Source organism: Anser brachyrhynchus (assembly GCF_964034855.1).
Source record: "Anser brachyrhynchus genome assembly, chromosome: Z".
NCBI lineage: Eukaryota > Metazoa > Chordata > Aves > Anseriformes > Anatidae > Anser > Anser brachyrhynchus.
Genome location: NC_137697.1, coordinates 48038671 through 48160351, shown reverse-complemented (window position 1 = coordinate 48160351; position 121681 = coordinate 48038671). Strand labels below are relative to the sequence as shown.

Below are 121681 nucleotides of genomic sequence, written 5' to 3'. Positions count from 1 at the left end.
AAAGCAACAGTTCCCACCCTCAACGTATTAGTGATCCCTTGTGCATGTGCCAGCGTTGTGTGTAATCCAGCTTAGCTCATTTCACTCCCAACTGTTTCTCCCTCCCTCTGCACTGATGCCTTTACAGAGAGCACTGTCACTTCACATTGTGCTGCGCTTGCCAGGATTATGATTTGTCACGGTGGGCCTCATTTTGGTATTGCAAGTGACCCAGTGCTGCGTGTAGCGTTTCAAAGGGTGCCTCTATAGGTAATTTCTGTCTCTGAGAGTCCCTTTCCTGTCTGACGGAATGGCTATGACACAGCTTCGTCACGCTTGTGCCCCACCAGTAGTCTGATCATCATGTAACTGGCATGCTCCGATGCATTTCCAGGTGATAGCAAGGATTATCGCTGCTGGTTCTCAAGAGCATAATCTTAGCACTTTAAGCTATTGAAACTCATGCAGTATCATCACTCTCATCTTCTCAGATAACTCAGTTCTAATTCTTCTGCCAAAATCATTAATAAAAAGGTAACTGAATAGACTATCACGGTCAGCACCCACTGTCTCTTTCTTTCATCCTCAGGAATCAGGTATTCTTCAGCACCCCAAACCAAATATTAGTAAGTCTGTTTTCCTCATTTTGCTGTTTTAATATGACTTTCCTTCTCAATTTTAACACTTCCCTTCCTAGATGTGAATAATAATAATAATAATAATAATAATAATAATAATAATAATCATAATATAAAGGAAGAAAGAGAGAGAAAGGAGGGGAGGAAGGAAGGAAGGAAGGAAGGAAGGAAGGAAGGAAGGAAGGAAGGAAGGAAGGAAGGAAGGAAGGAAGGAAGGAAAGAGGGAGAAAAAACACAACCAGCAATAGAAATACAGAAATTTAGAATTGCAAAGAAAATATCTAGTTGTATGATACTCCTGGATATGCCATCTCTACGGTTACAGTTACCTCTTGCTATCAGCTTCTTGCTGCCTGCAATGATTGAGCAATATCCAAGGGCAGAGAGGGGAAGATTTGTCATGGTAGGAAGAGGCTTGGGGAGAGCAGGGAATTGTGAAACATGGACATTCAAAAAAAATTAAGTCATTTCCATAGGTGAGACTCCAAAAACACCAATAAATTATGAAGTCAGTCACCAAGATCTGGTTCTTAGGAAGCGGATCCTATATGGAAGAATATAGCAGTTCTTCAAAGATTGTACATAATAACTGCTTATAAATTGGAAAAAAAAAAAAAAAAAGAAAAAAAGAAAAAAAAAAGAAAAAAAAAAAAAGAAAAAAAAAGAAAAAAAGAAAAAATAAAGAAAAAAAGAAAAACCCATCTAAAATGGCCAAACAGTGCCATCTGGGGACTGCTGCTGTAAGAACAGGATATGAAGAAGGCAGTAAAGTTAACCAAGGATTAGCTTTTCCCACCCAGAATAAACAGAACTTCGTTCTGTGGGAGGTTTCATTTGATCTGCATGGGGCCAGTCCTGGAGTCAGGTACTGACTGGAGCACTCTGCTGAATTAGCGGTCAGAGCTGCTGCAGGAAAGGCATACCAATACACCTCTGGATGCAAGGCAGCAGTCAGCAGCAGCTCTGTTCTGTTTTCTCAGTACGAGGAATTTATTTCATTTGAAGACTGTACAGAAGAGAAGAAGTCAAGGGAAGGACGATATGACATAGCACCAAGGGAGAAACTCTTTCAGAAATTTACATTTTATTACGCTACCAAATAGGAGTCTATTTTTTTATTTGTGCCACCAGAGCACAGTGTTCCTGCATCTAAATCAAATATTCTTTTAAAAGTCCAAGAGATATTTTTTTAAGGGCTGTATTGGAATAACAGTAGCTGACAGGTACCTGCACTTGCTGAAAAAATTAAGTGTCTGCTGAGAAGAAGATTCTGCTAGAAATCCTGCACTGTTTTGTCTCTGCTGGGAGATGCTGCAATGAGGGAGGGCACAATGAATGCATCCACTTCTTGCACAAGGCACATGTTGTTATATCAGTGTCTTGTTCTACGCAGAGGTGGGACTCGGTGAGCCCATCCATCTAGCTGTTTACACAGACAGCAAGAACATGCTTGTTTTCCAGACCGGCACGGCTGACACAGGAACAGAAATCTCTTGGAAGGACAGTTGTGTTTTTTAGGGCTGGCATGGGCAAAGGACAGTGTAGGACCAAGTGCCTGGTGGTGCAGCTGGTGGGTCAGGTGGAGGGCCCGTCGATGCCATGGAAAGAGCGCAAGCTTGACTACTGCCTGAGGAACCCAGGGCAGGCTTCAGGCTTCTCAGCAGAGTGTGGAAACCCCAGATATGGACCAGATCTGCTGAGCTGATCTACAAACACAAGGCAGAGTGGTTGCTCTTATTCTGAAGGAGTTTTATGTACAAAAAGGAGTAGAAAAATAGCAGACAGTACATTTTGGCATCTACTTCACAGGCCTTGGACTTCTTCGAAAGCTTATGAGTATTATGTTAAGACTTTCAGCCTAACCTAGATCAAAGAGGAAAGAGGAACCAGAGGACATGGTCTTCTGCAGGAAGCTGTAGAAGAAATGCAGGCTTTTTATTTGTTTGATTTCCTCTCCGGTAGTTCAAACGGACTACAAGATGGAGAACCAGGCTAAATTGTGTAAAACCAGTGACAAAACTGGGCTGCATCAGAAGTTTGTGCAATGTCTGGCTACCCATCTGTTGTATTTCAACATCTTCAAGCTTTCAGAATGTTCAGTACAAGTATTCCCTTCTGTTATATTTATAGAATTTATATTGCATGATATTTATTCTGTTTAATATTTATGTTGCATTCATTTCAATTCACCTGCTGCACTACACAGTTTATTTTGCATACGTGACTTCTAATTTCAGTTCCTCTGAAATGCCTGGCTTCTGATGAGCTAAAAAGTGGAAGGCAGTTCTTGTTGAGACCTGAGGCTCAGAAATCTGCTTAAACAACAGCATGTGGTCTGTCCCCTTGTAAACCTTCTTGACTTTTAGGGTCACCATAGAGCTGATGTTATGCTGCTGGGTCTGGAGGGAAACCATAGGCACCAAACTCCTTTCTGCTTACCTATACAAGAGAAGCAGAACAAAACAACCAAACATTACTGCTGGAGTGAACCCTGTCTTTAAGCCAGCTCTGTTGCATCCCTGGCTCTGACCTGTGCTTTCCTGTGCATACCTTTCCCCTATCTCTGCTTCACTGTGTTTCCCCAGCAGGCCAGAGTCTCCCTGTGTGCAGCTTTTGCTGCCTTCCTGCCTCCCACAAACCATGCAGGCTACTCAGCAACTCCCCAGATGCTTCCAGACTCAGCACAGAAGCGGCCAGCTTTTGGTTTGAACTATTAACTGATATACAGATGATACTGTAATACAATTCATGTCACATCACGCATGCACCTGGTGCAGGGATCTTTCCCAGGAAAATAACCCTTTTAGAGCAAGCTCACACAGCAAGGATTTGAAGTAGGCCAGAAAGCACAATGTTCAGTTCAGGGGGACAATGACTGGTAACAGTGGAGGCGGCTTGAAAGGCATCACAAGAGACCACCATGGGAGAAGGCATTACTCCTAGATTACAGGCTGACACATAGGCAGTGGCAGCTCGCACCACGATTTTGGCACAAAGAGCAAATCCATTCTTTTCTCTGAGAAGCAATCCATTTCCTACACTCTTGCATCTCCCCAGTCAGTCTGAACAAGTGAATATAAGCCACATCGTCAGGCGATGCTTTGGCTGTCTCGCCTGCTAGGCCACACAGGTCTCCAGGCAGCCCTGAAGACATCATGAGCCTTTCTGGGACAACGTTTGCTTAGGACAGGCACCACACAACCTGCTTCTGAGGAAAGCTCATTGTCAGTGAGGCAGAAGTGGGGGCACGGTAAGAGAGCTCCCTCCCAGCACCCAATATGTCTGCCCAGCGGCAGCCAGGCCGCCCTCAATCCTTGGGGACAGTTTTTTGTAGCGTCCTCACTCGGGCTGAACTGAGGGTCTGTGGGTGCATGCCCTCAGCCCATGTGGGCTCTCAGACAGCCTCCCTCCTGCCCCTGGCTTCAGGGGCAGCCTGTCTCACCCCCCAGACAGGGGCAGCCGCTCCTGAAGACGGTGTCTTCTGTTGATGGATCTTCTTTGCTTGCTGGAGTTGGAGAGCCTGTGTAATGCGAGTGTACGAGGGGAACCTGACTGGTAACAAAGTTCAAAATGGGGCCCAACATGAAGTGCTAAAAAAATCACCATCTCTTTCATTCAGTTCTTCAGATTAAGAAGAAGTCTGTACTCACTTCATTTAGGAGTTAAAGCACTGACATTTATGAATGCCAGAAAGCCTGGAAGTAGGGCAGAGGGAGAACCATTACCATAACAATAGAATGTCATAAATCCCAAATCTAGTTACAGTTAGATCTGATGCTAGCTGGGGAGAAGGGTGAAGAAGTGGTGTCATTGTTAGACCATAATCTAACCCTCCTCCTCCTCTGCTGGCACAGGTTCCTCTGACTTTTCATCAGGCATTTGAATTATTTCTGCTTGGCACCTGAAACAAATGCCATCCTTACTTAAGATTGTTTGTGAAATGCAGGAAGCAGCAGTGACCCAAATCAGCATATTTTTCTCCTCATGCTGTTTTGGGGCACCACTCAAGTACACTGTTCCTGCTACCTGCTTGGCAGCCTGTCATCTTCTGTTGAAACCAATTTTCCCTGCAAGGGTTTTGTATGCAAGAGAGCTCGGTTCACAGCTGGGTGTCAGACGGTACAAGAACTGTCCTTGACTGCATAGTCAAGCCAATAATGCTCTGCAGGAGCCACCGCATTTCAGGACCACAGCTGAAAGCCAAGAAGACACCTCTGAGCAATGCAGAGGGGTGTGCGGGTGCATCAGCACAGGCAGGTTTTCCCAGTTCCTGGCTGTGCCCAATCCACCAGCATGCGGAGAGCAGCAAGGACAGTGCTTCACCAAAGCAAACAGCCATGGTGGTAGCTTTCTGCCCTTGCAGATATGAGGCTGTTTTCATTCTGAGAGCATTGCACATACAGAGAGTAAGTGCCCTCTCAGGGCTGAAGTGAAGCAGTTTTGGGGAGCTATCCCAGCTGCAGTGGTAACGCAGACATTTATTTTCAAAAGCCAAGAACGAGTCACCATTTATTTATAGGTGGCTTCTCTTTGCTCACTGCTGTATTGCTGGTAGCCAGGTGACATTTACTAAAACAATTTGGCTTTTGTGATTTAATATATTTATATAAATATATATATGTATTTCTGCCTTTACTTGTCCCATGTGAAATGCTGTGTTCTGGGCATGACAGTAGCTTTTGCACTCCTAAGACAGTTTCTGTGAGTCTGCTGGGAAACTGCTGCATCTCACAGCTTTGTAGCTTGTCTTTATCTCTCATCTACTCAACTCCTATATTTCAAGGGGGAAAAAAATAAAAAAGCACCTGTGAGGCTGTCAAGTGGGAAATAACCTTGGCATATTGTCCAGATCACCAGTAATGCTGCACTTGGTCTGCCAAGGCTGAGGGAATGGTGTTCCCGTACCCCGGGGTGCACTCAGGGAATACTCCCTCTTCTGGAGCTGTTGTTTACCTCTCTTCTACTCATCAAAACAGGGGCTCTTACGAAAGGCCTGGTTATCATTGAGGTCCATTTCTAGATAAATACCCTGCACTTCTGAGATCCTATGGTGACAGTAGCTGCAGGTAACCAGCAAACAAGGTGCACTTCAAGGCAGGCTTGTGTTTTTATCCAGCTGTACTGCATCTCCCTCCCTCCCTGATCCACAGCAGCTCGCTGATCCACGGCAGGTGTACCCGAGGTGGCAGTGTCATGTAAGGTGCTGCCTTCCTACATCAGGATCAGTCCAGGAACCCGTGTGTGGTTTTTGTTTCTGTGCCACTCAATCCTAGAAATCTATTTAAAAGGGGAAGGAAAAAGCCTCTTTATTCCCATCAGCAGAAAGGAGATTTGGGGAGCTACTAGGTAACAGCTGTGAGGGGGTGGTGAGGAGTTACTGCGTTCATAGGACTGTTTTTAACAGCTGCTTGGCATGTAGTGCCTGCTTGCAACAGCGGAACATGAGCATCAGCCCTGCTCCCTGGGGCTTCCCGTGATTAATCCGCACACCAGGATCCAGAGCAGAGCTAAAGACGTGTCAAACAGCTTTAAGCTCTTCCTATACGATGAATAGGAACTAACAGGCAGTTCGTCTCGGGGACTATCATGCTATGGGTACTGTGCTAGCCTATTTGGGGCCCTCACAGAAAGCTCTGGGGCACAAACTGGCTGCAGTGCTCCAGGGAGACACTGCCCAGATGGAGCAGCTGTTGCTGGGTGGTCTGTGTGGTTCAGCCCTCCTTGTCTCTGGTGTGGAGAATCCCTTCTTGAGAAGGTCCCGGTTGTGTTTGTCCAATGCAGCAGCTTTCTCTGCGCTTGCCCTGCACCATGAGCAGCACCTTGGACTCGAGCTTGTGCCCGCTCACCTGCCATTCTGCAACAGCACTGCAGGCACCAGGTGAGAAACGTGATACCTTGGGCTGGCTGAAGGAAACAGTCTCCTGTTTGGTGTGGTGGTTGTAAAGCAAATCCAAATCCTGGGTCAGACACAGCCCTCATCAAGCAGGGTGAAGAGGAAGCAGTGTGTTTCCTCTGGGATTTTTTCTTCACCGGCCTGGGGAAAAGACTCCCAGCAGAAACCAATTCCCAGCAGTGAAGGAGAAGGGCTCGCATCTCTGAGAGAGAAACGCTGCTCTGCAGTGCTAATTACTGTAACACTCACCGCTGATTACCAGCTTTCTTCCACAGCTGAGCTGGGTTCAAGTGCAGCTCATGGAGCACAGCCAAACCCCTCTGAAGGAGCAGAGGACCCACCACCCACCATCTAAAGCACACCAGCTCCTTCTTGGGGTGGGGTGGGACCTGAGGAGCCCCAGCTCCACTGCCAAGGCTGGCAGTCTGCACAGAGGCAAGTGATGGTATGGATGCAGTTAAACTGGAAGAAGTAGTGGTTAAGAGTGAGTTTTTTATTTTGGACAGTATTGAGCTGAGAAAAGGAAGGATGAGAGCAGCAAAGGGAGGATCAAGAAATAGGAGTACTAAAGTATGGGGTTGGGCCTGTCCAAGGGAAACTGCCATGCAGGCCTCTGTGCCTGACCACCATGGCCTGGTGCAGGGGAACAAACCAAATCTTTTTCCTGACCATACCACGTGTGACTGACTACAGTCAGGAGGATGAGGAGGAGAGCAGGCAGCATGACCTGGCTAGCAAGGGAGCAACCAGGACAGACAGATCAAGCGTCCACACACCTAAACCCATTCCAGACCAACAGCCTCAACATCTTCCCAACACCTGCCAGACTCCTAAGGTCACGGCCTTAAATCTCCACTTTCTCCTGTGGGCACATCTGTATATGAGTGCATGGATGCTTCCCACCTCCCCATGCACTCTTGGTTCCTTGACAGCTCCAAAAACATGTGCAGGGAAGCAGGGAGAACTTCACTGTGTGAGTTGCTCATCAAAGAGCTCTGGTTAGGTTGAAGCTGTCAAATGTTTCAATGAGAGAAAATCATTCCTCTCGGGTGAAACTTCAAACTGAAGCTCTTAAAATGGATTAGAAGGAAAACATTCACCTTTGTTGAACTCAGCAGGAAATGCTGAAACATAAAGACAGAGAGGAGAGGTTTCCCTGCATTAACCAGAAGCAAGAGGAGCAGATGACCAAAAGGAAACCTGAAGTCAAAGCCAGCTTCTGAGAGAGGAGACTGATTTTAAAGTCTTTCTCCGATCAAACTGCCAGCTGAAGTGTTAGTGGCAGTAAGCACCCCTTCAAGTCACCTTCAGACATTCCTATTTTCATACCCTGTTACCCTCAATAGAACAGTGAGAGCTGCCTGAAGTCCCCTTAATGGAATCACTGCTTTGGAAAATTTCCTCTTGCATCTTTGTTGCGGTTTCTCCCACAACATTTCCCTCTGAATAGGTGATCATTTCAGTCAGAGAGTGGGCGGAAACATCTGGGCCCATCTGGCTCAATTAAAGTGCCTTGTTCCACACGCATAACCCATCATTTTCTGTTCATCTTGTTGTATTTTTCACTTTTGTCTGAAATTAGGACACACTTGGAAACGCTAATTATTTCATGAACCGTCTAACATCAGACTTAATACATCTTGTATTTGTTATGCAGTACCCTTACTTTCAGTTCCTTTGTCCACCGACAGCAACATCAGGCTGCTTGCCTTATCTCATTTCACAGCCACTAAAGCCCTCCCTGCAGTAAAACAGGTGATGCAGCAGGCAACGTCCTCTGCATATTCCAGCCAGTCTGCTGGCAGATGAGGTCTCTGTGTGCTCCAGAGTATCAGGGAGCTGTTCACAGGCCCTGAGATCCTGTCTGTGCTGGAGCCACGAGGGCAAACGCACCCGGACACTGCCACAGGGGCCCCAGCACTGCCATGCAGGAGGAGCTGGGGCTGGGAGGGCAGCGTGCAGGTTCCTGGTGGTGTCCTGCTGCACTTCCATAGCATCTGTCCCGAGCTCAGGGCCCCGAGAGCCCAGCTGGCACCCGGCACATCAGGGCCACCCTGCTCCCTGCAGCATGGTCAGCAAGCCCGGGAGCATCCTCAGTGCCCTGGGGCCGAAAGGTCCCTTTTGGCCTGTATGAAAATAGGGGAGATGCTGAGTGGATGTGTTATTTGCTAGGGATCAGTTTCGGAGCAGTGTAAACAGCTGATCTCCTCCTGAATTCACTTCTTTATTACACAGTTTATTAGAGGATTATTCAGACAGCTCAGCTGCATCTTATCAGCCCTTCAGTATTTACCCTGCCCTTTAGAAAAAAGGGAGAAGTGAAGCACAGAAGTTTCCAACCAAACCCTTCTGCTGGGAGGGGAGACCACTGCTAATGCCACGGAGATCCTCCCTCCTCTCCCACCCCTCAGCAGGACACACAGCGCCCCACTGACTGCCCACCCATGCCAGACCCGGGACAAGACACGGCCGGTCCTGGGGTCAGAGGCAGTGCAGAGCCCAGGCATGACCAAGGGGGCATCCAGCAGCATGGGCTGGTCTTTGCTGCTGATGTCCCCGTGGTAGCTACGGGACTATGTGGGGTAGAGCTGCTAGGGAACCACTACGGCTGTCCCAGAATACCATAGCTGAAAAAAAAAAAAAAAAAAAAAGGAAAATCACTGCTATTTTGGACGACTCCAAAGCTGGAGTTGCAGAGAGGCCGATAACCAGGTAATTCACTAAAAACTGAGGGAAAGGAATTCCCAGGGAGCTTTGTGCTGTTTCACACATCCCTGAGTTAGAGATAATGAGGAAAACAGCAGTAGAACCAAAAACTTGAGCGAGGTCGAGATAAAGTAAATTGGCTACAGTGTTAAAGATGAGCTTTGGGCAGTGGCCAATTGCTGGCTGGCTCCAGGCGTGTGTCTGAGGGTCTCTAACCAACTGTAAGACAGATTCGGGTGCGTGGACAGCGCGTGGGGCTAGGGGGAAAGTATATGTAATAGTGAAAATGGGCCCCCCCGGCACCATTTGTTATCTCAGCCACATGCAGCTTCCCCGGGCTCTCCTACGGAGGCTTCAGGAAACCTTCATTCGTGAGACCCAAGCCGTTTATGAGAGAAGGGTTTTGCTCCCATCGAACTGTAGTGACTCCTGGAAGAGTGCAGGGGCAGGTCTGGTGCTGGACAGGGGCAGGAGCAGCAGATGGATGCGTGCCTTTTCCTGCACATCGTCCAAGAGGGGACCAGCCAAAGTGAGGCAGCTTATCCCAGTTTAAGGGATACAAAGACCCCCCAGTTTTCTGTCGACCTGCAGTTCAGTTTCACATTCCTGGATGAGGCACAGTCTTTTACCAAAGCCTTCCCTGTACACTTCTGAACAAATAACAAATACTTGTGCTAGGAAAAAAAAAAAAACAACCCTTTGGGATATACATTTGCATTTCGGTATCTCTCTAGTAAAGAGTAAGAAGTATTAAATGCCATTGCGGATCACAGCAACGGATTTTTTGTCCAGCCAATGCTCATCTCCCAGCAGATGCTGATCTTCCAGCATCAGGAGTAATCTTCTAATACTATTTGGATAGTACTGAAATTAAAGAACAGCGTTTATCCTTTCTTAGCTGAAGCAGCTACATTACACTTGACAGCAACAGGATTGGAAGTTGAAGCTCATCTACTTTTATTTACTGTAGACAAGATTTTGGTCATGTTAATGATGCAGTTTCCAACCATTCCTCCAGGTAAATCTCAGACTTAGCTTTTAAGGTCTTGTTGATATCAGTTCCTTGTGAATTGCTGTCACTTAGCCTGAATTTCACACCTTCTTGCACAAGAGCAAAGAGAACACATTTTATTTCAAGCTGCAAGCATCTTTCTTCAGACTGAAATATCCCTGGGCAGAACTTGATTCAGGAGCTGAGTTCAAGTACTTCGCCTGCTGACCAGATGAACTTTGTGGTGTTCATGGTGGGACAAAGGAACAATGGCAGGAGATTGGTCTTGTTTAGGATTGTACATAGTGCTTGGTAGCACAGGCAGGCACCTTGTGGGCTAGGAGGAGGTGCTCAACAACCCCACGGTGAGGTCACATCCACACACCTGGGACCCTGCACAACCCCATGCCCACTTCCTCCTCCAGCCCCTCGCTTTCCCCTGCTCTTCTCAGTCCTCCCACTTCAGAGGCACCCTTGATGCAAGTCTCCCCTCCCTGCTTCTTCCAACTCCGGTCAGACAGCAGTGAGGGAGGTGCCTTGCTCCTTTTTCAAGCAGTTGGTCACCCGTTGCCACAGGGCATCCCATGAGCTCCCGGAGGGGGAAAGCAGACAACAGCACCCCAGATCAAAACATTCACACACAGCATTTGCATATAAAATGAACGAACACATATAAAATGATCGGTGTGATGCAGTTTTGGCTGAAGAGTAGCGTGGTACCACTACGAAAAGTCCACGCACAGGTCCTTGTGCCAGCAGATGGCAATGGAAGAAACGCGACTCCTTCCAGTGACCAACCCCACTGACAGTCAGTCGGCTGCCATCAGCAAGGCCGGCTCGGGGCAGCCTTCTCTCCTCCTCAGGGCAGGGATGGAAGGGAAGGAAGGGCAGCTGCTGGCTGTGGGCCTGTGAGGACAAGGACAGGCCAAGAGGAGATGTCTCCATTTCCCGACACAGGAAAGCAACCCACAGACCAGGGTCCCTTCTGTGCTCACCCTTGGCTAAGAGCATTTATAGTCTCAGGAATCCTCAGACGTCTTCTTTCACATTTGGCGATGGCAAGCGTCTGCAGCTCAGTGGTGTATAAAGGGCCAGGGACACAAGCCTGTTGAGCTTTATGAGGACATTGACCAGACCTAGCTTCAGAGATGAGGAGAGGAGCTGAGGTTGTCAGGAGTTGGTCCAATTGAAGCACTGAGCTCAAACATTAAGCTAAGGAACACCAAGCATTTCACTGTACACATGTACTACTGGGTTTACATGGCAAGGTTTTGGTAGCAGGGGCTGCAGGGGTGGCCTCCGTGAGCAGAGCCCAGCAGCTGCCCCGTGTCAGAGCACAGCCAGCTCCAGCAGGCTCCAAAGGGACCTGCTGCTGGCCAGAGCCGAGCTAGGGAGCGACGCTGGGTGGGTCTCTGGGAGAGCAGATTGAAGAAAGGGGAAAAAATACTGCTGTGCAACAGCACCTGGGAGAGAGAAATGAGAAAATGTGAGAGAAGCAGCCCTGCAGCCCACAGGTGAGTGCAGCAGGAGGGCAGGAGGTGCTCCAGGCAGGCAGCAGCAGTTCCCCTGCGGCCTGTGCAGGGAGAGGCCCCTGGTGGAGCAGGCTGTCCCCCTGCAGCCCACGGGTCCCACACGGAGCAGATCTCCACGCTGCAGCCCCCCCATGGAGGAGCCCCCGGTGGAGCAGGTGGATGTGGCCTGGAGGAGGCTGCGGCCCATGGAGAGCCCCCGCAGGAGCAGGCCCCGGGCCGGAGCTGCAGCCCGTGGAGAGGAGCCCACGCAGGAGCAGGGGGTCTGGGGGGAGCTGCCGCCCACCCGTGGGGGACCCGTGCTGGAGCAGTTTGCTCCTGGGGGAGGGACCCCATGGTACGGAGCCATGTGGGAGCAGTTCTTGAAGAGCTGCTGCCTGCGGGCAGCCCCCGCAGGCTCAGTTCGGGAAGGACGGCATCCCGTGGGAGGGACCCCACGGGGAGCAGGGGCAGAGAGGGACCGAGAGGGAGCGGCTGTTCCTCTGTGCCCCTCAGAGAGAGGATGCAGCTGAGAGTGGATGGGGGTAAGGTGTTTTTAGTTTGCTTTGAGTTTCTCACTGCTCTAATCTGTTAGTTATAACATGTGGAGATTAATCATTTATTGCTTGAGTCTTCTCTGCCCTTTGCCTGTAACGATAATTGTTCAGGGATCTCCCTGTCCTTATCTCAACCTCTGAGCCCTTTTCATCATATTTTCTCCCCTTTCCCTTGTGAGGGAGTGGGAGAACAGTTGTGGTGGAGCTCAGCTGCCCAGCTGGGTGAAACCACCACAAAACAGACAGCAGTCTAAGGAATTCAGCTGCCAAACCACAGGGGAGGCTGCAGGGGCTCCTCTCTACCAGGAGAGCAGACCTTTTGAAGAGGCACTCAGTTTCCTAATAGGTTCAGTCAGCCTTAACATACTAATGAGCACCATTTCTCTAAATCCTTGCATATCTTTCTGAAAAAGGTAGTGGAAATGCTTTGCATATTTAGTTCATTTTTCCCTCACTAAAGAAAGAAACAGGCAAATGATTTTTATTTTTAATTGCTCACTGGTTATGTCATAGTGCATTTCAAAGCAAAATATTCTGTTCAAGGACATTGTGCCAAACATTAAATTTATTTTTAAACCAGGTTTAACTTTGATTATATTACCTTTATATACATACAGGTATAGATTCTCATTTCACTAGTAGCAAAATTACTCAGTACACTCTGTTTCCTGGAAGATGGCAAAAATAGGACTTAAGTGTCTATTCTGTTCTTCCTCACACCCCAAACCAGAAAAATCACAGGTATAGAAAGTACAATCACAACTACATGTAGTTACAGTAAGGACCTCAGAGCAAGCTAAGTCCTTATCATGGAAATGACAATTGCTTCTAGAAGTCTACACCGCAAAAATACAATACATTCCACTAAAGAGTTTCAGGAGTTCTCACAATGCCTCTTAATCCCCTTTTGGTAATAAAAGCTTCTATGACAAAATGTATCCTTCATAAAAATGACTGGATTTATATTTTTGAGCATATATTTGAAGTTTGATGCAGTCTAAACTGCAGTCTACAATAAGCTCACCCAAAACAGAGCAAGCAAGCACTCCAAGGTTGATCAAGACTGGAACCACATTTCAGCTGTCACCCTTTGCTCCTAGTTCCCGTGGCTGGTAGCTAGAGCTACTCTGCACCAGACAGACTCAAGCAGTGGGAAACAAGAAGTTCTTTCTACAGCTTTTGCAGGTCAATCACCTGCAAGGTCTTGACAGAAAATGTCAACAGACTCCAAGCACAGGCAACTGTACAGAACTATTTTGAACCTATTTACAAAGCATTCATTACACTGCGATTGTTAGACAATTAAGGACAGAGCTAAGAAGCAACAAAGTTTCCACTTGTATGTATCCCCTGAAATATTCCTGCAAGCAGCAAAAAAAAAAAAAAAAAAAGGTAGCCCAGCAATCCCAAAGGGCAGCTGAGGTTTCAGTTATCCTCAAACTCTGCTTTGGTTCGTGCAAAATATTAATCCTCTGCATGCAGCTTAGAGACAGTCTGCATTCAGGAAGGAGCTGCTACTTTGTGCTTGGCAAAACAATTTTAGAGGGACTTTTTAGAATTAACAAGAAAATTGAGGTAAACAAGGCGTTTTTCATGATCAGTAGTTACCCTCAGAGGTGTAAAGCCAAAGACTTTGCCACTGTTCCACAGAAATGTACTTAATCAGCACTGCTGTCGGCTTCCCATTCTCCATGTGCTGGAGGAAGCTACCATTAATTAGCAAACTACCTAAACTTTACCCAAGTGACAAGAACACAGGAACTTTACCTCACAGACTTGATGCCTGGGAATCAGTATTCACTCACAATATTGAGCTTAACTCTATGATTTAACAGGAATGCAAATGTTTAACTGCTCATTTTCATTTCTATTAAGTTCAATGAAATCTGACAGTGCTAAGAAACACCAAACGACCATGCCAAAGGCCAAAACACTAACTTACTTCCACAACATGGCAAAGACACTTCACTCTCCTCCATCAGGCAGGTCCTAGCCAAATGCACTCTTAACATCAATTGTCTTCTTCACAGATTTCTATTCTAAAAGAAGTTGCCAGACTCTCCAGCTCTAATAACACTAACAATGTAACATAACCAACGTAATTCAGAACTAGCAGAAATCTGCCCTACCATTTCAAAGGCCCTACTTTATAGCAACTTCTGCAAAAAAAGCCACGCACTTGGTTACTGCCACAGGTCTATAACCAGTCAGTAGCACTTCTAAAAGGGCTAGAAAAGCAGACTACAGACCTACTAGAGACCTATTTTTAGCAGGGATAGTTAGAAACAGGTCAGTAAAGGGAGAATTACAGAAAAGTAAAGGGAGAATTACAAATAAAACAACACCATTTGAGATGTAGGTTAGAGTCTAGATATTCTTCTCTACTCTTCACTTAATCTGTTGCTTCTTTTCTTCTCCTTGCTCTTGCAATAAAATTGAGTAGCTTGACATGTTTAAGAACGGATACTGGGAGGCTCCAAAGAGATGGTATCGATTCTTGGTCATTACAAAGGAACGACAAACATGGGCCAGAAAGCGTAACAATCTACTGCAAGAGTCAAGGAGATGCTCCAAAATGCAAGTGCCACATTTGAAATTTGGCAGACACAACTTCAATGTAGCAACGCCACTTTTGATTCACCTCAACCTCAGCTTTTGCAATCAGAAGCAGATACAAACCATAGCTTTCAAGACCACCTAATTTCAACATTTCAAAATGCGTGCAATGAATAAGCATGAATGAAAAATAAGCATTTTACACCCAGAAAAGATTCACAGTATCAGTTAAAATCAAATCTCAGCTTAATCAATTTTCTTGTAGCCTCTTCTGAAAACCTTTCCAGCTTGTGGACAGCAAGAACAGCTATAATGAAATATATGCATAATGGTTTGGGTGCAGTCTTCTCCCATACAGCAGCACTCAACCAGTTGACAATGAAGTACAGAGCATGAGAAAGGTAAAAGTCCTCATTCCTAGGTGGTTTTTTTTGGTGGTGGTGGTGGTGTGTTTTTTTTTTTTCCTTTAACCATTTTAATTTCTAAGATGAATTCAGACATAACTTCTAGACTTTTTCTTTTTCCAAATGGCCATCTAATTTAAAAGCAACATTAAGACTCAGTATAACCCTATATAAAATTTACCTTAGCTTCCCTTTTCCCAATAACTAAAAAATGTTATGTATTAGCCTTAAATGATGAAGCACTTTACTGGTCCGCATTCTGCACTATCAAAAACAAAACTTCAATTTACTGTGTTCACTACTTAAATTCTTGACAATGAAATCATTTTGGTTTAGAATTTTTGTTTAACTGTGTCAGTTAGCTGTGCTGAACACAGGAACGTATAAGAAGTTGGATTTTATAAGAATTGGATTTCAGTAACACCCTGTGAGCAAAATTTAACTATTTGAAAGTTCACTGAAGTCCGAACCCCTCCTAGATTCCTCAAACTAAAATTCAACCAAGTAGAAAGGAGCAGAGTAATGAATCAGACACTTCCTCACTGAGGACCAGAGGTGATTAACCTGTAAAATAAGTAGAGGGTTCCTGTCAACCTGAATGAAGTTTAAGTAGCAAATGGCTCTTGGAAGAACGCACAGCCAGATGTCTGTTTCTGTAATTTTTAAAAGGGGCAGTCAATTTCAAGAGATCTTTGGTTCCAATTAAACCAGTTGTGCTCATTTTTCCCTGCTCACTTAAAATCGTATCTAAGGCTGCTGTTCAAGAAAATTTTTGTAATTATTTTTTTTGGTAAATAGGAGTGGACAAATAAAACCAGAGAAACATAGTTGTCATCCAGAAAATGCTACCAAGCATTCAATGCAGAGGAATATTTTCTTCCAAAATTTCAATTCAAAAAGAGAGCAATTAAAAATGTGTCCCTCAAAATTAAGTTTCTTGAATGTGCTGAAAGGAACATGGGTTTTTCTAGTCCTCACTTTTTTCCTTACTAAAAGCAGCTCCCTTAGGAATGTTTTCTCTTCCTATTGTATATAGGAGTGCAGTCAGTCATTGCATGTCTGTACTTAAGCCTGTATGTATCATTTGCCTTAGAACTGTAAAAAGCCAACCAGGTTTCAAACACACAAAACTTACCACAAGCCTTTGATTTCTAAGGATGCAGGCCATGTGTGTAAAAAAAAAACCTGAGGTGTCCCAAGGGAAAAGTCAGAAAGTGAATTACCTACTTTCATAAAGAATAAGTCTAATGGGACTTAAGACTGCTTCAAAGTTGCAACTCAAATACAACTGCAACTACAAATAATACATAGCCTTCGGATCCATAACTGATCCTGGCTTCTGACTGCAAAAAAATTATAGTAGCTGAATATATGTGAATATACATACACACACAATCTTTCATCAGCAAAGTAGTTGACAGTGTTAGAACATGGACTGAATTGCAACTCGTGTTCACAAGTCTCTAACCCCCAGGCTCTCAGGCCTGCTCAGCAGTGGAAAACTGCATCCAATACACTGTTCAGGTGGCATTAAAATCCTATTTTTTTTCTTTTCAGATGTTGCTGATTTTTGACGTTTTCAAATCTGATTTGAGAATTGCATTTCATTACTGTACCGAATGTAACAGTCATTGGTCATCTGCATTCATTTATTTCAGCCCTAGTGAAAACTGCCACCTGAATAGGGATGAGAGAACATGGCAAGTTTTGTTCTTAAGTTGGGTCTCTGCTCATCTTCTACTTAGTGCATGGAAGGGGGATGAGCAGAAATACAACACTACCAATACATCCCATGTTTGCACATACACCGATGTCATGCATATCTCAAAATACAGAAGTTCAGACATGCTGCAAAAATGTGTTAAAACTCTAAATGCTCTCTAAATGATAATAAATCATGTAGCATTCACTGACAACAAATCAAAGCAGAGTAAAATGTTTTTTCTTTTGTGCTTACACGTCAAGTTTCAGAATAACATTTTTATCAGAGTGCTTAAAGTCCAATGGAAAGCATGTTCCACTGATATCAGATGGAAAAGATACCATTTAAAGAATTAGTAAAAGAAGTACTGCCTTCCAAAGGTTCATAATAAATAACAGAGCAGGAACATGCAGACTTTTAAGCCAAGATTTGTTTCTAGATTCATATGTAAAAAGTAAAACAAAAAAGAAAATCAAGAACAACCCTGGATGACTTTCCCTACAACTGAGGTCTTTTTGGCTAAACAACTGTTAATTTACTGTAAGGAACACAGGTATTGTCAGAAAATATTATTTACAGAATGATTATCAGATTGATTACATAAAAGACACATGAAAATATACACCTTCAGATTTGAAATAATCCAAACAGACTCACTATTGGTAACTAAAGCACTTTGAATAAGGCGACAGGCATGAAAGATCAAAACTGAATCACAAAACTACTGAAAATAACAAATTGGGGAATGAAGAGGATAAAGCAGAGATCAGCAGAAGTGGAATGATTTAGAATTGATACTCGTGTACCAGAGATCATGGAACTTCATTAAAATTCCATTTTACCATATATAAAACTGAAAAATCTTTATCCCCAGACCATGATTTCTTCAAGTACTGAGCAGCTGTTTTCTTAATGCATCTATGTAACGCTTTGTACTCCACATCTTACAAAATACATCACCACATTTAAGTGCATGATTGCAAACTGTGCTGAAATCATGGAAAAGCACTTCATAAATCATAGGTGAAAAGGTTACAACAATGCTCAACTCCAGTTTTTGGAAGTAGTTCAATAAAAGATGAACTTTTAGAAAAGGGACTTGGACCCCTGGTTTTCGAACTCTGACCACGCATCACTCAATTCCATGAAGATCATTTTGGCATATTGCTCGTAAGGTTGTCCTGTGGCCTGAAAACAAACAGAATGTTAAAAACATAAAAGCGCTTGGAACTGTGCAGCTTGGGAAACATCTTGAGCTTTTTTACTTGTTAACATAATGAACAACATTAGACTACTGTGCGAGTAGCATTTTGCAAGCACACGGCACTGCTGCCTCAAACAGATTTTGCCATAAATATTTTAAACAAAGCCAAAGCCTTGGTTTCCTTATGTTACTTCAAACTTCTGTGCAATTCACAAGTTACTGAAACTTAAAAAGTATTTATGAAAAGAAGAGCTTGGAAAACCTTTCAGCTAATAGCTCTAAAAATTAACCCAGTCATTTCTGCAGTTGCTTCCCAACAGTCCTCATAGGAATACATAATAATGCTGACTGCAAGTGATTTTTAAGTTTCAACATTAACTACATATGCCTGGCTGTGCATTTGCCTCCACACTCAAAGGAAGGGAGATAACCAAAGAAGATTCCTCGCCTTCTCATAGCAGCCCTACCTCCAGGCCAGTCCAGCCCCCATGGTTAGTAAAGATCCAGTCCCACAATATGGAATTAGCCATTGTTACAGGCTCTTTCTAAAAGAAAAGGGAAGCATCAAAGGCACCTGCTGGTGTAGCTCCCTTTCTACTGCTTGGCTTTTGCCAGCTGTAGCACTTTAAGGACTCGTGTACTCAGGGTCGTAGAAAAGAAATCAAAGCTGAAGAAGAAAATGATTCAAAAAGGCTTGTATTCTGACATCGAGCAGTTAAGTGGCTCACAGAAGTGACCAAGAAACTCACATAAAGTTGAAGTAAACCACACAGTCAGGAACAGGAAAGAACAGAGGGGAGAAAAAGAACGATGTCTTATTTCTCTGTTATGGCTGCAACAAAACACAGGACTTGAACAACTGCTCACTGAACTACCAAAGATAAGCTTGAAAATTTAAACTAGGTATATTCAACACTTACCTTTATACCTAAAACATAGCTTAGAGCAATGACTCAGAAAAAGATGCTACCTTCAAATGCTTGGAGACTAACAGAAACAGCAAGAGAATGCACAGAATATTTAAAAACAAGTGGAATTTGTGTTCATTGCATTTTTTCAACTGCTGAGTAATCTCTTGTAAAGGAGGTTCAACAGGTTTTTCCCACCAGTTTTGCTGTGGCAGTCTTAGTCTTCATATACCGGTGAATAGCCCTAAAAGTCCTAAAGACTCAGCTGGTAGAAATAAAGCAGAGTCCACCAGTTAGCATTAAGTATGCCACAATGCAATCAGAACCCAGCATAACCAAATTTAGGCATTAGTGACATTCAGGGGATCTTATTTGATAACATTGATTTGTTGAATTCTGTGCTATGTCAGGATGACAAGAAAAATCCTGCACTACCTGGATGTAGTAAGGCACCAAATTCAGAAGACAATGGAAGAGAAGTAAAGAGCATCTAGGATCCTGATCAAGCACCAACACTGTAGCATCTGTCAGAGACATGCACAGTACAGTAAAACCAGTTGCTATTACTTCTGTATAAAGGAGGGAAGATTAGAGGAACACACTCACCTTATCTGGATGAACTACCAGCACTGCTTTCCTGTAGTACTTCTTTACTTGCTCGGGTGTCACTAGATCTGCCATGCTAACAGGTTTCCACTTATTTTCCCCTTCCCAAAGCACTGTATGAAGAGTTGATATTAATGCTCTGATGTTTCTCTCTTTTCCTTCAATCCATTCAAGAATCTGGGAAAAACAGAATGCATAAAAACTGAATGCAACAGTGCAAGCATTCTCCGTATAAAGTCTGAACTCTCACTCATTCTGTACAAGATTGGGACCCAAGTACAATTGTCTTGCTGTACTGATCTCCCAGGTCCAGTTGTCTTACACTACATTCTTCTTTCTTGCATCCAATACAATTATCAATTAAAAGCTGTGTTTTGCATCTGTCCCTAGACAGTAGCTCATTGTTATTGATTTATTACAGAAATTGTCATTGGAAAAGACATTGATGAGTTAGTTACATATTACAAAACCCTGTACAATTCGTGACAAGAGAATAGAAAAGAGTACTTAAAAACATATGTTACAATTACATTAACTCCTTTGCAGGGTACAACATGAATTTCTTCACTAAGATTCTCACCTGATTTATATACACAAGTTCATGTATGCTAATAGTTTGCTTAAGCAATTTGCAAAAACTAAAGCATTCTTTCAGATATTTCCATGAAACTTACTTAGAATAACTGTCCATTTCATGGACTTTGTACTAGTAATATTCAAATATATAAATGTATTAGTATCTTGTTATCATCAATACACCAAGAAAATCTGAACAGCTGATCAGATAAGACTCCTAGTTGCACAGCCCATCTCCAAAACTTCTTTTAATAATTTCTTAGGACAGCAATAGAACCAGCTAACTTGTAAATGCAAGTGGTCACCCTGAAGACATCTATTCGCACTTGCCTGTTCTTTAAAGACAGTTGTGCTACCAGCTTAATCCATCTTTACTAAGGGGACATTTTGGAACTCTACAAATTAAGAACAATTTTGGTTTCAGAAAGTCTACTTTAACAAGGTGCATTCTTAAATTTTCCAAGCTCAGCTGATAGAAATAGGAACTTGCATTCCTTTGGCATACTTTGTGCTCTTGTCCCTACTGCTTCATCACTAGCTAACTCTTGTTTGTGCTAATTAACTTCACGGTAGTATGACAGTTATTTTCATTTAAATACAAATAAAACGTCATTTATCTGCTTTATCAATTTTTTTTATTGTACCATTTTGCTTTGTTATTGGTAGTTCAAAGGATAAGCTCAGATTTGCATTTGAATCAAAATCTGTCAAACCAACCTTCAGTTTCAAGGGGTCCATATCTTTAGACATTTCTTGCTTTCTCATCTCAGCAATAGTTTTTGGTCCCTTTTTATCAGATTTAGCTGAAAACCCTTGATTAGATAAGAGATCTTCAAAGTCATTTGCTGAAACTTTTGGCTTTTGACCTATGAAAGGAAAAAACATTAAATAAAGTTACATGGGAGAACACATTAACTGGAGAAACATACTGCATGCACTTAGCTACACCTGCATGGCTTTCATCACTACCATAAATACCATTCAGCAGCTAGACAGACTCCACAAGACTAACAAAAGAACAAATGAAATGGGTCACTGGCAAGTTTTCAGTCCAGAAGAATAGAACCTCACACATACTCATGACTAAATGCTCTCTTTTTTTCTAAAGCTGAGTAGATCTGAGGAAGTACGTATCTAGCTATTCATGATTTTGGAAATTGTTTCATTTTTCCACTATAGAGTAATTCTAACTGCTGTACAGCAGCTTTTCAGATGACTGAATATTTAATGGTCTAGTCAGAAATGTACTGTACATTTAAGTATGTTGAAATTTACGCAGAATAACAAAGGAACAAAGTATCAACACGAACAGTTACAGAACTGTTATGAAACCCACAAATTTTGGAGAACTGCAGAACAACTGAAGTTGGATGAGAACACTGGATGTCATCTAGTCCAATCCGCAATATCATTTCAAGTTAAATGAAGTACTTGTTCACTGCCATTGAAAGGGAGGCATAAACCTGTTACCAATAAATAAGAATTTCCCTCCCCCTCCCCCCTTCCAAAAGGCTAATACAGAAGGATGACATGTCCATCTCAAGGCACTGGTTCCAAGAATGAATCCGTCTGCTCCTTACCCCATCTCTACTCTTTGAAACAGTGATTTGCAGTACGTTTAAGCTCATCAATTTTTCTTAAGGCTAGCTACTACTCTTTAGCTAGGGAAAGGGCTGCATCCTTTTGCCTGTTGAGCAATGTTATTAACCTTCCTCTCTTCCCTGCATTCATGCAAATTTACCTTTTGAATTCAATGATAGAAAGCCAGTGCCCATTCGGATGAGAGACTATAGCCCTGAGACTTTATACCCAAACATGCAAATGGGCCATGGTCAGCTCGTCTGTGATATTCTAGTGTAGCTTTACAAAAGCAGGACACCAGATTTGCCAAGTTCTCTTCTACTTTATACTAGATATGACCTAAATGTAAACAAATAAAAAAGACAAAGGTACAAGAGTTTGAGGCTAACAGCACACCTAACTTCACATAGGCCATTATAAGTAACGCCCTCAGAAAACTTACCAAAGCTTGGTGTTCTGACTCCTCTTTCTTCTCGACCTCCAATAACACTGAAGTTCCCTGTATAATTGGGTTTAGCTGTAGTGCTGGATTTAGTCTGGGACTGCCACGAAGTACTTTGTGGTTTTGTGGATTTCTGCCACTGATTTCCTGACTTCTGAGGTGGAGCAGTCTTCTGACCAAACCCACTACCAGAGAATCCAGTTGTGGAGGAACCTAATAATAAATAAGAAATTAGTTGTTCAGCTCAACATGTCACTTGCAAGTAAGAAACTTTGACCTTAACATTTAACTACACAGTTTACAGTGACACCACTATACAAGAGAAAGCATAAAAAAACGCTGGTCTCATTAACAACTTGGATAGCAGGAGCCAGGGCCATGACAAAAACTCTTCCAAGCCTTACCTCAAGTTCTCAACTGTAAATTTTTAGCAGAAGCATTCACTCATCTGATCAGACAGGCACGTGTTCTTGCCCAAAAATAGTTCAGTGACAGCAGTTATGCCTACCAATTTATTACACTTCAACATCTATTAATGTGTATCAGAGGACATTAAAAGCTAATTATGATCAAGAAAATGTAATATATTGAGAATATTTTCAAATGAATGCTTTCTAAGTTCCCTCTTTAGTGACTTCATGGACTATTATTTAAGAAAACTCAGAAGATAACACTATAGTAATCAGCATATGTTATGCAGCACAGGAAAAAAAAACACTGGTCATTACAATATCTCCTGAAAACTTCATATCACAATCCGTAGGCCTCTGTTAACAATACAACATTGTCTTGATTATTTAAATCCCATTTCCCTTCATTTAGCCGGTATAGATACAGCGGCTTAGCAGCCTCACCAGCTACTCTATTTGGGAAGAACACCCAGGACCTTTTTTCCACTCTACAATACTCATTACAAACAAATTCAGCAGAATAAAGCTCCAACCTTTTAAATTCATTATTCAGCTTTTTGTCTCACTGATGAGGATAAACTTGAAATTTATTCTAAACCAACCCACCACTAGGCTGCCCTTGTCTGACCTTGGAAACATTTCTAGAACTCAGTTCCCCTGAGAAGGTACAGCATAAGATGTCTTGGCAAATACCAACAAGAAGAAAAAAATAGCATGATGGCTGAATTTGGATGCATCTAGATTTTTTGTAAGGGAAACGTTTCACACCACACTTATGGAAACCTAAAGCAGAATAAGACCTCTTCATATTGGAACAGTTCCCTAAAAATGACAAAAATTCAACACTAGCATCACTATATGGATGGTTACACAACTGAATTCAGACAGGAAGTTTGAAGTTTAATATGAATGAAATAGTCACACTTCAAATATGGAAAGACTTCTTTTATTACTTGGTTTTGAATGACAAACTTATAATCCTGTCTCGTTAGTTGAAGAAAGGTGAATTAATATTTATATCTCCACATGTTTTATTACTTATGATTAGAAATTAACTTTCAGCTCAAACATTTCAGGCCAGTTTAGACTTACTTGATCTTGTTTCTATCCTTCTATTCCTTTATTTGTCCTAAAAACTCAGAAAAAAACAAAGCTTGTCTGGCTAGGCTCAGCAATATAAACTCAGTTTTCTCTTTCAAAACTAGTTCCCTACATTTCTGTTCTTCTGGTAACACTTTAGTAGCTGCTGTGCATACTAACAGCTTACACAAAGAATGAATCTCTAAGACCATGTACAAGATAGCTTGCTATACCTCTCAATACCTCACCTGGTAAAACCTAGTATTGCAATACATCACCTGAGAGAATTCCCTCTGCAAGAAGTGCTCCATTACAGAATTGCTTTGAGTCATCCCAATCTTTAACTTGTGAAATTTACAGAAAAATCCCTGCTACCTAAGTACATTAGCTTGTACAGTAAGAAATTATCTTATTGTATTACTCCTTCACATAATTCTATATTGTTTCAGTTATGGCCAACCAATTCTTCCTTACAGGGCAAGCCAATGCCTCACTATCAGCACCAATTTTTCAACAGCACATTCCTACTCTCTTGTAGAAGATCATTACTAGAAACAAGAAAGTGTGACAAAACCAACTATCACAGATCACTGTTGGTATCTTACTATTATCTTCATACTATTACTAGCTTTAGCTATTGTTTCTGTACTGTGATATAATACTCCCAATTAAGGAGTGTTCACTCTCATAACGTTCAAGTCATTATTCTAGAAGTGTTAAGTCCAAAAACTCCTACAGAAAGACAATACTAACTCTAAATTGCAGTTCTTACACTTCCCTGAAGATTCATTTCAAGCCTGAGGCTAACTAGCCCAGTTACACCTGGCCACCTCCTTATGTAGTCCTTTTTTTTAATGAAAATTAAATGATTCTATTATTAGACTTTCAGTTAAGTTGGAAAACACCTCTAAGATCGTATAGTCCAACTGTTAACCTAGCACTGTCAAGTCTACCACTAAACCACATCCCTAAGCACCACATCTACGCATCTCTTAAATACCTCCAGGGATGGTGATTCAACTGCTTTCCTGGACAGGTTGTTCGAACGCTTCACAACCCTTTGAGTGAAGAAGTTTTTCTTAATATCCAGTGCAAACCTTCTCTGGTACAACTTGAGGCCATTTTGTCTTATCCTGTCACTTGTTGCTTGGGAGAAGAAACTGACACACACCCCCCTCCACCCCAACTACAACCTCCTTTGAGGTAGTCGTAAAGAATGATAGGATCTTCCCCAAGCATCCTTTCTCAAGGCCAAATAGTCCCAGTTCCCTCAATTGCTCCCCAGACTTGTTGTCTAGACCCTTCACCAGATTCATTGCCCTAAAATGAATTGATCTGAATCCTAAAATCACTACAATTCCCTCTGCTCATTCAGTGTATAATCACACCTGCATCTCCAAGTCTAACATGAAACGAGTTTACTCACCCTGCCTATAGTGTTAAAAAGTCCATATTTACCTGAACTACTGAACTAGAATAATTCTGTAAATTATTTCCTGCAGAGCAGCTTTATTGGCACTACTTCAATACTAGAATTTTGCAAGGCAGCAGAAAATCCAGCATTGTATATTACCTTGCATTTAAATAAGGTAATTTCACCAAGAGGTTATTCAATTCAATATATAATACTAACTGCCAAGGCAACAGAAGCCTCTGTCAACTTCAAGCTAAGGTAAAAGCATATTGTCTGCAACTCAGTAGCTATAGGTTGTTCCAAATTGCTCTTCTTAGACTCTTGGCAGCTAGTCACATTTAACAGCTGCCAATTGGCCAGTAGCTGTGGCAGCGTCGTACTGAAAAGAAAGCTCTTTCCCTTGCCCTTATTTTTTCTGCTGTTTGTGAAAACACCAGAGTTTGGGTGAATGTAACATCCTGGGACAACTGTTACTCTGGGATGTGTCCCATCTTACGTAGCCATCTTGTACATACAACTGCAAGTTGGCAAATCTTCATAATACTGATGGAATTGGTGTAGGAGTATTTACAACAAGCACAAATTGGACCCAGACATGACAGATTTGAGTAGCAGAGCTATATAGACCTACTTAATTCTAAGAAAAGTACTGAACTGACAGTTCAGTAAAAAAGTATAAAGCCCTTTATTTTGGGCCTAATCAAGAATTTAATTTGGCTTCCCATTTTATATCTTTCACAGCACTGTATCAAGCAAAAATATATAAGAAACCCCATGATCAGTTACTGGAGCAGAGAAATAGTTTCTCTCACCTTCTCAGCTAGAAGTCTCAAGTATGAAGTGTGAAAAACATTTCTAAATCACAGCTGAAGTTACCTTCTGAAACATAATTCTGTATATTTCACACAATCTCTATAAAGGTACGATCGTTTCTTGTTACACATCTGCTCACAGCAGCTGCCTGAAGCTGGTTGTTACCATTTAAAAGAAAACTCTACATAAGCTATCATTTACACTTACTGGAACAATAAGCAAATCAGGATCCAGAGAAGCATTAAGTTCAGACTCATGAAAGTAAGGCCTTACCTGGAAGACCAGATGCAAGATTGGCAAGATCAGCAAAAGGGTCAACGTTCTGAGACTTGGATGGGCTGAAGGACGGACCTGAAGACACACTGGACTGGCTTCCTGTGGTAAGAACTTGACCTGTTTAATATGAAAACAAATCATGTACTTGGTTTATTTAGAAACTGAGAAAATGAATAGAAATGCGATTTCCTCAACACCTCAGGTAAACCTCCTTAGTATTCTGCTAGATGACATCTTTTACCAGAACAAGAATCACCATTACTATAGGCAACTGACACTACTTAGTTCCTATACATTGAACTTATTCTGAAAAACTACTCAAGTGCCTTAAAGAGGCCCTTTAAGCACAAGAGCATAGAGTCCTTTAAGCAACAAAGCAAAAGGCAGGCAGACATGTTCAGCAGTTTCAGGTGACTAAATTGACCAAGTCTGGAGTATTTCTTATCCCCTCTAATGGAAGACTTATTTCATCATACCTTCAAAAGCAGACTTTATTTGTGCTGATGGTGCATAGACAGGCCCAGAAGAATCCACCCAAGAATCCCATCCACCTAAGAGATCTGGGTAGCTTGTAGAAGATGACATTTTAGGTGCCTCTAGTCCCGGGTTCCCTACAAAAGAAAAAAATCCATGATTATTCTTTTAAGAAAACTACCACAATAACAAGTATTTTGCCAGTACTGCTGGAGCTTTACCACACTGTCAGCTGGCCAACTACATGGGTTGCTTAGGTATCTCCATAGTAGTAATGTGCTCTTAAATGGGACTCAGAAGGGTTTTCCCACCAAATTCTTTCATTTGTATTTCAAACATCCCACATACTTCAGAGAATTTCGTCCAAGGGTAACACTATGACTTTAAGAGCTTAGGTCTCATAGGCAGAAGAAATATCTAATGGATGGCTTCAGAGCATGCTCCTGTTCCTGCCAATGCAGCAGGTAATCAGAAAGCAGTAGTATTCTGTGAAATGGTGCTCCTTATCAGTCTGCATGCTACACAGGTGGAGCCAGGTTACTTCAACCTGTAGATTTCCTTACACCAGGCTTCACAGGAAAAAGTGAGCTCTCGACAAACTTACGATCCCTTTTATAGCCAATATCGTAATTAATGTGTTTAATTAATGAGCAGGATAAAGCTAAAGTGATCTTCTCTGCAAAAAGATCGAGTCATTAGGTCTACATTAAAGGCACATTAGGTCATAGATTAAAGGCACTTTTCTGTGTGCAAAGCAAAACCACCACACCAACTGAAAATGGACAATGAAGCATTTGCATTTGAAAGTATGCAAACATGCTACCACTAATTTTTAGAAAGTGACCCCTCCAACACACATTTGTCACCCTGAGCCTTAGAAGTGATTCTCCCCTTTCCCACTCACACACAGTACATTAGGTAGGCCATCCTCAGAAAGAGAGGTCCAAAGTAAGGAGTGCCTGAAGGATGCTGTGCTTCAACTCTGAGCATCCCCTTCCCAAGCACAGCTGGTAAATACCCACAGTAAGGCAGCACACCTTTTGAATTCAACTATTTCTTCACTACTGTGCCAACAGTCAGCGCTACACCAAGAGGTGCTTTTTCAGCGCAGCTAGTATGTTTAGTGGTGCTCTAAGACAATTCAAATACCTACAATTCAGAACATTAACCCATTAACCATTATCTGAACAGGGTTATTTTGACTACTACAGTACAGCTTTTTTTATTTCTATCAGCTTTTCGACTTTACGTGCTCAATGTTGATACAAAACCACACAAGCTATTTTATGAGGAAATAATTTGAAGTTAAACATCACTTCCACCACTTCAATCCACTCTCTGATTCTACTAAAAATAGCTCTTGGACCATACAGTTGGAAAGAGAAGACATCAGATATTCTGAAAAAAAAAAAAAAAATCTACCAAGAGCCTGTATTACAGCAGTTCCCTGCTGCATGCAAAGGAAGACGTCGGTGCAAAAGGCACCAAACAGCTGCTGAAGCCTACTGAAGGGAAAGTAAAGTTTTCAACCGTCTCTCCGGATTTAAATCTCATCTTTCTGCCTCTAAAACTAAGGGAAAAACAATGTATTTGCCTCTCGGTGCTCAGAACCCCAGCTATCTGCTATATAGCAATGCTACTGGTTACAGGAGAACCTAAGTGCCTATTCATCAGTTCAGAAATTTTACATACTATATGCCATTCCCAAAATGTTAATTGGGCCTGAAATTAATAATTAGTATTGATATTTAAGCTAGAAAAATTTTGGCTTATGATCTCTGCAGTTATATGTTTTCCACATGGAGATGAGAAAGTTTACAACCACTTATTGAATTAAATTTTCCTGGGATAAAACCACTATGAAGGAAATAACTACACATTAAGCTTTCTTTATGTAACTTCTCATCTACAGAAGAAATCCTTTAATCACAGAGAACAACGGGATTTCTTGTGAACCAAAAGGCTGTTTTATTATGATGCAAGTTTTTCAAGCTCATTTAGAGCCCGACCAAGAACACCATCACCACACAAAACAGCTTCTCCTCAGAAGAAAACTACACTGGTCATTCAGCTTTCTTTTGATCACATTCCATGCCTTCTGCTATTTTTTGATCAGATCAGTACATTCTCACACAGGGAAATACATTCCTGCCCAGACTTCCATTAAAGATGACCTGCTTCCATACCCAAACAAACCAACTGTATTCTCAGAAATGCTCACTAAACATGTATCTACTAAGGAAGAATACACACTCTTTCATCTACTGAAAATTTTGTAAGTGTGGCCACTTAAACTTAAGAGCAGGTGATCTGTTCTTAAGTAAACGTTAATCCCATGTCCTAGCTTCTCTCTCAAACAACTGAAGATTTTCACAGAAAATTAGATTTCCTTCCAAAACAGTTTTAGTAGAACCAATCTAAATTTTTTTGTATTACGGGCCAGAATGCCTTAACAGACCATACGTTCTTTAAAAGATATGCCTTCTATAAATTAAGCTTATATTTTAAAACTCCATTAAGTTTCAAGCACAGTTGAGAAATAAGCCTAAAATTTTAGTGCTTGAATTAGTGTTCACTGAACAGCATTCCTCTTCGTATCTATAGAGGTTAGTAATTGTTTACTACCAAAAGAAAGCCTATCCATTGTTTTAGAATTTAATTCAAACACTCACTACTACTCCAAAAATAGATTCACCATATCTTGTCACTGCAGCTTGTTTTAAATGAGCACTGACATTACCAATTTATTTTTAATGAGTTTTAAATTGTTCCTCACTTTAATGACCTGATGTTTGCACTTTCTTCTGCTCTCTCCACACAATTTTTCCAAATCTGTCATTTTTGAGAATGCTCTCCTCTGCAATTCTCCAACTGCTTGTTAGCATGTCTTCTCGGTCATATGCACTCCTTCATATTAAAAGCATTAGAACTATTAATATTCCTCATTTTCTTGTTAAAATTGATACTTGAGACTGGATGGAACCACCATCCCTGGAGGTCTTTAAAAGACGTTTAGATGTAGAGCTTAGCGATATGGTTTAGTGGAGTACTTAGTGTTAGGTTGAAGGTTGGACTCGATGATCTTGAGGTCTCTTCCAACCTAGAAATCTGTGATACTGTTAAAGCCTCAAATACATACTTCATTTCAGCTAAACACACAGAAGAGCTGTCATTTAAAAGGTAAACTTAGAGAAACATGAAATGTTAACCCAGTTTCTCCACTTCCACGGTTTTTATATCTTGCATAGCAACAATTTCAGAAACTGATAAATATTGGGAAATGCATAACTGTAGTCTGAAGAGACGATAGGTACATTTGAAGTATATTTAGCATATGTTGACAGAAACTTCTAGAAAATACTTCAAAATAGTAGACAGGCTACTGCATTTACCAGGGTACGTTATCACCAAAGTCAAAAAACAAAGCAAAAACATAAAGCACAGAAGTCAGATATATAAAAATATCTTTTTCTTCCACACTTGCTCAAATGTTACAGATAGCTGAACATACTGATGATCTCCTTGAGGTTGCAGGTAGATGTTTAAACAGCAGAAATTCTCATTTGTGTATTTTTTCAACTTCAATTTTGTACAAAAAAAGGGGTCTGTCATGTAGGGATTGGAGCACCTGTCACATGAGGAAAGGATGAGTGTGCTGGCATTGCTTAACTAGGAGAAAAGGATTAGGGAAGAAAGACCTTCTTGAAGTGTATAAATACTTAAAGGAAGAAATAAAGATGACAGAGCCAGACTCTTCTCAGCACTGTCCACTGTAAGGACAGGAGGCAGTGAGCACAAACTGAAAAACAGGAATTCCACTTAAACAGAAGAATTATTTTTTTCCTGTAAGAGTAGTCAAACACTGCCATAGGTTGCCCGGGCTGGTTGTGGAGTCAGCAATCTTGGAGGTAAAAATCAGGAAGGACACTGTTCTGAGGAGCTTGTTCTACTTGACCCTGGCTAATTGACCCATTCAAAACAGCCTCTGAAGTGAGGCAGATTATGGTAGAGACTATGCTTCACGGATCAGTGTTGCTCAAACCTTTTATTAAGCAGTAAAAAAAAAAAAAGGTGTTTGGTAACCTCATGCAACTGTGACAATAATAGTACCATAAAAAGTGGCATGAGTGGCATCTACACAACTAGAATATACAGCTGTTGCTTTCTCTATAGGAAGGAACATAAATATTGCAGGTAATACAGCGACTGGTTCATCCTGGCAGAAGTGATCACAACTGCAATATAACACCTAAATTTATGGTAGAGAGGGTACTTAGTTTGCTAGCCTTTTACCTCAAGGAGAAAGCCCTTATTTAAGCCAAGCAAATAACTGCATTATTTTTTTTTTTTAATATGATTTCTCTGGAGCTAATAAGACTGCATCAATCAGAAGCAGAGTCAACTAGACCTACTCTGTCCAGCAGGAGGGACAGCTAAAAACTGTACTCAAGCTCTGCAAAGAAAACACTTTTGGATTCAGGGGTGAGGAACAGGATACCACTGCTCTTAACTATAAATTCATTAAGGTTATGGTAAATGCAGCATCTGAGTACTACGCTATCCGGGCATTCTTGACAGCACAGAGTTTTAGTCTCAGTATTGGGTTTTACATGGCAAGGTTTCGGCACCAGGGTTGGCCTGCATGAGAAGAGGCTAGTGGCTGCCCTGTGCCGCACACAGCCAGCTTCAGCAGACCCGCTGCAGGACACAGCTGTGCCCTGACAAGTTGGTGATGCAAGTTGTCCCACTGCAGCACTTAGAGGACTACGTCAGAGCAGATATCTACAGCCCATGGAGGACCCCATGCCAGAACGGGTGGGCATAACCTGAAGGAAGCTCCCCAGCCTGTGGAGAGCCCACACAGGAGCAGACTTCTGGCAGGAGCTGCAACACATGGAGAGGAGCCCGTGTAGAAGCAGATGACTGGGGAGGCGGGGGGGAAGCTGCCACCCATGAGGAACATGCTGGAGTAGTCTATTCCTGAAGGACTGTACCAGATGGAAAGGACCCAGGGCAGAGCAACTTGTAAAGAACTGCAGCGCATGGGAAGGACCTATGCTGGAGCAGTTCATGAAGGACTGTATCCCATAGGAAGGACCCCATGCAGGTGAACAGCCTGAGGAAGAAGGAGCTATAGTAGAGAGAATGGACCACAGTCCCTATTCCCCATCCTCATGTGCCAGGGTGGGGAGAAGGATGCTGAAGAGTTGGGAATGAAGGAATGAAGTTGAGGGAAGTGGGGTGGTGGGAAGGTTTCTTTCACTAGTTTCTCACTATCCTACTGTTTGTTTTTTTAAATTAACAATACATTCAATTAATCATTCCCAAGTCAAATCTGTTTTGCCTGCAACAGTAATTGCTACGTGACCTTTGTCTTTATAATTCAACCCATGAGATTTTTCGTCTTTTCTCCTACTGTCCCCCTGAGGAGAGAGAGCAAGAGCACCATTCTGGGTATCTGGTAATCAGCCAAAGTTAACTCTCAGTCTCAGGGCACTTTCTTGCAAATGAAGGGAAATAAATCCTAGACAGTGAAGAAATTTTATAAATCACTGCCCTCTGAGAAGGGACAGTAATATGTTTTCAAAGTACAACCATTGGTAGACATATAGGGGTCAAGTTTTCTGTTTTTATTTGAAATACTGAGTTTCAATATCGAATTTTAACCATGTACACCCCCTTCACAAATGCTGCCATCTTTCTAAGAATGCCTGTCCAGGTCTATAATCTTTAGGTTTGCATGATGTTCCCACCCTCTTGCTTTTAAGTGATGGATAAGAAGTTAGCTCTACAAATTCTACTTTTGTGAATTTGAGTATTGGCTAACAGCACAAACAGCAAGACCATGTACACGCCCCTTTTCTTTGAAAATCAAATTTAAAAAGCAACACATTCGGCTCTGCCACCCCATTTTTGTAAAACTATGTTTCTTTAAAGAATAAGCATGCTTAAAAAATCCATTTAGTAACACTTAAGACATAACATGCTCAAGATGGAGCTAAGGGAAGACCAAACATATTACAAAATTTTGTTGAATGGTAAATAGATTTTAGAATAAATGCACGAGGAATAGGCTTCACCAAGAACACTCAGAAATCAAATGAAGCAAATAGGATTAGAGTATTACATAATGTATTCCGTAAGTATATTATCAGGTCAAGAAGGTCCAAGCTAGCCTCCGACTGCATTTTAAGATCTGGCTGTACACTGATTTCCTTGAACCACTCACTCCTTTTCAAAAGCTTTCAGAAAAACTAATACCTGAATACACTCAAAATAGTATTGTCATCTAGACAGAATGTTTAGAAGTGTTTGTGTACCATCATTTTTAAGAGCTCTCAGAGGAAAACTCAGCTCTTAAAAGTTTAGCAATGCTAGAAATAAATATTAGAATCACATTATATAGGAAATCCTTGCAACTTGGTACATGTGTATCTGTGTCCCCAGAACAGAGAGCTAATTAAAACAGTCACAACAAGTGGATCTATTAAGACACTAATCCACCCTGACTAAGCAAAAAGACAAAATACACAAAGCAGCAGAAACTGCTGAGAAACAGAACACTAGAAGTGCACTTACCTAAATTCAAGAAATCTGAACTGGAAGACAGAACTGAATTATTTGTGGGAATAAATGTATTAGGAGTAGATGTTGCAGTTGGATTCAGCATGCCTCTAAAGAAGTCTGCACTAGGTAGGGACAGATTCTCAGAACTTGATGACATTGTGAACGGGTCGAACGGATCAGCTAAAAAAGAAGCAGAAAATAAAATTATGACAAATTTAGAAAAAAAGTACAAAACATTACTACTCCAGGGACAAAGACAAAAGCAGAGTTTATGTCGGCAAATTAAGCACCTCTGAGTTTTTGTGGCAAATAGTCACCATTCTGTCTTTGCCTCTAGAGGCTGGTACTTTCATGTTGGTATAGAAAGTTTCTCAGCCATACACAGTAAAAACAGCTACGTCCTCAAACATGAATCCTTAGCAAAGCTGCATATATTCAATCATATTGTTACTTTCCTCCGTGCAAGACATACCTTAAATTTGAGTGATCAGTTGCATATGAACAAAAAAATTACATTTGTTAAAAAGTGATCTATAATGCCAAGCCTCTAAAGAATTTAAACAAAGTAGACTATTAAACTACTGAAACAGTCAAGAAAAGCATTCATACTACCGCTTTGACTTGAAGGCATTGCTGACTCTAGGGTAGAAAGTGCGTCAACTCAAGAATAAAAGCCAAAAGGAAGCAAGACTTTCAACAGGTCTTTAGTGATCGCAGTAAAGAAAAAACTAATTGGAAGAGTATTTATATATAGCATAGGATAACATGTGACAGTTGGGTGAATCATGGCTCGAGATCTTCCTGTTACTGCTGCCCTCTAGGGTCAAAATTCTTAGGAGCCCAGGGACTCCTGCCAGATTCACTCAGAAGCTGAAGAGGAATAATCTTCCCATGGTGCTCTAATGCTTCCTGAGGTGATCACATTTCTCAGGACTCGGTAACAGTTCAAAAAACAAATGTTGAGTTCTCGTGTGCAAACTATCTTATTGCAGCACAGCACATGCACAAAACCTCAGGTACAAGTTTGATGTGCAAGGTAAAACTCAAGTGGCTGTATATTCTCACTTGTGTAATACTATTCAAAGGTAGAATGATATATATAAATTACCACTGCTCACATTTTTTGGAGTTGATATAAAAAAAGCTTTTCATAGACTTCTGCCTATGTTCAAACAGGTAAATTAAGTGATTTGTCATTGACCATAGTAACACGGTTCAAGAGTGAATTACTTCAGAAGAAATATTTGAAGTCACCTAAAAGCCCTAAAAACACATTTTACCTTTGTGCAAATAAGCTAAAGCTTGTAATAGTTACCCTGATTGACTAATATTCCTAAAACTCTTACTGCACATTCCGACAAAACGTTACTATTACCAGAAGTTTAGTCACATGCTGAAGTGATAACAATGCACTGGAAAGACCTCTCCATTAAAACATTGTTTTAATACAAACTAGATAGAGTTAACATGCTCCTTTCAGATATAAACTTGAAATCAATATCAGTAAAAGCAGCGTAAGCTTTTAGCAGTAGCATTATCATACTGTTTTCAACAGTAATCTACAGGATTTCCAGTTGCTTATCAGTCTTATCTGATTAGTACTCAAAAAATAACACACAGCCTTTTGACCTACGCAGCACAGCTATACACTACATCTAGTGTAATTGCTCTACATAAAGTGAATGAATGCAAACAATTACTACAATTCTCAGCCTACGCAAGAAAAGCTATTTACATATGGATCTAGAAAAGGATCTAGATCATGTAACATCTGCATTGGAAAGTTATGGATTCTTTAAGAATGGTAAATTTGCTTTCAACTCAAAACCTGATACTTTTCTGTTTACATGGTTTAAAGCTAATAGGATATTGGCAACATAAAACACACAGTATTGTACATCAATTTGTCTGCTTCATGCATTAAAAATACCTTTCTATTCAGATTCTTGCCATAGACCAACATGTCTTCAGCGTACGTATCAAACACGTTAGTTGTGTTCCAACCACAACAGAGTTAAGAGTTTTTACCTGGTGGCCAGCTGAAGAGTACTGAGATTAACTTTACATACCTGATGCTGAAGATATCTTAGTAGCAGATGAACACTGAGACTGACTGCTGAGAAAGAAAGATGTTCCTTGTCCAAGAAGATCTCCAGTGGACTCTTCTGGGATCTGTGATGCACTACCCACAAACAGATTGTTCAACAAGTCTGCATTACTTGTTGAAGAGCTTGTTTCTGAAATAGGTTGTTCCTGTTCTGGTGAAATATCAGAGTTCAGTCCCAGTAAATCTACATTCTCTTCATTGAGAGGGTTTTGTAACAACGCAGATGGATCTTCAAAACTGGCTGCAAAAGGCAACTCTCCTTCCTGAGCACCAGGGTCCCTCTCAACAACAGTTACTGCCCCTTCTTCACCTGGAAATGCAGGGAATTCCTCATCTGAAGGATCACTTTCTTCTCTCTCATTAGATAGTTGAGCATGATCATTTTTGGATGAATTATTGTCTACTCCACTTTCTGGACTTTTTCCTTCTTAAAAAAAAAACAACAAAATGTAACAGCAACAGATTAACAGAATTCTGCCAACAAAAATGTCAGGCTTATTGATTTCATATGATTTCTGCAATCCTTAAACAAAGCTCGCTGAAGAGGTGATGGAAATGAAAACTGTTGGGTACCACCTCCTTGCACAGGGCAGGCAAAGGGGCATCTAACATTCTACTAGTTCAGATTAAACAAGTTAACAGAGGAGTTCTCCAGCTACAAAGCATTAGAATAAGAAAACTATGATGCATGCTCATAAAAATGAGAAATAACTCTACCATACTTGCTACTCTAAAAGAGTATTACACATGCTTTCAAAAAAGAATTACACATGCTTTCAAAATGGCACTGACTTAGACAATCTCAACTCAGGACATCATACCACTTATGTCTTAGAAAATTATTCAGTAACTGTTGCTCAACTCTACAACAACAATCAATGGCAGCAGCATCAGTTACTGCAATGTTTGCCAACAGAGCAGAGTTCAGAAATAGGACTTACACATGCACTATAAAGTTACATTTTTTCAGTCCATACATGCTGATCTAGACGCCACTGGCTAGTCTATGTTTCTTCTGTTTCTCAGCCAGGCCTAAGTGGGGTTGTCAGAATATAAATACTCCCCTGAAGACCTTTAAGTTTAAAACTGTTAAATGCTGAACTGCACTTTTCATTGTAAGTTATGAGCAATACAAAAAACACATTAGTATTTAACGAAATGAAGTTCGATTAACACTTGCTAACATGTTAACATGCAGAGTTCACTCTTTAAATAGCTTTTGCTCATGGCCTGACAACATAGTGAATTTCACTGAATAAGGGGGTATAAGAAAGAACTATAGTGCTCATTGGAAGGTATACAAGAAAACAGAAATAGATACTTCAGAGAAAAAATACCTTTCCAATCCAGAGAATGAAAGAAGTTACTTGCATCAGTACCACTGCTATGTGAGGATTCTGTCTCAGCTGGGACACTTTCTGAAGACTGCTCCAGTTGGGATGCTTCCGCTTCATATTGTGCTGTTGAACCTGGCTGTCTAGGCAGCTCTGGTTTGCCTAAAAGAAGATAGATTTATAATTTATAAGCCAGAACCCTTAGAGAGAAGCTTCTAAAACTCAATCTTGGTCATAGCAGCTGGTACTTGACTGCTATAGTGAGACAACTGTCCTGAAGTATTATTCCACAAATGCAAAATCTCCCAGGTTTGAAGTTGTCATTACTAAGCCTGCTTCAACTGCAAAGGCTCATAAGACCCTATTTTAAACTGCATCATTAATACATCAGACTCACAACAAAACACTCAAGTATCCTATTTACATTTTTTAAAATTAGATTTTTTTTAGCTACATGTGCTCAACAGCTCACTTGTACCACCTATCCCCTAAAACAGGCAAGAGCTATGAACAACATCTGCAATAACTTATATAAGGAACAGAACCTCAAAAAAGAGCAAGTACAGATATAGAAAAAAAAGAGTATAAAGCTAGAGAATAATATAGAATTGTTAACAAGCATCTCAAAGATGTTAAGTAATACACTGTGTTGCTACCAACTTCTCCTTACAACGCTTATTTGACTGAGATCAGACGTTAAATGACTCTTGCATTAAAAAACTGATTTGGGCTGAATTACCTAGAGTAACGCCATCTCCCAGAAAAACAGATTTCCTCAAGACAAGACAAGAATTCCCTATGTCAATGAGTATTCATCCACTGCTTGAAAAGAATAGGATGAATGCTTGGGAGAAAGCTATTTGTCTAAATCTAAACATCAAGTCTGGTAGAGCACTTTCTCCCCTCCTGCCACAAACTCAGTTGTAACAGATGGTGAAAAAATAGTTTCTGTATGTTTCAGAAAACATACATGAAACATCATGCTTAATGTAATATCGTAAATTCAGTCTTAATAGGGCAAGCTTTATAAAACAAGTTCATAATACAGAAGAAAGCAAACACTCTTCCCTTCTTTCAAGTTTTAAAAAAATACTTTCAATGGTATTTGAAACCTTCTATGAATAAGAAAAAGAAAGTGACTTGAAATGGAAGTTTAGAATTAGAAAGGTCAAGAGTAATTTCTACAGATTCTCATTATCAGCAAAACACCTTAACTTCAGTGAGCTGAGAGAAGTGTTCAACAATAGTTTATATTGATAGTAAAAGTCTTAAGTTAAACAAAAAATGACCTAAATCGTGGTATGTGCAGAACATATTCTGCAGGAATATAGGACAGCAGCAACTAATAACTATCAAGAGAAATGGAATTAGAACATACAGTATTAGAAGTAGAGAGTAAGATCTTATGTATGGTACCAAAATCACAAGCTTTTTATAGGGGAAACATGGTCAAGGCTTGAAAGCCTTAATGAAAATGTCAAAACTGTAATTACTGATATCAGAAGAAGATACTGAACAGCATTAAATGGAATTAATAGACATCTACAGATGAAGCACACATGCAATATTTAAAGAGTTAAATATCTGATGGATGACATGAGGAACAGTTGAGAAACTGAACATTAGTTACTAAATTAATTGGTTATATATACGATGAAAACATTGATAACGTTTTTAGGTAGGACTATTTGCAACGAAAGCTGAAATAATTAAATCAAATTATAATGATGCCAATTTAGTCAAAGACAGTTCTTTCAAGACATTTTGTCTAAAAATCCTGACTGTTGACATTCCATTTACTAAAATCCCTGCAAATAGCATATTCATAACTTTAAAACAAGCAAGTGTAACAGCAGTGGATGTCAGATAAGGATAATTATAACTGTTATATAATTGGAGGATAATTTATACTCCTTCATACAATGCAAATTTTTTGAAATTATATTTACAAAAAACACCTTTAAAATTTTTCTTCACTAAAAGGAGTATCAGAAACTAATCAGAATACATCCTCAACTGCTAAATTATTAGAAACTTCACCAGGTTCTCTAGTACAAGAAATTCATTACCGAATTTTGATAAAATCTCTTGTTGTTCCTCTCGGGTAGAGAAAAGAATCTTGGGATTCAGTCCCTTTATATTCATGTTATCCCATGGTGGCTGCTCACAGCTAGGTCTGTCTCTGGGCTCCACCTCCACTTCCAGATTGACTTGAAATAAATCAGGATACTTCTCTTGAATGTCACAGGCATCAAGATCATACCTGCAAAAGTGTATGCAAGTAAATTCTTAAGACTATGGGCTAACTAGATTAAATTATACTAGCTCATGACAGAACTTCAAGGCACTAAAGTATACGGCTTAAAGTATGCTGTACTTGTTTACATTTGTCATAGATCTTCAACAGGTAGTACTTAGGTAAGCAAAATATTTATTGCATTTATTCAATTTATTGAGAATTTATTGAAGAAAGCCTTTCCTCATCTGTTAGTTTGGCAACTTAAACAGTTTGAAAGAAAATTCCTTCAAATTCCCTACAAAAAGGTGTCAACATACTTAGCAAATTTCACTGTGGTGGCATTTCGGGGCACAAAACCTGTGTGGAACTGAATCTGAAACATCTTCATAGAAGCCATCTGTTGGAAACAAGAAACACAGGGAAACTGCATAAATACGCATAAGATGTATGCGCCGTGTTCTGCCTTTAATATAAAGCAAAGTATTTTCAGTATTGAAGTGTTCATTTTTCCCACCTTGCATACTTTACCTAGAGTGTATTAAATACAGACTAAGACAGAACGTAGACAAACCTAGCATTAACAGAAAGAAAGCAAAAGCCCTTGGACCAGATAGTACTCTCAGTACTAACCTCATACTATTAAAGTCTGTCAAATATTTCCAGACCCTGTTGTAAAGGCTTAAATGCCATGACCTTTGTTACACTTCTCAGCATAACATATTCAGAAAAACTCATCATGCAATATGCTAATCTAGAAATAGGAGCTATCTAGAAATAGGAACCCATCATAGGAGTCCATTCAGTACAGCTGTAAAAGTAACATATTGAAGGCTGTTTTTCCAAATTATTATAACCATTCAACTTACCCCCCACGGTTTCTTCCACTGACAGAAAAGCTACTTCCCCCTGCTTGATCAGCAAACAAGAATCAAGAAAAATGCTACCATAAAAGATCCACATAGCTCCTCATCTTACACAAACCCAAAATACAGCAAACTGATAAACCCACAGTATATTTGCTCCCTGGCTTTAATTACAGCACATGTAGAATATTCATGCCTGTCCTTATAATGCAAGTGATACAAACATAGTCTAATAAGACAATTCTGACAGCTTTTCTTATAATCATAGAATGGCTCAGGTTGGAAGGGACATTAAAGATCATCTAGTTCCAACCCCTGTGCCGTGGGTGGGGATGCCACCAACTGGATCAGGCTGCCCAGGGCCTCATCCAACCTGACCTTGAACAGCTCCAGGAATGGGGCATCCACAGCTTCTCTGGGCAACCTGTGCCAGTGCCTCACCACCCTCAGAATACAGAATTTCCTCCTAACATCTAATCTAAATATACCCTCCTTTAGTTTAGTTCTGCCTTGTCCTGTCACTATCTGCCCAAGTAAAAAGTTGTTCTCCCTCTTTTTTGTAAAACCCCTTTAAGTACTGCAAGGCTGTAGTGAGGTCTCCCAGAGCCTTCCCTTCTCCAGGCTGAACAACCCCAACTCCCTCAGCCCTTCTTCAAAGGAGAGGTGCTTCAGCCCTCTGATCATCCTTGTGTCCCTCCTCCAGACCCACTCTAACAGGTCCATGTACTTCTTGTGCTGGAGGTCCCAGACCTGGATGCAGCACTCCAGGTGGGGCCTCAAGAGGGCAGAGACGAGGCGTAAAATCACCTCCCTTGTCAGCCTGCTGGTCACAACTCTGTTGATGCAGCCCAGGACGCACTTGGCCTTCTGGGCTGCAAGCACGCACTGCTGGCTCACGTTGAGCTTTTCACCCACCAGAACCCCCAAGTCCTCCTCCACAGGGCTGCTCTCAATGAGTTCTTCTCAAAGGCATGGTGAAGCCATGCTGGCTGTCTTGGATCACCTCCTTGTCCTGCATGTGCCTTGACATTGCTTCCAGGAAAATCTTTTCCATGATCTTACCAGGCACACAAATCACTGTCTTGCCAGGCTCACTCGTCTGTAGTTCCCCCAGGTGATCCTTTCTACCCTTGTTAAAAATGGGAGTGATGTTTCCCTTTTTCCAGTCACCAGGGACTTCACCTGACTGCCAGGACTTTCCAAATACGATGGAGGGAGGCTTGGCAGCTCCACCAGCCAGTTCCCTCAGGACCCTGGGATGCATGGCACCGGGCCCCACAGACCTGTACCTGTCCAGTTTCATCAGGGGGTCTCCAACCTGCTCTTTGCTTACAGTGGGAGGGACTTTGCTCCCCCAGCCTCTATCTACAGGTTCAGGGAAACAAGAGACATAGGAAGCCTGACTGACTGTCAGTGAAGACTGAGGAAAACAACTTGCCAAGTACCTCAGCCTTCTCCACGTCTGTGGTTACCAGTTCTCCCTTCTTACCCATCAGAGAGAGTAAGACCTCCTTGGTCTTTCTTTTCTGGCCATTGTGTCCGAATGCTGCACTGCAAAGTCTATAAGCTTTGTATAACCCAGGTCTAGTGCATAACCTCTTTAAATACATCTTAACAGTACAGCTTTGAGCATATCTTGAAAACAATTGCTTTGTTCCTGATGTGCTTGAGTTATCTTGTAAACTTCCCTCCACTAAACACTTTGTGGCATACAAAAAGATACAAAAATCAGCTTTGCCTGAAATTCCCTCTGTATACACAAATTCGGTATCCATGTTTTCCAACATCTTCCACATTTTCCTATTGTTATGTGCATCTGATTTCAAGATTCCCCTAACACCTCTTAAAGCCAAAATTTCATTTACACTTTGCTATTGTCACAGGCATGAAGTTACAAATCCTGCCAGATGAGAATCACGACGACACAAAGATGCAAAAATTTTTCCCAGTAGGTGGACCACTTGACACTTACCTGAGCAGAGATCTCACTCCCCATGTTAAATTTGACTTCAAAAGTTCTGCCCACCACTGATCGCTAAGAACTTCTGGTCAAGGCAGCTTAGCAACAAGCACCAGGAAAGGAATTAAGAGGCAGTTTCTCTGATCCACCCAGCCCTATCCTGAACTACCTACGAAAACCTGAACACCCTATCAGATAAGTTTTCTTAATCCCTTGTTATGCAAGCCATTTCCTAGAAGATAAACTAAATGCTCTCTCAAATCAACTGTAAACAAGTGGAAGACATTCACAACACACAGCTCTAGGCACTCAACAGCAAAATTGAAATGCAATGGCTGATCTCAGTAGAGTTCTGCAGAGAGCTTCAGGGAGCAATTTACAGCATGTAGAACTAAGAACACATTGAATATTGTTTCATTAAAGCACCAAACCAGTATCATCACATACACTGTTGATATACCATGTGTTACAGCAGACAGATGAGAAAATTCTAATCTTTCTCGGTTAATGGATAAATACCGGAGAAACCAGGTGTTAACCTTACAGTCAGTGAAACTGACACTGAGATTGCACAAGGAGAACGCATTCTTTCTCGGTCTTGGATCTCTGCAACATACAATTTCATACTCAACTTTCTATGCAAAGTAAAAAACGTAGGGAGAACATCTACTTCAATAATAGCAGATATGTATGCAGCAAAAATACATATTCAAACGTCTGGAATCTGCAGTACTGTCTGAAGAACCTCTGGATCAATTTTCACAATACTGCAAGTTATTTTGCTCTGTGTCATCCCATCTTTTACATAGACCTCCAGGTTTATTTACATAGACCTCTGGGTTTAATTTGGGTCACACCACAAGAGGGGGACCCAAAATTCATTTATAGGAATTTGGAGACAAACAGACTTGGCAAACTTGTGATTCCAATACATTAGGGTTTGCTTTTTTTTTTTTTAAATTAAAAATGAAATGTGCATTCTCCCTGGGAGAAAAGAAGACCAGTAAGAAAATTGGCTACAACACTCAAACTTGCTTAGAAACAATGTACAACACCATATGCATTTTTTTTATTTATTTTATTTAAGACTGTTTAGTGCAGGCAGTCCCTGGAATACCACTTTTGCACTGAGTGGCATTTTTCTGTTCATTGTGGTTTACTTATACTGAACTAAGAAGTTCTGGCCTGTTGTGCAACTTAATGGATGAGATTAAACACATTGAAAAATTAGCTAAAGGCCCTCCACACAAATATAGTTACTATTACTATAGGAGTAATTTCCAGAAATGCTTACCAAAACATCTTCATGTAGAGCATGAAGTAAATGGACACATGTATCAGGCCTGAAGCAACTGGATTCCCAAGTACATGAACACAAACATTTATTTGAACACAGAACAGTAAATAAACCCATGTACTTAATGAGATTCCAAATACAATTACAATAGAAACTATATCTAGAAGCAAGCCATTCATGTAGGTTGTTAAATTAATTATTACCTTGGCTTGTAGTCGGCCTCCAAGCGTTGACCGGGCATGATATATCACAATGAGAACATCTCCTTGAACTGTTATACCTAATGGAATTACTGCTTTACCATCTTCAATTTTGAATTCCCTGAAGAAAAAGCATATCCACATTTGCACTATATTTTTCTGAAGCTAGATTATTTCCTTACACTTAGTTTGCTTTCCCCAAGCCCTTCAATATCAACCCATAAAATTCCACCGTAAATTCTTAACTATGAATGAAGGAACGCACTCTAAGTGATTAAAACTTAAAAATTGCTCTTACAAAAGCAAGTAGCTGACAAGCAGAAGTTGCCCAAAGCAGAGCTACAGATACATTTAGACTCATAACTCTCAAATCAAATATAGGAGGAATATGCTTCTTAGGAACTGCTATAAAAATGCAAGAGCACAATCAGAACAGTGACCAACAGACAGGGTATTATGAAAGCTATTCCAAAGAAAGGTGAAGAGAAACCTTGCCTGCACTGTTACACAATACTGCTAACCAATACATTAGGATCCCCACTTAGATAAAGTGGTCCAAAAGAAGAGGAAAATATTTTAACACCCTAGCTGTATCTGTTCCTCCCTCTCCAATTTCATAACAACTTTTTACTGGACTTGGGTTTAATAAGAAATCTGGAAGGACTTGGACTCTCCTACCTTACCTCCACTTGTGACTGCCAGATAGAACTGCTAGTATGATTTATAGTTGCAGCATTGCATTACATCAGCAGGCACCAGAGTTACATTGGGGCTACCAGAATTAAGTGCTTTCCTTACAGCTATCACAGCTGGTGGATCCTTACTGTTTTTCACAACTGCATCATGAAATTCAGTTTTAGTGGTGTTAGTACACCACCCCAACTACATGTACAGCAGAGATCAGTCTTCCTAGTTTCATACTACTCCGTGTGGTATGAAGGTCTTGTTCAACTTTGTTTCCCAAAGCCCACGGTGCAATATACCACTCCACTGTGATCCACTCTTTCTGTGCAGACACCTTCAAACTCCTTTTTAATCACTTGGTCTCTTCCCCATGATTTACCTTTCAGGATTAACTAAAATGGGATAGAGGAGCTTTTCCACGTATTTAAGCAGCTCTCTGCCCAGCCAGCCCCCAAATCATATTGTCTCCTCATAGGAAAGACTTCATATTTAAGTTACTAAAGAAAAACTTAATGTGCAGTTTTCATAACCGACACTTACTTCATTTTGTCATATTCCTGGGAGGTAGTGGTTACTCTTTCATCCCCAACATATACTTCACAAAAAGGCCTGCAGCCATTACGCTGCTTACTGAAAAGAGGAACTGGAGTCATGATGATTGATTTAATAAGGATTGGCTTGCTGTGAGGAATAATGGGTTCTTCAGCCATCATGTCACACATGTATTCGATATACCTGTTAAAACCAAAAGGTACTCATTAGGTCAGGGAACAAAATCCTAAAAACACCTGCACACAAGTTACTTTTGTAAATACCCAGCCACCAAGCAATAACACATGGTAATAGAAATGGAAACATGTAACAGCACTTCTGGGAAACAAATTTTTCCATCTGATAGAATTTGACAAAAGGAGAACAAAATAGAAAAGTGAGGAAATACTTATGATACTTAACTGGTCTTTCTAAGGACAGCAACACAATTTCTGCAGGAAAATCTAATAGCTCCACCAGAACAGAAAAATATACTGTTCAGAGAACTGAATACAGTACCATATATGAAATCATCTGTGCCTGTGTTTCACCTTCCAGACAATGCTAACCCCTGCCTCAGGTCCATAGCTTTACATTTATTCACTTGTAAAACAAGCTAGCCGCTCTTTCCAAAGGCCTCAGCCACAACACCCCACTAAGAGAACTGCTTACTGATATTTCACACGAAATGGATTAAAGTTACAGCAGTTCTGAAGCTAGTAACTTAAAGCTTCCTAACAGCACTTTACACATCAGGCTACCTTCAAGTTTACCCTTTTTGATGACCTACCCTGTACAGCACCCATTAAATATACCCAGAATAAATCTGTACAACTTCATAACCTGTCAGTTACTCTTCACTAATCCTTACTTCTCACCTTTCTGAATTTAATCCTTTTTTTTTTTGTAGGAAAAACATTTAATACCACTGTCACTCACTCTGGAGACTTAATTGTTACAAGATCTATAAAATTAATTCAAATAACTAGTTTCATACATTCTGACAAATATTTCAAAGTCATCTGCATGCACTCCTTTAAAAAACAGAAGGCATTTTTATCTGAACAAGAAATTATTACTCTTTCCAACAGAACTTGCTTTGGTCTGACACAGTAAAATTTGCCACGTAGTAAACTAGTGCACATGGAATATGTCTTCTACATGTGGAAGAGGATTTTGTAGTAAAGACAACATTCAAAAGCACTGCATACCCTTGTTTTCATTCCTAACACTGCTTCACTACATATCATATTTGATTCAGTTGTGATAACATCATGAGTAATTAAGGTCTCACAAACGACTCACAGAACCACTTTATCTACTTACAATACACTTGTTTTTCCAAGTATTTTGCTGTTTTAACACAGACACTGTTGAAATAATTTATCCTAAAAAGGACCCTGTAAAAATAGTAGCATATTCACAATTGCACAAATATTTGCTTCAATAGTACCCTACAAACAGACTGATACCATACCTTTTATGAGAAGGCCAAATGCCAGGAGGACATCGTTTTATACTGAACATATAAACCGCAGCCTCAGCAGTAGTGAAGAGACGACAGAAACATAGAAAAGAACAAACTACAACAGCAGACGCGGCTCTTCCATCCTACAAGAAAATTGTAATTTTGTTATTAAACCTAGTGGAAAAATCATTACAGAATTTACTGAAGAACATACTACCTGTGTGTTCTACATAAAGAAGCTCTAGTTCTGGTGTGATCATTTGATTTTTCACACTATACAAACCATTCTATAGACTATCTGCTTGCTCAAACATGAATAAATTATTGCTTTAGCTTACTGCTGTTTAAAATTCAGTTTGATATTTATTACCTTACTATCACTAACATCTGTTTTAATGTCTGTTTCCTGGCCTTAACCAAGTTCAGTGCTATTTTAGGTCAATAACCATGGGCTTCTGTTATAGGAGCAGTTCTAAGAACTGAGACATACTATATTCTATAGCTGTTTGACTAAAACTGCCTGAGATTAATACTTGTCAATGAACTAAGAGAAGGGAAGGAAAAAAAATGAATCCATCTGCAGGAACTACTGCTACACACATCCTACAAAACAGAATACTGAATATTCAGAAGTTAGAAGGTAACAGCTGACAGAATGGGCCCTCAGGCTTTTATTGTTGTTTTTTTTGTTTGTTTGTTTGTTTTATCAGCAAGCATAGAATAGATTTTTCCATAGTCATTTGGCATGTATATGTAGAAATGGGGAAAAAGGAAATGTTCCTCCTCAAATTGCTTTAACAGTCATCTCCTTCAAATCTAGGCATCTCTATTCTAACCATTGCCTAGCTCAATGAAAAGGTCTACCAGCATCAGAAGAGTCAATTGCTTTACAGAGCAATTCAGCAACTGATTTTTTTTTTTTTACTGCTGATGTAACTAACAAGCCCTAATTAATGGCAACGTGCACTAACAATGAAATTGGCCTTGCTTTGGGCATTGGACAGAGCCCAGTGATCTCCAGAAGTCACTTCCAACCAAAGCTAGCCTTTGGTTAGCTATTATGATTCTGTAGGGTGGACCATGCCTTTCAGTCAAGTTTCACACATATGAACAAAACTGTAGTCCCTACCCTGAGAAGCCTAGACTTAGGACAAAACATTAATGAGCACAAGGGAAATAAAAACCAACACCAATCAACAGGACAAGCAGTGAGTTACGTATACTATCATTACAAAGCCACTTCCAAATACGTGTCTCACTGAGGGGAAAAAATCATTGTACAAACAGGTTGAACAAGCAAAACACAGCAAACCCTTTGTACTCATGTAATGGAGTCAGAGGACAAAAACATGACAAGACTTAAAAGGGCTACAACATAAACAGAATTACAGCATTCAAAATTAAAAAAAGTCTTGCTCATTAATAACCAAATCTGGTGACAGATCCTTCCACTTCAGAAAGAAGCTTGATAACTTGCAAGCTTGGTAACTTGCAGAAAGGAAGCAAAAGAAACTTCTCATACAGAGATAAGACACTAAGAACTTCAGTTTTTCCTTGTCTGTTTTTACGGGATGATATGCCTTGGATATGGAGAAAAACAATTCTTCAGCCTAAGCAATCATTAAGGCAGCAATAAAAAACAACCAGAAAAGACCAGATTTTAAAGGTAAAATTTTTCTCAAAGCCTTAAAAAGACCGATGAGATTTGTGACTGAATTATTCTGATTAGAAATATAACCTTAATAAAGTAAAATAAACATAGCATGTGTAAGTATTTTAACCGGTTTTATTTAAACACAGGTGAAACAGCTATCTAAAGGACCACTTAAGAATGCTTAAGGAGCTGCAGCATATTGAGGCAATTTCCAGGGAGATGAACAGAAGACACACTGCAGTCATCATCCACTTCTACCGGGTCCAGTGTGTGCTCCTCATATCACACCTGGCATGCAGGCATATTGCTACAAGCCTCCCTCACACCTGAAGAATGGAAGTGACTTAAGACACCTTAAAGGAAACACTTCAAGAGAAAGGTATTACAAAAATTGATGCCAACCTACCACATCTGCTGCTTACCTTCTTGACTAGCAATTACATTGTGACTGAGATACAAAAGTATCACTTTAATACAGAACCAGATTCCTAAACTCACAGTAGCACTGAAAGTCCCATCACTTTCCTGGGGTCATGCATTAATTGAATTCTTACTTGCAAAGTTCTGTTTAAGGCAGTATACCTAACAAACCCTGTTTTAGACTCTGATAGCACAATACCATACACTGTACCATTTTAAGGACTGGTTTTGAGTACTTTCCTGCAACAACTGTCACGTTTTTATTGCACAGAAAAAGCATATGAAATACTGACATGTAATTTTCATATGCAAACATGACAGTAACCTCATGTTTTCAAATCTTGAGCATATGAACTATTCTTTAAAATTATTTCTCTCCCACGTTTGACATGAGAGGTTGTTTTTTTAATCAGTTCACTTGCTTTTTTGAGGGCTATATCAAAGTTAGTGATACATTAAATAACACTGGAATTTACAAGGCAATAGGCTGCCAGCAAAAGCAGGATCCACCAAAGTCCCACAGTAGGTTTCTGCAGTTCTGCAGATAATTACATTCCAAGTGCACAGTAGCAGGAAAAGCAGTTTACACCCAGCCGCTACTTACAACTTAAGAGTGCTCCATCAAAATAGTAGAATGAAATATAGAGCAAACACTAAGATGGCAGAAAACATTTTTTCTCCCAAAGGCTATTTTGCCTTAATCCCTTCTATATAATGCCTTCTATATTACATGCAAGTGTTGAGATTTAACCCAGCCAGCAGCTAAGCACCACATAGCCGTTTGCTCACCCTCCCCCCTCCCTCTCTGGGATAGGGGAGAGAATCAGAAGAAAATGGTGCCTGCGGCTTGAGATAAAGACAGTTTCTTAAGACAGAAAAGAAAGGAAAATAATAATAGTACTACTACTACTAATGTGTACGAAAGTGATGCACATTGCAATTGCTCACCACCTCAGCAGCTGCTGGTCAAGGTCCAGTTGATCCTCAAGCAGCCAGTACCCCCCAGCCCCAGCCAGCCACCCCTATATATTTTTCAGCATGACATCATATGGTATGGGACATCTCTTTGGCCAGTCTGGGTCACCTGTCCTAGGTCTGTCCCCTCCCAGCTCTTGCTGCACCTGCCCGCTGGCAGGACAGAGCAAAAAGCTGAAAAGTCCTTGGCTTAGTGTAAGCACTGCTCTGCAACAATTAAAACATCAGCACGTTATCAGCATTATTCCCAACCTAAATCCAAAACACAGCACCGTAACAGCTACTAGGAGGGAAATTATCCTAGCTGAAGCCAGGACAGCAAGGAAGAGCTACACCATCCTTCTAACTGCCTAAAGAGAAAATTTATGGAAATAATTTTTCTTAATACATAGCAGGATGGAATTCCCTCCAGGCCCTACAGTGAGGAAAACCAGTGATGTTCATGAACTGTGTGATACTAGCATCCTTAATCACAACCTAAAGTTGGATTGAGCAAAGCACTTGGGAGAAACCAATTACTTACAAGGCAGTGCACAATGCAAACATTTTTCTGATCTTGTTTCAGCCATAAATGCATGTTCTTGCATATACTGTACAGATTCTGAAGATTTGGTGCTCGCCTTGCTGGCCAGCCACATTCAGAAACCTGCAATGAGAGATACAGCCAAAATGAGAAACAACATGACATATATGTCATATGACATATGTATAAAAGGAAATTTTGCACTTCAGTGCCACCTCTGTGCAGAAATTAAGCAACATGGCCCTCCCAAAAATACTGCTGCACACTACAAGCATCACATTATAGGATCAAACACAGCAGACCTGTGGTCTGTTCTACTTTCTGCTGTACTAGAAGTATCAACAACAGTTTTTTTTTTTCTCTGAGAAAATTTCAGGTAGTAAAAGCTTTCAACCTGAGTAGTGCACATTTTTAAGTAAAAGATTAAATTCAGTATGTTTTCACTTGTGTCCTTTATTCAAAGAGCCTCAACAGTTCAGTAATACTCCTTCTGGAATTAGTTTTACAAAAGAATGCCAAATAATCGCTTCACTGCTGAGCCTCTGTATTCTTAAAGCCATCTGTCTGGTAAGAACACAGTACATGAGAAGCCTGATCCGTGAGAACTTGCAACTCAAAGAGCAAATGCTCTATCAGGACCAGGTGAACAACTTACAAAGCAACCTTTTTCTTTTTAGACAGGGCTGAAAATGAAGGTGAAAGACCAAGTTTACTATCAGCCACATGTCTTCTCAAATAGAAGAGTTCAAGGGTTACTCAGATTAATTACCTGAACTATCATAAGAAGTTCTCAATGAGATGCCAAGCTCAGGAAAAAAGGCTGCAAGAGGTAATCTGACATACGAAGTCTTCTATAAATTAAAATACTAGAGTACAGTGAAAAGCTAAGAAGTTGGCTGTTTCAGAAAGCCTCACTTTGCTAGAGATTTAACATTCTTTTGTTAGTGAAAAGTTTTGCAAAGTCACCACAGACCAGATAAAACTAAAGCAAGCAGCCCTTTATATTCTTGCTCACCATGGGTTTCAACATGGACTTCAGTACATCTCAAATATTACACTATTACTGAAAGAATCATATTATAGCTGTAATGCTGCAAACCAGAAAACGAACTGGAAAAGACATTCTAAAAGTTAAAGAAATGACTTTTTTTTTTTTTTTTTATTTTTTTTTACTTACAGCTTACTTTCTGCTCAGACACTAGTTTTGCCATGAAATGAAAACCACACAACATTGCCCACTTTCCATTTGGCTGTGTTTGAAGCTCAAAACGTTCAGGTCATTATCAAAATTGAAATTGCCAAAATGTTGTTTTGCTGACACCTTTAAAGACCCACAACCTCCTTTTATAAGATGGAATCAAAGAAAAATTCAGATTGCAGTGAACTAGAGATCTCCTGAGGCTCCAACAGCTCAAAGCAGAGTCAGTGGTGAGGTCAGACTGACTTGCTGAGAGCTTTATACAGGCAGGTCTTAGAAATCTCCAGAGACTAAGTGCACAACCTCTCGAAGCAACCTGTTCCAAACATGACTCAAAGTTAGCAGAGAGGATTTCAAAGCTACCATTAACTTTAATCACGTTTTTTTTAAAAAAAAGTTAGACATAGTACACAGGAAACCATGAAAGTGTCATTTCATAAATGTTTTAGATGCTGTTCTATTTTGATCAAGTTTAAGGCTTGCCAGAATCATCTTTTGTGGCACTAGAGAAGCTTAAGCTTCTTTAGCTTCTTACTTGACTGCTCTAGCCCAGCACTGAATAATGAAGTTAAAGAAGTCAGGAAGCATTATTCATCATGTATCTGGATTTCAAAGATCGACAGGGAAAATTTTCCCATCATGAGTTTTAATTCATACAAGATTTTTTTCAAGTAAAATATCTGTTTTTACAGAAGACACTTTTTTGCTTTTTTGTTTGCTTCTTTTTATAGAAGTTAAACACTCCTAGCCAACAAAGTGGGCAGGAACACAGTGTTTTGACAAGATACAAGATATTATTTCTTTCCAGATACAGTAAAGCAAAACAAAAATCATACAACAAAATCAATGTCACTAAGATAAATGTACACCAGAAAATCTTCAGGCCATCAGAAGATTTAACTGCATTCATATTGCCACTCACAGCATCAATACATGAGAAATATCAGTGTTTAGGTACCTCAGACCTGCATAACCAAAGAACACCTCCAGGGTAGACAATTTCCCAGTCACAGAATTTATCATTCCGTAAAAAGAGACTGATAGCTTTATCAGAACAAGGAATAAATGAGTTCACTTAAATACATTAGCCTCAGTGGACTTCTCCAGGACCTTAGTGCTAAAATGCATTCCTGAAGTTTTTGCTTTGAAGTACCTGCTCCAAGCAGTAAGTTGCCTGAACATTTATTATCCTCCATGTTTAACAGTCTTTAACTAAACCTCATACTGAACCAAATTCAAAGAATGTTGATCCTGAATAGAATCCTCCACCCAAAGAGGTCATAACTGCTATTCAGGTGTGACATTTAAACTTGTAGACAGTACAAAGTAAGGATACAAATAGAGAAGTGACAAGCGCTGGATAACATACATTAAATGTTTCCCAGCCTGATGAAGTTTAAGCAAGCTCAGATAACTGAAGCAATGCTAAAGGATGGCTCTGCAGAATAAGGTCCAAAAGGGGTTTCACGTAGCAAATAATGCTTTTAGACCCCCCACTGGGCAGTCAGTATTGTGGGGAAGGGGCGTGATCTCTACACGCAGTGTAGATAAGGTCTAGTGTAGCCAGTGCTAGACAACTCAAAACACAGCAATAACTCACACTGATGAACTAGTTACAGGACAGTTGAAGCATATTTAGGAGCACTGACAGAAGTCCAGAGTTTCAACACCTACCAAGTTGTCCTCACTACCATGTTTACTGAACTGGGGATGTGTCTTCATTTTAGCATCAGAGAAATAGCCAGGAAGGCTACTGAAGGCTCAGCTAAATCATACCGGTATTTCAGGCAGTAGCAACAAGCAGTCAGCTAGTCATCTCAGGAAAAAGCAACACTCCAGGGCTGGGACACACTGCAGTCAAACAGTATGCCATGGGACAAGGAGAAAGTCCCATCAGCATTATTTAAGATCAGTCTCCAAAGCAGTGCTACTTTTGAAAGAAAAAAAAAAACTCTGAATGAGAAGAGATTGAAGTTTTAGTAAGACTGTTATTTTTCATTTAAATCTGAAATATATAAGGGTACCAATACATTTCTTCAAAGATATCACTAGCCTAAGAAATGGACTTGAGTCAGTAAGATTAAAGATTAGCCTTAATTTATAACTTTGAACAGGAACCAAAGACAAGCAGAACACAGGCTACTCTAACCTTATGTTTATACTCTTCTTTTGTCATACTTTTGATTAAGCAGCCTACTTTAACGTATCTCACAACAGGAAGCTGAAGATATAAATCAAGATACTGTGTTCAAAGACCTGTTATAAAAATACACAAAAATTATACACACCCTATTATGGAATCTTGAAGGCCTGTATGTTCTTGGAGAAAGGTTATACACAGCATAGTGCCCATGATGTTTAGAGTCCAGACATAACCGCACATCTTCTATGTTATTTTTGATGGCAGACTCTACACCTTCAGCTGGAAAGGACATCACTGAAAACAGAAGGAAGAAAATACTCCACCTTGAGATCTTCGTATACTAAGAACTATCAAATGATTGAGAGAGGTAGCAATCATACCTGCAATTCTGGAAGTGATGTATGATATATCCAAGTCTCCTTTTGCATAACTGAAATAGAACACATTGGAGTTAATACTGGGAAATAGAAGCATTTGAGCCATAAGTTCAAAAATTCAGGTCTTAGCCTCCACTCACTACAATGAATAACTTTTTATTTCTTCCATCTGAAGGACCCATCCAGCCTGGCCTTGAACACTTCCAGGGATGAGGCATCCACAGCTTCTCTGGGCAACCTGTTCCAGTGCCTCACCACCCTCTGAGCAAAGAATTTCTTCCTTTTATCTAATTTAAATCTACCCTCTTTTAGTTTAAAACTGTTTGCCCAGATCCTAGAACTATCTGTCCATGTAAAAAGTCGCTCTCCATCTTTTTTATAATAAGAATTTCTCCCCAGTAGCTAAACTTTCCCTCTTTTAGGTTAAAGCCATTACCCCTTGCTCTATCACGACACCCCCTGACAAAGAGTCCCTTCCCAGCTTTCCTGTAGTCCCCTTTAGGTACTGGAAGGCCGCTGTAAGGTCTCCCCAGAGCCTTCTCTTCTCCAGGCTGAACAACCCCATCTCCCTCAGCCTGTCTTCATAGATTTTAGCTCAACTTTACTGTATATTCATTCACATTTCTCACAGATAGCTCAAATTTACTGCATATTCATTGAATTTATAAATTTAAATCATTTCTCTGAAAATTCACTTCCAAAATGCCCAAAGTGAGCAATTACTACTCATTTCTTTTCTATAATTGTGCAGGGGTTTTTTTGTGTTTAGTTCAATTCCTTCCATCTCTGCTTAATTACCTACATTATGCCAATAACTTAGTATTTTAAAATTACTAATATTTTTTTTCTTTCCAGGGTAGTTGCTATGTAGCAGGATGAAAAAGCCTGAGAAAGACTAAAAGACTCCAGCATAAACCCAATACCCTTGAGTTAGATCCAACAGGCCTGCACTCCTGATTGGCAAAGCAAGAACAAGTATCACCTACAGAATTTGGGTTAGGTACCTTACTTAAATTAGTAGAATAACTCCAGAATATCAAAAGTTCACCACAGTATGATGCATATTTAAAGAATGCAAATGCATTATCAAAACCAGGTGTTTTAGAATTACTACAAAATTTCAAGACACTTAAAGACCTAGAATACTACACTCATTTTCAAAACGTTAAGAGAAAACATTATTTCTTTGATTCCTTATGGCTTGCTATTAAATACAAAAGAGGCTGGAGGGATTGTTTAAAAGATTGAATTTACATGGACTGGGAGGATGATCTTAGGTGAGGTAAGAACAATTCCTTTGAATGCAATGACATGAAAGAATGTTTATGTGGACCGGCATAGTCATTGTCCTAACAACGATAAATGACCCAAGGTCTCAAGATACACTGAAGTCACTACAAGGAATTTTGAGAGCCTTACTAGACAAAGCACTAAAAACTAAGTCTAGATAGTGTTTGGCCATTTAGTCTATTTCAGATTTCTTTGCAACTTTGGAAATATTTAACTTCCTCAGCCAAACTGATTAAGGGAGAAAATTACATTCAGAGCTAATTATGAATTCTTACTAGTGATGAACACAGTCATTTATGATTGAGAAGTGTCAAACTCTGTCACTTACACCCACCAGCTTCAAGCATGAAAACATGCAGATCATTCTAACGACTTCAACTTTTTTTAGTATCAAGACAAAGAACCACCTAATATGATAGCCTGAGGACAAAGATCTATGTCTTCAATATTACCACAAGTTAAACAACAGTGTGAAATGAATGCACAGAGCTATAAAAAGAAAAACTCTTTACATCCATTCAGGAATATTTTCAGATACTGACCTGTTTAGTAACAACACCATTCTACACATCTTTGATTTTTACATTTGTCTAAATTAAAACGCAACATTACTAGGAGCATTGATCTCACTACACACACTTGCAGAAAAGCTCCATGCACATTATAGCTAAAGTACTTACTGAAAAAGTGCTATTTGGTATGACAATAACATTACAGCCAAGACAAGCTTGCTATTTTGCAGGAAAAAAAATCCGTATGCCTGTTGCAACTGAAAAAAGCTTCAGAATAGTTCTGCTGTCTTAATTAAAATGTAGCTGCTACCCAAACTGCAGAATCAACAGAAGTCTCTTAAAATGTGTGACTTTCCTCAAATTCCTATTCCATGTTTTCCTTAAGCTTTATTCTGAGGACTTGAGATCTAATTCAGTATTAACAATGGAACACAAGATATTCTTTTTACTGGAGCGTTTCACTTCAGACTGGCAAATAAGATTTCTTTAATTTTCAGGAAGACAAAATAGACAAACAATTGTTCAGTCCACTTTTCACACACACACACTGATATGCATTCCTATACATTTCAAGACATAACCCTGTAACAAAATATCAGGACTGACGTTTTTCCTTTCATGCTACTAATAGCAGGACGTTTCATTTACATAGCAATATTGCCAGCAGGTGATGAGTGCAACAACACCCAAACAAGTCAAGACATTACATGTAGGGTTTCTGGCTTGAAAAATATCCATATATTTTAGGCTTTTTAAGGCTCCAATTAAGGTAAATGGGAAAAGTACGTTTTCGTAACACTTAATTCCTCTTCTGATAACAGCAGGCAAAGCTTTTATAGTGAGATACCTAAAGCAAAATGTAGCAAATAAAATATAAATTTTAATTTTGCAGTACAAGTATCTGCAAAAAATCAGAAGTTGTAATTAAATGTTAGAGACTTTTCATTGTGGAAATGGTTGGCAATGCTAGTTTTGTCAGAACAGTTGCATTTAAAAGTGATACTTAATATTAAACAAAACATCACTCCAGCAAATTAAGTTAAAAAATAAGCAATTTTAAAATAAAGCTAGTTAGCATACAGCACAAAATTTTGGATGAGCACACAGTTACCGTGTGTTGCTATCACCTGAAGATGGGAAAGAAAGAATAAAAAACAGATGAATTGGTATAGCTAAAACATGAGCACGCAAAGCACAATCTTTAGTCAAAGAATGCTCTAACACTAAACAATCTTCCTCCATACATTTCTACACTCACAATAAAACACCTATTCATTACCTAAGTACCCCCACTGCTGATGCTTATTTTCTTACTGGCCAAGAAGAAATGCAGCATTGAAATTCACAATCTGCTTCCACTTGGTTTTGCTTTGTAAAACTGAATTAATCATTCAACTACCTAATGCAACATTAAGATCTATCAAATGAAACATTAATGCAGCATCAAGAAACAAAATTACTTTAGAAGCAAAGGAAGCTAGCAATAAAAGGCAGCTAATTGTTCTTGCATTTTTAGATCATGATTTCTTCAGCAGAAGAGACTAGTCTGACAAAGTAATAAAAAAAAGAGCAATCAAAAGTTTTGCAGAATGCAAATTCCATACCAGGTTTCAATACCAGGTCCCTTCCATCCCAAGGATCTCTCTGATTCTAACGAGATGACAGACTCCAACACAAGGAGTTAAGTGTAGAAATGAAAATGCATTTCAGGGAAGAGACATTTTAGTTTATCCAGAATGTCTGCTTCTCATATTTGTTGAAGTGTTTTAGAAAGGTAGTCAAGGATGCAATCAGTAGTAGAAAAGGCATTATTAAGTCCTTTATTCTGCCAGCTGTAGCCACAACACAAGTTTCTGAGGGCAGAGAATGATCCTGACAGAAAACAGGTATGTCCTACAGCAGACACAAAGAATGGATTAGCATTTCAGCACAATTAATGTACAAGAAATTTAAGAATGCACAAGCCTAGTGGTAGGACTCTCAGAAGCACAGTGAGTGTGTAAATGCTAAAGAACTTCAGACTACATAGGCCCTGTAAAACATTAAATACTGCTCACATTAATTCATGTGCTGCCATTCCAGTGAAATGGAATACAGACTCAGAGAACGAAACTTGCAGCATTAAGGGCCACTAAAGAGCACTGATGAATTACAAGTGGAAAAGGTTCTCTTTGAGTATTGATTAAACATCATACGGAAAACAAGTATTGAAGTAACTGGTTCTCACTAGCACATTCATGTACTTGGTGCACTCCCTCCTTTTCTTTCATTCCCGAAACCAATCAACAAATTCACAGGGAAAACAGGAAAGGAATGCAGTTTTATCAAGACAGTCCTCCTCAAGACCAGCATTTGTTTTTGCCAGTGCAGAGCTTTAATAAATTTGACAACCTCACATTCCCTTTAAGGTGTATGAGTCGCCTTAGACATCAATCTGTATTTAATCAGCCTAGTCCAAAACATCAGAGGGGAACCTATCTCCTCATTATTACGCTTGGTATTTAATGTTTAGACAATGTAAAGCAAAAGTGACAGCTTGCCATTAAGTCATGGCACATTTACAGACACTGTCTGATGATCCTCTACCAATTCCTCACAGGACATGGAGGCATTTTATCCCCCTTTGGCTAGAAGAGACCAATGGTTGGCTATCTACCAGGTTAGATGAGGCACTGAGCACGCTCATCTAGTGGGTGGCATCCCTGTCTGTGGCAGGGGGGTTGGAACTGGATGATCCATGAGGTCCCTTCGAACTCAAACCATTCTACGATTCTATGATCTAATTTGAATATCTTAGCACTTACAACTGTTAAGTGTAAAAACCCAAACCATGTCAAACTATACTCTCGAGATACTCAATTCTAGTGAATAACCACATATGACCTTCTGTGATTAATGCAAATGAGATGGAAAAGTGAAGAGCTTTTTCCTGACTAAGAATATTTATTGAGTTCCACAAGACATGCACAAAAATATCTCCAACAGCACTCAGATCCCTGACAGGGGCTCAGACACTATCACAAAGTAAATCATGCTGGATTAAGTTTGAAGCAGTTTAGAGAATTTCAGCAGTTTGTGTCTCACTGTGATTTAAGGCCTAAGTGACCCTGGTTCTGGGCAGGGCAAAAGAGCTTCCATCTCAATCATACTCTTCCGTTATTGTAAAAAAAAAATTAAAACTTGATTCTAACTAAAGTGCCAAGGGTATAGTTCACCAACAGTACAGTGACTAACAATTCAGAATGAACACTGTAACCAAGATGCAAAACTTATTTTGGGCAATCACTGTTCTCTAACAAATAATTTTAGAAAGAGAAGAGCGTGTGAACTGACCAGCATCTTTGACCATCAAGTACTCACTGTTCTATACATCAGAAGCTGCCAGATGAGCTTGAATATACGGTTACTATTTTACTCCTTGCATGCTACTTTTATTATGGAACCAAATGAAAACACACAAAGCAAAAAGCCCCACAAACCTGTCAGGTAAGAAATAAAAATAAGGTGAGAAGGCAGCATGAGGCATTCCATACTGAAAGGTAACCTACAGAGAGTTCTTATCCCTCACCCCTGGGGAAAGGCACAATACAGAAAGTCTTGTGGAGATGAGCACAAGAAGTGGAGTGCAAGAATACTGCAGAAGCATGCAGTGTACAATCAAAATACTAGAGTGAAAGAGTAAAAACAAAGGCATGAGAATAACAGCTTAAAACTTTGTAATTTTATAACTGTCAACGGAAGAGAAGAATAAGGACTATCTATCACTAAGGAAAAGTCATTTCTCTGCTGTTAAACTTCAAAATTTAAGCAAAATCGGCAGAATTTAAGACAAGGAATTAAGTACCTTCAAGTTTTTAAGTAGTAGAGCTGCCAAAGGCAAGGAATTGGCAGAATATATCCATTATCACACAGTAAATTTTCTTTAAAAAGACACCATGAAAGCAACAAAAGCAAGACTGAACAGACAGGCACAGGAAGATCAGTTCCACAAAAGGTAGCAGGTACAAGGGGACAAAGAACAGAGGTCTGTAAGACAGCATGTGCCAAAGAACTAAAATGGAGAATAGTTGCTGAAAAGTTAAAAGCAGCTCATCATAATACTTCATATACAGAATTCCTACAGCTCTTCTATGCTGCTGAGAAGTCACTGTTTTTCATCATGCAACAGTTCACTCCCCTTGTACGCCTCCCGCTCTTCTCTCGAGTCAGTGTAGTTCTCCCAGGACAAAAAATTTGATGTTGTGCCAATTGCTTTTATCTGTGGAAGGCTTGTAAGGACAGATCAAAGCTGTATAGCTTTTCTGACCTTTAAAAAGTGGAGGACCTGGCCTTTTAAAGCCATACATGAGAAGTTTAAACAGACTAAACGTAAGACCAAACAAAGAAAAATGCACTCGAAGTGGCTACAGAGGTGCAAGTTCTACAGATCTGAGTTCTCTGATCATTACAAACAGTTTAGAGCAGTACAATAAACAGACTACACTTGACAGAAAAGCAGTTACAAGCAAAAGACTTCAAGTACAGTATTTCCAATTAAAGTCCTACGAACCCTACAGTAAAGGACAAAGTACAGTTCTTGTAGTTCTATCATCATATTGACTTACCTCCTCGTCCTAGAACTAAGAAAAAGTCTTCACACTGCATAAAACTTGATTATAAGTTCAAAAATGTATGAATCCATACTGTGATGACCAATTATACAGAGGTAGTGAAAATCATTTGGAGTGGGAGTGAAAAGAATCATTACAAACAACAATACACTTAAAATCTGAGAACATATACATCTGAGGAGGAAAGTACTCTTCTATGTAATTCAGGGCAAAGGAGACAGAGTGGGGAACCACTCCTTTTGCGTAAAATCTCTCCATTCAATCACCTACATTTGACAAAGTGAAAGAGGACACAGGATGACAACTGAAAACTAAACTGGACAGAAGAGCCAATGCACCATTTCCCTGCAGTTTCTCTACCCTCCATTCCATTTAACTATCATCACTCTATCTTTCCTTATTCTTTCTTTATTCATTGACACCCTGTATAGTTTTTTTTTTATTTTGATCCATGATAGTCTTATTTCTATACCACTCGTCCCTGCTCCCACCCCTCTCCGCTCATCTCTCCCAGGTTTTCAGCGTGTGTAAAACAGAGCAGACAACAGCAGGAAATTCAGCACTTGTAGACAGGTTTTCCCCCCAGCATATTTCTAAAATATATTAATAAAAAAGCTACATTAGAAATAATAATTCATAAAGTCTCAGTGCTAACTATTAGCTATTAGAGTTCATATTTAGAAAAGAATGCTGAATTTGACCATTTCTAGAAGAAGTATCTGAGCCTTCATTTAGAACTCTTACCAGCACAATTTATTTTTACTCACTTGGCCACAGATTGGATAACTTTAGAAGATGTATCCTTAATATTTGTGAAAAACCGTTCTGTTCCTCCTCTCAGAATATCAAAGAACCCTCCGTAAGTCTGGTCACATTCTGCAACAGTCAGGCCTACAGTAGTCAAACAGAAATAATTGTACTTTAAGTCATATCCTGAAATAGGCTCCATTTTCAAGCAAGTTGCCTACAAAGATGGAAGTGAAAGTATACACAGACTAAGCTTTGTTGTAAGGCTTACAGTTCAAAAGCTTTCCTTAATGATGACCTATGAAAAGAGTGACCTCTGCATGGTCAAGAGCTACTAGTAAACTAACTAACAGATTGCTTAATTGACTACTCACATTTAAAAGAGAACAGCAAAAGATTCATAAAAGTAAGGCATTTCATACTGCCTGTGCAGGCATAATTAAGTTACATTTTAAGCCCAAAATCTCAGCTAGAAACATCTATTTGTTAGCACGATAGCATACAAAGAGTACTCGTTCCCGCACAAAACAGATGGCCAGACAGCCTTTTGATTATACTCCTATTTGGAAGCTAGATTCCTATTTAGCAACTCATATACAGTCAAAATTACTGCAAATAAATATTACCCAATTTTTAAAATTTCCTCTTGAGCTTTAATACCCTCTTACTGGCAATTCAGCATACATAATATAAAGCAAGTACTACCAAACTGGAAGGAAAACTGAATACAGTATGAAATATTCCCTTGATTTCTTCTACATTAATTGTAATGTTAAGCAACATATTCACACTTGATGTAAAATGGTTGCAGAAACTGCCTTTCATTAAGAAATTAGATGCAAGTAAGCCCATTAGCTTTTTATTTTCTTTACTATATTAAGTACAAATATTTACAATTGAGTGAACCCTGGAGTATCTACTTTTACAGAATGGGTACATCAGCTTTTAATTGTGTCATTTTGAAGACATGCTTTGGTTGATTCAATTAAGTGCTATTAGTCTAACTACTGCTTTTCTTCAGATGATACCACAATTTCTCCTCACCACTGAAGTTCCTCTGACACAACTCTGCATAATCATCCCCTAATTAGCTGGACTCAAGACAGCACCAGCTATGGCTACTTCTGAATGTAATGACTAGACTACCCATAGTGTGATCTTAGGCTGCTGCTTTTTACCTTCTTGAGGTTGTCAAAAATTTTTATTTTGGGATTGACAAGCTAAATGTGAAAATGACTTTAGACCACAATTGCTATGAGATGGGCTTCTGTCTACCTGATGCGGTTCAGTTCAAAAGCTTTTTTAGGGGATAAGGGGTAGGAGGGAGAGGGGGATTTCAGATGCCTACAGACTTATTTCTTCTTCATATAGGCTTTTATCGGGCTAAAATAATAGTGTCACATCAGTGGCTTCTTAATATCAACATATTACTGTAGTTCATAGATAGCTGCCAACAGTTAAAATCCTTGAAATTGCTTCTGTATTTCTTGGTTGGACTACCTCAACATTTAGATATCAACAAGCCTGTTTTAGCATGAAGTTATGCAAAAAGACACAGAATGGCTTATTTTGGTCATACCATATATAATGTTAAGCAGTTCTGCTTGGAAAACAGACAAGTGTCATCTTCCTACATTAGAGATACAAGATCCAATGTTGTTTGTGCAAGACCTCAAGTTATGGACTAATTTTGGTACCTTGTGCCACAACATATCAAGGTTTTTGTTATAATCCAGCACTTTAAAATCCAGCACTTCTGAGAAGATTTTCAGCAGTTAATTTTAACTTTACAAATTCTCACTTTACACTGAACATTTCAAAGTATCATATGCCTCACTGAACTGGAAAGTTTCAGGTTTAAAGTAAAATATTTTGTTTACTTTCACTGTATCTCTTGTTCTTAGAAATACTATTTCTTATTCTGTTAGTTACTCTCAATTTTTAATTCATTATCAGAACTTCTCACCCATCTACAAGTCAATAATACATTTTAGTTTCAATTGTTCTACACGAGAAACTAAATTTTATCTTGTTTAGCAACAAATTTGAGAAATTCATATTTGCGTTATCAACATGCAACCAAACCCTGAGAAAAAGGAAAAAGGTTAGAAACAGCAATATAAATTCAAAGTAGCAACAAAAATGTCTAAAACCCCAAAGTGACTTTTTTCCAAAAATACAAGATATGCCATTCTCTTACACTTAGAAGACACTTCTTTCTGCACGTACCTGCATTGTACATATTATTGAGCTGTCCTGCAGGCTTGGAGCTCTGTGAAACCGATGTTACAGACATCCGAGGCTGAGCATTGTTCCCATAGCCTCCATTTTGTTCCAGGAGCTGTGGAGATTAATACTGTGATGATTTTCCTGCTTATTTAGCCAACTTGTAAAAGTAACTTACAAAGTATAACTTGGTGAGAACAAGCATGCAATCTGTTTCTGAGGCTCACAAGAATGCCAGGAAGTTCAAGTACAGCAATGCATTCAGTTTCCGTATTGTGTAAATTAATCAAACTGGAGACAAATAAGTGGGTTTCAAGTCAACGTAGGCAGAGTCCTCGTGTATTAGATTTTCCTGTGCAAGTTAATGATGATTAAACACAGCATGTAAAACAGAGCATTTACATACAAAGGAATGACCCAAGACCATGCCAATTTTTCAATAAGCAGTAAGAACTATAATTAGTTTACTCGAATGTTATGTAAGCTCTGTGAATTACAAAAGCACATTTTCAAAGACCATAGAGGTGATATAGATCAATTCAATTGAATTACAAAATTGTGAAGTTTTCAAAAGACTAAGGAAGATGGGACCTGCTCTGACATTTGTTACTAAACTCACATTGGATAAGAAAGGAAAGAAAGGAGACCTAATCAATAATACTCCTTTATGAGATTCCTTTACCTCTGTGATGGGGGATTTAGGATTCACATTCCTAGCTGCTGCAATCTCCTGCAGTTGATTCACTAGTTCAGTGATTGACAATCTCTCCTCCGGGTTCACTTTCAAGGCAGAGCCTAAAAAACATGATTCAGGCAATAAAACAGATACCCTTAACAGCTCTTCTTCCAGCAAAGATCAGTAATGTCTTCAGTACACTCTAAAGCAATGTGAGCACTCAAACATGTGGAACAGTTTGGAGCAGCCACTAAATCCATATTCAAGTATCACAGTTGTAAGTAACCACAACTAACACCGTTTATGGTTAAGAATATTTCATAGAATATACTTTAGGAGTCTATTAATGAACAACCTCAGAAGCAATGTTGGATTTAATTTTTGACAGCAATTTAATAAGGTTGGATTTGTAGCCAAAATTCTGGTACTGTAATCAAAGATTTTGGCAACCTATATGAATTGAAAGTAAGTATTTCTAAAGCAAATTCAAAGAATTGATCAAAACACTAATCACTCCTATGGAATGATTCAAACACTAAACAAGACAGGTGACATGGTTAAAAAATAAGTTTCATTTAAAGTTTAAGTTTTCTGAATGTGGATTAAAATTTTGAATACAATGAAAAGTTGTTACAGTTAACCTCTGCATCATCACACGATTATGCAGAGATCGACAACACTTAATTCCAGGAATATAATACAAATACTAAGATACATCCATTGATACCACCAAGCTAATAACATTATAAACTTACCGATGAGATCATGAAACACAGAATAGCGGGTGTCATTTTGTGGAATAGTGTATTTTCCATTGACTATGCGAAGTTTAGCTCCATCTTCAAAAGGATGTTGCCTAAAGCAGAGTAAATACAGGATACAGCCCAGAGCCTACAGAGAGATGAGGCAGAAATATTTAATTCAGGAACTGATAATTGAAGTGGAATTTTAGACTATGCAATTGATTAAGTTCCCTAATAGAGCTTGCAAATCACAGGTTTCAATCATCAACTGCTGACTCATGCAACCCTATATATATATATATAACAACGCTTCAGGCATCAGTTTCACACTCCTGAAATAATTAGCCTTGATGTTTCTCTGAGGACAGAAACACGTAGTAAAACATTCAATTGTCATGTTAGAGCACTCCTAGCAGTGAAACTGCTTTTAAATAGGTATGTGGTTTGTTCCCCCCTTCCCTCCCTGAAGTTTTCAGTTTCAGTGATTCTCCTATTCATGTCTTTATACAAATCATAGTAATATAACTATTTTATGAAATTTTTCAAGTATACAAGAAAATGAACACTTGCAACATTGAGCATGTTCAGGAACAGAATTCTTCTTCCGTAAGTATTAGACGTTTTATTTCTAAACTTCATCTTAGGCTTCAAGGAGACTAATTCTGTTTCTTGAGTCAGAGTTTGGTCTTTCTTATTTCTAACCCAAATACTTTACTATACGATGTACCAACAAGGTAAGCATTTAAGTGTAAATCAGTCTGTTTAAATGCCATGTTACAGGAACACAAAGTTGTCTCTGAAACAGTTGTTTTGATAAAGATTTGAAGAAAAATAGCCTTAAATGATTGTCCCTTTATTTCCTAATAACCACATAACAACTTTAATCAGAAGGTTATTCAATTCTTTCTAGCAAGTAAAGTTGAAAATCAATTCCAGATGGATTGTTCAAGCCTCAAAGAAAAAAATCACAAAGTTATGACTACCACACTCTGGGAACTTCAAAGTTCCTTTAAGTGTCCAAACTTAACTGACCTGTGTAACCAGCCAAGGGAACAACTATCAGAGCCAGCAGGGCATAACAAGTTCTAACTTCTGAATAGTTTAGGTGCTATGGATTAGTTAGAACAATTTTGTGTGTTAGTTAAGTAAATTTAAGTTTTGTATATATGTATATATATATATTTGTGTGTGTGTGTGTGTGTACGTAAATATCAACTCATAAAAATATATGAAATCTATTTGCAGAGTGATCCTGGTGTAGAAGAATCATGCTTCCCTCTGGCCTATAAAAGCTTACTAGTAAAGCACCCAATACCTCTGAGAAAATGTTTGCACAACATACTGGTAAATTCTTCCTTACTCTCTTCTGAACCCAGCTTACTTACTAAAGCATATGCTAGCTGAGAAATCTGTTTACTGCCTTCAGTCCTCCTTGCGCACTGTCTCAAACTGTCTTTGCTTGTCAGTTTATCCCAAGAACAATTTCAAAGATTTGAATGTTATTAAAATCTAAGGCTTGATATATAGTCACTCCGAAATGACTTGTTAATTCACTAATTCCTGGGCCAGAAGCAAGCTGTATATGCTAATTCTGTACATTATCATATAGCAAGTACATTTGTGTCTGACTGTTGATATAAAATAAAGAACTCCATACAATGTATACACTGAACCACCACGTAGTCTACATTAATTAATCCAGCAGGGGAATACAGGAAACAGTAACTACTCTGCCACAAGAATATCTGCTTAGAAAGAAGTAAGAGAGATCACAATTTAGTTGGAGGAATGAAACTATTTCTTGTGCGGTTCAATACATCAAGCATGTCAGGAGACAGCATCCACAGTCACAAGGGAAAACAGCACAGACACAATTGGGTGAACACACAAAGTAAAGAGACCACTTAGACTTAATCTTTGCTTTAATGGATACAGAATATTATTTATTCCTCCTCCTTCATCTATATCTTAGAATTGTAACAGTAATATTTTTTAACATTTTAAATTCCAATTGTGATTCAATTTGGCTAAAGGTAATTCCAGTTGCATCGAGGCATTCCCCAAAGCCAGTATTATCAGTGCTGAGGCTGTGCAGATGTACTTAACAGAAGAGCCCATTTCCCCAAGATATTGCCCCAGAACTTTAGACAGAACCATTAAAGAACATGCCTGGGTCGATTTGAGAACTCATGTACCAATAGAAAAAAATGCATCATGTCAAAGTTAAAAAGTAACTATGCATAATTCACTGACATTCCAGGGTTGGGCATAGCACTCCTGAATCTCAGCAGTTAGGATCATACAACGTTATCATACAAAGCAAGACAGTATTAAAGAGTGGGAAAAAAAAGTTATTCGTTACGCAGGTAACTTACTCAGAATCTAGTCTACTCATTCCAATTACATTTCCATCCTCTAGAAAAGCAGTGCTTCATCCAAAGTTTGCTACCAGTTTAGGAAGCATTTCAGCTAGCCCCCAGCATAAAGGTGTTAAAACCACTGCAGCACACACTGGTGGTGTTTCAGAATGCAATGCCAAAAGTGAGCCTATCAATCTTCTTGAATTCATGCACTGAGTGTTAAATCTTCATAAGCTACCCTACAGTGTTATCTGCAAAATCTCCTCAGAAGTCAGTAATTCAGAAACCATCAGCATATATAATTAGATAGTCTTTCTGAAGGGCTCCAGTTTAAAGATCTGTCTGTCATTCTTAATCAGGTACCTGAAGTAGATTAAGCTCCAGATGCATTTAAAATTCACAGTACATTATTTTTACATCATTTTGCTAATACTGACCCATTTCATCAAGCCTTCCCTACAACACTCAGTATAATCACTTTTATTCCCATTATAACACAACTTCTGAATTTTTGTATTTAGCCAGTTTCCCCAAATGTAAGATTGTAATCACAGAGCAGGTTGTCTAGTGTTTAATTAGATTCCCAAAGGGAACCAGACTGACAACAGAAGTATATGAAAAAACAGAACATGTTTATCAGAACAAATTCATTTCTAATATATTCAGAAGTCAAAGACAACTAATAACCAATCACAATTACTTAACACTAAAATATTAATGTCATTAATGTTTGTTCCCTTTTATCTTTCAATTATTCTGCCTAGCACTGAAAATAAGCATTCAGCACAATTCACATGATCCCTCAGCTCCCTGAGAAAGTACAAAATCTAGTTTTAACCACCAGGAGTTATTATAGTCCAAATTATTCCTGGAAATCTGGAAAGATATTTCTTTGGAATTTACTCTGGTTTGAGTTTCCCACCCTCACCATTCCAGACAAAATGTCTACCACAGTTTAAATTTCAAAAAAATTCTTTCAAGACAGGCTTTTTCTTGCAATGGTCATGATAGAAAGGAGTCAATGTTTGACAGATTGAGCACATAATTAAAAAAACTCAAGTGAGAAGGGTTATAACCAGCCATCCATTCTGAATTTTGACTACAGCCCATATTCTATATTTGGAATCAGCATAGCAAATGCATTCTGAGGTGTCAGAGTACACTGAAATAAACCAGGATTAATACCAAAGATCAGCTTATTGGAAGTTCCTGAATTTAACAACTATGCTATTAATCTTTCCTCTTTTTTCCTAAGAAATTCTAAGTAGTCTGGGCAGAAGAAAGTGAAAAAACTAAGTGACAAAAAAGCCTTTACTTTGTCACAACAGGTCTTATGACAAAGATATGCAGACTTGCCTGAATGGAAGAAAGCTCACTGAACCTGGGGATACTGTCATCAACTAATGCTGACTCAACACAAAGAACTGCCACAAACAAGTCCTAATTTTCCTTTACCATTTTGCCTTATCTCACCCCTTAGCACAGTGGAAGTGTTTTGCTTGGTTCCTTGTTTTGTTGTTTTTTTTTGGGGGGGGGGGGGGGGGGGGGCAGGAAGGCGGTAGTGTCTTTTGAGGAAAGGAGAAGATTTTGAAACAAATCAAGATACTGTTATTTCCATGCCAAGCTCAAGCTTTAGGCAATAAGAAACAAAAGTTTTATAGTATAGTTCCATGCATACACAGACAGTACTCCAAAGTAATTTCTGAAAAAATAAATACGGGTCATGAAATCTACAGATACTCAACTCATCAGGAGTAAAATCTGGAAGATGCCTTACATAAACTAGAAGAATTTCTTACCAGGTATTGGTTAAGGACAACCCAAATTTGAAATTTCACTCCTTAGCAAGGAGCCCTTCATTTGCATTTCCAGAAGTATTAGATCACAGGAATATATGAAGCAGCTTGCAAGCCAAAAGGGTAATTTCTGAGAAAAATCTTTACGACAAGATAGAGACTGTCATTTCAGTTGAGGAAATGACACTAAGTAAGCACACTAAAAACAAATACCTTCAGTTTAATCCCTTTCTAATTAATGTGCTTGTTTTCTGCATATCTCTAGACTTAGGTAGGAAATGCGCAGAAAACAACTGACCGAGCCTGAAAACTTCTAATTTATTCAGTACCTAATCACATTCCTGTGCTGGAATCTACACAGTTGATAACTGTTTCATCCATGCTTTTGTTTTAAAGAAGACATTTCTACCTCCTTTACACTTTTAAGCTCACGCTACAAGTAACCATGAGTGTTACTCGCCCTATACGCTTTCCTGGGAAAACTGTTTTGTTTATGTGAACCACAAACTACAAGTCAGTTACACTTTCAGACACTGTCCTACTCTTCTGCTGGATACTGTGCATGTTTTGGCTGAAACCAGAGTGTAAAGGAAAAACACAGAACAACATGTTCCAAGGCAAGCACGGTAAACAGAACAGACCTTCCAAAAACACAGCAGGAGATAAGCACCAGGTGCACGCCAACAGATGCATTTCTTTTGTTTAGGATAACTAACTGCCATTTTGAGAAAGGCTTTTGTTAAATGAAATTCTTGCTGTGTTTAACTAGATGTAATCTTAGTTCAGACGGTCAGTATTGAAGGAGTGTGAAATGACCAAGTTGTCAGAAAAAGCATTTGTTATTTCTTCACATGCCAGAAAAAAAAATCACTGAAAACGTAACGTTAAAATAGACGTTAAACAGAAGTTTGCTCAATTGTAACTAAGAAACGGAATGAAGTTCTGAGAGTCTAGCTGAAATCTCAAAGCACCCACATTACATTTTCTCAGTTAGTCTTTTGACTTTTTGCCAATACAGACAGTTGAAGAATTTGACACTGACTCTATAAAAGACATACAATAAACCAAAACATCTCTAAACAAAATCATTGGGTAGTACCTCCGTATTATTGCAGTATTACCAGTTACTAGATAACTGGAAAAGGTAAAATCAAAGATTTAAAACTTACAACAGCTTTTTCAGTGAACATTAACAGCTTATATACTTTGCTATATAAAACATGAATGATCCTTACATCATTTTCATCTTTGCTATCTAAATGTAATACCTAGATGTAGTAGGTATTAACAGTTAATACTGTTAATACAGTAGGTATGACAGTTTTAACTCAACTTAGCAGTAAGTTGTCACAGGATGACATGCATGACAGAGCTTGAAAGGAAACAATTTGAATTTTGAATTTAAGGACTATAAATATTATGTCTGTGTTGTGGTAAGCTCCACCTAAGCAACAGAACAACTGATTGTAAAAGAAAGCTCAGCATTGCCTTTCACAATGGAAGTCAAGCTAGAACTGGGGGGAAAAAACATTAACTCTACATCTCACTTCGTAAGTATTTAGATACACAGTTCACACTATTTAAGCTGATTTTGACAAAAACAGTCCAATCCACATTTATTTTCATTCATTTTTAGTTAAAAATTAATGCAGACTGCATAATTAGTTTCACTATGACATAAGAAGCTATGATAAAGCAAAGAAAATTTCTTACCCAAATGTCCTGCTTTTCACTAATTGGAAAATTTGAATACAAGTCTATCATCTCTGGTGCCCTGTACATTGGTGTTGTGTTCCTGGTGATCTGCAGAAGATAGAATTTCTTGAAGCAAAAACTAGAATAAGCTTTAATGACATTCAACCACAGAAATAGAATGCTATCCATTCTGCATGGACAGCTATCTTTGATAATTAATTTCAGAAACTCTTGTCCATGCAGAAGCTATCAACTGAATCATGTAATAGTCACAAGAACTTTGATAACATTGTAATCTTCAAGAATATTTCCAAACTGCAAATATGCGAAGCTAAATCACTGTTCCACATTAGGAACATTATTCGCACCTCAAAATAAAGAGCAAATGCACTTTGGAAAAATCAACGGCATATTTAATGCTGTCACTGTAGTCCTAGGAGCACAGTAATACTGCCTGCTTAGGTCCTGCTCAGAAGACCTGCTATTTCTTCATAAATCACTTAACAGAAAATTCAGAAGGTGAGAATCTCTTTGGCATAACCAATTTTCAACTTCCTGTTGATAGTGCAATTAGAAGAGGCTCTATTAATCAATCACTTCTATTTCCACACCAGACTGCAGAATGGACACTGTTCAAAATGAAGCAGTGCTTACAGACACAGCTACAGAAAACAAGCTATGATTTTAACTGTAGGCAGTCTTTAAACTCTAGCAACGTGAATATAAAAGCAGAACTTATGAACACAACTGTAAGAATCTTCATTTTTCTTAGAAGTTCCATGAATTAATAGCAGATTAACAGCAGATAACGGAATCTACTGTCAACATTAATTATTTTAAAATAGTCTCACCTCTTCTTCAACCAGTGCTCTCTTTTGTGCAGACCAGCTGTAGTCCGGATAGTAAGCTACAGTTGTAGCACTACCAAAGTCACAAAGTTTAATCGTCCCTTGGTTGCTAATAAGCAAGTTTTCCACCTTCAAAAAGAGGTAGAATAATAAATTGAAGACATCCCACTTCTGAACACCAAAACACGTACTTTAAATATCAACTTATTTGTACAGAGCAAATATAAAAAACACATATATAGAAAATAATACTTCACTCTAGCCCAGAATGTTCCTGTTTATAGGAAAACAAAGGTTTCAAACAACACTGCACTGCAAAACAGACAATTTTTAAGAGGAAGCATCAAAAATGGTATAAGCAGTAAACATCCAAGAGAACAGGAAATAAACCCTGGGGAAAAAAAGTCATTTTATTAGTGCCCAAGGATAGGCTTGTTTCTTATATCATCAAGTGCATAAGCATTATCTTGAAATATAAATGCTTTCATTCATAGAACTGAACATGGTTAGCTCAACTGCAGTGGAGTGGAGGTTAGGACTGCTGTAGATACAAAATACAAAAGTTACCAGCAGAGAAACAGGCTGCTGGTGGACAGCCAGAATGATGCAGCCATGACCACACAAGTAGACAGAAGCCAACTGTTTGAGGAACATGTGCTACCTGAACAGTTCATCTTCATCCCTTCCCTTTCTTAGTGCCTGAAAATCCAGCCTTCCTGTACTGCTAAGTGAAACTGGGAGGAAACTTAAAGGGAAGAGTAAATACTGGGCAGAAGTATCACGTGGTTACGTCCACAAAACGGCTAAGATACAAGTCATGAAAAGGGACTAATGTGCCTTTTAACTTTTCCAACATTATGCTACCACATTCCAGACAGACAGATCTATCTTCCCTTTCCTTTTGACACTACCGTATCTCTGGATGTCATTCTCCAAAACTTCAGTTTTCAGAACATCCCCCTGACCTCCCTTAGACATGTCCTTATTCCACCATAAAATTAATGTTGACTATTCTGTAAAGAAGACAGACAGCTGTTTAAGTATCAGTCTCAATAAGCAAATTGAATTCCTTTGCTGGATAACCTTTGCTCACCTCTACATACAATGAAAATGGGAGGCAAGGACAAGGAGTAATCACTTTAAACTTAAAGAAGGTAGATTTAGACTAGATATTAAGAAGAAATCTTTACTGTGAGGGTGGTGAAGAGAAGGCGCACACGACACGGACTCCTGATGGCTCTTGAACAGCAGAACCTTTATTGCCATTTTTCACCACTATATATACTTTCCCCCTAGCCTCACACGCTGTCCACGCACCCGAATCTGTCTTACAGTTGGTTAGAGACCCTCAGACACACGCCTGGAGCCAGCCAGCAATTGGCCACTGCCCAAAGCTCATCTTTAACACTGTAGCCAATTTACTTTATCTCGTCCTTGCTCAAGTTTTTGGTTCTACCGCTGTTTTCCTCATTATCTCTAACTCAGGGACATGTGAAACAGCGCGAAGCCACCTGCGAATTCCTTTCCCACAAAACAGCACAAAGCTCCCTGCGAATTCTTCTCCCACAGTGAAGCAGCGGAACTGGTTGCCCAGAGAAGGTGTGGATGCCTCATCCCTGGGGGTGTTCAAGGCTAGGTTGGATGGGGCCCAGGACAACCTGATCTAGTGGGTGGCATCCCTGACTATGGTTGGAAATGAAGATACCCCAGAGCAGGGTGATTTTTAAGGTTCCTTCCAACAAAAAACGTTCTATGATTCAATATCAAATCAAGTTTGAACACTACAAATGGTTACAGTAACACTGGAGAAAAATCAAGATTTGGTGAACATGTTGTGCTGCATACTCTGCTGAAGGTTGATAATAACTAAAAATGTTTCAGCTGATTATTCAGACTGTCTCTAATAGGCTCCATGACCTGTGTTATGCAAGCCAGCTGTGTCCTGCAAGCCAAATCCTGTAAAGATCAAATTTAGACGATTAAAATATCACACAAGAACTGAATGTTTACCAATCACTTTAACTGCTTGAACTTTCACAATTCAGTAACTAGCTGGATTCTTCCAGTGCTGTATACACACATTTTAAGTGCAAACTTTGTCCAAAGGGATTCATAATGTGTTACACTGAAAAGCACGAGAAGGAAACCACAGGAAGACAGAAACAGCCACCACTATATGAAGTTGATCTTTAAGCTATACTGCAGAAACTCCATGAATCCTACTATTTTCAGTCAAAATAGTTTAGACGATCTTTTTGGACTGCAGCCTATTACACCTCTCCCCAAAAACCACACTACCATCTCAGATCTCATTTGAAGGTAGACTCAAAACTTTTAACTTTTTTTTTTAATGCCACACTGCAGGCCTGCTTTCCAGGAAGTGTAGCACAGTTAAGTGATCCCCATTTGACACTTGATTGTAGTAAGGTCCCTGCCTATTGCAGCACGACTGTCATTTCATCTTGTTTTACAGCCTCTAAAATGAAACCAAGTTTCTGCCTCTTTCCTTATTTTATCTCTGACAGGAATTTCTCTTGACAAGAAAAAAAGCAGACCTAATTACAGCATTGGCTCAGCTATAACACACTGAAGACCTTGTATGGAACTGGCTATGTAAGACATTATGTATTTATTGGTAAATAGTTTTCCATCCCTTTTTGAGAGAAGAGATGAGTCTTTTTTTTACAAGCTTTTCTAGTGACCAGTGCATAGAGATTTCTGCCAAGATTGCAAGACCTTATTCTAGAAAGTATCACCAAAAAAGTTGCATCCCAGCTTGTTTAAAATCTCTTCTTTGCTATGACCTAGAAGCCTGTTTGTCAGTACTGAGAAAACCTCCTTGCCAAAACTACAATTTGTAAGTCATAACTCTGGTTATTTTATTAAAAACAAAACTTTCAAACTGACTTAACCAGCAAAAGATGTTATATGACTTTTTGTAACCTACCTGAACTAGCTAACAGAAAAACATTAACAGCACAAATATAAGGAAAAGATGCTGCTTGAAAAGATGCAAGTATTTCAGTGATGACCTTCATTAACACCCAGTAATCTTGGCAAGGCAACACATGCAAGCCCTGTGCTCATGACTATCCATTGTAATTGAGCAACAGCCTTAAGAGCAAGTCAGCCTTTACACTGTAACAGACCTTTAAATCTCTGTGGATTATAGGAGGCTTCTGTTTATGCATATGCTGCACAGCTCTGCAGGTTTGATAAAAGATCTTCAAAACTGTATCACAGGAGATGGGTCCTTTGGGTTCTACCTTCTTTAAGAATTCCACCAGCTGTCCTGTAGAAAGTCAGATAAATTCACATAAGCACACACAGAACAACATAAAGTCTGAAAGCTTGTCACGAATAGATGGTCATCAAGGAAGGTCTACAGTTTTGAGCTATATTAGATAGATATTCTAGAAACGGCAAATCCACACAGACTGCAGTGCCAAGGGAAATGGCACTCCTGGGAAACATTCCTGCTGTTCCTTTCTGGACTAGTCTCAAATACAAAGAACTTTGTGACTACCTCATATTTAAGAAGAGGTCAATCCATCTCAAAGAACATAACACAACTCTCATAAAAGAGGGACCCGAACTCTAGCTCTAATGAGCTATGCTATATTTAGGAGGTTTTCAGAATTAAGCTGTGAAGCAACCTGTGCAAAACAGCTGTCAGAAACAATGTCCAGTGCTTAGAGAAGAAATGTTTACCTTTACACAACTCTGTAAGCAGAAGAAACTCTCCCTGTCCTGTGTCTGATTCTTCTTTTCCTATAGATGCAGCAGAGCAGAACTGGACAATGTTGGGATGACCTGAAAGTTTTTTCTGGAGGTAATGTGTTCAAGGAAGAATACTACCAAATTTATCAATATTAATGTATACAGCAGTTCACAGACATCTTCTGAATGCTAGCTCAAAATCACAGAAGGCATTACTGCTGCACTTAAGATACTCAGCAGAACAAGTAAATCCCTGTCTCAGCTGCAAAAACAGACTTCAAGGCTGAAGGTAACATAGCAAAACATAGCTGAAGGTAACATAGCAGAAGTAAAAACATCCTTGTGATTAAGGCTCCAAGGACTTTGTAACAGCCTTAGATACTCCTTCTCTTTTGATAGTGACTACAAAGCATTAACAGAAGTGTCAGGGACACGTTTTAATAATCTGCTGCTTCTCTAGCCAGCTTATCAAGAACAGGCTATTGTATTAACACCTGCCTCTACAAAGCAAGTATTAAGTCCACAATGTTTAATTTTCACAGAATCACAGAATCGTCTAGGTTGGAAGAGACCTCCAAGATCACCTAGTCCAACCTCTGACCTAACACTAACAAGTCCTCCACTAAACCATATCACTAAGTTAAATTTTAATTTTAAAATTAAATTTAAATTTTAAGTCAGTACAATAAAGTTCAAAGTAAATAAAAGTTCTAAACAACTGGGGAGCTTACCTTCTTATGAGTAATAACTCATACTAAAACCCTTCTCATTTTTCACATACAGTTCAAAAATTCAAGGTATCATTTTTGAACTATGTGAATAGGAGAAAAACAAAAGTGATCTCAGTTCCTTCTAGTGGAGATTTACATTGCACTACACCTATTTGTGCTGTTCCTTATGTGCATCACCCTAGCCAAACACTGAGAATCATGAGACAAACACAAATGATTTACAAGATGCATCCACCAAGTCTGAAAAGAAAAAAAAAAGCAAAGACAACCTAAGAACAAAGGTGTAAAACAAAAAGGGCAAGTTAAATCCACCAATTTAGTATGAATCAAAAGTGCTTTTTTTTTTTTTTTTAACATGTGCACCTCTTCAGAGCCTTTTGCTAACTACTGTGAGAAGTAGTTTCATTATGTAGTTGTATCTCAGGAAGTTAGCAACAGTTAAGTGAGCTGTGAAAAAAACATGCAAAGAATAATCACTTACTCCTGGCAAGATGTAGTCAGGGTAGCTAGAAATTGCGTAGTGTTATGGTATTCAGCTCTTTGCAAGTGCATTTTTTTCAGCAAACTGTGTCCACTTTACATTTTTGACAAACATTTCAGCAGTCATACAAAGAAATATCTCAGTAGCTTAACTTAAGATCAGTGATTTTGCATGGTAACTCAAAATGCAACTGAAAATAGTAGCCAAAAACCAGCAGCATGCCACAGCTACTCACTGACTCTTGAAACAAAGTAAGGGTATTAGAGATGCTGGGGTATCAAGTCTTCTAAAGCCAAAGACTGAGAACATTACCTGGACTGAGAAATAAAACATGACAGATTATATTATACCCTACCACCTGACACCATTGGAGGTGAAAAGGACAAATACACTGATGGTTCTGCTCCTTGTTTCTGCTCCATGGATTCTACTGAAATTCCTTCCTCGAAATTCACTATTACTTCTTAAAGCCAGGTGCACCTGATGCAGAAATTAAGATATGTTGACAGTAAAAGCAAGATTCTGAGTAGTCAAAAAGGCAGTAAATTCAGTGCATGTGAGGAAGTATCACTAAGATTTAAATATCGTCTTAAAGGTCAAAAGCTCTCTTCATGGTGGTCAGAGGACCACAAGAATGCCCAAATAAGAATTTTATTACTTGGTAGACAGTGGACATGGCGAAGTCTACGCCACCTACTAAAATTATCTCTGCACATTAAATTCCTGCAATTTGAGGAACTGAGCTTGTTGGAATGTCAGTGTCAGAATCATGTCAAACCAGGAACTCAGATCTTCCTCAAATGTCAGTCCTCTTAACCAGCATAAGGCATGAAAGGAGACAAATCTGTAGACCAGTCAATTTCTCAGAAATGTTTCACACCAAGCAATTAAATCAAAACATTTAAATACATTCAGAAAAGGATACCATGAAACAAACTTCCTGAATGATGGCTTTATTCTTTTCTTCCTCATTAGACAACAACCTCTGTCAGAAAAAAAATATATTTGAGAAGACACCACTATTAAAAGTTACAGAAAAACAACAAAACTGCAGAAGTACAGTAATGGTTCACTTTTTTTTAAACTTATATTTAAATGAGGCTACTTCTACATGACATTTTGAATGTCATGACCACATACTACAGTAACAAAGCATGCAACTAAAGCATGCTTTATGGTCACAAGCTTTGTTATTTGTAGGATGTGGTATGGAAAAAAAACAGAGCATGTCATTTTCAGTTGTGTAATGCCACCTTACTGCTCCCAACTCTTGTACTACTACCCTTTTCCCCTTCCTCCCCAAGACAGAGATCTCCTTTCTGATATAGCCACAGAACATCCCTACTCCAAAAATGAAGTCATTTTGTAGGAAACACAAGTGACAACCGTGATTTTTTTCCAGCAACGTTATGACAGAGTAAATGATTTCATTTTATTGTCCACCCCACAATACTTGTTTGTTAGCTGACAAATTATTATTTTAAGCCTTCAGAACATGAGAATCCAGAGGAGCATCTCTGAAAAGTGCACCGCTGAATGGGTGAAAGTACGGAATATTTTAAACATTTTTATTTTAATATGAAAATGTTCCAGGTTCTTTATATCCATGCAACAAAACCTCAGGGCAGGGTCATGAACTTCTACGTAAGGCACAAATAAAATAAAAAAAGGCACACAGCACTAGTACCTAATACAGCAACATCTATTTTTGTTATTTAAGTATAAAATGCAGGGTCCTAAAACTAATGACAGTTCTAAACATGGCTATAGTGCAGTGCAAATACCACTGTATCATTCTGGATTTCTCCAAATGCCTTGTTCAGTGGAGTATATCAAGAAATAGTTATCATGCTAAAGTGTTAGGGAAAGATGGACATTGCAAACCTGTAGTTAAATAAATTCATTTTACCTTTAAAGCATATTCTTTGCCACTTCCAAGATCCTGAGCTTCATAGACAAAAGCAAAACCACCTGCAAGAGAAAGACACTTTAAGTCAGTTTAAATTTTCAGCATTCAGATAAACCAATCTTTAAATTCATGCATTAGCTTTGTTAGAATAAAGAAGCTTTACTGAATGTAAGTATACGTATTTTCTGGTCCCAATAGTATATGCAAGCTACATACAAAAGCTGATATATTCGTGACAGTACTTGCTTTCTTTTGCACGTCTGTTGCCCCACCAGCTTTGTAACTGTTCTGCGTTTTGTTAGTCTGCACATGCAGATTTTTTTTTGAAATGCAAGCACATATAAAACCAACATTTGCTACAGCCTATATACTGAATGATTTTAATTAAACTAGTCTTGTTTGCTTATTTATTTGCTTTTACTATTAGCCTTGTCATTAAAAAAAAAAAAAAACTAACCAAGGGAGTTTAAAATTTTAAACACAAATCTCTTTGTATGTTTAGGATAACTACCACACTTTAGGGTACATATTAAAAGCCCAAAGCATTTTCAAGCACTGAAGCACACATTTCCTCTACCACAAAGTATGATGTTGTCACTAATCTGAAATTTAATCATAACTTACACTATTTTTATTTCTTCTATGAATACCTTCCCTGTGGTTACATCAACAGTATGGTTGCACATTTGCTCCCCACCTACTGCAGCAAATGCCTGGTGGACTAACAGCCAAGCACGGTAAGTGACAAACTTGAGCTGAGTTGCCTTTCTACACCACTAGTATAAATTCTATTCTCATTCAGCTACATAGTGATGTCCTCTCTAGAAGTAATTTGGAAAATAAGCACAGATGTCAGTGACCTAGAAAATTTGACTGGTCAAAAGGTCTAAGAGAACAGGATACGGAATAAAAATGTCAGGCAAGAAACAAGCTGCCAAGGCACTTTTTAAAAGATGCATGATCCAAATCACTAGTTATACTAGCGCCTTGTACCTCTTCTCTGTGGGTGAGGAACATTAACATGAGGCTGAAGCGAACACTTACGTGTCTCATGCAATTCAATGAGATTCAAGGCTTTTCAAGAAGTACCCTCGAAAATGTCACATGGCAATCAGCCATCACATGTTCTCACTTTTTAAACTCCACAACTCCCAAATGTTACCACCAACATATCCTGTTACTGTGCCATAAGCATTAACAGCAAGATCTGAATGAATGACAGGCTCCCTGATACTGAGTTCTTTTACAGTATAATTTTATACAGAAACAACAAACCAAAACCCCGGTAGCAAGGAGAACAAGATAAAGAGTAACTGCAACACTAAAGAAGAGTCAAAGTATCAATGGTATCAAAGAGGACAGACAGCACTCTCTGCTAGAGTACTTCAGTCCTCCCCTACAGGCCCCTGCCTGCTCTGTGTTTAGACATTAACTTTGATTCTTTTTCTAAAAGCAGGTTTGGTGCTTTCCACATGCCCTCAGCACAAGTGTTCTGGTTGGCATCTCTCGATCACACACCTGAATTTGGGATGCTGACGGGGCAGGAGCTGGAGACAGAATGAAGTGCACGCCACCATCTTGGAGTACTACCTGAAGATGTTTTGGCTCCTTTCTGAATGAGAACATAGGCAACAAAACCAGAGTTCTTGACAACGCTGATCAGCTACGACTACTGCTTACAGATTTCATAGCACTAGTGAAACAAGCAAGGTAATCCATGGGCTATCCCTGGACTGGGAAGCCGTAGCCCATGACTGGTATTTCCAACCAGTTCCCTGATCACAGCAAGAGGTACGACCCAGGGTTCAGAGCCCACTGTTGCAGTCAGTAGGCCATGTACACCAGGCACCGTGCTGCAGTGGTACTGCCTCCACATCTCTCTTCTACACAGGCCCCACAGGCTTTCCACGCAGGGAAAGTACTGCTGGACCTACAGAAGGAAGTCGTTGCATGCGCGTAAATTTTGGCACTAGTACCAAGAACAGAAAATCAGGCATTAGCAAAAGCTTTAGAAAATGAAGTAGAATATTCTAAGATGTAAATGGAAAATGTTACCTGCAGGTTTAACGTAAATAAATGATGGCAGAATTGTGATACCATATTAAATGGAACGGTAATTGTAGAACATAATAAAGCATGCTGGGGAGCTCAAGTAGTATAAGAGTTTTTAAATAGAAAATGGATAAGGCCTAATTTGTATACCATTGTGAGACAGGTATAAAAGTAATCAAGCTCCAAACAGTGGCAAATTATTTTTTCGAACTCCCAAGAAAAGGGGGGTATCAGTATTCACCGGTATTAACTGACACCTTCTCCGGATGGCCAGAAGCCCTTCCCTGTCGCACCAATCAAGCTAAAGAGACAGTAAAATGGTTATTGCAGGAAATCATTCCGAGGTTTGGGGTGCCGTTAGCAATATCCTCGGACAGGGGACCGCACTTTGTTGCATCTGTGGTTAAAGATGTTAAGCCAGCTATTAGGAATTTCTTGGAATTTACATACTGCATGGAGACCCCAATCTAGTGGGCAGGTAGAAAGGATGAACCAAACACTAAATGGACAGATCAGTAAAATCTGCCAGGAAGCCGAAATACAATGGCCACAAGCTTTGCCTATAGCCTTATTGAGAATAAGGATAAAGCCAAGGAGTGGAACGTCAGTACGCCCATATGAGATTATGTATGGAAAGCCTTATGAGACCTCAGAACCAAATCCTAATATGCACATAACAGGGAACCAGGATGTTTATAATTATGTATTGTCTCTTGGCAAAACTTTAGCTCAACTTCAAAGTGTTTTGGTGTGGAACCGACCGTTGTCACAGGAAAATCCTGTCTTCGCATGCGTCTCGATAAATATCTCCTGGTTTTATTCTAAAAGCCCTGCAAACTGCACATTTTAAAAATACAGACTTTAGTTTACAAAGCTGGGGGCTTCTGACAGCACAAATTTCTACTACAGAAAGTTACTGCACAGTTTTGTGGACGGCACTCAAGTGCCGAATGGTGACAGTGGCACCCCAGGTGACTGAACAGTTATTTTGCATGCTCAGCTGCACTGGGTACACTGGCAAGGGTTCTCTGCTGAAATGGGGTAAGTCCAAATGTATTTCAAGCACACACCTTGCTAATACCACCACAAACCCCTGTGTCCACACATCTACACAGACACACTCCAAAATACAGCTTATGCTTCATCCAAAAGCATCAAATGATGCCTTAGGAATTGCACAGGTGAAAGAAACAATACATCAGAATTAACTCAAATCAAACAGTAAACTGAAAGAAGCAACTTGATTTAAATATTGATAGCTTGAGGGTATACAAATAGTTTAAAGGAAACACTTTTATTTCAGTGATTGTACCAAAAAAGATCAAGTACAGCAATGCTAAATACATTAAGTACATTGCAATTTTCAGAACCCCAAACAAAAGCCAGTCAGCTGGTATTATGCTTGGCTAAATTCTCTTCGTTGTACCCATTTTATAAATAAAGTACCTTTCACTGCTGCAGGGCTTAATCTGATCCTTTACCGCTACATGCCTGTCAAACACCAATTTTAATTCTCTCACTCTGTCATTTCATTCAGTTTCACCTGAACACTGTTCAGTTCCATACAATATTATCTATCCACTACTACTGCAGTAGTACTGCTGATACTAATTTTAAGTCTATAGATTTTCTGGGAAACAAAAAGTCCGGTGAGAAGTTGTGAAGCTACTTGTTTACTTGGTCCAGCCACCTACTATTGATAAAAGCAATTATTTTCAAAAAAGACAAAACGTGTCCTACTGCTTCATTATTAAAAGCAGTTTTATTTAGAATTTGATACTAGCTTCCTTGTATAGCTAGCCTGTTCAAGCAGTTTAAACATACCCTGAATAGAAAAGGCTTCACTGGCAAAACTTCTTTGCCATGACCAACACAGTAAGTAATATAATTTGCAAAAATAAAAAAAGCACCTTTATCTGCGTGGTGCTTTTATCCTGACCTGCTGGGCAGCAGAACTTTCCTACAACTGCTTTCTCTCTCCCTCCTCAAAAGGAAAGGGGAAGAAAATACGATGCAAAGGGCTCAGAGGTTGAGATAAGGATGGGGAGATCACTCAACAACTATTGTCACGGGCAAACCAGACTCAGCATGGGGAGGTTAATATGATTTATTGACTATCACTAGCAGACTAGAACAGTGAGAACTAAAAGCTAACCAAAAAACACCTTCCCTCCATCCAAACTCCTCCACCTCCTCCCATGGGAATGGGGGCTGCGGTCAGTCCCCGACGCTTTGTCTCCGCTGCTGTCTCCGCCGCTCCCTCTCGTTCACTCTCTGCCCCTGCTCCCCGTGGGGTCCCTCCCACGGGATGCCGTCCTTCCCGAACTGAGCCTGTGGGGGCTGCCCACAGGCAGCAGCTCTTCAAGACCTGCTCCCACATGGCTCCGTACCACGGGGTCCATCCATCCCCCAGGAGCAAACTGCTCCAGCACGGGTCCCCCACAGGTGGGCGGCAGCTCCCCCCAGACCCCTTGCTCCTGCATGGGCTCCTGTCCACGGGCTGCAGCTCCGGCCCGGGGCCTGCTCCTGCGGGGGCTCTCCATGGGCCGCAGGCGCCTCCAGGCCACCTCCACCTGCTCCACCGGGGGCTCCTCCACGGGGGGGCTGCAGCGTGGAGATCTGCTCCGTGTGGGACCCATGGGCTGCAGGGGGACAGCCTGCTCCACCAGGGGCCTCTCCCTGCACAGGCCGCAGGGGAACTGCTGCTGCCTGCCTGGAGCACCTCCTGCCCTCCTGCTGCACTTGTTGGTAATAGAAGATGAAATATACGTTTATCCAATTAATATTGCTTAATGTGTGTTACATTTGCGATGTACTGTGCCTGGGCTGCACTTGGAAGATACAAAATATATGTGCAAAGATAGCATGAGAGAATGCACCAATACGTGATGAGGAGTAAGGAGGAGGACTAAATGAATGCCGAACTTGCAAGACATCTAGATAACTGGGGCCCCTCGGACCCCGGGAACTGGCTCAAACCAACCTTACAGTTTGGACTGAGACCAAGGGCTCAGAGAGCATGTGCAAGAAGAAAAGGTAAAAAGTTCAACTCTGATAAAGACATCTTACTTCATCCTGACAACCACCCGGACGACCACCAGGGAGTGATACACAAGCTCAGAAGGACTGATAAGATAATTAGCATACAAAGCAGGGCTAGGCGGAGCTAGGAAATGAATATGCATAGATGTGTTGTAAAACTTAATGCATATGTAATATTTTAGGAGATAAAAGAGAACTGAGTGAACAAATCGGACCAAGTTAGATTTGGGCAGGCATGCCACTAACTTCCGGCACCTAATAAAGCACCTTCATATAATCACTTTGTGGATTGTGTGTCTTCGTGAATGCTAACACACTCAACTGGGGGCTGCAGGGCTGCTTCTTTCACATTTCTGACTCCTCTCTCCCAGCTGCTGTTGCACAGCAGGTTTTTCCCCCTTCCTTAACTCTGCTCTCCCAGGGGCCCACCCAGGGTCGCTCCCTGGCTCAGCTCAGGCCAGCAGCAGGTCCCTTTGGAGCCGTCTGGAGCTGGCTCTGCTCTGACACGGGGCAGCTGCTGGGCTCTGCTCACAGAGGCCACCCCTGCAGCCCCTGCTACCAAACGCTTGCCACAAAAAACAAATAGATTCCACCCCTTGTCTCTATGAAAAGCATATTTAAGAGTGATCACAATACACTCTTACTTCACAATCAATCTTCATGAAGTTCACATACAACAAAAAGAAATCCCCACACCAAAATAAACGTAATACCGTCACAACACCAACAAAGTGGACAATTTACAAACACTCCACCCCTTGTCCTTTCACCACAGTACTGCAACACATTCCTCACAATTATTACTTAAGTTCTTCTCAACTATTACATTAATAAACAACATCCAGTCCGTGTTTTGCCCGTTACTTCTCTCAATTATCATCCTTATCTCAAACTCCTGGAGCCGCAGATTTGGAGCCTTTTTGAGCACTGAAAAGGACTGTGGTGGTTTTACCCTGCTGAGCAGCTGAACTCCACCACAACCACTCCCTCATTCCCCCTGCTCAAAAAAAAGGGGGAGAAAATAGGGTGGGAAGGGCTCAAGGGTTGAGACAAGGACAGGGAGAACACTCACCACTGATCTTCATGGGGCAAACAACACAACCCATTTAACTATATCCACAACAAGGTTTTCACTGTCAATCATCTTAGTCAAAGACCACGTCTCTACACTAACATACCTGTATATGCAAACACCTCCACTGCAGACCAACTGATGCAAACAAGGAAATGAAAGTTAAGAATAGAAGGACTACTTCAGTTTCTTTCCTAGGGGTGCAGAAAGTAGTTTTATTTTGTGTGGTTTCACTCGTCATTTCCACCCCTGCAAATACATGTAGATATTTTTTTTTTAAGCCAGTTTTCTGAGCCTTTTCATATCAGCAAAATAATTTTAGGATTTCTCCATACAGGTTACCTGTGTGTATGTATATATACACACACACACATCCAAGCTCTTGCCCCAAGGAACAAAATTTACAGTCTTGAAGCATTTCATAGTCCTGTTTCTAGAATGCAGCCAAAACTTCCAAAAGTTCTCAGATCATTTTGTCACAGAAACCATGACAGAACAAAACTGGTTGTCTTCATCTTCTGTAGGCACAAACTTAGTTGTAAGAGGTACACTACACAAAGCACTACGCCAACTTGTGAAAACAGAGTAGCCAAGTACAGCAGCCAGTTCTGGAACCAGCTTGCTCCATGCACGACGACCAGAGCACAAAGCTTACCAGCCTCACCTCCCCAGTCCATATTATCACCACCTTTTGACTTGCTTTGCCTTGGGAACTAGCCTTACCTCACTTGTGTTAGTAGTTAGCACTCTGTACCCATCCTTACACCACCACAGCCCAAGTGCAATGCTGCTGCCAGTTTTTCCATCGTCCTCTTATAGAGCTGAGAAGACCCTTTCATTTCCAACAGAGATCTGCCTTCTCCTCCATGTTAAACCTTGGCACCTCATAATACCAATTAAGTTCACTGCACTACAAACCTACGTGGACATAAAACTGTTCTTTTTGATCAGGTTTTTGTATTTCCTACCCTCACTGATCTTCAGAGAAACCATTTCAGTGAAATGACTGCTCCACTACTTGGTGGCTAGGGCAGCATGAAATCTGAAGGGATATCAACCACAGCACAAAACTGCGTGCTGCTGTAATGCCTTGTTTCTTTACACACTTAACTAGTCATGAGAAAGAGATGACGTGAATAACTTCCTGTTTTTAATTACTTGGTATGACTTGTCCGCTCCCCTCCCAAATACTGACCAAATTTCTTTCTACCTCTGTTTTGGGTTGCTCGTATTTTGATTATAGCTCAATTGAAACACCCTAATTGCAGCGTGGACTACATGCTACACTGCACCCTACCTTAAAGTGGGCAGATGCTTTTCTGAAGGAGTACAAGCAACACCCTTGATCAAAAAGGAAGAGATACTGTGTTATTGTTGCCAAGCACTGATAAGCATTTTTCCTTCAAGTCCAGTCATAAATTTGTGTTAACTGCAAAGTCCTAATAACATGAAGAAGCAACCCCAGAGATGAAGTATGCTGAAAGATCTGGAGTTTTTCCCCAGAGCCTTGAGAACTGGAGAAGTAGAACACCTTGAAACATTCATTGCTCCCCTGCAAGTATGAACTGTTATACCTAAGAAACAGAAGCTTTGAACAACAAACAGTATTGCTCTGCTTCATGCTAGGAAATCCTCTCTACACCTGCAGTAAAGGGAGCATGAACCAGAAAGCTACTAGGTCAGGCTGCTTTGGCTCTTCCTTAGCAAGTCTGACTTTGTTTCCTGCTTCTGAGAAGCCTGCCTCACACAGTTTGTAAAACTGCCAGTTCATCCTTTACTTCACAGCTGTTGCAACTTCCCTTTGACGTGATGTGAGCTCTCCTCTCTTCATAGTGAATCCATCCACCTGCCGGCAAATCAAACTAACTATATCCCCCTGAAACAGACTAAGTGTTCATTATGACTCTGCTGGCCAGAGGTTTATGAATTATACCTGTCCAGCATTTAATTACATCACCACCCCTCTTCACTCAGAGGGTGGTGAGGCACTGGCACAGGTTGCCCAGAGAAGCTGTGGATGCCCCATCCCTGGAGGTGTTCAAGGCCAGGTTAGATGAGGCCCTGAGCAACCTGCTCTAGCGGGTAGCATCCCTGCCTATGGCAGGGGGGTTGGAACTGTGGGATCTTTAATGTCCCTTCCAACCTGAGACATTCTATGATTCACCGTACTGTGAATCCAGGAGTTGCAGAGACCATAAAACCATACCTATAAAGTTGGTGAACTATAATTCTGCCTGTTTACTTTCAAAATATTAATTGCATAAACTCAAAGATCAAAGCAGATTTTTTCACAGTGCTTTAACAAAAGATACAAGTTCTATTTTGTCACAATACTGTTTCGAACAAGTCACATACATGACTTCAGCTCTTGACAGCTCGTTGAACTCAGAAGAAATTAAGGCCTCTAGTCTGTACTGCTACTTTTTTCATTAAGGAATGGTTCTTTCTTCATAGTGATTTTTTTAAACTCAGATCAAAATCTCAGTGATGCAGAACTTGTGTCACCACGGTTCTGTTCCATGGTCTTATTCTTCTGCCCATGCTTGCTGCTCACAGAAAGCTTAATAAATCAGTAGACATAAATGGTTGCTAAATGCACGCTACAGAACTTGCTTGTTCCCTGCTCCTCACAGAACTGCATATGTTTTTTATTCTCAGTTGTTCACTCTCTCGTGTAAAACAAGCAAGAAAAACATTTTAAAAGTTGTTAAGTGTACAATGAGGAAACAGAAGTACTTTTCCCTTAAATCCAGATAAAATTTAAAAAACACAAATGAGATATTTCAGGGAATTTCCTTCCACACAACTCATCAGTCATGATTTTCCTTGGCTTTTTCCAGCACATGGGAAATCTACCACCACGACGTGAAACTTCATTCCAGCGACAGCACAGTTGGACAAGCATATCACAGGGGAAATCTTATTTACAAAATGCCACGGCGTTGAGAGGAAAATTCTGTGTGAAAAAGAATAAGGACTAGTATTAATACTAACCCATATCAAAAAGCCTTAAAGACTTGAGCGTGCAGGAAGTCACATTCCTGACCTCCACTGGAGGAAAAAAAAATTGCACATCTTCTCTCAAAGAGTTTCTAATCTGAGGGACAAGTATTAGTAAAACTTAACGTCTTTGCCTTCTCATCACAGCATCTGGAAGAAAAATAAGGCTAAACAGACATTTAGTCTTAGTGTGTTATAAACTTGTAATTTATCTGAAGTGTTGGAGAAGTTCCGTTGCTTTCTCTAGTACCTCTGTGCAGCGTGAAAAGCAGTTTTCTGCAGCTTCTCTCAGCTACCCCATACATGGATCAGTACTACAGAGTCTGTGCATTTCATGAAGAGGAGCCAGGCACCCCTCAGCCTGAACAGTGAACTCTCTGTCTTCACTGACTGTTCATTAGTGGATATAAAATCCCCAATTCTTAGGCAAGAGAACTTCATAGGCACTGAAACCCCAATTCCGTCATTTATGCTTAGCTTTTGCTCCTCATCTGTCAGACCAAAGAGTACCTGGATAACTCCAGAACACAAGTTTTCGAACACATTGCAATTAGCCTACACAAGCAGGCTGCTTGTATCTCAATATACTTTGAAGAACAAGTGTTGCTAATTCCATGCCACCAGCTCCTCCCAGTGACAAGACCCTGAGTTGCTTTGTGTAAAACCTTTAAGTTTGAACCAAGATACCACTGTCCCAGTTCAGACAGAAATCAACAACTTAATCTATACTTCATAGAACAGCAATTACACTCTCGAGAGTAAAGAGAAAACCATGAGGGTTAATCAATCCACAGTTGAATTACCTGTTGACAAAGACAAAAACTATATTTAAACAGTAATTATGGCATAAAATGATTTTCTTGATGCAATCATCTCTAGCACAGATTTAAAAAAAACACAGTAACTCGAATACAAAGCATTTTAAAATAACTCATTGAAAACACTAATAGAGGCCTATTTTCTGTCTGGTTTATCTCACTTATCTTACCAGAAGAATCCTCAAAACTTCTTAAAGATTAATTTTCCATTATTGCGATCTCTGTTCCAGAAAATTTAACAAAGCTGAAATAGTAAATATGAAATTATCAACAACAGTGCCCTATTTAACCTGTAAAACTCAAGAGCAGTTCTCAAGAAGCAAATTAACATCTCACTAGCCATGAAGTATTTGTAGGAAAATTGCATTATCTGCTGAGTGGCAGTAGGAACTACTGGTGAACTTATCAACCAATTTTTAACATGCTATGAAAACCACTAAAAATGTTACCTGATTTAATCAAACACTTAACATAACACTTGCAGGATAAGTTTATTTTTTTTTCAACCTTACAAGAGATTGAAAGGTATCAGGTTTTGTTTTATAGATCGACTTCTGTTTGCTATTATGAGACACCCTCAAGTTCTCTATACTTACTGTATTTTCACATTGTCAATGAGAGATATGAAACAACTTATGAACGACTCTGTTTCTGCTACCCTATGATACTTCATGATGCTAATCAACAGGCTCTGCTCACACCAATTAAAACGCCACCACTAACTGCTTTTACAAAACAGACTCACTAGAAAAACTCATGGAAGAACGTAACATATAAAGACTGCCATCTCTCAGGAGCAAGAATTAAGAAATTACTTTCTGAAGACTACTGCTCACCCTGCTCTGGTCACCTGCTCCCTCCAACTCTCTTGGAAGGTCGAACGTGCCAGCGCACTAATAGCCAAATCATCAGCTCAGCAGTCCCCATCCCTCAGCTATCTGGTATAGGCTGACACAAGAATCCTGAACAAAGGGGGAGGACACCCCAGAACACCAAACGAAGAAGCAAAAGTCAGCATAGAAAATTGTACATGCTGTTCACGTGAACAGCAAGGGATCTGACAGATTGCAGTCTAAGCCACCATCACCTAACGCTACCTACAGAGTTCTCTGTCTCGTGTAGCTAGACTGCACGTGTGCAGACTCCCTGGTACGGGGAGATGCCCACACGGTAATGGAGACAAGTACAAAATGCTTGCCTGGCAAGTGACTTACGTGCATACAAAAGAGCACAAAGTTGCCTTTACTCACCTTTACCAACTAGGCGTGTAACCTAGCATAAGGAGAATTTCACAGCAGCACGAGCACCTAACTGGAAGGCCCTGAAGAACCATGACAACTGCTGAAGCCAGCGTCACATGAAAGGCAAGCAGGGATTAAACGTAAAGGCACTGAGCCATTTCCTCTAAAATTTCTTAGCTGCAGCGAGCAACTGAAACGTCAAAGTAGAAGACAGAGCAGACTACTCCAGAAGCACTCAGTCCATCCTCTGAAACACTTTATCTGTTCATGCATCTGCTCATCCTCTGTTAGGAGGTCTTATCAGTGCAAGGGATCTTCGCCTGCTTGTCCTCCCCACACTTGTTCTCACAGTCCTGCCGCAGCACACCACATTTTCAGTTAGCCCAGTCCTGCTCCTAGGGTGGTATTTCTGCAAAATGAGTCAGGGAAACAGACCTACACGAACTGTGTAGCTAGCATCCCAGTTCAAAACACAGGCACACACGTATTTGCACCAACACAGACAGGCAGCACAACGCTGATCTGGAAAGAGCTGCAGGGTGCGAGAACCAACAAACTTACCCTGCATGCCACATGATACTTCACAACCCATAGACTCTGTTCACATCAATTAAAAACAAAGGAGACCATACGATCTTATAGAAAAGGCCATTTCTCCGCATTCGCAGTTCACATGCATCTCACCATGGACTTGAAATCTAAATTCAGAACGCAGTCCTTGAATTCTAGCAGGGAACCTGGCAGGAAAGAACTCGCTTGAAACGAACAGATTTTCGATTTGTTAAGCATTGAGAAGATTGCTCTTAAGAACACTTATGCAAGCATTTGCAAGAAAGTGTCAAGCACAGGTTCAGAGCTGGAGGAAAAACTGTATCAGCAACAAATCAAGTGGTGAGTTTAAGACAGAGACATTCCTGTTTCAAGTCTGAAGACGGAAGAAGTGGCAGGAACTTTTTGGACACCCAATAGCTCCAAGCTCAACTGAATGAACTACATTTCATAATGAAAACCTTGTGGCCTTTTTGTGGGGTGTTCCCCCCCCCCCCCTTTTTATTTCTTTTTTAAGATAGTGACTAATTAAGCAGGTCTCTTCAAATGTCTGTTCTAGAAACGGTACCAAGATGTTCGGGTGTCAGCACAGGTTCAACTACTGCAAACTGCAGTCAGGCAAATGTTGAACATACCTAAGGGTTGTTTAAGGTCACCTATGTTGGCTGGTCTCACTCCCTAGCATAAGCACGCTGTTGGAACCTATTTCAATCAGTGAAAGGGAAAACAAGAAGTAAAGCCACAGCACTGAGGCAAACAAGGAACACTCCGAACTCCAGTGGCAAATAACTGCTTGAGAACACCAGACTTGAGGCACATCCCTATTTGCTTTAGGTCATCTAACTGGCATCTTTCCCCTGACATTTTAGAAGACCTGTGTTAGATCCTGGTGAACAGTAAGCTGCTGCCAAAGTGAAGTACGAAACACGAAGTACGAAGAACTAAACGGCAGGTACTTCTCCGAACAGTACTTAGCTGCCCGCCCATCCTCTGCTTTCTCTGGAAACTGTTATGGTTAGCCCAGACAGGAACGTCACAGCACCAGCAGTAACAGACGGTTTGTTTAGCGTTCACCTGGCAGGAGCTAATCTTTAAAGAATCAAAGTTTATTTCGCCCTGGTGACTATGAGGTTTTAAAAAGCCGCGCAGGAACAAATGAGCACAGAACCATTAAGGTCGGAAGAGACCTCCAAGATCACCTGGTCCAACCGTCCCCCTAACACCAATGTCACCCACTAACCCATATCCCCAAGCACCACGTCCAGCCTTTCCTTGAACACCCCCAGGAACGGTGACTCTACCACCTCCCTGGGCAACCCATCCCAGTGCCTGACTGCTCTTTCTGACCAGAACTGTCTCCTCATTCCCACCCTGAACCCCCCCACCCCCGCCCCAGCCCCGTCGCGGCCGTACCCTCGGCGATGACCCTCCGGACGCGCAGCCTCATGTCGCCCATCTCCACCGTCTGCCCCACGAAGTCGTTCTGGTCGCGGCTGGCGGCCCCCAGGGAGCCGGGCCCCGCCAGGAAGTCCAGGGCGGACTGCAGCAGCGACATGGCTGCTGCCCGGCGCCCACCCCGCCGACAGGGGCCGCGAAAGGTCAAAAAGGGTTGGGGGGCGGGGGGGGGAACGCGGCGGGAGGGCGGCGGCGGCTCTGCCGAGGGCGGCGGGGGGGGGCGGGGGGCGCCTCCTCAGCCCCCGTGCTGTACTGTAGGCGCTCCGGCCTGCTTCCGGGTGCGCTGCGTCACGTGTGACATCACGGCACCGCCCGGGGTGGCGCCGCGTCCCCTCGGTGCGGCGAGGCCACGCCCGCGAGGGGCGGGGCGCGGTTTCCCGCCCGGCCGTTGGGCGGGAGGCGGCGGGGGTGGGGTCCGAGGGGGGAGCCGGTCCGAGGGGGGAGCCTGCGGCGGTCCCGCTCCCGTCCCCTCCAGGCGGTGCCTCAGTGCGCGAGGTGGCGGCTCCCGGCCGGCAGCCGTGGGCTGTGGGGCTCTGCGCTTCCCGCACCGCCCCGTAACGCCGCACCTGTCTGGTCCCAAACCACGTCCCTAAGCACCACGTCCAACCTTTCCTTGAACACCCCCAGGGACAGTGACTCCACCACCTCCCTGGGCAACCCGTCCCAGTGCCTGACTGCTCTTTCTGAGAAGAAATGTCTCCTCATTTCCAAACTGAACCTCCCCTGGCGCAACTTGAGGCCATTCTCTCTGGTCCTATCGCTAGTTACCTGTGAGAAGAGGCCGACCACCAGCTCCCCACACCTTCCTTTCAGGCAGTTGTAGAGAGCAACGAGGACTCCCCTGAGCCTCCTCTTCTCCAGACTAAACATCCCCAGGTCCCTCAGCCGCTACCCATAGACAGCTCATTACACCCTGTCCCATCGTTCACCTACATGTTCCTCTTCAAAGACTCATCCATAGCAGGCCACTGGGAAAGGAACGGGGTTGTTATGAGGAACCACAGAATCAATCCTTCTGCATTTGAAGGTCTGCACTTGATGTTAGCAACTTTCTTATTCCCCAAAAGGGGAACAGTGTCAGAGGTGGAATACGAGGCAAATAAAATTCACACTTAGCTTAAATGAAGACAGGCTTCTGCCTTATCTTCAGTAACAGACTGGACGACCTGGGCTGGAGACTTTTTTTTTTCTTTTTTCCAACTAGCTTTAATATAGGCCAGTTCCCTGTTGGTTTCACTACTAAGCCTCACATTCACCTCAGCACCAAAGAGATGGTCCAAAGTCCGGAAAAAACAGTTGAGGGTGACAAGACAGCAGAACTATTTCTTTCAGCAGCACTACAGGCTTATGCCTGCTTGAAATGCCTTTAGATGTTGCCTAAAAATCTTGGTTCTCTACCAGTGTGTACATATATTTTTAAAGTATAAAAGTGAGCAAATGAGATTCCATCAGTGAAAACCAACCTCATTTAAAATTTTGAAACTATGCTAGAAGAGAGATTTGATTTGACTGTTGCGAAAGGATCTTGGCACAAGGAGTGAATAATCCAAAATTTCAGTCAAAATATTGCACACAGACAGGCACCAAATGTGAGATCTGATACTAAAATTCCCCAATTTGTACAATTCCTCTGGTTCCTTCAAATTGCTCAGATGGCACAGTAACAGACAACAGTGGGAGTCCATCCCAAGAAAGATTTCAGGAAAGTGCATATTACACGTGAAGGAATTCTAAGAAAAAATGTAGGGTAAGAAGCAGGAATGCTATATTTGGAAAAAAATCAGGATAGATCTAGAACTCCCATTACTACAGTTATGGTAGGAGAGGTTTGATGTAAATGTTGTTTTCCTGGCCAAAATACTGGAAAGAATACCAGGGTATTTTACTGACCCGTGTTTTTTAATATTTAGGACTATACTTGAGAGGTCAACCAGACCACTAAGTAAGACAGGGTTTGAAATGTGTGCAGCTGCTTGAAAGCTCTTTTGTTTATTGCTGAGGTTGAATCAGGTTGAGGATGAGGTTGAGCTCTTTTGTTTATTGCTGAGGAAAAAATGGTGTTAAAATGCTCTGGTTTTAACAGTATGCAGCCAAAAGGAGTTTCATGTTCTTTGTTATTTATGCATCATGGTTTTTTAAAGTTGCTAAAGGCATGAAGGCCTATCAATTTTTATGCTGGCATCATCAAAAGCAGAGGAAAACAAGGTTTTGCCATCTGTTAAAAATTTGCATCCCAGTTCTGACAAACACATTGGACTGCTGCAGGATGGTTGAGCTCCTGATGAAAATGCTGTGGTCTTCTCATTTTAACTCTCATTCAGACCTCTTCCTTCTACAACCTGCACCAGAAAGAGCAAAGAGTCATTAGACCAAAAATCTTAGGTGGTGAAGGTAGTAAAGAAGGAATTTCCTTTCGTACCACAAGGTCAAGGCAGTGGAGAGCTATAAACTGAGGTTATGTTAAATGACAAGTTCGTTGTGTTTATTAGCATGTAGTAAAGATATGCACTTTAATTTCCATTCCAGTAATTGCTTTCAGCTCATTAGGAATTAAATGAATTGAAAAGTGATGAATTAACATTCCATTTTGCATTTCTCTGTAGCATTTGAGAGAAATACAGTTAACAAAATGGGATACATAATAATGTCTGCATGGCTCTAGATAAGGTTTGTTAGGTTCAGCACAGCTGAAAATCTATCTCAGAAGAAGGAAAGTGTCCCATCTTAGAAGGAAGATTAATTACATCTCCAAGGTTTGTATTTTTTGGTGCAGCTGATCTTGTGATGTACTCTGAAAGCATGAGTCAAAGCTAATTCTGACACAAAGCAAATAGAACAGGTTTTGACCTTTCTTAATTTTAATGTGTTCATTTCGCCTGCAGAAACTCTTCATCTATTCTGAGATCAGAAAGAAAGGCACTTTCATAGCCAAACTGGCACTTCCGTTTCATTCATTTTCTTCTCTAATTGGCTTCTCTAGGTTTGAGTGAAACGATGTCCTTTTGAAAGATTTAGGTTTAATTCTGCCTCAAAGGATCTCATAAGGATCATTAACTTTTGGAATTGCACATCTAAATTCACTATTTGAAAAAAAAAAAAAAAAGAAGAGGAAGAAAGAAACACGTTTCCTAGAACAGCCACTAATGCCTCTACATGTTACAGTGTATGTCGTTACGGTGTTACAAATTATTTTACTATAACACATATTTTTCATTCTTGTAACTTTATTAGCTGAATATCTGTGCAGCCTGCTACTCTGGATGAAGTCACAAAATACAATGCATAAACTATTTTGGGCTTTTAACCCGATATGTGATTATAATTTCTTACATAGATTATGAACCACTATATTTTGATGGATTTGTATAACATATTGTAGACACATATTTCAAAGAAAAGCCTGTTCATTTGATATTAACACATTTATTAAAATATTAGTTGCAATGCTTGGAAATAAAAATATTTTGATTGACTGCTGTACGTAGGCTACATTATAATTTACCTAAATTTTCAGCAATAATTTCAGTCTTGATGATTATGTCTGCTCTGGGCACCGTTTTTCATTTTTGAGGCTACAGTTTAAATGATTCATTTCTAGAATGATATTAGGAAAACATTTGAAAAGATGTTAATTGATTTTGTGGAGCAATTGTTTTTTCTCTGATCTTGTATTAAGCACTACAAATTTAGCAGAGGTAGCCTTTTTCTGTTTGCTTGTTTTAAACAAGGCACACTTCTTCTACTGCTCTTGAAGAAAATTTCACATTGAGAAAAATAGCTATCCTATGAAAGTAAAATTAATTCAATAGTTACTAGAAGATTTGCTAAAAATGTGTAGACAGAAGCTCTGGAGATTGGATGGATAGTGCTACCTCCTGTATGCAAGCCTTTTCACCTCTTCCAGTTCTTGAAAAAAATAAAAATAAAAAAATAGCTGAATGATTTTGAATTCTCCCTCTCCATTTTGTGCTCTTAACCATAAGTCAAAGGGCAATAATGTCCTCCAAGTTTTTTTTTTTTTTTACAAAAAGCTTTTACATTTCAGAAGTGACTAAATGAAACTTAACTGAAACATTAAACAACCTTTTCCAGCTCACGCAGACATGGATATTTTCAGTTTGAAAACGGATAACTATAAATAAGTAAAAGAATTACAACAAAGGAGTCCATCAGCTTTCATGGAGGTAAACCTACGAAACTATAATGTTAAAAGCAAACAGATAACACTACCTCAGACCGAAGTATGTTTAGAGTTACAACAAACTACATTCTGAAATGGGTGTTTTTAATAATTTGCTTTGACCAGAAAGACCATAACTAAAACTGTAGTCGTGGAGGTCACTGCCCAAAGAATTAAGGCAATTTGCACTATTTCTTTCTTCTGTCACAGGGAGCTGTTGGAAGTTACCTCACCCACTTCAGCACACGGTTAACTGGGTAAGCAGTAGCAGGCTTCTCTGGCAGGACAGTACTGACTTCAACAACCATCTATGCAATTTACCTCTGATTACAGCCAAAGGCCTGAATTGTTCACGTTACCAAAGACAGAGATGAAAAATACGTTAGACTGAGCTGCGTGCATTTAAAGCATGAGGTCATGGTGAAAGTTAGAAATTAAATACAGTTAATTTTTAGTACATCTGTTAGCTACACCATGTCATTTTAAAAAAAGAGTAGATACAGTCTTTTCATGAACAGCTTGGAATTGTACCTGATTGTTAAACCACCCGTCAATTAAATGAAGCATTCTGAAAAGCTTAATACACAAGCTTTTTGGGTATTTCCCATGTAAATTCTTCTCTCCCAAAGTGCCCATAGCAAGCTGTTTTTTGATAGATTGGCCTCTTCAAATCCAGCTCCCTGAATGAAAAGAAAAAACACGACACTTTACTCCAATGTGTTTTGTGATTTAGACATGTCAGACAGACAATCAGTATTATCCCTAGAATAAAGATGAAAAAAATTAGGCGTTGTTTCCTTGCCCAGTCAATAAGAAGTACATCAGGAAAGGTAGTGAGCTGATGGCTTCGATTCAAAGTGACTACAAACAGTCAGCTTTCTTCAAATTTAACAAAGATAAGGTAATACAGTTCAGCTTTATAAGCACTCCGATGCAGAAACGTTGCTATTGGAATAAAGTTCAGGTATACCTGTGCAAGTATGAATGTATTTTGTGTATTGTGTGTATTGTGAGTCTAATACAGAATATTTTCCAGTGCTACTCCGCTAGATAGACAACGTCGATCTCAAAAAAAGCAGCCAAAGATGATCATCTGGTGGACTGAGTAACTGTGGAGGTTTAAAACTGCTTATGTAGATGCACGGAGTCACTAGAATAGGGCATAGCAATGACTATGGCTGGATAAATAATGAAGATGCAAGTCATGATTCTTGGGTTTTAGTCCGCATCATGTAGCAGATTGCAGCTATGCTAAATGGTTAGTCAAAGGTGTCTACACAGATGTTTCTCTTTATTTCAGGCAAGGCCTGACATTTTCTTCTATTTCTGCTTTCTTCATTTGTTATTATTATGTTTAATTACCTTTGAAAGCACGCTTAAAATAGAAGATTCATATCTTAAGCTGCTAGAGAGAAAACTGGCTGAGGAATAGCAAAGTAAGAAAAGAAACACAAATACTAACAGAATTGTTAATCCATTTTAGATGGTGAAGATATTACACACTCTCACAGTTAAGGGGTCATTTATGGATCTTATGATGAACAGCAGCTAACTCTTGCCTCAAATAATATTTTATGTAATACGATCACATGCTTCAAGAGCCACAACAGTCATTTGTACTTGATTGTAATAAAAAAAACATCAAAATGTGAGTTCCAACTAGATGAAAAATAAAAGAGCATAAAATACTTTGGTGCTTATTTGGTTAGAATTGGTAGCTAGCATCATTTAAAGGACTTTAATGGTTGTGAGGTAAATTTATCGAGGAAGTATTCACTAAAAAATTATCTTGGTTTTGCCTGTTTTCTTCTCTTCTTACTGCCTTCACCACTTCTAGGACTAAGATAATGTACTTTAAAAATGCAGTATTTTTTGTCTCTACCAAATCAAGGAAAGTGTCTGGGAACCTCCACACAAATTATTGATGGCAATGGACTGCCATAATTACAAGGGAAGCGTTTTAATTCTATTAGTAAAATGATAACATGTAGAAAACATTACCTAGCAACTTAAGTTGCTATAATGCTTTGCATTAACTCAGAATACATATATTAAAAAGTTAACAAAGAAACAAAGAAAAACCTCAACTCTACTCTCAGTGTATATGTTCAGAAAACATTCTGAAAAGAACTGCAAAAGGTTGGCCTCACTGGAAAAATATTGATACCACCTGATAGTAAATTGGTATTGAGAAATGGCTCCCTTCTAAGGAAAAAAGAACCCTCGCATTCATTCAGATGTTGGCGTTTTCCCCCTCATAGTCAAATACGATCAAGATTCCTCCAGAATACATAGACTAGAATGATATTAATAGCTCCAGATTGAAAAGAGAAGTGAATCATTAAAAGTGGTTTCCTCAAATAATGAGACATCAAACACACATGTTAGCATTTCAGAACAGATACTTTAAAACCAATATTGCTCAAAGTGACACAGACTCTATGGATGAAGTCAGACTCTTGCTGCTATCTATCTCAGACTTGAGCTCCCATGTCAAATTCTACAGATTTTAATAAGAAGTAAATTCACAGTGTGGCAACTCCCTTAATAGAAAAAAGAGAGAGTGTCTCTCTCCATTAGTTGTATATTTCATGAAACTTGTAAGAAGTCCAGACTGCAAAGTTTGGTGAAAATCAGCCAGGAGATTCAAAACTTTTTCAGGTCTGAGAAAGTGAGACTCTATCATTAGGTCTTAGGATGATGGACTACAGATTTGCAGTAACACCTACCTCCTAAAGCCTCCTACACCTACCTCCTGTAGCCCCTCGCTACAGGAAGGACATGGATGTGCTCGAGCGAGTCCAGAGAAGGGCGACCAAGCTGGTGAGGGGTCTGGAGAACAAGTCTTACGAGGAGCGGCTGAGGGAGCTGGGCTTGTTCAGCCTGAAGAAGAGGAGGCTCAGGGGCGACCTTATCGCTCTCTACAGTTACCTTAAAGGAGGCTGTAGCGAGGTGGGGGTTGGTCTGTTCTCCTACGTGCCTGGTGACAGGACGAGGGGGAATGGGCGAAAGTTGTGACAGGGGAGTTTTAGGTTGGATGTTAAGAAGTACTTCTTTACCGAAAGGGTTATTAAGCATTGGAACGGGCTGCCCAGGGAGGTGGTGGAGTCACCATCCCTGGAGGTCTTTAAAAGACGTTTAGATGTAGAGCTTAGCGATATGGTTTAGTGGAGTACTTAGTGTTAGGTCGGAGGTTGGACTCGATGATCTTGAGGTCTCTTCCAACCTAGAAATCTGTGATACTGTGATACTGTAAAAGTTCACATCCTGAGTTATTTGCAAAAGGACAAAAAGAAGAAAAAAAAAATTAGGGTCAAATTACTGCTGCATGGTATGTAGGTGGGTCACTGCTGATAAGCACAGGAGCTGACTTTGCTTCTCTCCTCCAGCCTTTTTTGCTCTGAGAGAAAATCATGATTCTCATGCTTCTTTAAATATAACAACTATGTCTGTCTAAAACACCTCCTTGCTCAAGTCCAGAAATATTCCAGAAAGGTATATAACTGGGTTGGCTGCCGGAAGCAGCCTGAGTAGTTTTGGATTTTCTTGCTCTCAGTGACTGCGTTGTAGCCTCAATGACTCATACATTTCTGATCACAACTGACTTTTCACTTCAAGACATCTCATCTCATGGAAGGATTTTTCTTTTTTCGTTTTTTTTTTCCTGTTTTTTTAAACACAAGATACTTCAACCTCTTAACGAGGCTTAAGAGAGCATTTAAGAAACTTGTATTCCATTTAAATTAAGTATAGTCGACTTAAACATGCTACATGCTACAACTAGGGAGTGTCTCATTGTTCAGATTTTCTGATGCAGAACAGAGGTTACATTTTGCTCTTTTGAAGAAGCTAGTAACTTAAAAGCGCTGCTTTCTGTTTTGGGCTAATGGTCAACATCCCCAGAAAAGCAACAGCAAACACCATTCTGTCACTACTGTGGTAAGGGAATGCACAGTTTCTGTGCATGAGTAAGAGCAAATTACACCACATAACAACCCACTCGTTTCAAAGGGACCGCTTGTAAAGTGAAGGCACCAGAATCTTGCCGTCGTGTGGCAGCTGACTTACAAGTTGTTGCCACCTAAAGATCGAACGCGGGGAGACCATATTTAACTGAGTACTTCTTTCAGTAAGAGGCAATATTTCTGATGCTCTTCAGATAAATCTGGGATTGGGAGGCTTACACACTGCATCTAATGTTAAATTTTAATTCTACTTAATCAAGCTTGCTACCACCTGACTAACGAACTGCACTATAGCATGCTACCAGGGTTACTGGGAGATATGGCATTATATAATTCGGCAAAGTCTTACTTATTCAGAACATCTTGTGATAAGGCTTATGAATCAGGCTTTGTATGTTCTACTGAGTGCATGGGTCAGGCAACAGCAGAAATGACAGCAGCAATAGACATATGATGAAGGTGACTTCTGTGAGGTTAGCAGCCAGAAACATTAATATTGAACTGTTTTTAAACAGCATTAGGGATAAGATTCCTTTCAGCAAATACTAATAGCACACAAACCTTATGATAGCTCCAAGGCGTAGATCAAAGTTTTTCTGTACAATCTCCAGCAGCTCTTCTTCAGATCTGTCTGAGGTTCCATAATGAAACACTGAGATCGCAAGAGGATGACTCAGACCAATAGCGTATGATAGCTGTGGAAGACACACACATAACTCAGATGCAGTTAAAGAGTCCTTCCTACATTTTGTTTAAGAGAAAGCAAAGATCTATCTTATTTAACAAGGGAAGATCATATGTACTTTTTTCTGTATATAGAAAGCTAGAAAATATGTTTGTGCTGTTTTTCTTTTATGCTAGGAAATCACCTATTTTCTTCATAAAATGTTCAGCTTGGTCAAATATTAGACCTGGGTGACAAGCCTTAAAAGAAAAAGAGGTACCTTCTAAGTGCTCAGATACTGTCATTTTGCATCCTTCGCCATCAGTTAGACTCAAGGACTTCAAGCCCCTGAGACTTCAGGTTCTGAGATCTACAAATATTTTTTTTTGGGGGGGGGGGGGGGAGTGTTTTTGTTTTTTTCCCAGAGGCAAGTAAAAAAAAAAAAAAATGTAGGATGGGACTAAAAAAAAAAAAAAGCTTTAAATCTTCTTAAAGCACTTGTTTTCCCAGAACAACTTTTTGCATGCGCTGTCTTCATCCAATACTTTCATGTACTTTTAAAAACACAATTATCAGAAACACACAAACTAATCCAGGGAGTACTGCCTGCAATTTCATTATATTCAGCTCTATAGCATCTTTCTGATGTCCAAGAATCACATTAGTTTCTTTTCACCTTAGCACAGTACTGTCAAATTCTCTTGAAATCTATTTGCTTTTGTCATTCAGTCCCTTTCCGGAACATAGTCCTCCTGTACCATAGGCTAACACATTCTTCTTTTTTTTTTTTTTTTTTTTAATCAGGATGCATTTATATGAAAATGTGTTTTGCTTGAATGCAACTAAGCAACACAAACCATTTCATTGCAGTTCACAGGTATTCCTCACTGTGTCTGGTTTCTACAGACTTCAGGAAGCAATAGTCCAATGGCTCAGTTCTATCTTCGTACTTCTTAGTAACCCAGAATTGATTTTTGATAGAAACTACCCCAGTAATGCAAATCTTCCCCTTAGATAATTTTGAGTTGTCTAACAGTCTAATGGTAAGTCATTGTAATGGTAAGCCTGTTTTTCATTAAAAAATAGGCTGATAATCCTGTATCATGCTAAATAAAAACTACACTGTATTTGTGATAAAATACAACTAATCAGCCTGCAGTTCCCTTCATTATGCATTTTGCCTTTTTAGTATTAAAAGCTAGTTATTGTGGAAACAAGGTCCATAGCAAAGCCAGCTCAATCATAAGCCTCAATGGAGGCTGGCAGGGTCTTACAATACAGCCACTGCTGAGATGAAAACACATTTATATTTCCACTTGATAGATTTTTCTATGTTAATCTTTAATCCAGCCTTCTACAACTTAAAAGGACCTTTGCTTTTCTGTTCTCATTGTTTTCTCTCTTCCTTTCTTCCCTTTATTGCTAATATCTGACATCTCCGTAGTTTGCTGTTTATGAAATTAATCTTGCCTTGTCTACTACGGTCAAGCTCAGGAACTTAAGGAGGGTCTCTCAGAGTTATGAAATAACAACATTCCCACCTAACTAATGAATTAAGACAGTGATATATGCGTTCAAAAATGCCACTACAAATATGCATACCAAGAAGTCAGAAATTTGTATTCTAACCCCTCAGAAAAAAAAAAAAAAGAAAGAAAGAAAGAAAAAAAAATCAGTAATTTGCTGGACATTGCTATCTGTGCTTGCTGTATTCCCGATCTCCCCTTTCCTTGTCTTACTCAAGACTTTCAGTTTAATCAGATATCAAACACATACACATATAAAGCAAGGGGTCCTGTTCCTAATCGATATGTCTGGGTATTAAATCATTGATTTTAAACAGATTCAGTGGACCTCTTCTCTGCTCCATGGAGAAGGTAAAGAACTCTAAACATACTCCTGCAACAAAGTATCAGCCAGATCACAGCTATGTTTTAATATAGTAATTTGTTATACCAGGTTAAAGCTACAACTTTGCAGCTACTTGGAAGAAGCATGCAGGTATTACCAATTGTCTGGACAAACCTCAATTGTTTAGCATTTACTTTGGATTTGTACTTAATGGTGTAACTGTGTAAGTGTCAATAAAAAAAATTCTTCCATTTCTTAGACTTAATAATCCCCAAAATTCATGCCTGAGGAAGGAACAGCATTTCTTCTGAGCACATAAGACTGATGAAAGTTTTTCTTGTATTAAACTCTTTAAAAAGTCTTATATAACTGAATTTTGCTTTTAGTCATACCTCACACAATAATAGTATATCCGTAACCCACAACAGAGAATTCACAGTAACTTTTGGGTAATTTCAAATACAGCATGAAGTGGTTAAAGCTACAAGCAATGTGAGCATTTAGAAGAGAAGGTGGCACAGCCACATCTAGATACTGCTAACGTAACTGTCTGTAATGTGCAGTGCAACACAAGTTGAAGTGCTGGAAGTGCACGTGTGTGGAGAAGATCACTTGAGTTCCCTGCAATAAAAGCAGCAATGATGTAGTACCCAGAAGCAGGGGTAGCAACAGAGCTGGAGAAAGAATGCTCCTTAGAACACTCCTTGTTTCAGGTACTTCCTGGCCTGTGTCTTTGGCTTCCCTCACAGGGCTCCTTAATACTTTCCCAAGAGGAACATCCTGGAGACCCATTTTAGTATGGGACATGCTCTTCTGAAGCTGGAGTGGGACTGTGATTGTGGCACGTATTCCGAGAGAAAAACTGAAGAGACAGAATTCCTGTTATGGTGTATTACTTTCACAGTTGCCCTTACCTGGATTAATACTCTTTTGCAGAGACCAGCTTTTACCAGAGATTTTGCAACCCAGCGAGCTGCATACGCTGCAGAACGATCGACTTTGGAAGGGTCTTTTCCAGAGAAAGCGCCTCCGCCATGGGCTCCCCAGCCTCCATAGGTATCAACAATGATCTTCCTGCCAGTCAGTCCAGCATCACTCTGCAGGACGAACAATTGAATATTCATGAGACACAACAGCTTATCCAATGCCATGCTAGGTTACTAGGTACAGCTTTATTTTGCATTTGCCAAAGATACAACTCATTGTTCACAGTATCTACTTTCACATACAACTGTGTAATGAATGGTGTGTACATAACTGGAATTATTTTTTCAAGGATGTACTAAACCATCTTTGCTGCAATAACTTTAGAAAACTAATAAGAAAGTGACGTAACTGAAAGTATCACAAAACGTGTGCTCCCTTCAAATCAGCAACGTTGAAATACTCTCTCTGGATTGCTGACCAAGGACTTCACTCAACAACACTTGACAGAGGTGAAGAATTTAGAGAGACAAAAGGCCTTGCTGAACATAAGGCCTTGATCACATAAGACCTAAAAGGTTAACAATCTTCACTTACGTACACATACTAAAGAGGAACCAGTAGCTTCACAGGGCTGCATCTCAGTGCTGTCTAGCGCAAGAGCACTGAAATATTTTAGCTGACTTCATCCAACAGTTCACTGGCATTACAAGGACTGCTTGGTACTTCTTGCTTCTTTCCACCTGCCGACATCCCCTGTGATGGAAACTCACCATTGGCCTCCTTCCACAACTTGATGAGATGATTTAACGTGTTCAACCAGCAAAGAATTACTGCCTTTCTGTGAGATTAGCAGAGCTGGTGACTTCAAGCTGTTAAACAAATTCTAGAGTGTCAAGAAACTCCATCCTAAAACAGCATTAACTGTTTAATTGTATTAACTTAGTTAATACACTAACCTTAAATCTCCAAATAAGTAATATGGGAGTAAAGCTGATATTTATTCCTCAATGAAAGCAGTATCCCTACATCATCCCAGTATGATCATGAGCACACCTTTAACTTTAGTAATTTAATTCCTTACACAAAACCAAAAAGTTTTGTACAACAAACTTTTTACAATTTCATAGCAATGACCTGCTTATTTGTACTGGCATGTGGAAACTGGAATACAAGTCAAATTCTAATGAGTAACAAGGGATTTAGTACATTAAGGGTTCCATTAACTTTTGTGAAACTTTCTGAATGATTTAAATGTAGATGCTTGTTTATTTATATGTAGAAACTCAATTATAGATGTTATTTTATTTTTTTTATTATTATTATTATTATATTTTATTTTTAGTGTGAAAGCAAAGAGATTCTTCCTGTCAGGCACTTTAGCATGTGACCTAAAGGATGACATTCAGTCATTTAATAAGCCTTCTGGGAGCAAGACAAAGATCCAAGAATTTTTATATTTGGCTATCCAAGCAGGTACAGCTTAGTTTAGATGCGAGCTGTCCAGTACTAAAACCAGTAGAAGTGACTGAAGCTTCCTTAAAAATATATATTTTTTTTTATTTAAAGGTATAGCAATGCAAGACAACATTTAGAAACGTGGCAACGTCTGTTCAGGCTTTCTGAATCCAAGCCTGTTTATCCTTTCTTCTTTCAGAGTACCATACCTTAGGACCACCTTCTACAAACTTTTCACTTGGAAGCAGATGATAAATTGTGTGCTTATCAAGATACTTCTCTGGAATGACTTCTTTAACAACTTTCTCCATTAGCTCCTTCTGTATGTGTTGTAGAGGTACGTCTGGGGCATGATGTACTGAAATCACAACTGTGTGTACTCGGATGGGTTCCACTGCTCCATTGCTGTCCTTGTATTCCATAGTGACCTAGAAAAAAAAGAAATCACTGAATATTCAAGGTCAGCAGCACCTCTACAGTACTCTTCTTCAGGTGGAACACCAGTTCGAAAAATAAAAATAAAAAAAAACCTCAAGTTTTTTTTCTAGAGCAAAAAAAACAACAAAAAAAAACCAATGTAAAATAAATGAAGGGAAAGGGGATGAAAATTAATGAATTGTTGCTGATGCTTAGTATCACTGTGGGAAAAGATACAGAAAGTGTTAAAGTACCATCACCAAAAGAGTTAAGTAAAGGATATTACACGTATTTCCACAGAGATACAAAAAATCAGCTGGTATGATACAGAAGCCTATGATTTCTACTGACAGATGCTAAACTCATTCAGTTTGGCATGTTAACATAACTTCAAATAGTAAAGCCAAATTAATTTTTGGAGAACCCTGCTGAAATGAGTAACTGTAGTTTATGATATAGTGGGCTGTATCTTCTGCTACACACTGCATGACTTTTATATACATGCATATATATGGTATTGCTTCATCCCTAATACAGGTTTTCTTGTAGAGTAAGGAGACCTCTACTTTCCTGCTCTTCAAAAATGTTTGGATGCATACACCATGGCAGGCATATTCACGTGTTCTGTGCACTGCTTACAGAAGGAGTGGACACAACCCACGTTGTACTCTAACAGTTGCAGCAGTATAACTCAAAGCAGTTCATTCCCACTAAGGCAACAACAATTAAGAATAAAGCACTGCGCTGCCTTGGGTAGGCATGTATAGATTTCCTTTCCTCCCCTGAAGATTTCACAGCCTGGAAGACAGACGACTTACTGCCTTTGAGACTGCCAAAGTACATCACTCTTACAGTGTGGCACAGTGACTCATCCATTCAGCTCTGTAACATGGCTGTTAGTGGCTCTGACCAGTGATCAAATACAGAATATATAGGGTTTGACACAAGAGCAGGCCTGTTTTAGCTGAGAAACCATGGAACTATCTCAATCCAGGATTCTGGAATACTGATATTTGTGCAGAAAACAAACAAACAAACAACAACAGCAACAGCGACTGCTTGATGACGGCAATTCGTTAATCTTAGTCTCCAGGGGAAAAGAAACAAAATACAGGTGTTATTTTAAAGAAAACGGCAAAGGCACTGACAGAACAGTTTAAACATCCCATGTGTGCTACACACAGATGTACCTTGTGAAATTCACCCCACCTTGAAATATAAAACAGACACCACCATTTTTGGGAAAACAAACAAACAACAACATGAATTCTGGTTTAGCAGCAGACAGGGTAAATGATTTCTGTTGTTACTCACCCTTAAAGTTTGTAAGCTCCTTTTTATGCTTCTACTTTACAAACCTGTGTTTTCCCATCTGGTCTAACCCAGGGCCATGTTCCATTCCGTTCCAGAGCCTTTATCCTTGCAGTAAGCTTGTGTGCGAGAAGGACTGTTAAGGGCATGCATTCCTCGGTTTCATCAGTGGCATAACCAAACATCAAACCCTGCATTGAAAAACAGAGAACTGTATTGAAAAACAGGGGAAAAAAGCCACATATTTCCATGTTCCCTTTCCATTTCTGCACCTGTCTTTACCACACAGTACTTTAAAACCACCCAAGCCTAGAAATAGGCAGCAGTAACATGCGAAGTGAATACAACCAGTCTGAAATAACATTTATACACTTTCATGCACAAGAATCAGAGTTACACCAAGATCTGGTTCCCAAGAGTGACTTCAGCATCCATGAGAATCCACTGCAAAGGCTTAATAGACATAAAGCTCATAAAGATTGCTCGGTCCTCTCCCCATTCATGTCAATTAAAATAATGCTACATATGACGCCTGAGAAGCAGGACGGGGCTACTCTTCGGACTTGAAAGACCAGCACTGCCACCTACTGATAGAAAGGTTACTTGTAGCTCTAACGAGTAAGGCCACTGGATACAAGAAAAGCCACTTTCATGAAGCTACTGATGGCTATGTTACTTTTCTCTCTCTCTCTCTCTCTTTTTTTTTTTTTCTTTTTTTTTTTTTTTGGCATTTCTAGAGGCTGAGAGAGTGCACAGTATTTAGCCATTAATTCTTACAGTTTAATTCGTACAGTGGCTTTTAAGGTTCTGGTCCAACACAAATCTAACTGCTCGTGCATATACTAAATTTGAGTAAGTGCCTGGAATGAAATCCCATTACCTGATCCCCTGCTCCAATGTCATCATCACTCTTGCCATGGGAGACGGCATGCTTGATCTCTTTACACTGTTGTTCTAAGGCCACTAAAACTGTGCAAGTCTTATAGTCCAATCCTAGTGAAGGGAGTTTTGGAAAGTTAGGTCATATATTATTCAAAGTTCAGGAACTGCTAGAGAAGCATTTGGGGAATATCTAGTTATCTTGGCTAAGACTTTAATAACTGTAAGCATTTAACTTTCCTAAACTGTCATGGTTTTGTATTGCTAACAGAAGTAGACAGTATCAACACATTTAACAGTCTCAAGATCTGGGCAAGTAAGAGGTATTAGTTGAAAATTTAACTCTTTAAACTGATGGGTGAAGTGTAGCTGTACAAGCTGCCCCACAAAAGCATTTGTGATGTTGCTTATAATCCTTTTGTAGGTTTAGTCACCCCAAGCACAAGGAGCACTAGTGTCAAGGCTTTTACTGTACAAACCTGCAGATGTAACCATCTTCTGACATTTGAGCAAACACTAGTTCTGCATCAAGGAGCAAGAGGTAGATGGCCCTTCCAATAATAAGTCTTTTATGAACATGCCACCGTAAAATAGCTTCCCCAGTACCAGTTGTGGCACTTAAAAAAGTGTATCAACCTCTGTGGAGTTTCCTTGTAGGTCTGGATACTTATTTCATTTTATTTTCAAGAAGACCATAAAAACAAGACTTTGGCCACATGCAGAACAGATCCAACAATGAGTGCAAGAAGGATCTCACTCACCTTTGGAAGAGTCATCATACCCTATCCTCTTAAGGGTCTCTCTTACAATTTGTTGGTAATCTACTACAGCCTGGGATGTTATCTCTCCACAAAGCAAAATCATTCCAGTTTTTGCTACACACTCTGCAGGGAAAAATATAAAAAATAAATTAAAATATATATGTATACTGCTACTGTCATTACAATTACACAAGAAGATTCTGAAGAAGATTCTATAAACAAATGATTACTTATAGAGGAAACTCAGAAATGTCTTAGTGTAAGCATAGGTGCATATGCAGTTACTCTTCTCTTTAGCTGATACTAACATTAAAATCAGTGCATGAGGGTTCCATCTAATGCAATTATCCTATCTTGATAGTGGCCACCACCTAACATCTATAAGAGCAAGTCAAGTCTATAGTGCTGTGCTCCAAATGTTTCCTGGTCTACACCAATTTCAGCTCAGGGACTTGCTGAAGCTACAGGGACATCATTTATTAACAGATGGCATTACCAATCTGACAGATTTTTGTTACATTAATTCACACAGTTGCTCTTAGCAACCATGAAAACTTTTAGCATCTACAGCATCCTGGAGTGGGAAGCTCCACAACTACATTACAAATTCTGTGCAGAATCATTTCATATTGTTTCAAGCATCCACGCAGTCTTCAAATTTCATGCAATGCCTTCTACATTTTGTGTTAAACCATACTGCATTCAACCACAAAAAAATCACCACATCAATACAATCTACAGCTGTATAGCTCTATTTCATATCCCATTCAATCCCCTGTTTTCTGAACTGAAGAGGTCTAGGCTATTCATTGAAAGACATCGCATGACAATGCTGTTACTATTTCCAGTGCTTTTTACAATCTTGCTATTGCCTTTCTGGGATGGATAAGAGGAACAGACTGCACACAGCATTCACAACAGGCAACCATGAATTTACATACTGGCTTAACTATGTTCTTGGTTCCACTGTCCGTTAGCTTCAGTGCAATCCCTAACACTCAGCATGGGCTTTTACAGCTACTGAGAACTGACTCTTTCCACAGAAATGTGTGTCTGTGACAACCCCTGTGTAATTGTACAATTTCTGTGTGCTTGCAACGAACCTAGCCTTTAATATTTGGGGTTGTATGTGCTCTCTTTCCCCTTGCATAAGCCTACGCTGAATTTCATCCGTCACTTTTACCATCCCGTCATCATCTAACCTGAATAATTTTGTTTTCAAGGTTAAGTATTAGAGGCAGGAATATGTTATAAGATTGTAGAGGTATGGACTGCAGTATCACATAAAGACAATCAAGCTAGCTTTACTTGCCAGTTTAGCTTAGACAATCCACACAAGCTGTTGAAAACAGTGCAGGGCAACCTTTTTTTCTGTTTGCAAGAGGAATTAGTCTATACTGAACTACTGGGCTATATACCAACTCACATTGTATCTCTGAATTACGCTGTGAACACAGCATGGTGGTCTCCAGTGAGAGTCCATAATAGTACAGTAGCCCTAAACATATGCAGTTCATCAAATCCTGGCAGGGATACCGCTACTGCACAAGGTATGCCGATAACATTAGTTTCACACTCAGCCCTGTGCTCCTGCCCTACTTACTTGCGATGTTCTTCCTGCCTGCCTGACTGTAGCAGACCATCTCTGTGTGTGAGGCAGGTATCATTCTGTGATTCCTGTACTGGCAGAAGAGACCCTATATTCCAGGCACAAAGAGAAGGATGACTCCCAGCTTTTCCTGTGTGGTCCCTACCAGCAGGGAAAGCCTTTCCAGAAGAACACAAAGTTATGGAACCGGGGCTTGGAGAGATGGCAAAATAAGGCTCCAGTCATCGCCAATAGTCCCTAGAAACATTCCCAGGCCCATAACAGCCACACAAAGCTTTGACAGTGATGCAAGACTTCATGGCACAAAGACACTTTTTTTAGTATGAGGAGAAGAATGATTCATCTTGCTACCTATGACCACTTCCCATCCTGACTGAAATCTAATGCAACCAAAAGAAAACATGGCTCAGGAACTGCACTACAGCTGCAACACATAACTGAGACCTAGCAACACCCCCATTTGTTCTTCTCAAGAGAAAGTTAACTTACAAGGTTTTGGGCTTTTCATGGGGGGATTGATTTCTTAAATGTTTAAGCCTTCCCAAAAGAATATTTTGAACTCCACTACTAGGTAGAAATTTCCACTTCATTTTCGTACTGTCATGGTTTATAGTTAGCTAATTTTTTCTCTTGACTCTGATTTGCTGAACACACTGGGAAGGATCTCTTATTCCCAAGAAAGTATTTGGCTTGCACTTAACCAGAGAGGAAACAGAATACTGATTTTGCCTTTGGTTTTATGTTACTTGCACACAATATTCTCTTGCATGACTTTACTGCTGTATCTTATGTTGGCAGCACATAGACAGACCAGCTCCCTCTTCCTGCAATGAGGCAGTGCCAGTGTAATAATTAAGAACTTCATATGCAAAACTTGCTGAACATACAAGCCCAAGCAGCAAAGAAAATTCAGAGAACTTCAGATACATTTTTATATTGGTAGATAGAACCTAGTTTCAACATCTCCACAAATTACATTTCATAGTTACATAAAATGTGGTGTTACAGTGACTTAGTACTTGCATAATGCTTTGATTTCTTTTTTTTTTTTTTTTTCAGAAACTTTGAGTGCAGGCCTGAGCAATTAAACAGTTTCACCCAGAGACTGCTTTCTCTTCTCCAAGCTACTTCTACTTCTTTTTTTTTTTTTTAAAGCAAACTGTGCATCTGTTCACCCAACTTATCTTTTCCAGACTTATACATTAATGCTATACTCAAACTTTCTGACTCTAGTCAGCAGTTTTAATATTTTTCTATTCCCACCCCACCCCCCCCAGCAGATCACAGGCATCAGGGATTTACCTATGTAATCATGTCACACTTCAGTCTTCTTTTTGATAAGACTAACTGATCTTGTTTCTCACATCCCTTGTGAAACATTTTTAGTCCTTGTCATTTTTGCAGCATTTCTCTGTTACCAGCTCCAGCTTTTCAGCAGCTTTAGAAGCATAACTGTCTGCAATACTGAAATACATGCTTCACCAAGTCTAAAGTAAACACTAAACCCTCCCCCTACATCTTCCCACTGCTCACATCTATGCCTCAAGGATCAAAAGAGATTTCTTAGGCCAGCTGTCACATTAGATCACAGTATTCCCAAGATGCTGTTGTTCCATATATGGCCTCTATCACTTATTCTATGAAAGAAATGGCTTTGCTCTCAAAGCCCCTTAGAAACATTCCCATTCTGTGTTCATCCCAATCCTAAGAACAAAAAGTTCTTAGCCTGCAGTTTGATCAGAATCACATCCAAATGAACTGGTTCCGTAAAGGCACAGTACATATATATTTAGCACGCATGGATTTTAGTTTTATTAATACATTTTACTCACTATATCAGAAATTGTGTCCTGACATATACATTTCCTCAGTTCTCTTTTTCCTTAATTTTCCTAGATTGCTCATTATCATTAGCCCTGACAACTACACTTTTCCCTGACACCAATGGAGTATTCTCCATACCAATAGTATTCTCCTGACCTATTTTCTACATTTCACCATCTTTAATTTGTACTGAAATGCTGTGTATTTCCTTTTTTTTTCTGTTCATGTTCTGCAGTCTTTCTCCTGTCTTCCCTTACCCTCTGAGTCAGCACACAAGAACTGGCCTCTTGACTGACTATTGAAGTGTTGACTGCCAGCCAACTACTGCAAGAATTTTGGATCACAGGACGTTTTATCAACAGAGATTACTTGTTGTGCTTCATTAATCTGTTTATCTATCTGCATTGAACTTACCACAGGCAACCTTGGCATCTGGATCAATACTGAGATGAGCATCTAGAACAGCATCACTTATCTGATCACACATCTTGTCTAAAAGAAAAAAATAAGAAACACATAACATTTCTTTTTGTGATAAAAACTGAAAAGTGATTTCTTAGTAAAATTTCATTTCCAGTGGCCAAGAGACCTCTGCTTATAGAACATCTGCCAAGAGGCCATTTTAACAATTTAAATTCTGAACATGTCTTAGCCTGTGTTTACAACGCTCCTTGAGTCAATTCTAACCAACATATTACTATCATCATATGCAAGGACCAGCAGCCTACCAGGTCAGGGACAAAGAGAAAGGCCTGCAAAGGCATCCTGAAATATTAATTTTAGAAGAAGACATGTAAGAAATATGTTCTGATGATGTATTTCAGATAAACTCTTTTAGTAGGGCATTTGCATTCCTACCCTCTTTATTGTACTTTTTGTGTGAAGTATCCATTTTTGATCTTCATCTTATAACTGTCAGAGATTTGCTCTTAAACTGGTGTTTATCCCACTGGTAGTTTATCACTGCCTCCAGTGGGGATCTCATGTGTCAACTTTTTTGGATGGGAAGAGGCATTGTTCTCCCTACAAACAGGTGTGTCAGCTTGCAGCCCACTCCTGTCATTATCCACTCTTATCCAACTCATTTGAGTTTAGAAAAGAATCTGCAAACACTGTCTCAGGGTATTGGTCCTTTTATATATATATATATATAAAATAAGGAAAAAAACACTGGAGAAAAAAAAAATAAAACTATTCTGCCTATAGCACCTACTATTTATTTTACTAGTAGGACCTGATAATTTCCTTTTCACTGTGTCAATTGCTCTGTTAAAGTTAGTGAGCAAATTAGAGGACAAATTGAGACTCTTTTTCTCATCTTGGTAACTGAAGCTGGTAAAAGCAATCCATATTACTTTTTCAAAAGTACAGCTTTGAAATGTTGAATACATGCAGAATCAACCTGAGGAATATGCATTAATCTTAGAATCATAGAATCATTAATGTTGGAAAAGACCTCCAAGATCATCTGGTCCAACCATCACCCTATCACCAGTGTCACCCACTAAACCATGTCCCTGAGCACCACGTCCAACCTTTCCTTGAACGCCCCCAGGGACGGTGACTCCACCACCTCCCTGGGCAACTCGTCCCAGTGCCTGACTGCTCTTTCTGAGAAGAAATGTCTCCTCATTTCCAACCTGAACCTCCCCTGGTGCAACTTGAGGCCATTCCCTCTAGTGCTATCGCTAGTTACCTGTGAGAATAGGCTGACCCCCAGCTCCCCATGCCTTCCTTTCAGGTAGCTGTAGAGAGCAATGAGGTCTCCCCTGCGCCTCCTCTTCTCCAGAGTAAACACCCCCAGTGCCCTCAGCCGCTCCTCACAGGATGTCTGTTCCAGGCCCTTTACCAGCTCTGTAGCCCTGCTCTGGACACACTCCAAGGCCTCAATGTCTTTCTTGTACTGAGGGGTCCAAAGCTGAACACTGTACTCGAGGTGCGGCCTCACCAGAGCAGAATACAAAGGGACAGTCACCTCCCTGGTCCTGCTGGCTACACTATTCCTGATACAAGCCAGGATGCCGTTGGCCTTCTTGGCCACCTGGGCACACTGCCGGCTCATGTTCAGGTGAGCATCAATCAGCACCCCTTGATCCTTTTCCTCTGCACAGCTTTCCAGCCACTCTGCCCCAAGCCTGTAGCGCTGCATGGGGTTGTTGTGATAAAAGTGGAGGACCTAGCTCTTAACCATGTTGAACCTCATCCCATTGGCTTCTGCCATCAATCCATCCTGTGCAGGTCCCTCTGCAGGGCCTTCCTACCCTCCAGCAGATCAACACTTCCCCCCCCAACTTGGGGTCATCTGCAAACTTACTGAGGGTGCACTCAATTCCCTCATCCAAATCATCAATAAAGGTGTTAAAGAGGATGGGCCCCAGCATCGACCCCTGGTAACACCACTCGTAACCAGTCACCAGCTGGATTTCACTCCATTCACCACTACTCTCTGGGTCCAGCCATCCTGCCAGTTTTTAACCCAGCAGAGAGTGTACAGCAGACCCAGCAGAGAGTGCACCATTACAACAAAAAATATCCTAAATACATTCAGCCATACAACTACACAGCTGGATCTACAGCATTGTCTGAATCAATAAACCAGGTGCCTTTATTGTTTGCAAGTTTACATAATTATCTATGTAATTATCTATGTTATTGTTGCTCTATTGTTTTGGCTGAGGTTGGACTAGATGATCTTGGAGGTCTCTTCCAACCTAGACGATTCTGTGATTCTGTGTGATTCTGCTCTCTTTTGAGAGTATCATTACACATGCAGGTAAACTAGAGAGCCCAAAGATGAAGTTAATGAAGGAGGAGTGTAACTGAATGTTCACCTTAAACTACTTATTTACTTTTAATCTTCTTTGAAAGAAAACACATAAGAATGAAATTATAAAATAAGAGTTATTCTATACCCCAAAATATCTGTAATTCAATGCAAAGTTTAAGGCTTAAAGTGAAGTTAATATGAGAACTGCAGAGTAGTATAGAATGATGGAAGGGAGCATCACCAGGAATGATGAAGGGTTCATTCAGAAGGGACCTTTAAAGATCACTTCAGAGCTAACCAAAAGTTAATGCATATAATTAAGGACATTATCTTTTTGAACACCGACAGGCATGGGGCTCCAATCACCTTGCTAGGAAGCCTTTTCCAATGTTTGCCCACACTCACAGTACAGAATTTCTTCCTAATGCCCAGTCTGAACTTCCCTGGCACAGCTCCGTGCCGTTCCCTCCTGTCCTGATATGGGTGACCAGGGAGCAGAGACCAGCACCTGCCTCTCTGCTTCCCCTCCTCTGGGAGTCACAGAGAGCCATGGGGTCGTCCCTTGTCCTCCTCTTCTCCAGACTGGACAGCCCAAGTGTCCTCATAGGACATTCATGAGTAAGAAACCACATTTAAACTATTCAGAAACCTGACATTTCACAAAGACCTGTTAAAGGAAGCCATTCATTCAATTAATCACTACAGCTTATGCACATTAGGACAATTACTTTTCATTCAGGAATTTAAAATTTTGGATTTCACAGGCCAGAGCTGGTAACACCCACTGAGCCAGAGTTTAGCTAAAAGTTTGGCCAAATTGACAAAAACTGTCCAAATGGCCAAGGAGCCCACATGAAGGCGTCTTACACCAGCTGCAGGCGCTGCAGGCAGCACCACCATGGCACTGTAGGCTGACTTGTGCCCAGGATGTTTCAGCCCTGCTCCTGCCCCCATGTGCCCAATCCCCTGTCCAGCAGAAGCTCTGGTGGTGACACCTCCTCTGGCCACCCCCATCTCAGGGGTTTCCCTTACTCCTTGCAGAAGGTTTGTGTTTGTTGACAGAGCAGGCTGCACATTCAATTTCCATGACTGCGCTAACAGTTAGTCCTAGTGGCCCATTGATTTTGAACTTACAATTTAGGTCATTTAAATTACATGAGAGACAACTTTAATACCTGTCAATCTGCCAGATAACAAATATATACTTTTCACTTTTTCTCTGAAAAGAGACTTAGCGTGTGTTCAGCTTTCCCACAGATATGCAAAAATGCTATTTCAATTCTCTTAACAAAATGGTACAACTTCCAACATATTTTAAAAGAAAGGAAATGTGAAACATGCTAGCCTGTAATTTTGAACAGATGAACCTTTGTGCCATCAATACCACCTCAAATACAAATTAAAACCAGGCTAAAAGCAAAGAACAGTTCCTAGCCTGTACTGGGCATCCCAGACACAGGACCTTACGCTTGTCCTTGTTAAACTCCGTGCAGTTCTTCCTTGCCGACTCTTCCATCCTGTCCAGATCCCTGTAAGATGGATCTCCCATGCAACATGTCCACCTCACCACCCAGTTTAGTGTTAGCAGCAAACTTGGTAAGGGTGCGTTCAATCTCATTGTCCAGATTATTTGTGAAGATATTGAACAGCATGAGGCCTATCATCGACCCCTGGCAGACCCTACTTGTGAAGGGTTGCCAGCCTGCATGAAAGACATCAATCACCACCCTCTGAGTGTGGTCTGTTAGCCAATTTCCATCTCTCAGATCACATGTCCCATCTATATCTTGCCAGTTTGTCTAGGATGAGACTCCAGGAAACAGTGTTGTGCTGGATTCTCCCAGTCACCTATTTCATTTGGCTTGTAATCGTTTCTAAGTGGACTTGTTCCTTTACTTTCTCAGGATTTGAAGTAAGACTAATGGCCCTGTAGTTTCCTGGATCCTCTGTGGGGCCCCTTTTGTAGATGGGGCCTTTTGTAGATTTGCCCTCTTACCTTACTGAAATTTCTTGCTAGAATGTTTACTTACAGGATCAGAAACATGGTCGGTTATGTATGTTATATTGTACCAGCGCTGACTAAAAACTGACCACAGTTTGATGACACAAGGACATAAGACGAAAGACAGAAACATCATGTGGTCAGAATTTCAGACCCAGAAATTATATTTAAAATCCAGTGTAAAATCAGTAATGCCAAGTTCCAAAGTTTATTAGATGGCAAATATGCCAACTGCCCTGAGTCAAAAGGAGCCCTGAAAGTTGCAAAATGAGTTCATGCCACAGAATCTGATGCTCAAGCAGAAATGGCATAACCTGGAACAACTGATAAGTTTTATTGCCTTCAGCTATTTGCCCCATTACAACATACAGCATAGAGGTTGAAAGCAAACAAGTGTTTTGCAGTGGTTCTAGATGTGATACACTACGTGCTGCAGTGGTTTTGCAGCTCTTGGGCTATTCACTAGGGGCTGGGCAGACAGATGTGACACTATAACTGGTCTCACACTATGCCATTCCCACATAGCAAACTGCAGTCCTGAGACATAGATACACGACAAAAACTCAGCTGCAAATGTTTAGTGTTTGACATCACCCTTATTTTCTTACTATTAGGCTTTTTGTCTTTTATTTTAATATGGAAAGAAGTAATGTTAGTTTTCGCCTTAACATTAAAATGATCCATCTGAAGGTTAAAATAAAAGGAACTGTTGCTACCTTTACTGCACATTTAAATCACTAGTATTTATGTTGACGGTCCAAACTTCCTCCACTCCATCAGCTAACATAGCTTCTAGATGCGCATTTGTCTAAACAAAGCTGTGTGGAAAATAACTGATTTTAATGAACCGCAATTAGAGCTGAAGCATTGTCTTTCAGTCCCAGACGCTGGAAAATAAACTAGTTTTGTACCGCCTACAGCATGTGTAAACTTGCATTAAGGAGAGCAACGTGGCAAAACAGCTATATTTAGTATCTGGAATGCAGCTCTCTAGAAAATCAAAGCTCAATATTCCAAATGTTTCAGAAATTGAGATAAATGATCACCTATGTAAATAAATAAATAAATAATGTTTTCATTGCAGAATTACAAAAGCAATCAATGCACAGTATATGTGGCTGCTCTAAGTCTACTTGTAGAAGATGTCTCCAAACTTCTTCCTCTCAAGCAAAAGTTTAAAGCCCTCTATGCCAGACTATGTCGCATACTAAACAAATAAAACAAATTCTTGCCAAGCAAGCAAAAACACTAATCTGAAATCTATTCAAAGTAATTAATTGGTTCTTCTTTTTCTCCATGAGGGAAGATATTACTGAACTCCCATCAAATAGCATTCTTCAGTGCAAGTTTTAATAAAAGCAAAGCTTCAGTCAGTATTTTGACTTACCAGAATGTCCTTCAGCAACAGATTCTGAGGTAAAAAGAAATCGTTTTTCTTTTTTTGAAGTACGACTTGACATGTCTTAGTATTTTTAGCAAGTCTGCAAATAAGAAAGACCCAAAGCAACTACGGAACAAGCACAGACAGAACGTGAGGTGGAAAGGTTAACGTATCTATGCAAACAGCCGACGTAATTGCTTCCGCATGTTTGTTCCTCAGAAGATTACGGCTGATCTTTGTGGATTTTAAAAAGCATTGCTACAGAAAATTCTCTCATAAGACTTTTGTGTTTGATTAACCTTGGTCCTGTTAAACTCTTCAGAAGCGTTATCATTAAGTTAAATGTGAAGATAGTTAAGCCAGAGTTTAATACTTTTGCACAATTCCCCAAGCCTCCATTCCTACATTCTTCTAAGTGCTAAGTAAAAAGCACTTCAAGATTAAAAAGCACAGAGATTTTACATGAATTTGTAGGGGCAAATGAAATTTTATCTTAGACACAATATCCATACATTGTACTTAGCTTCAGTAATGAACTGTGCAGAAATGTATCTCTTTTTATATGAGAAGATATGTTTACAACAGCTCCAGGTGATAAGCTGTGGTCTTCTTCTCAAATACTGTTTTTTCTTCACTTGCTCAGTGAAGAGCTACGTATATATAGCAACCAACAGCATGGTCTGTAGAGACAGTAGTAAAGGCAGTGGGTTCATTATAAATTACCTTGAATTCTGAGACTAAAGTCTTTGCCCTTGCTCAAAAAATAGTAAACTTGTGTATGCTCGGGCTTTCTCAGTTCATTTTACAGAATCCTTTTCTCCTCCTGTTTGTCTTGATGAAGAGATACACTAGGGAACAGCTGGATTCAAGATATCTAAACAAAGCAAACAAGCTCTGCCCCTTTGGAAGCACTGTTTTATTTTAGCATTTTTTTGGAGTGCATTGCAATTGCACACTGGAACACTGAAGTAAAACACAGTGTCACAAAGCTACTTAGGAAACAGCAGGTGTGTCTGGTCTTAAAAACCCCTGTTCCCACTGCAGTTCTCCACTGCTGCAATACATCATGTTCAGATCAGCTTCACTAAATCAGTAGCCCTTTCCAAAAGTCTTGCTCCATGACCTAAGCATGTTATACAGCAACAAGAGGGGTACTGAGATGCAGGTGGAGAGCTACAATCGAATGCCTTATTGGCCATCATGAACAAAAGACATCACTCACTAGGCCACCAATAAATGTCTCGTAAGGGGTGTCAGTTCATTCTGCAAAGGCTTCACTGATAAGCAGTGTGTCTTTCACTTCAGGACACATCTTCCCATTTATGTGATATATGTGGTGATAAAAGCAGTAATGAATATAAAACATTAGACAAATGAGCCAAAACCAACCACGTGCTTTTCCCCACATACTTTACCTCATTATAAGCTTGTTTCCACTGCATCTGTGTATTTTATGTTGCTATATATTTACATCCAGAAAGTGTGTACTAATTTTCCAGAAACAACCGTCATTATTTAGTGATTATGTAGTGAAAACCACCACTCTGCTTGAGGCAGAGTGATACACGAAGAGGAGGAAGCAAAAGACCACCTGCACCCATTTAGGTTTTGCCTTTTTTTTTTTTTCATTATTAATCCTAAGGGCAAAAGTTTCCAGCACACAACACTAAGGAGCACCTGTTCTCAGAAAGATGATTGCTCATGTGTGTGTGAAGGAGAACAATAAAGACTTTACACCACAGTTAATGATTATCAGAAACGCCCTTTGAAGTCCATTAACTCATTTTATTTTGTTGCCTCTCTTTATTTTCAAAAAGTTCATTATAATACCATACAAAAATAAACTAGTCACAGAGATATATGTTCTTGGAAGGATATCACTTCTGTGCAATACTCTGAGCTCAAGTTGCATGTTCTGCAAAACACGTCGTACAAAGCACCTAAAAATGTTCACATGAACAATTTCAGTCTCCTCCATCATGAATTCAGATCACACTACATTCTAAAATCTTTGTGCTTTACTTTGTCTCTTACACTGTTTTCATCCAACACACGCTCCTCAGCATGCTTTACACTGTACACGATGCACACTCAAACTCCATCCATGAATGCTGAAGGAAAAAAAAAAGATACACAAAGCATAGTTAACTTTTGTTAACCTTTGTAAGTGAGCAACCAAAAGACCAGGGACAAAGGAGAAACCAGGACAGAGGGGAGAGGTGCCAGGCCATGAGACATGCAAGAACAGGAGGATGATGAAGAAAAAGGAGGCATATGAGAAGTTGCCTAAACAGGGCTAGAGCAAATAGACACTCACATAGAGTAGATTCACAAAAGACACAGGAGGACATACACCTCTGAGGGGACTACAGGCAGCAGAGGAGCTTATTTCCGAGCTGTGGAGTAGGACAGGCAGTCCCACAGTTGGGCAGAGAGGAACCTGATGAGGTTCAACAAGAGCAAGTGTAGAGTCTTGCACCTGGGGAGGAAAAACCGCATGCATCAGTACAGGTTAGGGGCTGACCTGCTGGAGAGGAGGTCTGTAGAAAAGGACCTAGGGGTGATGGACAGCAGGTTGGCCATGAGCCAGCAGTGTGCCTTTGTGGCCAAGAAGGCCAATGGGATCCTGGGGTGCATTAAAAAGAGCATGGCCAGCAGGTTGAGGGAGGTTATCCTACCCCTCTACTCTGCCCTGCTCAGGCCATGCCTGGAGTACTGTGTCCAGTTCTGGGCTCCCCGCTAGAAAAAAGATAGGGATCTTCTGGAGAGAGTCCAGAGGAGAGCCACAAAGATGATTAAAGAGCCTGGAGCATCTCCCGTATAAGGAAAGGCAAAGAGACCTGAGTCTGTTCAGCCTGGAGAAAACTGAGGGGTGATCTCATCCATGTTTATAAATATCTAAAGTGTGGGAGGCAAATGGAGGGGGCCAGGCTCTTTGCAATGGTGTGCAGCAATAGGACAAGGGGCAACGGCCAAAAACTGGAACACAGGAAATTCCACACAAACACGTGTAAGAACTTCTTTACAGTGAGGGTCACAAAGTGCTGAAACAGGCTGCCCAGACAGGTTGTGCAGTCTCCTTCTCCAGAGACATTCAAGACCTGCCTGGACGTTTCCCTGCTCAACCTACCGTAGGGAACCTGCTTTAGGAGGAGTGCGGACTCGGTGATCTCCAGAGGTACCTTCCAACCCCTGAGATTCTGTGATTCTGTGACTGAGGCAGGGAAGCAGGGAGGAGAAGTGTCCAGCTTGTAGTTGGAGTGCTTTGTCTAAGTGTTTGTTCGTCATTTTTCAATACCAGAATCAGTAATTGAGTTTGGTAATTGGCAATAAATTAAATCACGTCTCCTGTAACAAACCCGTTCTGTTGCCTGTGATGAGGGAGCTGTATTTTACAAGGCAGCTATCCCAGCCAATATTCATCTATCACTGGTGAATTTTCTCTAACAATGTGAACTGCTTCTCTAACAGCCATGTTTTCCTTTGCCTCACTTGCTAATGCTTCTTGACCAAGTGTAAAAAACACTGTTGATGTCACTAGATTCAAACAGCTGTTATGGAAAATGGAGAGGTGATCTGGAAGACCTTTCACATATGTAATCACTTCAGCAGCTGCTCTTCCAATATTGCTCTGCAGTCCAGGATCTCAAAAAGAAATTAGTGTTGGAGCCATAGAACTGTACCAATCCCAACTGAAGTCCACATATATTCTGCTTGTAGATGGCACACCATTTTGGTATTCCAGCCAAAGGCTTCCCGCTTGTTTTACAAACTTATTTTTGTCACAGTTTTGCTGTTTTCTTTCATCATCAATACAACACTTTAGTTCAGCTTGCTTATAAAAAGAAATTCAGCTTTCTGAGATCTCACAGCTGAAGTAGTTCTTACGTCTTGGTCACTTCGTTCAGTTTAACACCATGTACTGCTGCTCAGACCATTCAGGTCAGCCTGAAACGAATGTCACCTGAGGCTACGGGGGACAGGAAGGTTCTTCTGGGAATCCTTGGCAGAATGAAGAATGGCCATAGGGTTCTGGTTAGAATTATAGCTTATTATTACACAAAAACTTTAGCAACAGCATATCTTATTCCTATTTAAAGCTTCTAGCACTTGGCTTACAGTTAACGCAGAATTCCTAGAAATTAGTATAGCTATCTTTTTATATAGAATTCTTAGTTACTTAGACTTTTCAGTCACCTGGATCCTCTGCAAATCATATGTCAAATTCTTAATAATTAGCATATAATACAATAATCATACTCCACATTCAGACTTTACCTAAAAGAGCATGAGTCGCTCACTCAGTTCTCAGCGGGAGAAGATGATGGTGGGGGTGTCCCTGGCCACACGGGGATCAAAGGTTTTGCTGTCCAGCAGCAGTTCCAGTCTAAGCCCCACTGAGGGCTCACTGCTGCTTGAATTTAGAGGTAGTATCTCATGTGCTGTTAGGCGTCCTTGTTCCATGATGGGTGTCGCCACATGCTGGTGGCCCAGCACCCAGGCTTTGATAACACCGATGGGCTTAATCGCAACGCCAGCAGGAGGCTTGCCTGCTAATGGCTGCCAACACACCCAGGTGCGAGGAAGGGGGACAGAGAAAGGCAGTAGGGGGTGTTACAAAACCAGCTGATTTATGTATTATGGCTGTTTGCCTTACTGTTGGTTATGCTAACCATATTACAGGGGGTTAGGGACAGGGGGTACCAGTCACAATTTACATACCTGCTTCAGGAAATTTCTGCAGAACAAAGGCTGTCCTAATAGGCAAATTTACTCAGGACCTACTCTCTAGATTGTTGCTGGCACTCCACAAAAATTTTCTGAGGTGATTTCCCAGGCTGTTCTTTGCTTAGGTCC

General features: G+C 40.1%; 2 protein-coding genes across 7 annotated transcripts; both read right to left on the bottom strand.

The window, feature by feature from the left end:
- Positions 1-12752: 12752 nt before the first annotated feature.
- GAK (cyclin G associated kinase) lies at positions 12753-91094 on the bottom strand. 5 transcript variants are annotated; one of them, XM_080574340.1, is made up of 28 exons: positions 90790-91094; positions 77603-77664; positions 76619-76678; positions 74473-74587; positions 73911-74053; positions 70765-70890; positions 69932-70021; positions 64075-64210; positions 63326-63438; positions 62647-62758; positions 60438-60561; positions 53262-53311; positions 53027-53175; positions 49541-49663; positions 45978-46111; positions 44510-44704; positions 43289-43406; positions 39283-39362; positions 38796-38989; positions 36730-36888; positions 35355-35819; positions 33298-33465; positions 26721-26855; positions 26242-26361; positions 22252-22464; positions 20946-21094; positions 19653-19829; positions 12753-18122 (listed from the first exon to the last, which is right to left on the bottom strand). In XM_080574340.1, the coding sequence occupies exons 1-28, from the start codon at positions 90929-90931 to the stop codon at positions 18021-18023; spliced, it is 3954 nt and encodes a 1317-aa protein (XP_080430466.1). In that variant the 5' UTR covers positions 90932-91094; the 3' UTR covers positions 12753-18020. The 5 variants fall into 5 exon arrangements, with proteins under 5 accessions (XP_080430466.1, XP_080430467.1, XP_080430469.1 ...); XM_080574341.1 differs by having other exon boundaries at positions 35355-35816; positions 90790-91062; XM_080574343.1 differs by lacking the exons at positions 73911-74053; positions 74473-74587; positions 76619-76678; positions 77603-77664; positions 90790-91094 and adding an exon at positions 71952-73473.
- Positions 91095-91247: 153 nt separating this feature from the next.
- On the bottom strand, positions 91248-117082 carry LOC308185697 (S-adenosylmethionine synthase-like). 2 transcript variants are annotated; one of them, XM_080574155.1, is made up of 10 exons: positions 116831-117082; positions 111089-111166; positions 107242-107364; positions 106482-106594; positions 105649-105792; positions 104083-104301; positions 102406-102588; positions 99538-99671; positions 95543-95691; positions 91248-93170 (listed from the first exon to the last, which is right to left on the bottom strand). In XM_080574155.1, exons 1-9 carry the CDS (start codon positions 116901-116903, stop codon positions 95589-95591), a joined length of 1170 nt encoding a protein of 389 aa, XP_080430281.1. In that variant the 5' UTR covers positions 116904-117082; the 3' UTR covers positions 91248-93170; positions 95543-95588. The 2 variants fall into 2 exon arrangements, with proteins under 2 accessions (XP_080430281.1, XP_080430280.1); XM_080574154.1 differs by lacking the exon at positions 91248-93170 and having other exon boundaries at positions 94038-95691; positions 116831-117078.
- Between the last annotated feature and the right edge of the window lie 4599 nt (positions 117083-121681).

Bases quoted from the DNA above. Each gene is read 5' to 3' on its own strand.
- GAK (XM_080574340.1), bottom strand. From the start codon at position 90,931: ATGTCGCTGCTGCAGTCCGCCCTGGACTTCCTGGCGGGGCCCGGCTCC. The intron at 38,990-39,282 runs GTATGTTGACAC...ACACTTTTGCAG, and splicing joins ACCACAGTGAAATTTGCTAA to GTATGATCTTGATGCCTGTG. The intron at 26,362-26,720 runs GTATGATGAAAT...CATATTAAACAG, and splicing joins AATAAAGTCTGCTTTTGAAG to GTCAAGTTCTTACCACAGGA.
- LOC308185697 (XM_080574155.1), bottom strand. From the start codon at position 116,903: ATGTCAAGTCGTACTTCAAAAAAAGAAAAACGATTTCTTTTTACCTCA. The intron at 107,365-111,088 runs GTAAGTTCAATG...TTTTCCCTGCAG, and splicing joins AGATGCCAAGGTTGCCTGTG to AGTGTGTAGCAAAAACTGGA. The intron at 95,692-99,537 runs GTTTGTGTGCTA...CTTTTCATTCAG, and splicing joins CGCCTTGGAGCTATCATAAG to GGAGCTGGATTTGAAGAGGC.